Source organism: Arvicanthis niloticus, chromosome 2 (genome assembly GCF_011762505.2).
Source record: "Arvicanthis niloticus isolate mArvNil1 chromosome 2, mArvNil1.pat.X, whole genome shotgun sequence".
In the NCBI taxonomy this organism is placed as follows: Eukaryota; Metazoa; Chordata; class Mammalia; order Rodentia; family Muridae; genus Arvicanthis; species Arvicanthis niloticus.
This window is the reverse complement of record NC_047659.1, coordinates 132,995,794-133,123,965: the sequence shown is the minus strand read 5'-3', so window position 1 is coordinate 133,123,965 and position 128,172 is coordinate 132,995,794. Positions and strand designations below refer to the sequence as shown.

At 49.3% G+C, this 128,172-nt stretch overlaps 3 protein-coding genes and 1 non-coding gene across 6 annotated transcripts in view; 1 reads left to right on the top strand and 3 right to left on the bottom strand.

Moving 5' to 3' along the window:
• Positions 1-20,487: 20,487 nt before the first annotated feature.
• Rims4 (regulating synaptic membrane exocytosis 4) lies at positions 20,488-83,063 on the top strand. 2 transcript variants are annotated; one of them, XM_034496457.2, is made up of 6 exons: positions 20,488-20,809; positions 62,415-62,550; positions 75,957-76,069; positions 76,309-76,410; positions 76,893-77,032; positions 78,714-83,063. In XM_034496457.2, exons 1-6 carry the CDS (start codon positions 20,713-20,715, stop codon positions 78,930-78,932), a joined length of 807 nt encoding a protein of 268 aa, XP_034352348.1. In that variant the 5' UTR covers positions 20,488-20,712; the 3' UTR covers positions 78,933-83,063. The 2 variants fall into 2 exon arrangements, with proteins under 2 accessions (XP_034352348.1, XP_034352347.1); XM_034496456.2 differs by having other exon boundaries at positions 62,412-62,550.
• Positions 48,451-48,579, bottom strand: LOC117704785 (small nucleolar RNA SNORA17). The gene has a single exon (XR_004606315.1). It is a non-coding gene; the product is annotated as a small nucleolar RNA SNORA17 (small nucleolar RNA).
• A 1-nt stretch (position 83,064) lies between the features above and the next one.
• Positions 83,065-88,862, bottom strand: Kcnk15 (potassium two pore domain channel subfamily K member 15). The gene is made up of 2 exons (XM_034496586.2): positions 88,565-88,862; positions 83,065-84,640 (listed from the first exon to the last, which is right to left on the bottom strand). Exons 1-2 carry the CDS (start codon positions 88,845-88,847, stop codon positions 83,949-83,951), a joined length of 975 nt encoding a protein of 324 aa, XP_034352477.2. The 5' UTR covers positions 88,848-88,862; the 3' UTR covers positions 83,065-83,948.
• A 12,885-nt stretch (positions 88,863-101,747) lies between these two features.
• The window catches only part of Ccn5 (cellular communication network factor 5), a 35,214-nt gene continuing 8,789 nt past the window's right edge, over positions 101,748-128,172 (bottom strand). The window contains exons 1-5 of one of the 2 annotated variants that reach the window (XM_034496157.2): positions 113,681-113,989; positions 113,350-113,442; positions 109,259-109,475; positions 105,884-106,138; positions 101,748-102,782 (exon numbers count right to left, since the gene is read on the bottom strand). In XM_034496157.2, the coding sequence (XP_034352048.1) occupies positions 102,562-102,782; positions 105,884-106,138; positions 109,259-109,475; positions 113,350-113,409 (753 nt within the window). In that variant the 5' untranslated portion in view covers positions 113,410-113,442; positions 113,681-113,989 and the 3' untranslated portion in view covers positions 101,748-102,561. Of the gene's footprint in view, positions 102,783-105,883; positions 106,139-109,258; positions 109,476-113,349; positions 113,443-113,680; positions 113,990-128,172 lie in introns of those variants that run through there. The other variant, XM_076930196.1, reaches the window with a different exon arrangement.

The following is a 128,172-nucleotide window of genomic DNA, read 5'->3' as shown; positions in this document are numbered from 1 at the left end:
CAAGCCAGGCCTACCTGGCTGTTGCCAGGTAACTGTTGGGCAGAGCCTAGAAGGAATGCTATCATAAGCTACCTCTGGTGGCAGCAGAGGCTAGGGAATGCATTTTTCTGAATCTGACACACTTGATTCTAAAATTGGTATTGCTTAAGAAGATGTACAGGGGTTGGAGACATGGCTCAACAAACCCAGGTTTGGTTTCCAGCATCCACATAGTGGCTCATAACCATTATGTGGCTCATCCATAACTGCAGTTCCAGGGGATCTGATGCCCTCTGCTGGCCTCTGTAGGTACTGCATGCACATGGTGCACAGCCAGCCATTTAGGAACACTCAAATGCACATAAATTAAAAATTATGTTTGAAAAGGATGTAAAGAGCCGGGCAGTGGTGGCGTATGCCTTTAATCCCAGCACTTGGGAGGCAGAGGCAGGCGGATTTCTGAGTTTGAGGCCAGCCTGGTCTACAGAGTGAGTTCCAGGACAGCCAAGACTACACAGAGAAACCCTGTCTCGAAAAACCAAAAAAAAAAAAAAAAAAAAAAAAAAAAAAAAGAAAGAAAAAAAGAAAAAAGAAAAAAGGACGAAGAAAAGGATGTAAAGAACTGTTCATCCTCACAGTTGTGATTTCTCATTTTATACTGAATCATATTTAATATTTAATCTTACAAAAGCTGTATGTGTGTGTGTGTAAGAAAGAGAATGATGTGTGTATGCTTGTGTGTTTGTATGTGTGTCACCTCGTTTATGTGGAATCCAGTGTTTGATACTGGGTGTCTTCTGTGACTGTGTTCCACCTTGGTTTACCGAGGAAGGATTTCTTACTGAACCTGGAACTTACTGAATTGGTGAGTCTAGCTAATTTGCCAGCTATGCCTAGTCGCTGCCCAGGATTTCGGGTGCCCTGTCCTACCTACCCAGCTCTTCCATGCATTGTGGGGATCTGAGTTTTAGTCTTTGGGCCTGTGCAGCCAGCATATCAGCCAAGACACATCTCAGCCCCACCAAAGCTTTCAACATGCTTCCTAGTTCTTTTTGGAGGTAGGGTCTCCCTGTGTGTCTCAGGGCCTCAAGCTCACAATTCTGTCTCAGCTTCTTGAGTGCTGGGATTATAGATGTGTCACTCACGACACCTGGCTGTTCCTAAATCCTTTATTTTTATCTCCTCCATTGTCAGTGTTTCAGGGCTACGGTTAAATGCCAGGATCGAGGGATTACTCACCATAACTTCCCTGTCTCTCTCTGGTTTCTCCACTGCCCTGGAATCAGACTCAAACATCATACTAAGCCAAGCCTGCCTCCCTCGTTCAGGCAGAAACTGTCCCTTTAAATAAGAGAGAGAAGCAGAGATGGCTCACTGCCTCAAAAAGCCCTCTGACTGACAGCCAAGGGCTCCCAGGAGGCCTGATGTCACCACGAGTGAACACCAAGCCATCCAACCAGCAGCTGAGCAGTGAGTTGTCTTTGGCCAGGGTGGCTCCACGGAGCATCTGCACAGTGGGATTTACTTAAATGTTGGAAGGATCTATGTTAAGGGTGCTACTTTCTGTCCATCTCAGGATCCCCAGGACCTCGCCTACAGCCTTCCCTACCAAGCCAGCCAGAGCTGGCCTTCTCTCCTTTTTTTCTCCTCTAGGCTTTGACCCTGGCATTTAGTTCACACAATGCTGGAGACCTTGGGCAGACCTAGGCACTTCCAGGGTTCTGATATTAACTGGTTCTCATGTGCAAACCTCCCCAACACCACCCCAGTTTTTATGAACCAAACATGATCCTTCCAGAATTTTAAGAACAGTGCAGCCCACTGTAAAGCAAAAGTGAACTATCAACTGGTATATGGAAGGTAATGTAATGTATACTGGGCTTAGGAATCATCATGGCTGACACTGTTTTGCACTTTGCTTCCAGGATATCTCTATACATCTGTGACTTCTTGTAGGGAGATATAAATTATGTAAACCTACATAAAGCACACATAATCATAAAACTGGGTTAATTAATACTGTATAGACAGCCATGTGACAACAGCCCAGTTGGAGATGATTATATTGAAGCATTTTTGTCCACATCCTGCCTCCTCTGACCTTGACACCCATGGATTGGGGGCATTCCAATTTTTGAACTTCATAAAAGTGACATGTAGGCATTGAAAAAACGAGAGGGGGAGGGCCTGGAGAGAGGGCACTGGGAGGGTTCAGCAGTTAAGAGCACCGACTGCTCTTCCAGAGGTCTCGAGTTCAATTCCCAGCAGCCACATGGTGGCTCACAACCATCTGTAATGGGATCCAATGCCCTCTTCTGGTGTGTCTGAAGAGAATGATGACCTAGTTATATACATAAAATAAATAAGTTTTGAAAAGGAAAAGAAAAAATGGGAGTGGGAACTGGAGAGCTGTCTCAGCAGTTAGGTGCACTTGCTATTCTTCTGGGGGGACCTTAATTCAGTCCCTAGGAACCCGCTCAGGTAGCCCACAAGTATCTACAAGTTTAGCTGAAGGGAATCCATCGGCACCCACACTCATGTGCACACATCTGTATGCAGATGCACACACCCACACATAATTAGAAGTAATTCTTTAATAAGAGAAAATGAGGCTGGGTCTGGAAATGGGGAGATGGTTCAGTTGGTAAACTATTTGCCTTGTAAGCATGGGAATGCAGAACCCTTTCTGCAGTAACCTCCACAGTCCACCCCAAACAAGCAGAGATAGGTGGATCCCTGGGGCTTTGCTGCCCAGCCAGCAAACCTAGCCTCCCTGGGGAGTCCCAGGCCAAAGAGAGACCCTGTCTCAAAATGAGGAGGATGGTGTTCCTGTCTTCTGGTATCTGTGGGCACCCATACACACATGTGCAGCACACACACACACACACACACACACACACACACACACACACACAAATACAGAGAGAGAGATACACACAAAAACTTAGAATAGGATGCAGGTGGTTTACATCATTCTTTTACTTCATAAATTCAGGGATATTTCTACATGTCATTTATTCCTTATAGATATCTTATTTCAAAATGGTGGGAATTGAATTGAACCCAGGGTCTCACGAACTCCAGGCAAGCACTCTACCATGGAGTTACATTCATAGTCTCAAATCTTATTTTTCAAAACCCTGAGTTTTAATCATATGCTTGCACACCATTTATCTAACCACCCTTGGGTCTTGCTCATCATTCTTTTTTTTCATGGTTCCAAGGGCGGGGGGAGGTTTATTCAGGAGATAGGGCAAAGGTGGGGGGAAGAACTTGCTCATCATTCTTATTTCTGATTGGCTGCTATTTTATTTTTTAATTTTAATGTATATGAGTACACTGTTGCTCTTTTCAGACACACCAGAAGAGGGCATCAGATCCCATTCCAGATGGTTGTGAGCCATCATGTGGTTGCTGAGAATTGAACTCAGGACCTCTGGAAGAGTAGTCAGTGCTCTCAACCACTGAGCCATCTCTCCAGCCCCTGGCTGCTATTTTAAACAAGACTGTGTGCAGCATCTTTTTAGTTCAGTCTTCCAGAATGCAGGACAAGAAACTGATCTAGAGCACAGGGTTTCCCGTGTAGGGATTAAAGAGACCAGGGTTCAAGTCCCAGTCTGTTACTGGTCAGAGACCTGAATTTAGCAATTTTCACCACCGTGGCCTCAGTTTCCATGCACAGACGCAGACGCGACAGTCCATGCTGCACCCTTTGTTGCTCTAAGGGCCGAAGGAGTTAAGGGCAACGTGCTGACGTGTTGCCCGGTGTGGCGCGAGCTCGCTGTAAATGTTAATCCGCTATTATTCATCGTTGTGCTTGCTTCTAATTATTTCCTTAGGAAAAGTTCCTAGAAGTAGAATTGCTGGATCAAATGGAGCGCTTGTCTTCAGTGGTTTTTTTTTTTTTTTTTAATAGTCTGCCAAATTGCCCTCCAGAAAAGCCGTGCCAATTCGTAGAACTACCAGCTGCGCTTGGAAGTGCCCTTTACCACTTTCTCTACAGTGAATATCTAGGAAGAAAGAAATGAGGGAGGGAGGGAGAGAAGAGAGTAAGGTTAGGGGAGGGGAAGAAAGGGAAGGGGAGGGGAGGGGAGAGGACATGAAGAGGGGAGGGGGGAAATCCAATCTTTGGCAATCAGACTGAAGATATCCCCTTAGTGTTATTTTGCTTTCTGGTGCAGCAACACGTTTTCATTCCTCACACTGGGCATTTGCTCCTCTTCCCGTGGTCCATTGTTTAGGTCTCCTCCCACCCACCCTCCTTTTGGGATGTGGGCAAATGTTTCACCAACTGGACCGCTACCCAATTAGAGCAGCCTGTTCTATTGGGCGTGGCCTGTTGTCCTGTGATGAGGTTGACTTTGGTCAAGTGTCTACTGTGGTGTTCTAATGGTTTCCTGGGACCTCTAGCTTTGGAGTTTCTTGCCATTGTCGTCTAATCACCCCAACCCCCCGCCCCAGCTCTTGCTAGCCTAGGCTGGTACCCAGAGAGGCTGGTAAACTCGTGACTCATCTTGCTCTAATGTCTGTTCCGTCGTGTTTAGAAGACAATCTGGGTGTTACACGAGAAACAACCCAGACGGAAGGAGTCTTGGGGAGACACTTAGCATCCGTTATTAAAAGCCATTCAGCTCTGGCTCCAAGCTCGCCTAACTGGTGTAAGGGAGCCAGTCCTGTGGCTCTGTGCACTGGCCTTCTTTAGGTTGCAGTTCGATATCATCTCCTCCTACAGCGTTTAAAAGTTTTATCTTCTAATGTGTGCACTGATAACCTCAGGAAGCACTCAGTTCGATATGATCTCCTAGATCTCATTTTATTTCTCAAGTTATTTTCCGGTCCCCGAGACACTTGACACCTGCTATAGTTTGGTATTCTTGGCATTTGCCCTCTTACTAGTGCTTGACTGTGTCAAGTCCACATTTCTGAGATATTTGGAATCCTCACTAGACAAAGAGATCAGAACGTAAGTGTCTTGAAAACTAAACACCTTCACAAGAAGACACAACCACTTATGTATTTAGAGAAAAATACTCTTAGAAAAGAAGTGTAGACAGCCAGGTGGTTGTGGTGGTGGTGGTGGCGGCGGCGGAGGTGGTGGCAGTGCACACCTTTAATCCCAAGACTTGGGAGGCAGAGGCAGGTAGAGCTTTGAGTTCGAGGCCAGCTTGGTCTACAGAGTGAGTTCTAGGACAGCCAGGGCTACACAGAGAAACCCTGTCTGAAAAAATAAAACACAAAAGAAGCAGAGGAGGAGGAAGAAGAGGAAGAGAAAGAGGAGGAGGAAGAGGGGGAGGGGAGGGGAAGGAGGAGGGAGAGGAGGAGGGGAAGAAGGAGGGAAAGGAGGAAGGGGTGGAAAGAAAAAGATCTATCTAGGAAGGTATTAAGCACCATAGGAAAGATTAAATAAGATAGAAGAACTGAGGAGATGAACAACTCTCATGCCTGTGGATGTGAGAATTAGTGGGGCGGGGTGTGCTGCAGGTTGAAAGGGTCTCTAACACTAAGAGGAAGGGGATGTGTCAACTAATTATAAAGTTTTCATGGAAGAGAAGGTTCCATGAAATGGGGCATGTAGCTCAGTGATAGCATATAAGTTGAGCGTGGTGGTGTATGCTTACAATCCCGGTGTAGAGAGCGAGAGGCAGAAGGATCTTGAGTTTGATACTAGTTTGGACTGAAAAGGGAGGTCCTAGGTTTAACTCTCAGTACTGAAGCAGGGGCTATTCTTAAAAAAATATATGAGCAAAGGTAAAACCTCTCAGTCTGCCAGATATTAAGGAACACTGTAGTGCTGTTAAATGTTCTTGGAGCATCTAACATATAAAGTCATATCAATGGGACAGAAGAACTGCACCCAGCCACAGACCTAGGTGTTTGAGCACTTGGTCTGTGAAGAGGGCAGCAATAGAAATCAGGGGAAATGGGCTGCACCTGGCTGGCTTTGTGTGTCAACGTGACACAAGCTAGAGTCATCAGAGAGGGAGGAGCCTCAGTGGAGGAAATCCTCCATGAGACCCAGCTGTAAGGCATTTTCTCAATTAATGATCAGTGGGGGAGGGCCCAGCCCATGGTGGGTAATGACATCCCTGGGTTGGTGATCATGGGTTCTATAAGAAGTCAGGCTGAGCAAGCCAGGGGGAAGCAACCCAGTAAGCAGCACCTTGCCATAGCCTCTGCATCAGCTCCTGCCTCCAGGTTCCTGCCCTGTTTGGGTTCCTGTCCTGACTTGCTTCGATGATGAACGGCAATATGGAAGTGTAAGGCAAAGAAACCATTTCCTCTCCAACTTGGTTTTTGGTTATGTATGTGTATGTGCATATGTGTGCATGTATGTATATATGCATATGTGTGCATGTATGTGCATGTGCGTATGTGTGCATGTGTTCCATGGCATGGGTGTGGAATTCAGAGTAGGACTTTCAGGATTTGGTTCTTTTCTTTTACCACGTGACCCTGGGGACCGAATGAAGGCCATCAGGCTTGTCAGCAAGCTCTATTACCCACCAAACCAACTCACTGCCCTGGGAAAAGTTTTTTTGCAACATATTTTTTTGACAATAGCTATTAAAACCCATAGGATATAAGAAACTCACCCATAGAGCACCAAGAAGAAAATCTGAGAAAACCTAACTTATAAAAACAGGAAACATATTCCCTAGAAACTGAAAGGATGGGTAAATATATACAGAGAAGTGTAACTTATTGGTAATCAGAGAAAGAAAAATAAAAACAGGAATGACTTGTTACCTAATACCCATCAAATTGAAGAAAAAGAAAAACCAAAACAAGACCCAGACATCATGGCAGTGCCCGAGTTGTGGAGACATGAGAATCTAGCATCTTATAAATCTGGGTATCTGATGAGTTACCTTAAAAGTATTCAGTAAAATCCAATTAATTTTCACCCATTCCTTCTCACATGGTTGACACAACCTATTACTGTATGTGAAATAAGTAGTGTTTCACAATTAGTGTAAAGTTAAACTAAGCGACGTGACACATGTTACCAGGCTCTTCTTGCACTACTGTAATAAGGATGGTTATCTCATGAAAAGTTTGCCTGTGTGTGTGTGGAGACAGTCTTACCAGATGATGTAAATATATTTTGTATCGAAGGTCACAATGCAAATTTTGAATAAAGTACTTTGAAAAAGACTGCTATCCTTACTCCCCCCCCCCAACATCTCTATTTCTATATATAAACTCTAGCAAAGTTAAAGATACAGGTGTATACATAGTTCCAGGACTGCCAGGGTTGTGTAGACAGATGCTGTCTTAAACTAAGAAAAAAGGATACAGGTCTGAAGATGTTCAAAATGTATTGCTTCTGACCGCAAAGTGCTGACAACATATTATGCCAGTCTGAAAATAACTTTGAACAATGAAGAAAAAGTTAAATAGCAGTTAAAACAAACATGAGAATTATGTAAATTAATATAGATCTCAAAATGGTATTGATTGCAAAGACAGCAGAATAAAATATGGTGCAATAGCATTATGTGGAGTTTGAAAACTGCCCTTTTCAGGGCTGCAAGATGGATTACTTGGTAAACCCTGTGCCTGCATGAAAACAGCACCATGTGATGGTGTGTGCCCATAATCCTGACACTGGGGTGGCAGAGACAAGTCAATCCTAGGGTTTACTTGCTAACCATCTCTAACTGAAACAACCGGCCCTAGGCAGAGCTGGCAATGGGTGAGAGCACTTGCCACCCAAGCCTGATGATCCAAGTTTGATTCCTAGGAATTTGCATAGTAAAAGAAGAGAACTCATTCCCACCACTTGTCCTCTGGTCCCCACGTGTGCTGTGGCACACACCTACCCGAACACACACACACACAATTCATATGCAATAGACAAACAAATGTAAATTTTTCAAGAATTAAAAAATAAGCGATTGAACAAGCCACTCAGCATGGACCTCTGGCCTCCATGTTCACACACACACACACACACACACACACACACACACACACACACACACCATATTTGATGTTGTTTGTAGATACATCTATGTAAATGTTTTAGATCAGATTATCTAAGTCAGTGCACTTAATAGATCAAGAATGTGTGGGTGTCTCTTAGTGGCGGGGAATGAAAAGAGAAAATCATGGAGGTTACTGATGATAGACAAAAAAAATAAATAAATCACAAAAAAGACTGCTAGCTCTTGAGAGTGAGCGTGAGGAATAAGTCACCCACTCCCGGGGAGAGGGAAGGTTGCTTCACACTCGCAGGGGAAATGCGTCATTACTTATGAAAAGCTTTCAATACAGGCATCCTGTTGGTCCCGTGGCTGCTGTGCTAGTGTGTGCAGCACCTTTGTAGTAAGAGAGTTTTTAAAAATGTCCCCAGGAGAGCCAAAGACTGAAATAGCTTAAGTAGCCATCAGTAACTGGTTAGCCAAATAACATGAAGTTATTCCGTACTTTAAAACAGTGACAGGGAGGTGTATTTGCTGTGGAAAAGGTGGGTGGTGGGAAAAAGACATAACATGGTCATGAGCCCCCAGGAGGATGTTATCATTCAGTGTGTCCTTGGGTGATAGATGGACAAAAGGGAAGAAAAGGGTGGGTAAAGATACTGGAGAAAATGGGGCACCTCCTGCAGCGGTTTTTGGGTAACATGATGAAAATAACTTTCTGTTTCTTCAACTCAGCCATCCTCTTCACCAAGTCACAGGGGCCAAGAGGCGGCAGAGGATACCAGGAGTGTTGTTCAAGCCACTGTCTGTTCATGCTCCTGCTTCTCTGGGCCATTGCCTCCTCCCCTCTGTGTGTCCCAGATGAGGCTGCTTGAGTCTCAGTGGGATTTCTCTTCAGTCTTCAGTAGTGAATGTGTTAGCCAGAGCAGGTGCTGGGAAGGGGATAACAGGAATAATGGGGTGGGGAGAAAGGGCAGGAAAGGAATGGAGGAGAGAGAAACAACACTAAGGACGTTTGAAAAGCCACCAGGAAACATTATTCTATAAACTTACCTAAAAAAGTATGTAATACATATATGTGTGGGTGTACACACACACACACACACATACACACACACACACACAATGGGGTTATGCCACGTAGTATGATGGAGTTTTCCAACAGTCACTCACAAACAAAACCCAGGTGCCAAAGGATATGGGACCTTTCCTTCAGTTGTTGGCTAGAGGGAACCTAAGAGTCTCCTCTCCCAAAGCAATATGGCTGTTTCACTGCTCTTGGTTGCTTTCCAGAACTTGACGTGAGTTCTGGTGGATTGATGAAGACACCACACACATGGGAAACATGCTTGGAGGGATCGAGCTGGGACTGACCTGGAAGCCTCTTTCCTGATTCTCATGATTTTGGAAGGTGCTTTGCAAGCTGCCAAGGAAGGGGGACAGCGTGATCCTCCCTAGCACAGGAAGGGGGACAGCTGCAGTCCTCCCCAGCCCACCACTGTATAACTTGGAGAGGCAATTACAGACTTGAAAGGGGACAAAAGAAGACTTAGTGATCTGTCAGAGTGGGGATCCGGGGGTGGGTTCCAGTAACCATCTTACTCACTCCCTTCTTACATGTGGTGAGGTTAAGGCTCAGAGAGAATGGTTTCTTCAGGGTCAGCCACAGCCTCACCAGCTATCTCTCTTTTGGTTTGGGGGAGTCCTTAAAGAGCAGGTTCAGAAAGTTGGTTTATGGAAGAAGGGGTATAATAAGTTCTGGACCCTGGAAAGAAGGGCTGACCTCCTCCACGCAGCTGGGGCCTCTCCTGGCTCAGCCTCTCCTGGCCCAGCCTCTGCTGGCTCAGCAGCAGTCACAGCTTAGGAAATAATAAATGGAAGGCCTAGGCAGCCCCATCTACTTTCTCACCCCCAGAAGGGAAGTGAAACGTGTTTCCATCAGTAGCATGACCCCAGGGTGTCTGTTCTGCATATGCTCCTACTGCCACCATATCCTTGTGATGTTGCACTTTATGTCATTGAAGTCGCTGATGGCAAGTACCTTGTACCTTGTACTTGTACAAGTACCTACCATGTACCTTGGTACTTGTACCTTAGTTCTCCATTCACCTCTGACACTGACATCTTGCTGTGGGTTTGCATGTGTGGTTGTGAGCTGTCCAGCGTAGGGGCTGGAAAACAAACTCTGGCCCTCCTCTGGGAGAGCAGTACTTGCTTTTAACAGCTGAACCACCTCCAGCCCCACAAAAACATACGTGTGTGTGTGTGTGTGTGTGTGTGTGTGTGTGTGTGTGTGTGTAGTATCTTTGTGCACACGTGCAAGATTGTCTGTTTGTCTGTGGCAGGTAGACCAAGTTCCTGGATGGTTGCTGTGTTAAATAGTGAATTGCTCAAGTGAGGGGTGCGCAGATCTAAGTATTTTGCTACATAGTAACACGTTAGGCTTCAAAGTTTATTGTGTGATTGTTTTGAGTGCACTGCTCTTTGCTACATAGTCATTTCTTCTTTCTCACAATGATAGAAATGAGCAGAGGATCTCTTAATGGCTAGGAAGGAGCACCAGAGTCCACACAAGAGCCAGGGATCGATTAGCGCATGCGTCAGAGACGTTTCTGCTTGTAAAGAAAGCAGTGAATGCAGAGAGTCTTAGGGTACAGAAAATAATTGATGGTCGAGTACCTAACCCTAAATGGGACACCTCTTTCACTCTTTCCAATGCTCAGCGGGTACTGTGGAAGAGAGGACAGAAAGGATGTAAGGGTCCGAGGATGGGGGGAGTGCCGGGGAATACCGTCAAAATGCTCACATTGCCTTTGCACTGGAAAACTCACAGTAGCGGTGGCTAGTTACACAGGGCCTGTACAAGACTGAGCCCATCAGATAATTGTCTATCACAAGTGGAGGGGCTCATGAAGCCCCGCCCCTCCCAGAGGAACTATGGACAATTAATGGTTGCTGCAGAAAGGAAAATTTTTTTTTCCAGTAATATAGCCATTGGTAACTTGCCCGTGTCCCAGTAACACCCAACCCATGTTCAGGCAAGCAACTTTAATCAAACACAGAGGGTCACAAAACAATAGCAACAGAAGATGTGACAGTGGGAGGGGTTCACTGGGAAGAAGGTTAGTTCGGTAGGAGTAGGGGAGAGATAACAGAGGTCACAGGGGGTGACATGACCACAATACATATCATGCATATATGAAATTGTCAAAAAATAAACGTTCTTTAAAGCAATACCTCACCTTTTCTTTTAAATGAGCACAGACATGTCATCACCTGTAATGACAACTTTCTGCTGAGACCTTTCTTCATTTCCCAGAGAAGCAAGAACATTGGATTTTTTTTCTTCATGCCTAATAATTTCACGCATCTATTCAATAAAATATGATCCCCTACCTCAGAAACTCACAGCATTGAGGGTTGTCTTCCCAAGACCTGTACAAGGTCAAGGCAGCCAAATTCTGCACAGATGAAGTGAATAATTTCCAGGGTCTACCACTTACTAAAGAAGGATTGGGTGGGGTATTATACCTGACACTCTTGCATGTACACACACACACACTGTTTATCCTCAGTGTATCACTATGAACCTCCGGCTAGTTTCAGACTCTACTGCCTCATCCTCTTGAGTACCAGGCTAACAGATGTACATCACCACACCTGGATGCAAAGGCCTTTTAATGTTGTTTCATAGGAGCTGTTTCTATATTAAGAGAATTCATCTCTTTAAACCACCTCATATGGTGATTACCTCATTACTCTTCCGTATTATCCCCAACCTCACATTTCCCTGTTTCCTTTTGACTTTGCCCAGCTTGCAAAGTTTCTTTCCCCACTTTTTCCCATTATTTCCAAAAACATTTCTATTCATAATCCCAACTAGTCCTGCCACCACAGAATGGGATCTATGGACGTACCGTCCATATGAGGAAACTAAGCTCCAAATGGGATGTGTTTTAGCATGGGCTGAAGTCCCACAGGAGCATACCAAGGGACAATCCACCCCTCTGTGTGCCTAGGCCTGTTGCATGTAGCTTTATTACCGTGCCTAAGCTCCAGGAATGGGCCACCCAGCCCCCACCCAGCTTCCCTTGAATCCATGGATAAAAGACACAAACACAGTTGTTTGTTTTCAACTTGTCTTTGGACACATTTCTGGGCATTACTATCTCCTGTCTGTAAAGCATACCCTTATCAATATTCTTATCTCTGCACCTCCCACCTGCCCTAAACTTAGTTGCTCAGTTACATCCCCAACCGCCAGCCTGTAGGAACGGCCTGTGTGGCCTCTCCATTTTGAGAGCTCACATGACTGGTTAACTTTTCTCCATCAGGAGCATGGCAAAACTCTCCTCTCCTCCTTTGTGGCTGTCTCTTTTCCTTCAGGGACCTGGGAAGTCCCACCTATTCTTTCCACCCAGCATTTGGCCCATGGCTTCTTTACTGACAGATCAAGAACCAACTGGGGAACAGGACAGTATCAGAACCACCCCATACATAGGCCTTTTCCTGTACTTTGTGGGTCTGTGTGATATACATTTGAAGATATTTGCATGCATGTGAGTGTATGTTTGAGCAGATGTGCATGCTCATGCATGTGCATCAGTATGTGTGTTGCTTGAAGATAGCCTGGGCATAGTGACCAACGTTTTGAGGATAGCTGTCCCAAGTGCAGCTTTGCTTTGTGAACCAGCACCACCGAGTCTTCACTGAAGACTCTCTTTATCAAATAGGGAGTGATAAGTCCAGCACTGGAGACCAGGAGAATCTGTGTCCTGGCCTGTGACTTCTCATGGATACTTCTTCAGAGGAGAACAGAGACTGGAAGCTTTAGGAAAGAAGCAGCTCTCAGAGGCAGAAGCAGACTGAGTCCTCAGTAGAATGAGTCTGGCTTTGTTACCGTTCTGCTTGACCCTCCAAATGATCCTAAATGGTCCTTGCCAGTCTGAGGCTTTGGAGCATCCTCTGCTCTGCTGTGTGACTGCACAGCTCTCGGTGTGTTTGAAAATGCAGGTACACCTGGAATCGTCACAAGGAGGTAGTCATCCAAGGTCACCCAGAGGGCGGTGGCCTGACCACCTTCTAGCTCAGAGGTGGCATTTAGTGAATTGCTGAGGATTTGTGGAAATGTCATAACCACAGCATACAAATGGAAAAATGGTCAATACAGGGGCTGGGAGATGGTTTCCTTGGTACGCATGAGGATCTGAGGTCTGATCCCTAGCACCCATGTAAAAAGATGGATTGATCCAGCAGCTTGGCTGTAACCTCAGTACTAGGGTGGTGTGAGGAGAGACAGACAGATCTTTGAAGCTCATTTGTCAGCCATCCTAGTCAAATAGATGCGGTTCTAGTTCAGGGAGGGAGCTTGTCTCCAACAATAAGGTGGAGAGTGATCCGAGAAGATATTAGACATCAGCCTCTGGCCCCCACTTGTACACACACACACAGGAATGTACACAAACACCACACACTCCCAAACCGTAAATACAGTGAGCACTTACAGGGAGCATACAGTACAACCGAGTGTTCAATGTGTATTATCACCTTCCCCAGCCTTATCAAGTAGCGTTTATTACTCTTGTGTTATTTTATTTTATATGCATGACTGCTTTGCTTGCCTATAGGTCTACATACTACACATGTACTTGGTACCCTAGGAGTTCAAAAGAGGGCATCAGATCCCTTAGAGCTGAAGTTGAAGATGATTGTAAGCCACTCGGTGGGTGTTGGGAACTGAACTTGGTCCTCTGGAAGAGCTGTCAGTGCTCTTAACTGCTGAACCATCTTTCCAGCCCCATCAGCCCCATTTTATAGATAAGAAAATCGAGGCATCGAGTTTAGTAATTTACCTGAGAGATAACTACAGAGTAACTAGCCATCAGTGTAGTTGGATGGATGGGTGAAAGAATTAATTAACAGATAGGTAGTTAGAATTTGAACTTATAAACATCCTTAATATCCACACTCTAAGCATCTCTGTGTTATATTTTACACACTTTTGTTTTATTTTGGTTTTTGTTTTTCGAGACAGGGTTTCTCTGTATAGCCCTGGCTATTCTGGAACTCACTCTGTAGACCAGGCTGGCCTCGAACTCAGAAATCCTCTTGCCTCTGCCTCCCAAGTGCTGGGATCAAAGTCATGTGCCACCACTGCCCGGCTATTTTTACACATTTTGAAGGCAGATATTTACTCAAGAAAACGCAAGTGTTTCCTTGCCAGCGACCAGCATCCACAGTCAAGGTCACATACATCAGCGTTCACACAAAGTCTAAGTTATACTTACATCAACCAGGATGCAAAAATACAAAAAAAAAAAAAAAAAAAGATACAGAAATCTTACACTGTACATAAATATAGCCAACCCAGCCCAGTTACACCCACACAGACACTGATACACTTAGAGACAGGCAGACATTGAAAAGGACACGCCATCAGTAGGAGACACTCAAGGAGACACAGAGCCACACAAAGACCAGAATTCATGGAATCTGTGCCCTCAGATTCATATTCTCTCTCTCTCTCTGTCTCTCTCTCTGTCTCTCTCTGTCTCTGTCTCTGTCTCTGTCTCTGTCTCTGTCTCTGTCTCTGTCTCTCTCTCTCTCTCTCTCTCTCTCTCTCTCTCTCTCTCTCTCTCTCCCTCTCTGTCCTACACACACACACCACACACACACACTACATACAAATGCCAGGGTGTATATTGCATTTAAAACCCTACTGGACACACTTAGTGCAAGTGTATATACCTTGCAAGGACATACTCGGAGACAATGTTATTGCTGCACAGATGAGGACATAGGTTTACACATATAAGCAGAGATCACACACATGTGCATATGCATACACATACACACATACATGCACACATACATGCGTGTACACACACACACAATCACACGCACATGCACCCCTACCCAAGCAGGCAGAACACAGACATGGCCAAAGCCCATTTTCTTCTTGCTGACCTAGCTGCACACAGACCCACCTGGAGCTTAGCTGCATTCCAGCCCCTGCTTATTTTCTCTAGGCTCAAACCATGGTTTTGTGAACCATGTAGAATGCAAGGACTTCTTCCCTCAGCTGAGGGCAGAGGGGCATGAAGAATAGGGGCTCTGCCACCTGTCCTTTTCGTCTCTAGAATTCAGAAAATCAGCCTTATCTTTGTCCCTTGCCTAATTTAAAACACACTGTTCCTGTTTATACAACCTCTTGGCCTGGGATTTTGTTGCCTTCCATACAAGTCTTGACCACATCCTTCCATGTGGCCTCAAATCCACAGTTCCCTGTGCCCCTCCATGTCACCCGTTAGAGAGATATTCTCTCTCAGCTGTCTGCCTTTGTTGAGAAAGCAGAAAGCACTTAATGGCGTTTTGGTTCAAACCAAGACTTAGCTGCTAAGAGGGGAGGGCACTCCCTCAAATTCACTCCCAATTCCGAGCACCCTCAGAGCAGCCCTGGGATTATCTTAAAATAGGGGATGGCTGGGAGATGCTCAGGGGTTAAGAGCACTTGCTGCTCTACCAGAGGACCTGGGTTAGTTCCCAGCACCCACAAGGCAGCTCACAACCACCCATAACTCCAGTTACAGAGTAGTAAATGCCCTCTTCTAACCTCTGTGGGCACCAGGCATGCAGTCGACGCACAGACATATACATGCAAGCAGAACACCGTGCACATAGAAAACCCTAAGTGTGAAGCCACTAGTTTTGTTTTATTTATTGCTACAATATTAGGGGCCCTAGTAGATAGCATCCACAGCTTGAATACCACGTCCTCGGGGCAGACGGCCCTCAATCCTGGCAGAGTTATAGTCTGCCCACCCAACCCCATAATACTGTAAAATAGAGATATGCAATGCTATAAAACAGAGATATGCTACATACCTTTCATCACACTTGTAATTAAATTTGACACAATTGAACTATTACATAATGTCAGTAATCATTTGTGTACTACAAACCCCACAAAGGCAGAGACCAAGCTTGTTTTATCAGCCCCTGTATTATCCTGAGCTCTTGATACAGACTCAGGCAATAGGCACTCAGAAATTCCATTCAGTGAATACTTAGTAAATGTCATGCATGCTCTATATGTCTGATCTCTCTCTCTCTCTCTCTCTCTCTCTCTCTCTCTCTCTCTCTCTCTCTCTCTGTGTGTGTGTCTCTGTCTCTCTCTCTGTCTCTGTCTCTGTCTCTGTCTCTGTCTCTCTCTCTCTCTCTCTCTCTCTCTCTCTCTGTGAGTGTATGCATGTATGTGTGTGTTTGTGCGTGCGTGTGCATGTGCAGGCTCCTACATTTGTGTGCTAGTACATGCACATGGAAGCCAGAGGTTGACCTTGGTGTCTTCCTCAGTTACTCTTCTCCACCCTAGTTTTTGAGCCAGGCCCTGTCACTGAACCTGGACCTCTGCAATTTAGCTAGGCTGGCTGGCCAGCGAGCCCCCAGGCTTTCCTAGTCTTCACCATTCTATAGCACTGAGATTATTGACACATGTGTGGGGCTCTGATTCCAGCTCTGCAGACTTGTGCAGTAAGCACTTTTCCAACTGACCCACCTCCCAGACTCCTTGCCTTTGTTTCTTAATGGAGAATCCTGAAGGACTTTCCCAAGACCACCCATCCAAAATGAGGAGGGGCATCGAAGCTCCACAGGCGGTGTTTCTTCAGCCCCATGTCACCAGACTGTGGTGCTCTCCATTTCTCTGGTCCTAAACTGGAAGCTCTCCTCTGGTTTCCCATATTGCCTTTCCCTTGGGTCAACTCTCACTAAGCCCACAATCCCAAGCCTTCTTTCACTCTCAAATTTATTCTTCAAGCCTTTCTCACACGTGGGTCCAAGTGGCCGGCCATGACATTTCCAATGATGAAACTCCATATTTATAAGGGATCAAACATGTATAAGTATAAGCCCAAACCCTATTTTTAGACTATTAGCCACAAGCTAACCCTGAAAGGAGAAATCACACTGAAGTTTGACTAGGTTTTCTTTTCTGAAAGAAAGGAAGAAAGAAAGAAAGAAAGAAAGAAAGAAAGAAAGAAAGAAAGAAAGAGAGAGAGAGAGAGAAAGAAAGAAAGAGCTGGGTATAGTGGCACACTACTTTAATCTCAGCACTGGAGAGGCAGAGGCAGGTAGAACTCTATGAGTTCAAGGCCAGCTTGTCTACAGAGTGAGTCCCTGGACAGCCAGAGCTACATAGTGAGACCCTGTCTCAAAAATTCAAAACAACAACAACAACAACAACAACAACAACAAAAACAACAGAATCGTTTTGTGCACATGGGGGAGGGAAAGTGTGACCCTTGAACTTGTTAATAAGGTTTTTTTTTTTTTCTTTCTAACCTATGGGTCTCAGGGATCAAACTCAGATTATCAGGTTTGGTGACAGTTGCCTTTATGTCCTGAGCCACCTCACTGGCCCCCCAGACTGCCTTTCTTCCTCTAGAGTCAGCTTCATCCGTGCTCCCCACCAGGAGGCTCCCCCGAGGCTCCCCCCCGAGGTCAGTTGTCCAGGGGACCTGGTTTGTGATGGAACCAGCAAGAGGTCTCTGTCTTTCAGCTGCTCTGCCCACATGTGCCATATGGTGCTTTCTGGGCCCCAGTTTGCCTCTCCCCAAGATGAACCAGTAGATGGTGTTCCTTTTGCTGTGGAAGTGTGTTCACTGCTGAGCCATCCCTTCAGCCCTTGTTCGCACATTCTAAAGAGCGGCCCAGCCGTCCTACTAGTCAGTGGTGAGGTGGCATTTGACTGTCCAAAGGTCAGCTCAGGGTCTGCATGCTCCTGTAGAGGCCACTTTCAGTATTTCATCTTGGACCTTCTTCTTCATTCTCTGAGATTTCTTCCCGAGTTCCAGACCAAGTTCAGTGACCTCCCATGTGCAAGGGATGAATTTGCCTCAGTGTTCGGAGCAGTGGAAAAGACACAAACTTTGGAACTGGGCTGCCACAGGATCCAATCTCACCCCTTTGTGATCTTGGGGACATCAGGTCCCCTCTGCAAGCCTCAGTTCTTTATACAACGGGGAGAGGGGTGCTAAGGACACCTCCCTCATAAGCTGGTGTGAGCATTCTAACTAGTCTATAGTCAGTTAAAGCAGTACCAATTTTTTTTTTTTTTTTTTTTTTTTTTTTTTGGCCTGGTACCCTACTGGGCCCTGGGGCAGAGAAAGAGAGAGAGAGACAGAGAATATGAGCAAAAAAAAAAAAAAAAATCCATCCTCACACATGGGATGGCTCAGACAGTGATTAGAGCAACACAGAAAATAAAGGCTTAGGAGAATTTGTGATCTCAGGGAGGTGGCCTTGAGGAGAGCCTTTACTGCCGAGGAGATATCTGAGTGACTATCTGAGAGAACAAGTCCTGTGGCTTTCTGGAGAGTATTTCTGGCAGAGGGAAGAGAAATCCCTCTGGGTCTGAAGCCAAGTGAGCCACAGGGATGAGGGAGATGAGGACTGAGAGGTGGCCGAGCACACAGTTAGAACCTCGTGGCATCTGGACTCCCACTCTGAATGAGATGAAAACTATGAGGAATTGGGACAAAGAAATGGTCAGGTTCTGAGTATATGTTGGGCATAGAGGACAGCAGTCACTGATGGAGACACACACACACAGAGAGAGAGAAGAGAGAGAAGAGAGTGCTCTGAGATGTATGGTATCTGGTGACTAGAAAGAGTGAGGCTCCCACTTACCAAGATGGGGTGGCTATGGGCAGAACATTCTCACATTTCCGTCACTCTCAAGGTCAGAGTCTGCTTCCTGGAAAGGGGAAGAGGCTCAAGCAGCACCTGCTTTGTACTAGGTACTCATCGAGGAGACAGAATTGAGGGAATGGTCCAGGGACCTCTACCCTTGCATAATTCACTTTGACTGTGTGGAACTAGGGAAAGACATCACCGCCGTGATCAAGTTACAAGATGATATAAAGGATAAAGGAGGGCTACCCTTTGAGGGACAACCCATCGGGGAGTTAGAGAGCAAAGGATGAAGAGGTCATGTCAGTCTGTGGTAGCTTTGAAGATGGACAAATGTGCAAGGGCCCCAGGACCATTTGCAGATGTTGAGATGCCAGCACATGGACTTCAGTTCTACAACCACGAGGAACCGAATCCTGCCGGCAACTGAATGATCATGGAATCAATTCTTCTCCAAAACCAGACTAACAAGCCACACCTTGCTAATACTTTGTAACATTCTAAGCAGAGAACCCAACTCAGCTGCCCAGATTTACAATCTAGACAGATTCTGTACTAATAAGTCTGTTGCTTTTAAGCTAATTGGTTGGCCGTGAAGCAATAGAAATACCCACAACCATCTAAAACAGAGGGTTCCTGTTGTCATCACTCGGATGAGGAAATAGATTCGTGAGATGGAGAGGCTCCCCCTAGGCCACTTGGAAAGGAGGGACTGAGCAGTCCTTTCCTGAGGCCATGTCAGAGGGCTGCTCCACGGGAGAGAGCAACTGGAAAGGGAAGCCACTTCTGCTGGTAGAGTGGGTGTCTGGTCATTCAGGTTTGGAGGGCAGAGGGGGTTTGCAATTGAGCTTGCCTGGTTTATACCCAGGCTCTGATAATCTGTTCCTGTGGGTGTGAATCAGGGGACCATGGCCATCAGGATGTGTCTGAGAGTGTGTGCCAGTGTGAGCCTGCAGCAATGTCTCAGGATCTTGAGTCTGAGGGTGTCTGTGCATCAGAATGAATCCATCCCTGTGAGTGACTCAGTCTGTACTGCTGTGTCTATAGGTATGAGTGTTCTGAGGGTGACTGTCCCAGTTTTTGGGACAGATCACCACAGGAGGATGGGTGCTAAGTGTCTGAGGTGGTCTAGAACTGTGTTCTCTCTTTGTGAGAGACTTCCAGGATGTGTCTGCAAGCAAGTATGGGTGCATTGTGTCTGTCCCAACTTCTGTGGGGTTTGTGGGATCTGAGGGTCTCCAATATACAGGAGGGCATGTCCCACCCGCCGGTTGTTCCCTGTGACTCTCCAGGTCTCTGTGACCCTCTGAAGTTGCCAGTGGGTGTATCTGCCCCTATGTCTGTAAGAGTCACTGTGTGTCTACAGTGTCTGTTCAGGTATCTGTGAAGGTGTTTGTCCAGGTGTCTCTCAGTCTCCGAATGTGAGGGAGTCTGCGATCTCTCTTGCCCAGCGAATACATCCTCCTGGGTGTTTGTGTACTTGACAGGTTTCTTGATTTCTTGAACTGTGTCGGGGTATCTCTGGACCCCTCGGGGTATCTGGATGAGGCCTGCATGAATCGGGGTTACTGGACACCTGCCTCTGGGGTGAGTCTGAAGACTCACAGTCAGGGGTCCGAGCGGGCACGGGAGGTTCAGCCGCAGCAGACGGGGCGCAGACAGCCTTGCCGCGGGCTCGTGCACCTGCCCGGTTGGCGGCGGCGGCGCAGCCCTCACCCTCGCGGCTCCCACGCCCCGCCCGCGGCGCCCCCTCCCCCGGGTCTCGGCGATTGGCTGCGGCGCTCGGCTCCGGCCCGCCCCGCGCGGCTGCCAGGCTGGGGACGCCGCGGGCCAGAGCGCGCTGCGCCGCCGCCGCCGCCACCACCACCACCGCCACCGCCACCGCCGCCACCACCGCCGTCGCCGCCACCGCCACAGCCGCGAGCACCGCGCGTCTCCGGCTCCACGCGCCGCCAGTGTCCGGCTCTCTGCGCCCCTCCGCCAGCCCCGCCGCCCATCCGCGGAGCCCCGGGCCGCCGCCACCACGCCGCGCGCCGTACTCCGCGTCAAGAATGGGGCGGCCAAGCTGCCCAAGCCGCCCGCCGCCGCGGCGGCCGAGGCTCCTGGCGCGGGCGCGGGCATGGAGCGCTCGCAGAGCCGCCTCAGCCTGTCCGCCTCCTTCGAGGCGCTCGCCATCTACTTCCCGTGCATGAACTCCTTCGATGATGAGGACGCAGGTGAGCGCGCTGCGGTCCACCCACCCCGGGGGGTTGTCTCCTGGTCCAGAAGCCAGGGACCCTCGGGGACCCGGAGCGCCCTGGAGAGGTGGCCACTGTCTCCGCTGCACTCTTGGTCCCACTCGGATAGATACCCAGGGGCCCCTCCCACTCCCTCAAGACCCCCCCCCCGGGGGTCTAGGAGGAGCTCTGGTCTTGTCCCCCCTCCTGCGCCCCAGGGACCCCTTGAGCATCTGCACTCATCCTTCTTGCGCAAGTGGGCCCTTGGGTCGCCTGGACCCAAGTCTCCCTGTTTATGTGCACCTACAGGATTCCTCTGCGATCCCCTAGGGCCCTGACTTGTTTCTCAACTAGACTTGCCACCACCCAAGTCTGGTATATGCCCCCTAGTCAGATTTCGGGGTTTAGGCCGCTTCCCCCCCCCCCCCCCCCCGGCTTCCGACGTGCCCCTGGTCATTGGAGGTGGCGCATAGACCTGACCTCTCCGGGCCTTTGTCTTAGCTGCATCCAGAGGCTCCCTGCCCAAGACCCCCTTGTTCAAAGGCCAAAGCCTTGAGTGTCCCGATTTGTTCTCCATTCCCTTCCCCCACAGGCTGGGACTCCAGACTCTAATCAGATTGGGGCGGGCCCGCACAGAACTGGCTTGGTGTCTGCTGGCCTTTCCTCTTTCCTCCCCAGGGAGATGCAAGGCAGTATAAGTGCTAACTACACCAGCACATCCTTCAGTGTGTGCCCCTGACTTCAGGTGATCTTGTCCCTGGAGTGGCCTTTCTGGGTGGGCTGAACCCAGCTGCCAACCTGCAACTCAAACCTTCTGCTTCTAGGCCTGGAAAACATACATACATAACCCCCCACCCCCCAGCTTAGCTGGTAGCCACAGCCCAGAGGTGGAGAGGAAGCCAGCTCACGGATACTGGGACCAGGCAGAGGGTACGGAGGCAGTGAGTTTTGTTTGGGGTAGAGAAGGGAATCCAACAACAGGTGGGGGTACCTAGAAGGCTTGGGTGAGAGCTCCCACAAAGAGTGCCAAGATTGGGAGTTAGAATCAGGTTCTAGTCTTTATTCCCTCCCTATAAGCTGTGACCTTGGACAAGTCATGCTAATCTGAGCCTCAGTTTCTTCTTCAGAAAATGCAGATAACGCTGCCTCCGATGCAAGATTCTGTGTGGTAGGAGGGTGGAGTGAAATGGTGTTTGAACTTGTAATTTGAGAGTATTTGAAGTCAATGAAGGGCGGGCGGGGAAGAGGAGTGTGTGTGTGTGTGTGTAAGAAACTAGTGGGTTCAATACTGATTAAAATACAGATTATCTCTTAAGAGGAAAAAAATCATTTATGCATTACCCCAAAATGTTACAGTTTAGGGAATTCAAAAGTTCAGGTTTCAGTTCCCTCTCTGCTGGCATTTTCTCTCTGGGTTCTGTCATATGATGGAGTGGTGGGTAATGGGCTGTCACTTAAAGAAGATGGATGGGATGAGGAAAGTTCCCCAGAGCCAGGTGGTGAGGGAATGGTAACAGTTGAGGCCAACACCTGATAGAATTTTCTACTGATCTGGAAGTAGGCCTAAGTTAGGGGTCAAGATGGTTGTTACCCATCCAGCCTGTGGATTCACCGTCTCACAGAGGGGCTCAGCTTCCCCCTCTAGAGCTGAGGACTGTTGTATTGTTATTCTCGACCTAGTGAGGTGGAATTGGGGCGGGGTCCCTGATGCAGTGGCCTCTACTGCAGCTAACTCAGAGAGAGGAAATCATGTTGGCTGTAAAGATAGGGGTGGGGGGGGGTCGAGTCTTGGAGCATCTGTGGAGAGAGAGCAAGCTTGGTGGCAGGGCCCTCTCCCAAAGTTCCCCAGGCCACTTACTTGTGTCTCAAGAGACCAGCTGGTCAGGAAGGCAAGAAACACAGGTGTGTAGGAGCATCTGAGCCAGGCACCATTTGCTTTTTCTCCCAAGTCATGCTGAGTGTTGTGGGTCAGACACCTTGGCTCTTACTGCCAGATCTGCTAGGTTTCAGTTGAGTCTAAGACAACTTCATTGATACTATTAACAGGATTTCTAAACATCAGTCTGATTTCCGTTTCTGAGCAAGTTTCTTCAAATTCTTATGTTTCACTTGTAAGAGGCCTAGAGATCACCTTCTTCAGCCCTCCTAGGCCCCAAATCCATGGGGTGGCGGATGTGTATCTGTGGATCTGTGTATAAATGACTGAAGCCTTGGTGTGTGGTATGTACTTGTCTATGTGTGTGGATGTGTAAGCCAAGGTCATCTGGTGTCTACTGCACAAAGCTGAGAGCAAAATCAGGATTTGGACTCCTTTCAGAACACCAGTGGCTTCTCTTGCTGGAGGAGGATTTTTAAAAAGCCAGATCTCACTGTGCAGAAAATGGTTCCCAGATGAGGAGGCCTTGGGGAGCAGTCGGCAGCCCAGGGCTCTGTTTGGACATCTCAGGCTTCCTCTCTGCTCATCCCTGTGGCTCCCTGGAGCTTGGGAGGTACAGGGAGAAAGTCTACTTCCATACCCAGAAGAATGATGAGGGTGGAAGTTGGCAGTGAGGACCATTGTCTGGATGTTTAATTTTTCTTGATCTTCTCATTCATTCATTTTCTCCTAAAAGAAACCTTTCGGGCTCATTTCCTTTAAAACAGCACTGAGCTGAAGTAATTTCTAAAGGCAGCAAAATAGGTTCTGGGGTCTTGTACAGGGATTGGCCTAGCCAGAGGTAGTCAGCGCAGACTTGGCGCCTCTGGCCTCCTGCCCTCTCCTGCCGGTCCCCTTTTTTTACTTTGTCCTTGGCGGCTCCATTTCTGAAGTGTGTTCCTGACAGGCTTCAGGCTCACACGAGAGCCTCCCCTTTAGTTGCTGCTTCCAACTCATATCCACACATCTTTCTCCATCCATTGGTTTAGGCCAGAGCCATCTTCAAGGCTCTCAGTGCTGTCTCCAGCTAGCTTCCTGAGTCATAGGCTGAGGAGCAGACTCCCCGTTAGCTTTAAATGGGGCAGAGCGGATCTCTGCTTTGGACTTAGGAGTGTCAGGCAGTGGGGTAGGAAGAAGAGGCTGCCTTCTCTTCCTCTGTCTTTTTAGGGCCCTGGAGCCCAAGGAAAGGACCACTGCAGGTTGCTACAATGTTTGTCAGAAGGAATCTTCCGTCAGATGCTCTGGATACCGCTCAGCTGTTGCTAGTGCTTTGCCTTGTTCCCAAGGACGCTGGGGCTTCAGAGAGGCAGGCACTCAGGGACACTTGGGATATTTGTGGCTATGTCTTTGTTGCTCAGCCTTGCTGGCCATGGGTTTGCAGCTGGGGTGGGGAGGAGCTAGACATGTGACCCTGTTTTCCTCACCTATAGGAAGAGGAAACATAACAGTGTTCCCAGTTGACTCCATTGGGTCAATGCTTTAAGCATTATTACCATGCGCTGCGTGTCTTTGTAGGTATTTAAAAATGCATTATTTTAATCTCTCCTCATAACATTCACCATAAAATTAATACCCTGTATAACATCCTCATTTTCAGATAAGAAAACTGAGGTCTAGGCAGAGCAATCCCTTCAAGGTCGCTTAGCCCAGAAGTGAGGGAGTTGGGGTTTAAATCCGGACAGATTGAGTCAAGCACACTTGCCTTTAATTATGATGCTTGCTATGCAAAGTCTTAGCACAGTACATGGCTAGTTATACATGCTAGTTCATACATGCTCAATACACGCTAGTTCCGGTCTGTCTAATTAACAAGTGAGAGTTGTCTCTGAGCATGGCCATAAAGAAGACTCCTGTGCATTTGGGCAAAGAAAATCCTGATTCTCAAGATGTTAACTGTCATCATTTTAATAGGCTAATTTTATTGCGTGGTAGTTTATAGAGGTAGAGCTAGGCGCTCTTTCTTTGAAGTGCTTAAAAGGTGGGTATTTCAGGGGCTCTCGAGCCAGATGAAGGTTGGGAAGCTTTCCTGCTTCCTCTTCTTCCTAATCCAGTTTATTTGTAGCACATCAACAGGCCAGTTCCTTGGGGTGTAGATGGGGAGCAGGGGCGTATCCCCTTTCTAGTAGATACCAAAAGCATTTGTTACATCAGGGTCTGGACCTTAGGCGAGTGTTTCTGAGCCTGACCAAGTGATTTGGCGGCTAGTTCTACCCCTCCCGCCCCGGAGAAGGGCGGAGAAGCTGGAGCAACCGGCTCTGATTTGCCCATAGGATGGATGCTTCGATCCAGCTCAGGGAGGAAGTTACCATGGCAACACCAGCCAGCTACCAGTCCCATTCCTAGCAGTTTAGGCCACATCTCTGGGCTGGAAAGCCCTTCATGGCGCCTCCCTCTTCCGCTCAGACCAAATCTTCTTGAGGGGAGCATGGTGGGTGGGATCCACAACTGGTACCACAGCCCTCATCCCCAACCCCGGTTTTGAACAGAGGGGAAATGGAGGTGGTTGTTTGAGCTACTTTAAGGATGTGAAGCTACCCATTTCCTGCCAGACAGATCTTGGCAGGGGGAATCAGGGTTTCAGTTCCTGCCAGCACCCCCAGGCACCTGGAATGACCACACTGAAATCTCACCCTCCCTCCTAAATTTGCAGGATTTGGCCGAGTTTTCTTTCCCAGGCCAAGTGCTAACTTTTGTCCTTGAAATTTGACCTGAGCTTCATCTGGGGAACAAAATGTCCTGCTGTCCCACTCCTTCCCCTAGAAATAGTGGGAACAGAGTGAGTCCTTCAGAAATGGGGGGGGGGGGGGCCTGGGCTGCGTGCATGATGCAGGGAGGCCCTGGTATATCATATCTTCATTTTGGGGCTACGTTAAAGCAGGAGTCTAGGCTCTAGAGCCTCCTCTCCCTCCCTCACCTGGGGGGGGGGCTACTTCCTGTGCCCTTGTCCTCTCTGCCATATTACCCTCACCTCGCCCCTCCCATCTCCAACGTTAACCACCTAGAATTCTAATCTCCTCCTTTGCTTTTGAGAAAGGGTCTCACACAGTAGCCCTAGCTGGCTAGGCATTCACTGTGTAGCCCAGGGTTTCCTCAAACACGTGGTCCTCCTGCCTCAGTTTACTGAGCTTAGGTTACAGGTCTGCACCACCACACCCTGCTTCATAATCTTCTGTAAATTTGAGACTGGGAAGAATTCTAGATTTGGAAAACTGAAGCCTGGTAGTGTCTCAGGCCAAGTTGCCTCTCTAGTTCAAGTTGAACTGCAAGGTGAACATGTAGATTAAGGCACTTGCATCTAATCATGCTAAAGAAATCATCTCAGGAGAGCCAGGTGCAGGAACACACACACACACACACACACACACACACACACACACACACGTGTGCGCGCACAACTGCACACACATATCGTTGTGCAAGTCTTAGGTTGCTGCCAGGGTCTTCTCTGATCCCCAGAGCTCTTTCCCTTAGTATTCTCCTTGGGGACTTTGCCTTCTCCTCTGCCAGCTCCAAATTCTTGGTTTGCATGTCCCAAGCTTCCCTTGGCTCTGCTGGGTGGGGAAGGGGAAGGAAAGGGTCATCTACCTTGGTTCCTTTTGGGGAATGAGTTTCTTCCGGAGGCTGAGTTGGGGGCAGTTGGACTATGGAGGAGAGAGGAACAGAAAAGCAGCTACCCCCATCCCTCTTCCTCACCCCACCCCTGCCCCCAGCTGCTCTTCTCTGTCTCCAGCCTTTTATCCAACAACCACCATCTCATACTTTAAAAAACTACTGGAAAAGAGCCCTACTGGTTCCCAGGTCTGTACCATTTGTTGTCTTTTTGTATAAAGCTTGAATTTGACTCCATGCCTTGTGGCCTCGAGCAAATCCCTTCACCTTCCTAGGTTGGGGGAAGGATAATCATTTCAGTCAGAGCATCTCTCAGGGAAATTAAAAAATGAAATGACTGAAGGGCTTCCTCAGAGTTCTACAGCCACAGAGGTGCTGGCTGCTCCTACACATTTGCCCATTTTACAGATGCCGAATCCTACGCGTCTGGAGCCATCTGTGGGTAGTGATCCTAGCCCGACGACCATACATCCCCGGAGGCTACCTTTTAGTACTGGAGACGAATTCCTCCTATGTAGGAAGGGGCTGTGACAACAGCAAATGACAAAGGTCAGGGTGCAAGGGTCTGTGTGGCTTATATAAACACCCAGGGACTGGCAGCCTGCTCCAGGCCACCATTCCTGGATGGTCCCCATCAGTTGGCCAGCTGCGCTGTGGCTGTGCTGACCTCCTTGAAGGATCCAGTTGTCTGCCCTGGCCCTGAGGGCCCAGCCATCACCTGCCTCTGCAGAATGATGTAGGCCAGGACTGGATTATATTTAACGCTGTGCTATTTCTACTTGACAGCTCTGGAGCACCACTCCCCTCCTCCTTCCTCCCCCCTCCCCTTCTGATTCACTTGGAAACTGACGAGGCTGATGTCAGCGCCTTATTCTTAGCCCCCGTAATTGTAGCCGCATCTAGCAGTGCGCACTTCATTAACAGTTTCTGTGGTGGGGGAAGTGAGAGGGCGGGGTGGCTGGGCAGGGACACAGGTGGAGGTGGGGACAGGATAGCCATTGCCTGGACCATGGCTAGCTGCCTGCTTTGAGTGGACCAAACTGGGTGGGTTCCAGGTCTGGCTTTCTAAGACAAGCTGTCCTGGGAGGCCCATTGGAGTGTAGTGTATGGTCTATTTTCCTCAGGAGGCAAAAAGGGAAATTGAGGCTTAGAGGCTTGCCAAGGTCATATGGTCCAGAATTTTGGCTTTTGAGTCTAGATCTTCTTTCTGGCATTTATTCATTAAGTTATTCAGTGTCAAACTCCATTCTAGGCGCTGGAGATACACTGGGGAACAGGTCAGCCTTTGTCTCTGCTCTCATGGCGCTATGTCTTAGTCTGAGGCATATAGACAGTAAATATGTAATCGATTAAAAAAATATGTTTTCAGATTGTGTCAAGTGTCGAGAGAGGAGATGACATCAAGTAGCCAGGGAAAGCTGAGGCAGGGACAGTAGAGTTGAAGCCGAAATAACAGAGCCCAGCCATGGGAGGCAGAAGGCTCTTCCACGGGTTCCAGGGTAAAAGTCCTGAGGTCAGTGGGGCTTTGGGGAACAGAAGTAGGTTGGTTTGAGTGAGGAGTCAGATCATCACAGCCTAGTAGGGAGTGACCGGTCTGGTTGGGGAACTGGGGTCCAGAGTGGGGAAGGAAAGGCCCCCATGTGAGTAGAGGCACCGTGAAGACTAAGAACTCATCCTTAGAAATGGGTGGCTGTGGCTGAGTATGCAGCATGGAAGTTTTGGCGACGAAGCTGGAAGACACTGTGGAGTCGGGCCAGGCTCTTTCCTGCTCACCCTGCTTGCTCTCTTCCAGATCTGCAGAAGCTTGCTTCTGCCCTGCTTCTAACTTGCATTGACCTTGGGGGACTCTGGGGCAAGCCACTTTGCCTTTCTGCACTTAGTTTCCTCCTCTGTAAAATGGGCCATGACCATAGACCACACCTCAAATATTGCCTTGAGGGATGAGTTATGTAATGTACATCTCCAGAGCTGGGTATTCAGGGTTGTGGCCTCAGTGACTGGGGTCAAAGAGATTGTGTGTCTAATACCCAGTTTACAGTACATTGTAGTCAGTGGTGGCTACTATGGCTGTTCCATCTATTTGAGCAGTAAGTCCCAGCATTTCCTAGGTCTGTTCACAGGCAGACTATATATACACACCCTGATTCTGGGACTCACCAGCTCTCTCCCAATTCTCTCCCTCTTCCTCTCCCTTGCTATCTGTCTCTCTGTCTCTGCCCCTCCTCCTCCGTGTGGGTATCTTTCTGAAGTTTCATGTGTACATGTGCATGAGTGTGTAGAGGGCAGAGGTCAAGCCCAGGTGTCATTCCTCAGGCTCAGTCAACTTTATTTTTTGAGACAGGGTCTCTCAGTGACTTGGAACTCATCGAGTAGGCTAGGTTAGCCAGCCACTGGACTGCCTGTTTCCACTTTTCCAGCCCTGAGATTATAAACACGCCTACCATATGTGGCTTTTAAATGTAGGTTTGGGGAACAGGCTCAGGTTCTCATGCTTCTGTGGCAAGGACTTTAGCAACTGAGCCGTCTCCTCAGTTCAAATGGAAGTCCTTTAAATGCACCTCTTGTGTCTCAGGCTTCAGTGCTGGCTATTGTCTGTAGACCCTCTGGTTTCTTCATAGTCTCCGATTTAGAAGAACCTCAGCTGTGTGAGGCTTACAGTGAGCTCCTGGCATCCTCTGAGAAGCCATGCGAACAAGTGATGAATAGGCCAGTGTGTCATAGAAGATGCAACAAACTGAGGGCTGGACACAGGCAACCTTGGTGTCTCAGAGGCTCCAGGTCTAGTGCCTTTTACCGGATGGAACAGAGCACTGTCCTCTCCTGCATTGATGAAAAGTAGGCAGGGCCATGTGTGCAAGTACATGGTTCATTTGAGGACAGCCTCGACTAGGAAGAAGTAACTCAGAGGGACCACGGATGTAGAAAGCGTACTGATGGAAAGAGCTGCCAACGGGCGGGCTGAGTCAGTTTACTGAGATGCTTCTGAGACAGGCTGGCCAGTTTCTAGGGAAGGTTTAGCAGGAGGTGGAACTTCTAGAGTAATAAATTTCTTATCTGGCCCAAAGAAAACTCAAAATAAGAAGACAAGGCAAGGTGCCTAGAGCTAGTTTGCTGGCGGGGTGTGACCTAAGTGGATGGGGGTGCTTCTCTCTTGGAGGGGTGGCTTGGGCTAGCAGTGGCCTGGGTGTACCCTGCTGCTGTGAGTCCATGGTCGTGAACTGGTCTGGGCCTCAGCTTTGTGTGTTACAAAAATACTGCACAAAATAGAGCTCCTGAGAGGATATGAGGCTGTCTGTGCCTCACGTGGAGAACCCGGAGCTGCTGCCTTTCTTGTTATTGTAGACTCCCTGGAATGAGGTGACAGGCTTGCATGGCCACAGGCTACAGCGGGGGTGGGGTGTGGGGGGATGTATGCCTGGGCCTGGAGCCCTGGAGGCTTCCTTGGGGGTCAGAGAGGAAAAGTCTGCATAGCAGTGAAATGAGTCTTGGTGTCTCCTCTGGTCTTGTGTGTGCATGCGTGCATGCATGTGTATGTGCACATATATGCACATGTACTCTGGAAGCCAGAGGACAGCCTCAGGTCTTATTCTTTGGGAACCATCCATCTTTTTAAGCCAGAGCCTCTCTGTAGCCTGAAGCTTTACAGTTACTGTAGGCTGGCCGGACAGTGAGCCTCAGAGACCCACCGGTCTCTACCTCCTGGCACTGGGGAGGTACATGGGAGTCCAAGGGTGTACCATCACACCCACGATTTTATGGGTACTTTAGGGGGTTAGACTCAGGTCTTTATACAGCAGTTGGCTTACTGAGCGATCTCCCAAGGTGCCCCCAAGACTCAGTGTCCCTGTCTTCCAGACAAGAATCTGTTGGGTTTGGTTCAGATGCGGGCAGAACCTTCTAGAAAAAAAAAAAGGCCTCACTTCCCACTTAGTGACTACCCTAAGTCCCTTCATTCAGAGGTCCTCTTTAGCTGATCTTTGGTGGATGGGTCACTGAATAATTTTTAAAATAAGCGCTCAGAAAGCAGAGGAGGGGAATCTCTGAGTTCAAGGTCAGCTTGGTCTACAGAACAAAATCCAGGATAGCCAAGGTTACACAGTGAAACCCTGTCTCAAAGAAATTTGTTTTTAAAATAAGGGTTTTGGATATTAGTGTATGCATGTGCAGAGTCTAGAATTTATTGTATAAAGATCCCCTGAGAAGTGCCCTGGACACCCCATCATCAAATTCCTGCTCTCTGGTACCAGACTTCACAAGTGGGTCTGTTGTGTTATGATGAAAACATCTCTGTTGGAAAGAGTGGAATAGCCCCAAAGGACATCAGAGAAACTGTCCACCCACCTCCTGCTGCTGCTGCTGCATAGGCCCACTCCCATGGCTGCCATGACAGTCTTGTTTATTTCTTCCTCAGAGACAGGGTTTCTCAGGGTAGCTTTGGTTGGCCTGGAACTAGCTGTGTAGATCAGGCTGGCCTTGAACCCGAGTTCAAGAGCTACACCTGCCTCTGCCTGCTGGGATTAAAGGCATGTGCCACCGAGGCCTAGGTCACCATGGTAGTCTTTAAGGTTTCCAGTATTCCCTTACTCTCCTGTTATCAAAATGAATTAAGTGCCCAAGGCACTGTCTGTTTCTGAGCCTTCTGTGAGGGCTGCACAGGCACTGGATGGTCCTGGGTGACAAGAAGGACATAAGTAAGAGTCAGACTTCACAATCAAAAATCCTGCCTCTGCCTTGTGTTGGTTGAATGTCCATGGGCAAGTTCCATAACCACTCTGAGCCATCTGTAAGATGGGTTTATCAGAGTCCCTACCGCAAAGGTGTCGTGAGGATTACATGAATCAGGGTTTGTCAATTGCTTTATAGAAAGCCTGGTACACACCAAAAGTGAAGCATGCCAGCGCTTAATATTATAGTGTTTTTAAGCCCTGAGATTGACTGGCTATCTTGACGACCAGAGAGGCACCTTCATTTGTCCAAAGCCTCACAGCAGGCAGCCAAGAAAGCCAGAGCCAGTACCAGCGTTCCCACACCTGTGACTCAGAACCTTCTCTGACCCCAGATGTGCCATGTGCTATGATGGATGGATCCCCATGGCCCCTGAGGCTTCAAGGCTGTACCATACATCTCCAGCACTCAGTGTCCCTGGAAAATGCCACTTACAGTCACCCTGGGCCCGGGTGGGAGGATGTGTCACTAATTGGGACCTGCCATGAAAATTAATTAGTTCCTTAGCACATGTATTGAGAAACATCTTTCATGTGACTGGGCCCAAGACCATGTTGGACCAGAAGTCTCTGGGGGTCCATCCAGCCCAGGCTAGGCCACCCTCAAGCCCTCTGGCCCCAGGAAGCTGTATATCAGTGTTGGAAAGGTGGGACTTTCAAACTGGGTGACGAACTGGGAGTCTTTTGCAAGGGAGGATTTAGCACATAGATGATGCTCGGGGTCCTGGAGGTTTGAGGTAGAAGGCAGTGTGAAGGTCACGCAAACTCAGTATGGAGCTGCACAAACTCTTCTACTTCATGACTTAGCCTGAGCTTTAGGTTTGTCCAACAACAGGTAGTAGACACAACAGAGAGGGATATGGGTGGTCAAGGAACACAGGAGCCACAGTGGGTCTTCAGTGGCTTGTGCCGTGAGTGGTACCATCATAAACCAGCCTTCTGATCTTCCGTGTCAGTAGTCCTCTAGCTGGGGAGAAGGCCAGGGCCTTCCAGGGCCAGGCAGCTCCCACCAGCCAAAAGTGTGTGTGTCTTCAAAGATAGAACAGCTACTTGGTGGGAGGAGGGTCCTGCTTGGTAAAAAGGTCTATCCAGGGCACTGGCTGGCATCTGCTGTCAGGGAACCTCTGATTAGAGTAGGGAGAACAGGGGAGCCAGCTCTGTGCTACACCATGCCTTGGCAGTGGCATGCCCACTGTCCATAGTTCCGTGAGGTGGGCCTGATTATTTCAAGAGGCCTATGCATGAGGTGCATCTCTGGCTTGACCCCTGTCTTAGCCAGAATCATTTGCCTCATGAAAACCAGGCAAGACTCATTGTCTAAGCCTTCGTGGTCACTCCTGCATTCTGCACGGCATTTTTAATTCTTCTGGAACATATGAGTGTAGCTGGGGCTTCTTTCCCAGTGCCACCTTGAGGGGCATCTGCCTTGATTACCGCTTTGTGTCTTCCATGTAGAGTCCTCTATGATGACATTTCCCCCCCTTCCCTTCTCCTTCTCAGGAAGAGATCCCATAAGAGGGCATCATATCTCATTACAGATAGTTGTGAAACATCATTGGGTTGCTGGGATTTGAACTCATGACCTCCAGAAGAACAGTCAGGGCTCTTAACCACTGAGCCATATCACCAGCCCCTGATGAAAGGATTTCAATCCATTCCATATCTCAGAACCCCACGGAGCATTGGTGAGTTGGAGAGGTGGGCAGGAGCTGGTTTGTCATAGGGTGATCTGATTTGAGATCTCATTTCTGCCAGTTTGCTGGTTACAAGACCCTGGGGCATACCATTCTCCTCTTTACCCTTGGCATCCATGTTGGCTGAACAAGTGTGTGGCTGTCAAGCGGCAGAGACCCTGTGGGTTCAAGATGCCACATGAACCCAGAACTTGGCTCTAGTTGGCCAATGGTAGAGTAGCCAAGAAACTCTGATGGCCCCCTAGCTTGTGGAAGAAGCAATGTATGCATAGGGAATGGCCTCTGTTTAGGGGTCCTCTGCAGAAGGGGGACAACAGAATCACCCTGCTGTCCATGTTTGGGTTTCTTCAGGTGTAAACTCTGAGATCGGGATTCAAGTTTAAGCAGCAGAGATGCCTCTTGAAGCTGCTGGGTTTTTTCCTGAAAGTTAAATAGTGATTGTGTATTGTTCATATAGTTTACAAAAGTGGCCAGATGCTCTGGAGAGAGGTGAGGAAGGGAAGCAGGAAGGTAGCTAGGACACTGCACATGTTTAGGCTGGTGACCTCTGAGTGAGAGACACTGGAGGTAAGCTTTCCTGGAGACTTTGGGGAGACTAGCTCATGCATGACTGCTCTGAGAGCAGCCAGACAGCAGATATTTTGGTTTTTGCAGGTCCTGGATCTCTGTCACAACTTTTTGGCCTCACAGATTGTATGTAAATGAACAGAGACTGGATCCTAATAAAACTTTATTGACAAGTGAACTTTGTCTAATGGCTGCAGCTTGAGAACCCCTAGGATTATAGACACACTTGAATTTGTAGGATAGAAACACACTTGAATTATCTACCCAGAACAAAGGAGCTGGACTGTTTGTCAGCTTCCTTAGTAATGGCAAAGAGCTGGGGTGGACACCCAGAGTGGATATAGCCATCACTTCTGGCAGAATGGGGTTGCAGGGACGGGGATAATTTATAGGCAAAGACATGCAGGTGCTGGTAAGAGAGGTTGGGTCAGGATAGGGGTGTGAATTGGGGGATTGGCAACAGCTCACTGTAGCTAGGGGTGTGGCATGCTTGACCACTAGAAGAGAAGCCACTGGAGAGAAGGCTGAAAGATGGAGACAGGACAGGGCCAGATTACTTGACTGGACATTTCTGCCTTTGGCAAGCTTTGATGCCTCCTGGCTCAAAGTGGCTTCTCCATACCTGATGCTGTTCTATTGTTTGCCACACTCTGAATGGACATGTTAAGTAAGTGCTCTGCCAGTGAGCTCTACCCCAGCCCCTGATGGTCTCCTTCAAGCTTTCTGCTTCTGCACCTTGTGGGGCTATCCTCCTCTGGGCTGCCTCTCTGTCCTCTGGGAAGCACTGCTGGAATCCTTCACTTGTCCTGTGAGTTCCCATGATCCTTTGCTTTTTACTTTCTCCTGGGACTTGTGTGAACCTGTGTCCCACCCCGGGGGCATTGGTTTAGGACAGGCCGTTCTTAGCCTCTCTCCTTTCCCAGCTCCTCATTCATCCCTTTCTCCCTTGGTTGCTGTTGCCAGGCCCTTTTCTGGGGACCCAAGACAAGCTGCCTCTCACTGTCTTCATGGAGTTCTTAGTCGGGGGGACGGGGTGGGGAAGATTGTTATTGGATAACCCAAAGGAACAACAGATGGTTCCATCACCCCTGTGGTAAGCACCATATAAGGCAGCATGCCAGGAAAGGCCATGGCAAGGGAGCTGGCCCCAGGAAGGGCAGAGGGGAGAGCTAAGCTGATGGGAGAGATGAGTACAGTTGACCTTGTGCAGGAGGCAGAGGGTGAGAGTGGGCAGGAGGCCACTGTGCCAAGCTCCGAGAGACAGCCATAGAGATACAAGTGGAGGAGCCTTGGATTCTCATAGTCCATGAGGTTATCCTGCCCACCCCACTCCGTCTCTGTCCCTCTGTCTCTCACAGGTGCTCACACACACATAGAAATAATTAACTTGAGCTCTGTCCGTGATAGAATTATGGGTAGATTTTACTCATCAGTTTGTGTCTTTCAAATGGTTTCCAATACATGGGGCATCGTAAAACCTAGCGCTTCAGGACTCAAGAGTTAGTAGCCAGGCTCCCACTGGCAACTGACAATATTAACTATTTGCAAAAGAGCCATTCAGGGTCACACAGCAGGGCCTAAAGGCAGAACCCTTGTCCATTGCCTGGCTCTGGAGTTCCAGCTTAGCTTCTAGGCTTTGTTGCCATTAGGTTAAGGGTTAGGAGAGAGGGGCCCTCACCCAGTGCCTGAGACATGGTACTCAAGAAATACTGGTTCTTGCTGTTGTCAGCAGCTGTCAAGGGCTCTAAGGTAGGAAAGGACTTGGCCTTTTGAAAGCCCAAATTAAGGACTGGGTAGTTGATGGGGTAGCTTTGGATCGTACTTCACTGTTAAATCTTGTACCCTAACTGATGGGCAGTTGGAGCCCTGTTGACTTTAGCAGGTATGGGATCTGACACTCAGACTTGGGGTTTGCAAATCTTCAAAGACCTCTTTGGCTTCATGGGGAGGAATGGAGACAGAGGTCAGGGTTGGCCTCCTTTGCACATGGTGGTTCTTCTCACATATACCTCTCAATCCCAGCATGGGCCCTCAGCCAGGCCTGTGATGGGCCGATGTCCAGGCTGCTGAGTGGGGCAGAGCACCAGAGAAAAGTCAGGAGTGTGTCACCAGGCTGATCTGGGAAGTGCCGGCTGGGAGGCAGAAACAAATTACTCTCGCAGAGCCAAGGCCGGGCCAGTTCCTGCCTTGTTACATTATTAAATTTGTAATCTTCATTCTAATGCTTTCCAGCAGTGAATAAGAACCAAATTTAAAATGCCGGCTTTACGTTTCTGGAACGGGGTTCTTTGTCAAGAGCTCTTGAAACCCATAATTTCTCTCCAGAGGTGACTGTCTAAGTCTTTTTTTAAAAAATTAAAATAATAAAAAAAATTTAAAAAGAAAACTTTTCTTTGGTTAAAGGTTGAGGCTGGTGGGGTTGACCCCAGCTGTATGTCTCCAGCTCCCCAAGAGGGCTCAAAATCAAGCCAGTCCTGCAGATCTTCAGGTCTGCCTTCAAATTTGAACTCCTGAGTCTGGGCTTGAGGGGTGGGGGGGGAGAATGGTAGGCCCCTCAGGCCTACCTTGCCCCCCAGGATTTGTCAAATCTCTAGATTTGTAAAAGACTTTGGTAAAAATTGAGCCAGTGTCAAAGGGATCGGCCACTGTTCTGGTGATCTGCAGGTGGCTGCTGGCTTTGTCACTGCTGCCTTGGTCCCCGTTTTTTCACCTGCTATGAGGTTGCCAGACTTCCCAGTTGCTCCTATCTGCTCCTCCATGGACGCCCTACCTTCCCTCACACCTAGGTATGAGGAACCTGGAAGGGGATACGCCATTTGTCCCACTCATGCCAGGTCAAGTCTCAGGTCTGGGGAAATGGCCGTGAGCCAGTGGGCATATCCAGAGCCCTTCCCTGTGTTCGTCTAACTGAGGGGCTTGAATGAGTTAGCCAGGCAGTGGGCACCATGTGAGTGGGGTTAATTAACACCGTCTCCCAGCAAAAATGAGCATCTCCTGAGCTACAAATAACGTCATTAAACTTGTCAGTTGCAGGTGGCCTTGAACCTTTGTGCAGGTGCAGACGGCACACAGGTGTGCAGTGGGGGCTGCGCATGGAGACCAGGGGTGGAGCTATGGCTGACATCCCACACCCTCCTCTCTTGGTGATCAGCCTCGGGACTCTGGGGATTCTAAATTTGAACCTGCCCTGGCCTTCAAGGTCATTATGTCATTATGAAGACATATTTCTCAGAATAGAAGGAGGGGACATATTTTATTTAATAGCCCTGATTTATAACTTTTAAATATTTAGAGTAAGTATGAGAGCCTCGTTTGTATTTCTGCCAGAGCCCTACATATTGGGGCCTCTACATCATCTTTGGAACTAAGAGTGAGATAGTGTGGCCTGGCCCTTTCAATTTTGTCCACACCATGGGCCCAGGTGCAGGAACCTGGCTTAGATCAGAAAAAGTATGTCTTCCCACACCCCGAGATTATTCCGGGAGGATGAGTTGGAGAATGACGACACCCCCCCCACACACACACCTCCCCAGGGTCTAGTATCAACAGGATACATTCAGTGGGCAACAGCTGCCCCTCTGCTGCTGCCACCCTCACCTAGGCACCTTTGTTCAGGGCACAGCTGGCCAGAGAGTTCCCAGCACCCCTCAGACCAGAGCCAGGGAAGAGTCCCGATCAGGATTCAAAGGGAAGGTGCTGAGATTCTGGGACTCTGAGCTGTTCCCACTGTCCGAACAGGAGGTGTGTGCCCCTGTCGTCTATCAGATCTGCCAAGCACTTCACCTCTGTTATCCGATTGAGGTGTCAGTTGAGGAGGGGAATACAGTGTCACAGCTATTGCTCAGATGGAGAAACTGAGGCACAGAAAGGACAGGTTCCAATTTGGCCCAGGATCATTTGGTGGTAATTTCAAATCCAGATCTTCCTGGTTCTTGAGTCCCTTGGTTTAACCATTGTCCCATACCACCCTTCATTTAAAAAAAAAAAAAAAAAAAAAAAAAAGCCTTTGTTTTTTACATTTATTAGTTGATCTTGTATGTAGGAGCAGGGCATGGCACAGTGTGCACATGAATGTCAGAGGACAGCTTATAGGAGTTGTCTCTCTCGTTCTATCATTTGGGTTCCATGGATCCCACCCAGGTCGTCACACCAGGCCACCTTTCATTGATGGAGTCAGCAAATAGTCACAGGCACTATTTCCTGCATGCTGCATCCTGAGGGGATGTTGCTGTGGAGCCAGGACCTTTCTGTACCCAGGGCAAAGACAACAGGGCAGGTGCTAGATGACACTCTAGCGAGCTTAGGATGCTGAGAACTCCTGTAATTCATAAGATGCTGCTTATTTGCTCCAGGGTGCCAGGCCACAGGATGAGCTTTCTGGGAACAAAGCAGATATATTATTTATGTCTCCTGAGAGCAGTGGAAAGTAGATACAGGGAAAGAGGGGTGGGACAGGTGGGTTGGAAAAGGCCCTGGAGCTTTTCCCAGTAACATCCTTCTTGGAAAGCAGAATTATATTGTTAGCTTTGGACTTAACCTCTGCCTTCACCATCCTGAAATTCAGAGAGTAGATGGAGAGGGGAAGAGCCAGTCACACACACACTTCTGACAGGTTGGGTTGAATCTTGGCTCTGAGCACCCTGGGCTGTGATCCTGTCCTAGCATAGGGAACCTTTCATTCTCCAGAAAGCAGAGTTGCCATTTGTCATTTTAACTCTGTGTGTGTGTGTGTGTGTGTGTGTGTGTGTGTGTGTGTGTGTGTGTGTGTGAGAGAGAGAGAGAGAGAGAGAGAGAGAGAGAGAGAGAATGAGTATGTGTGAATGTGTGTGTAAGTACATGTGTGTGAGTGTGCATGTGTGAATGTGCAAGTGTGTGTGTGAGTACATGTGTGTATGTGAGTGTGTGTATAGTGCTGCTGCACCCTGTTTGTGAACATAGAAACCAGAGTTGCTGTCAGATGTCTTCTTCGGTTTTTCTCCAGACCTGTTTTTGAGACAGGTTCTCCTCATGACCTAACTCTCACTGACTTGACTAGACACCCTGGGTTTGCCTCCCCGGCGTTGAGGTTACCAGTGTGCACCACCACATCTGGCTTTTACTTCGGTGTTGGGGATTCAAACTCAGAATCTCATGCTTGCAGGGTAAGCACTTCATAGCTATCTCCCAGCTCCACATTTTAACCTTGACACTAGTTACAAACTCATGTACCATTCCTGCTGCCATTTCCTGCACACACACTGCGGAATGCCAGATGCTGTGCTGAGGTGGCGTGTGTGTTTCCTTGTGTGGTCCCAGGAAAGACCTCAGAAGGTGCTGTTGTTCTCAGTGTCCAAGCTGCACATCGAGTAGATAAACAGTCGTGCTTGCTTCCCCAGGGCTCACATGTTTAGGTTACATAGGGTGTAACCATAGTGGCAACTTGAGGAAAACACAGAAAAAGAAAATTCAAAACAAAACAAAACAAAACACAATTCAAAACACAGGGCTGGGTTTAAGCCCCAGAAAATGAGTTTTTTTGTTTTTGTTTTTTTAAAGCTAGGTGTGGTGTCACGTGCATGTTAGTGTCACGTGCATGTTATCCTAGTACTGAGGAAGCAGATTCCTCAGGCCTCCTGATGTACATATTCACATTCATGTCCTTGCAAGTGTGCGAAGATACACACACACATACACACACACTACAAAGTGATGGAAATCCTAATCTTTTCCTCCAAAAGTAGAAAAAAGTAGAATGCACTAGGGCTGTTTTCAGAAGGGGGAGGGAGAAACAGAGACAGAGAGAGGCAGAGATAGACAGAGATAGAGAGAGACAGAGAGATCACATGTGTGTACACAGGGAGACTTGTTTAAACTAATGCATGGTTGTGCTATGACACTAAGCCCCCGTCATTCAAAAATCTCCTCAAAAGGACCTTCACCGGCTAGTCTCACTCAGATTTCTAGGGTCAGGTCTAGAACTGAGTGCCCTTCTGCTGTTGGTCATAAGTTTGGCCAGGCTGTATGGGGACAGCACAGCGCCTGCTGCTCAGCCAGAAGGGCCGTGGTGCGCATCTACCTCTGGCTTTCCAGCCCTTCTTCTTGTAAAATCAATCAGTAAATAAAGTTTAAAACTGACAGACCTCCTCAGGATTTTATTCCATGCCTGTCCCTGCATTTCAATGCAAGAAGCAGAAGGCTTGTGAGCTATAAATAGCCCAGCCTCTACTTCAGATTGCAAAAAGCATTTGTAGGTTGTCTCCTCCCAACCTGGTGACCTGGATTACTTCCTCCCTGCAGTGGCTGTGCTCCCTACCACCCCCTGTCTGTCCTGCATAGAGCAGAGCAGGCCCTGTTTGTGAGTAGCTGGTGAGCACCTACACAGGACCACACCCTCTGGCTGGGCGCTCAGGCTTGTGAAGGTAGCCCTGTCTCAGTCTTCCAGGGCGGGAGGCAGGTAGGTGTAGACACAGTGGTCTACAGGAAAGGCTTTTCTGGAGTAAAAGCTCAGCGAGAGGCTGTTTGGCTTTGGGAAGTAAAGGAGGCTTCCTGGAGGAGCCTAGGGGAGGAAGCAGACTCGGGTGACCATGCTGGACACAGTCCTGTACACACCCAGCCTTCCCTGTTGCTAAACAAACTACACAGAGTAAGAGTGGGCCCTGTGTTCCGTGGGCTGAAGTGGCTCATAAATCTTCAGTAGTCTTGAGTAAGGGGGATGCCCCCCACCCCCTTTTACTGATGGTCCTTGAGTCCTTCATTCTCTGGATTCCCATCTCAGCCTAGACACCCAAGTATCTTCATGAAGCCTGCGAATTCACTACCTCACAGTCTTCCCTGGTGATGCAAGTGTTCGGACATTAGGGATTCAATATGCTGTCCAGTTTCCATCTGGGAACTGCAGCTCAGTCCCTGATTTCCCCGATGAATGGAGGTATAGTCTCTCTTGGGTGCCTCTAGTGATAGGGATGGAGTTCATAGCCTCTTTGGGCTCCTCCTGCTCAATCAACAGGCAGCTTCCTCTTGTATCCAAAGTCACCTTCACTGTCAGCCCTAATACAGTGATGGCATGGATAATCCAGCATGTATAGTGTATAGTGGAAACACTTTTGTTATCTACAAAATAACTATTTGGAGGAGCAAAAAAAAAAAAAAAAGGATTTTTAAGTGCAGTCAGACCTGAGTTCAAACGTCTCCCTTCATTATTATTATTAATTATTGTTATTATTCACTCTGTAGGCTGTGTCTTTAACCTCCTTGTGTCTCAGTTTCTACATGAGTAAGCTGAGCACATAATGGGTCTCACAGTCCGGCCACTGGAAGGATGAAGTGAGTGTGTATGAGCAAGGCCCCATATTGTCATTACTGTGATGGAGGACTTTGTGTGGTGAAGTCAACCCCCAGAGTGTGTGACTAGCCCTGCCCTGGGTAATGGGCACATTGCGAGGATGTTCTCCCCAGACAGCTGTTATTAGTAACATCTTTGTTAAACCTGCATCGTGGTTGCCATCACTGGTAGGGTGGTACAGTAAGAAGACACAGATCAGGTCGAGGTGCACAGCTGTGGCTCCAGAACTTGGGAGATGGAGGCAGGAGGATCAAGGGTTCAAGGCCAACCTGGGATACATAGGCTCCTGTGTTGTAAAACAAACAAATAAGGTAGGGGGAAATGAAGGTCAGAAAAGTTGGGGTAAGGGGTGAGTTATAAAGTTCATTCAACTGGCAAGGGGGAGCCCTTGGTCTTCCTCATCTTTCTCTCCTTTTCTGTATCTTTATCAGAGTCTCCCAACAGTCCCAATGGGGAGGGAGGAAGGAAGAGGGGTTGGAGATCACTTTGCACTGGGTACAGGGACCTCTTCAGCCTTAGCCCTGCATGGTTTCTTCTGTGATGAGCAGTTTAGGAACAGCGGTAGGAACCTTCTTCTCTTATGCACAATACCCCTGCAGACCTAATTATGATGTCTTTGAGTATCTTGCAGGCAAAAAGGTTCCCTGGGGAGCACATATACCTGGTTATTCAGTCAGCTTGGGCTCAGATCTGCTCTGTCAGCTGCAGGTGCAGCCAAGACCTTGTTCCCTGTCCAGGGCCCCGTCTCCACTCTTAGTCACTGCCAAAGCCAAAGTCTAATGTTTTCTCAGATTTCTGAGCCTCAAGGCTGGTGCTGGCTGGCTCTGAAATGTCGTCCCCCATTGTCAGTGTCCTCCTTATCCAAGAAAGTGAGAAGTCTGCTACTGAATTTCCTTCTAGGGAAACTGGGCTTTGGGCCTCCTCTCTCTCTGCTGGACAGAAAGCCCTCGCCCTGGCCAAGAAACCTTGGCTAACACCAAGGAAACTAAGAAAAGCGTCCTAGCCTAAAATGTACCTATGGTTACACTGTATCCATGATCACTGCTGGCGACAAGTCCTAACCAATGCCTCTCTCCTTCCCAATCCTTTATCCTCTGCCATGGCCTCAACTTCCCTGCTCCTGGCCCACTTCACTTGCCAACCTAGTGCCTATAAGTCCCGACACCCAGAAGCCCCAGTGTTCATAGAATGCTTATTTTCAGTTCCTAATCTTGAACCTCATGGAATTTCGCAGAAGTGGTATCATTGTGTGCAGTGTTTTCTTCACCTTGAGGGAAATCAAAATTATTCTCTGGAGGAAGACAACCCTCAGTAGATTTTCGAAGGAGTTCACAAGGATCAGGAACTCTGAAACTTGTGCTTCTGGTTTGTATGGAATGGGACTGGGTGTGTTAGAAGAAGACAGAGGGCTTGCTTGCGTCCAGGCTGCTGGTAAGGCTGTCACAACTCTGCTGAGCGCAGGCAGTGTAAACTTGTTGAGCCCCAGCCTCCCATCCGTGAAGTAGGCATAAGACCCAGGGCTGCTTCTGTCATCCACACACTGTCACTGTCAGAGTCGTCCTCTCTGTATCTCAGGCCTTCAGACGGAAGGGCCTATCTTCCAAACTGTCCCTTCTCTGACCTTTCCTGCATCTTTAAAATTTCCTTTTATTTTTAATTCTGCGTGTCTGTGTGGGGTGTGTGCACATGTGTGTAGGTGCCTGTAAAGACCAGGTGAGAGTGTCAGAGCCCCTGGAGTTCCAGGCAGTTGTGAGCTGTCTCATGTGGGTGCTGGGAACCAAACTGAACTCTTCTGCAAGAACAGGAAGTGCTCTTAACTGGTGAAGACATCCCTCCAACCCCCGCTTCCTACATCTCAATCTCATCTTTCCCCCTCGATCAGTGTGTCCTAGCCACTTGTGCCAGTGTGTGTGTGTGTGTGTGTGTGTGTGCGCGTGCACGTGCGCACGCGTGTGCAAGCACATACAGAGGTCAGAAGACAACCTTAGCTGTTATTCCTCAGAGGCCATCCGCCCTGATTTTGGTTTTTGTAAAACAGGGTCTCTCTTTGACCTGGGGCTGGCCAGTAATACCCAGGGGCCACCCCCTCCCCAGTTGGGGTTACAAGTGTAAGCCACCACACTTGGCTTTTTGTGGAGGTTTTAGGGATTGAACCCTGGTCCTTGTGCTTGCCGGGCAAGCACTTTATAGAATGAGCCATCTCCCTAGCTCCAACTTGTTCTTTGCACGAACCATGCAGAAAGCCGATATGGGTTTTATGTTCCTATCCCTGGAGAGAGATCCACATGTTCATTCCTTTACTCCCTCTAGGTATCTTTAGTTTTCATTTTTGTTTTTAATTTTTGGAGACAGAATTTTGCTATGTAGTTAAGGCTACCCTTCAATTCACCATGTTTGGCCTTGACATGTGACAATCCTGCCTCAGCCTCTGTGTGCTAGGATTTTAAGTGTGTGATGCCACACCCTGCTTCTGTCTTCAGTTCTTTACCAGCTTAGCATGCTAAGCCCATCAGACCGTCTATGAGAGAACCCCCACCTTCACCCCCTGCATACAAGTTCTCTTGATAATATTTGCCATGTCTAATGTTTGCTGACTTACGTTGCCCATGTGAGTTTCAGTGCAACAAAATAGTACTTGCCATATAAAACGTGTTTAGAAAATACCTCATAGTCTGGCAGTGGTGGTGCACATCTTTAATCCCAGCATGTGGGAAGCAGAGGGAGCCGGATTTCTGTGAGTTTGAGGCCAACCAGGGCTACATGGAGAAACTTTGTCTTGAACCCTCCACCCCCACTAAAACAACAACAAACAAATAAACAAACAAACCACCAACAACCAAAAACCTGGAGTGGATGAATACGTGAATGGCTCTTGTCTGGTCCGAGGTGGGATTCTTTGGTCTCTTATACTCCACAGACATCTGTAATATAGTATGTCAACAAACTGCTGTTTTCCCTAGAGGCTCCTGGTGCAGCTCTGAGTCTCAGGATCCCGGGGTTGGGTGTACTCGGGCACACCTGTACTACTGAGGCCCCTGGCAGACAGATGCTGAGGCAGGGCTCTGCTAGAGTAGTTCCCACATGTGTAGCTGGCCCTTCTGTAGCTGTCTCTTCTACCCATCCTAGAAGGGCCCAGGAACTCACCTGCCATGGCCAGTGCTTTCCCCCCTCCCTCCAGGACAAGAGCACACATGTGTGTGCATCTGGTGTCTAAAGAAACAAGGTGAGACTGGGACCAGCTGACAGAACTTAGATATACCCAGGATAGGTGACTGGCCCTACCTGGGGAATCATGGGATAGAGCCATTGAGAAGTCTCATGGGAGGTGAGAACCCCCCTGTCCCTTGGCAGATTGCCTGGTGCCTCACTTGGCTATCCATGCAGCAACTTGGGAACCGTGGGAGGAGGGTGGCACCCTGTCCCTTGGGAGCTGGGTGACCCTTCTGTATTTCAGCTTCTACCTGAACCTGTGTCCTTGCAGTTAAAAATAGCCAGGGATGGGAGTACAAGGACACCCTGTCCTTTGCCACCAGTGGGGATTCTGCTCCCTCTTCCTAAAGAGGTCTGTGTGACTACAGATCGGAGAAGGCAACACCTTGAAGAATCATCCGCCTGTTATCTTAGAGGACAAACCCAATCCTCTCCCTCTCCAGTCTAGTGTGACTCAAATGAGCTATGGATGTCACCACTGGAAGGCTCTCTGGGGGAGGCAGACATCTGGCTGGAAGTCCCAGAGGCCCTCTAGGCTTAGGACCTTGGCAGACATCACCAGTTAATCAAGTCCCTTTTTCCCAGGACCATGGCAGGCATCACCAATCAAACATGGCACTCTTTTTTTTTTTCCCCCTAAATCCAGACACAGTGTAAGAATTCTTAGCATGGAGTATTTTAGGCTACATCTACCAGAGAGGGAGAAGGAGAAGGAGAAGGAGAGAGAGGGAGAGGGAGAGGGAGAGGGAGAGGGAGAGGGAGAGGGAGAAGGAGAAGGAGAAGGAGAGAGAGGGAGAGGGAGAGGGAGAGGGAGAGGGAGAGGGAGAGGGAGAGAGAATATGAGAATATGAGAATATGAGAATATGAGAATATGAGAATATGTTGATCATCAACAATCTGCCAGAGGGGTTGGAAATTTATCTGATGTCACGTGGAAAGTCCACAGCTGGGACCAGACCCACCATGCCTGGGTCCTCACTAGGGCTTGCCCCTCTCTGTCCCTACTGCTTCCTTTTCCCCTTCAGAACCAAGGTTTCTAGGTGCTGAAGAGCAGCTTTTAACCTGAGACTTACAAGTCCTAAAGATCTCTGCGGTGCATTGTCTGTCTGGCAAATTCTTTTCTAAGGGGGGAGTGAATAGCATCCATCAGCTCTCAAGAGGCTCCTTCAAGAAAAAGAAAAGTGATGAAGTCAGAAAAGAGAGCAATCTTGCTACTCAGTATGTGGGCCACAAATCAACAGAGGCAGCCTCACCTAGGGCTTGTCAGAACTCAGACTTTCAGGTCCCACCACCCCCAATCTGCAAAGTCAGAATCTGCATTTAAAAAGACCTACTCCCCCGACCCCCACCCCGACCATTTGCACATTCATGCCGAGAGGAGAGGTACCAGGCTGAAATTCACTGGGCACAGCCGCTGTGTGAAGCACCAACTGATTGCCAAGCACCTGTACAGCTCTAAGGCAGGCATGGTCCCTGCCCTCATTTGAGAGCATGAAAAGAACCAGGTGCTACAGCCAACCTGGGCCTAGCAGTTCTTCAGGCCTGCTAAGGCCAGTTCAAGAGACATCATTGTTTAAACTTGGGGGGTGGGGGAAGGCCCCAGCCTGCATTAAGCTGGAAGTTTCTTGTTGGGAGGAATTAGCTGGCACATGGAGGTGCTATCCTGCAGTTCAAAGAGAGACTGGTCTTGGGATCTAAGGGGCTGAGTTGTATCAACAGCAAATATATAGCTCAGGGCTGCCATTTCTCATAGCTCCCAGCACTGAAGGCAACTTGCAGGGTGGAATTGCTTTTTAAGGGTGCTGCTGCTCGGTGCTTTCAGCTGGTTCCAACTGGTCAGCTCTAAGGTATGTCAGTTGAGAAGGGTGGAGATGGCACAGAAGACAAGCAGCTTGCCCTGGTGGCATTGGGAGGAAGGGATCCCATCATCCCAATCCTACCCTCCACCGCGTTCATGTTCCCATTGTTGAGAGCTAGGCTGTTCTGGGACACTCCACGAGGCCCTGATGTATATGGAGAAGGAACTTAATTTCCTGAGAAACCTGATTCCTAAAGTCAGGTACATGCTTGGCAAGGCCAGTAATGGCTTGCAGCCAGGGTCTTGGGGAGGCTGCAGCTTTGGATTCTGAGAACCTCAAGGGATGATGGTTCTCAGTCCCAAAGGCCACCACGTGTTCAGTTTGTGGAGCACTTGAGATAATCCTGTGTTCCCTTGCTTGATTAGCTTCCTGCTGACTTGGTTCTATTGTGGTAGGTTTTTGCTGACACTTGCATTTTTCCTTTTAGGAAAACCATATATAAGACGCCGCGCTTCTTAGTAAACTTGCTGGGCCTTAAGACAGCTTGTTCAAAAACCTTCTGGTCCTAAATTTTCCTGTCCTCTTTATCTTATGATCCTCTGGTTCTTCCTCTCAGGGATGTGACATTGAAAAACAACCTGCTGGTCCAGGCCACCCCTGTCATGGTGTTTTCGTTTCCAGGTTCCTGTTGGTGTTCAAGTGCATTTTGAGATGAAGGTTTGCCTGGCCTCCAGCAGGGTTCCCAAGCTAGCTCCTTGTTCAGCTAGAATGTTTCCTATCCCTGGCAGAGGCCTTCCCTACCCCTACACTACTGTCTCCTTGACTTTGTGGGTTCTGTGTAGAATGGGGTTAAAGTCAGGTCTGGGATATGAGACGATATTCATGAAGAGATATATGTTTTACACACACACACACACACACACACACACAAACACACACACACACACCCCTTACTGGAATATAATCCACAAATTCTGTGGGTTTTAGTATATCTGCAAATGTAACTATCATCCCAAGCCAGGTGTACATTTTTGTTACCCCCTAAAGATACTTTGTATCCATGACTACTTTACACCCTTCCTCACTGCTGCCTGGCAAACACTAGCCTCCCTTTTTTTTTTTTTTTTTTTTTTTTTTTAACTTTTTATTGGTTCTTTGTGAACTAAATATCATATACCCCAATCCCACTTATCTCCCTCATCCTTCACCCTTGTAACCTCTCCCCAACAAAGAAAAAGATTTCACCGTGGAAGCTGTAGTGTGTCACAGTATACCCCAAAATCCACACTTCTTTGCTTGCAACATTGCAATGACTTGGTCTGGTAGGAGGTCTCTGGCTTCTGCTACTCTGTGGATACTGGCACCTCATTGAGACTCTTCTAGGATATCCTGGTGTTCCTCTGTGTGAAGATCCTGTAGTTTTGGATCTGTAGGACCAGCCTCTTCACGCACTCCAGCAGTTCATTAATGGTGTAGATGTTCGAGTGGACCAACTCAAAGCCCTGGACCTGGACCTGAGAGGTATCTGAGCTGGTCAGCCCACCGGCTCTCCCACACTCACGCCCTTGAGCCTGCTCACCCACAACCCACACATTTAGGGCCAGCTTTCTGTGCTGCCCAGGCAAGGTGCAGGGCCTGCGCTCCCAAGTGACACAGCAGGTGAGGGTCAGGGCCATCTCTTCCACTCTGATGACCTCCGGGCCAGCTCTCCAGCCTGCTGTAGGTGGCAAGGCAGGAGTTGGAGGGGGTCATCACTCCCTCACCCATGTCACTTCACAGCAAAAAGAAAAAAAAAGTGGCAGGGCCAGCTCTCCCATGCTCATGTCCTCAGGCCAGCTCACCCCTGCCCCTGCCACTGCCAACAGGGTCAGGATGAGGGTTAGCTCTACTGTGCTTCCCAGTGAGGTGTGGAGCCTGTCCTCCTGAGTGCTGTAGCTGGTGAGAGGCAGGGATGGCTCTCCTGCTCTTATGACCTCAGGGCCAAGTCTCCTGTCTGCCACAGGTGGTGAGGGGCAAGGGAGGAGGAAGATATCTGTCTCTTGTCCACACACTGGAACGAGAGAAGAGTGATAGGGCCAACTCCCCCACCCTAGTATCCTTGGAGTCTGGCTCACCCACAATCACAAAATCAAATGTTTGGGATGGGAGTGGGTGTTGTTGGGAAGGAGTCTTCTCTCCTGAGTACTGTAGCTGGCCAGGGGATGGAGTTAGCTCCCCTGCTCTCAAGCCCCCAGGGCCAGCTCTTCCATGATGCCTAAAGTGAGGGGTGGGGACAGTTCTGCACAGTCATCAGACATCAGCATGTCCCTGATCAAGCAGCCCAGACCAGGGACATCTGCCTGGCCTTTGGTGGTAACAGACCCAGATGCCTCCAGTTCTGCCTCTCGTCACTGTGCCTACATCCTTCGATTTCTCCATAACTAACTTGCTCCTCTTAGTGTGCCTCAGGTCTCTGAGTGCCTGGGGTCATCTCAGAAGTGATCTCAGGAGTGCTGTGCCCCACTTGGGCATTGTGGCAGCAAGCAGGGGTTATCTCTGGCATGGTCTAGTCCCCCAGGCCTGTCCAGTGCCCAGTGAGTCATCATCTCAGGCTAGCTACCTGTCCAGACCCAGTGGCGACAGTCTGGTTGTCATCTTAGGCTAGCTCCTCACCTGTCTTGTCTGAGTGGCCCCAGGCAAGGGCCATCTGTCTCTCTCAGGGACCTCAGTTCCAGGCAGGGTTCTTCGAGGTGGCTTCACTCCTGGTCCTGGGAGCGGTTGGGGTCTGTGCAGCACCTGGACTGGTGGTCCTCTCAGGTTTACTTTGCAGGATGTTAGGTTCAGATGTTCATAGATCAGAATGCTGAACATAGACACAGCCTCTCTTCTCCCTGTCACTTACTGACGCACGTGTGACACAGCAGCCACACCTGCAAGGCTTCCAGGGACAAGTAGTCTTTTTATTTCAATGGATTTGCTTCAGTGTCTTATGTAAGTAAAGTCACTGAATTTGTGTGTGTGTGTGTGTGTGTGTGTGTGTGTGTGTGTGTGTGTGTGATTGGCTTCTTTCATTTAGCATAATGTCAAGGTTTATGTCGTAACATATAAAGCTCTTCATTCCTTTTTATAATGGAGTAATCATCTAATTGTGTGTATATGCCATGGCTTGCTTTCTGTCCATGACTTTCTGGATCTAGTGATGGATGCTGCTTTGCACACCACCCAGACTGATCTTGCCTCGCGCCTCTGCCACTTTCTTGGTGAGGAACCTTTGGCAAATTGCTCCAGTTCTCAGAGCTTGGAGTTTCTGGGAACTGGAAAGACTGTGTCTACCTCAGTGTCACTGGTAATTGTGGCTGTAATCTACTCTCTACCCTTACCTTGCTCTGACAGGAGCAGTGCATATGTTATGCCATGAATCCAGCCCCACAAGGGACAGGAGGGAATCTAGTTCGCAGTCAGTATGGCTCTCTTCTATGACGGGCTGCATGCTGCCTCGTCATAATGAATCATTTAGTGACTAGATGGATTTTTTTTTTCTCCAGTGTGTGTGCCCAAGCTTCCCCAAGCTTCTCCACCCTCTGGATCTCTGGCCTTTTTGCAGTATCACACTTCTTTCTTCTGCTTTTCTCTTATCCTTTTTTTTTTTTTTTTTTTTACCTTTGAAATACACAAAAAGCACAGTGGCCAAAAACGCTCTCCATGGCCGCCTCTCCTACTTCCTGTTGCCACTAGAGCCACCAGAGTGTCATTTCTCACACAGGACTTACTTGTTCCTTCACCCCAGGGCCAGAGTTATTCCTGAGACAAGACTCCCACTGACTCATAAAAAATGTTGAATATGAACAGGAAGTAAACCTTTGTATAAGTCACTGAAATTTGGAGCCCTTTGTTACTGCAGCATAGCCTAGTGAGAGCTGACTGATACATCAACTCTTTACAAAGGTATGTGGTGGATTCTATCATTATGGCTAGCATGCAAGGGAACCAAAGCTTATATAAGTGCAGTAACTTTCTCTAGTCGCTCAGAAAGTGACAGAGGCTAGGCTGGGATATATTCAGGGGCAGAGTACTTGCCTAGCATGGACAGAGCCCTGGATTCCGACCCCAGGACTACAGAGGGGTGATGGGGAAGAAGGCTGCTCCAGTCCTCAGCCCAGTTATGCGGCTCCAGAGCCTGTGCCGCTGAGACGGAAGTGAGTGGGTTGTTCGGTGAAGGATGAGTAACCGGGTGTAGATGGAGCACCTGCTAAGTGCACGGCATCAGGCTCTGTAGTACAGGTTTGGGACAAATCCTGGAAGTCTTGGATGCTGTGTGTATCATGAAGCTTCCCAGTGCCCAATGGGGATGTAGGCTGTACCTTTGCCCACTGTCCGATGCTTTCAGGGTGGTGTGTTCAGTGTGTCCTGAGGGCTAGTGGAAATGGCTTCCTGAGAAGAGGTTGGCGGGATATAGGCTGTCTCTCTGTGACTGTTGTGAGGCTCCTTTGCTATAAGGTCATTTCATGTCAGCCAGAACAGGGAGAATAGCTGCATCCCCTCCTCAGCTGAGTGTAGGACCCCTCCCCCCATTGTATTTACTCTGCATCCAGAATGTTCGAGCCGCCATTGACCTTTTGAGTGCACAGTTTTCCCCCACCTTCTGCCCACACGCTTTCCACTTGTCAACATAACCTTCAGCTGTACCAGATCACAGCACTTGCATGGTCAATGAAATACTATTTTATTTGCAATTAAGTATAATTCAGCGTTGAAACGGTTCTGCTTTCAAGCCAGACCCCGCCTCTGCCTCTGGGATAAGATTAATTATCTCTCTCCCCGGGTCTCATAATGCCGTGCACACATCTCTGCCCTTATTCTATGCTACATTGTAATTATGGCACCTTGCGTTATAATTGCCCCTTACTTGTCTGCCTCTTCAGGTAGATGGAGTTGCAGCAATGTCTGGGTTTCATTCATCTGAGTTGTGAGTCTCCAGCACAGGCTGTGGCACTGAATAGGTAATTAATGAAGAGATTGGTGAATGAAAATTACCTGCTTCATCTACCCTCCCCCTCCCCCACCTGATAGCCCCTTAAGGATTGTTCTTTGGACCCCCTCACCCCTACACTGAGAAAAACACAATGTAAGAAATAAGCCCTGTAGGTCCAAATAGAATTCCTTCATAGGGCAGAAGCCGGTAGGGTTACAAAGCCCTGACTGTGTGTTACAAACTGTAGCCTGGAGAGCCTCTCACACTCTCCCTTCCCTCTCCTGTGCATCCGAATTCTCACCACCAACCTTTCTTCCTTGTCTCCCCTCTCTGTGTCAATATGGTCTTTCCTTCGGACTCTCTGTAGTAGGCCTCCGAGAAGACTGGAGACATTCTCCTCTCTTCACCCCCAAAGGCAAAAATGATGGGGTCTGCAGAGAACCAAGATCCTGCTCTTACTTCAGCTTCCTGCCCACCTTGATACATTAGCCCCAGAACTCTGCCTCTCCTTGAGAAAATGGTCCAAACTCAGCATCTATGGCAGCATGTGGGGATGGGATAGCCATGAGCACGCCTCATGGTTGAACTTGGTGATGGGATGTCCTGTTTTGAAAGCATTACATTTTAAAAATAGTTTTGCTGTTAATGTTGTGTGTGTGTGTGTTGAACAGAATACAGGTGTTCATGCCAATGCCTTATGGAGGGCAAAGGATGATGTTAAGTGTCCTGCTCTCTGTCACTCAATTGAGCCAGGGGCCAGGCTGGTGGCCAGCAAGCTACAGTGACCTTCCTGTTTCTACTTTCCACATCCCTGTGGTTACAAATGCTTGCGACCATACCCATATTTTTTTTCCAAGAGTGCTTTGGTCCCCCTGGAGCTCTTCCTCACGGAGCCATTTCTCTAGCTCCTAGAACATGATCCTTCTGGGGCAGCTGATGGAGAGGACATGTTATTTTAAAACACACTAGATGGGGTGACTATGTCTTCTAGTGTTGAAATTCTCCCTCCTGTGGACCAGGCCCAGACCTTTATGCCCGACCATCAGCGCCATGACCGCTGTATGTGGCTAGCACCACGGACAGCTCCCATGGCAGGGCCAAGGCCGTGTGGTGCTCCGGCTTGCTTTCTATGCACAACAGCGTCTGAAGACTTTAAAAATCATTCATGACTTTGTACCACCAAGAAGGCCAAAGCCTCATAGAATTTTGCTTCTGCCCACCTTGGTCATCTAGCACCATAATCCTGGAGATGCTCAAATGTGTGTTGCAGTATCGATGAGATGACCACTCTTACCTGGTGTTGGAGAATAGATGACGTTGAATGAGGTCAGTGATAATATGCAGACTTTCCTTAATGCCAGATGGTCCCAGACTAGATCCTACTCCTTCTTCTCCCATCCTGAGTGTTGTCTGCTTTCTGTAAATTTAACAGATCTTCCTTTTGGAGGATGCAGGCGTGAGCCAAGTCAACATTCATTAGGGATCTTTCCTCCATCATTCCCCAGCAAAGACTCTCTCCTCTGAATGCCATTCTTCAGAAATGGCTTTCTGCTGAAGGGCAATCTATGTGTTCACCTACCCAGCCCAGAGCATGCTCTAGGGAGCCTCCTAAATCTGTATCCTGTGGCCTAGCATTTCCAAGTCTTAGGTTTGTGCCTTGCAGAACGGTGCACAAATGGTCATCAAAAGACATGTACAAGAATAGTCTTGGCAGAGCCATTTGTAATATCTCCATATGGAGATTACCCGAGTGCTCACCAATAATAGAATGCATGGGAATTATTTTGATACATTCACACATTGTACTACAATAAAGAGAGTGAATGAAAACCATTAGAATGACAAACCTCACAAACATAATTTTGAGCGAAGGAAGCCAGACAGTCCAGACAATATATTACGTGGTTCTAGGTATTAAAATTGTAAGACAGGCTGGGGAGATGGCACACCCAGTAAACTGCTTGCAGTACAAGTGTGAGCGTTGAAGGCCAATCCCAGCAGGCATGTAAAAAGCAGCAGTGCCCATCGGTAATGCCAGCGCTGGGTAGTCAGAGACATGCAGGTTTCTGAGCTCACTGGACAGTCACTCTAGCCCATCAGTGAGCTCTAGACTCAGGGAAAGATTGTGTCTCAAGAGATAAGGGGGAGAGTATTTAAGGAACACACACAGCATTAACCTCAGGTCTCTATACATCCACACAAATGTCACATACACACACACACACACACACACACACACACACACACACTCACATAGAGAGAGGAGGGGAGAATATAAGCTTTAACACAGTTGTCTTCTTAGGAGTCCAAGCATTGTACTGTTCTTGTGGTGGGTAGCTGGGTATGGGCCGGGATGCTTCTGGGCATCGGGAAAGTTCTGTTTCCACATCTGGAAGCTGGCACTTGTAAAATATTCATTAAGCTCAGAGCACCCAAAACACATATAGTACATAATTGTATACTTGTCTTCGTGTATATTATAATCCACAAACACTTGCTTTCAAAACATCTCCCTCCTAGGCTGGGTGTGGTTAGACACAGCTGTAATTCCCAGCACTAGGGAAGCTGAGGCAGGCAGATCTCTGTGAGTTCTAGGGTAGCCTGGCATCTGTTTCAAGTACCAGCCAGCCAAAACTACATAGTGAGACCTTGTTCTCCACCCCCACAGCCCCCCCCCCAAAAAAAACTCTGTCCAGAGAAGAAGAGAGGGTCTAAGACTTTCTGTGCATGATGATGTAGGAAGTTGAGGTGGGGTGTGCTGGCCACATTTGGAAATATTTCACCTAAGAGAATGCCAAGCTCACTGGGGGAAAGGGAAATGGATCAGCAGCATGGGGCTGGGGCTGTAAATGAGGACCAGGTCAGAAAAGCAGTGTGTTACAGCCTTTGATATATTCTGTAGGCTGTGGGGTGTCTCAAAAGTTTCTAATCAAAGAGATGGCGGTTCTATAGAAAGCGCATGCAGGCCATAGATGGGAGCTGGTGGGGAAGGACAGGTTTGTAGTGGACACAACAGTTGGCATAAAAGAGGAACATGGCAGTGAGATATTTTAAAGTTCTCTGTGTGTGTATGTGTGTATATATGTGTATGTGTGAGTGAGGGTGTGTGTGTGTGTATGTGAGGGTGTGTGTATGTAAGTGTATGTGTGTGTATATGTGTATGAGTGTGTGTATGTGTTTGTGTATATGTGTATGTTGTGTATGTGTCTGTATATGTGTGTGTGAGAGAGTATGTGTGTGAGTGTATGTGTGTATATATGTGTATGTGTGAGTGAGGGTGTGTGTGTGTGTATGTGAGGGTGTGTGTATGTAAGTGTATGTGTGTATGAGTGTGTGTATGTGTTTGTGTATATGTGTATGTTGTGTATGTGTCTGTATATGTGTGTGTGTGAGAGTATGTGTGTGAGTGTATGGTGTATATATGTGTATGTGTGAGTGAGGGTGTGTGTGTGTGTGTATATGTGAGGGTGTGTGTATGTAAGTGTATGTGTATGTGTGTATGAGTGTGTGTATGTGTTTGTGTATATGTGTATGTTGTGTATGTGTCTGTATATATGTGTGTGAGAGTATGTGTGAGTGTGTATGTGTGTGTATGTGTGTATATGTGTATCTGAGTGTGTGTGTATGTATGTGTGTGTGTGTGAGAGAGGGGGGGTTGAGAGAGAGATGATGGGGTCAAACTCAGAATTTCATACTTATCTTTAAAATATTCTACCACCTGACCACACCTCCAGCCCCTCCCCCTTTTGCCGTAGACTCTCACTGCATTACCCAGGTTGGCCTTGAGCTCTCATTTTCCTACCTCAGCCCCCAGAGTGCTTGGATCACAGATATAATCGACCATGCACTGCTGAAAGGGAAACAGAAAAACAGATGGGGCATCTTACTCAAAATCATATAGCCAATAATGGTATGGCTGGAACCAGCCAGGGTGAAGGACTCAGGCAAGCAGCCTGTAAAGTCTTCCCAATGCAGACACTGCCATGTCCTGGAGATGCTGCAGCTACCTCGGTGAGCACCTGTGGACTGCAGAGCAGGGAGCTTGACCATCAGAGATCACAGACATGGCCACTGATGCATGCCTCTCCTGGAGCCTCAGTTGTCTTCTGAACTGAGAAGGTGTTGGTCTGGAAAGTCCTCATGTTCTCTCCAAATGGAGCCTAACCTGGCTTCAAGGGAAGGCAGATTCTGATAGCTCTAGGTCAAAGGTGAGGGCAGCAAGGGTCTTCTTGGAAGTTTTGTGATTACTCAGCCTGTTCCTGGAGACACAGCCAGAGGTACTGTTAGTACTCTGAACCCCGTGGATGGTTTCAGCCTTCAATTTTCAGGTGGATTTGAAAGCTCGGCCAAGTAAGGCAGGGGAAGCTAAACCCACTGGGAATAACAAGGCCGGGAAGAAGTCGGCTACGGAAGAAGTATTGCCATCAGAAAAGGGAGCAATGTGCTAGGGCTTGCTGTCTCTCTCATCCTGGCTCTAATTAACCGAGTCACCCAGAGCTCTTTTGTACCTTGGGATTCACAGGCTGCTATGTGGGCCTACAGTGGACCCTCACAGAGATGGAATTAGACACTCATTGTGGGATAGTGGTGCTTAGGGATGGAGGGTCTGGGGACCTGGGACAAGTCATATAACCGCTCTGTGTAGGAAACAAAGCTGGTGGCATTCACCTGCAGTGAAATGCCCAGGTGAGGAACAGCTTGCCACCCACCGTGCTCCTCCTCTGTTCTCCTCCTGAGGCCTCCAGTGGCTGAGGATGCGGGGTCTGTTCCAGCTCTGCTCCTGGTTTCACGCTCGATCTAGCTTGTCTGATGTATGTCTGGATACATTACTGAACGACTCCAAGCCTGCTTCTTTGTTGTAAAATTAGGCTATAACACTTGCCTCTCAGAGGCATCATGGATGGAATTACATGTCTAATGGTGCACAGAACAGGGTAACAGCTAAAAATAATTGTGACTGCTCTCATAATTTGTCATTATTATTTTCCTGCTCTTCGTAAGTGCTCTTAGAAGATGAGTTAAGACGTTCGTGTTCGGGTGTGAGCAGCTTGAGTAATGTCCCCTCGCTATCTTTGCTGGAGACATGTGGTTTTCTAGGGGACGTGTCTTTACCCAATCAAGTGAAACACAAGTTTAGTTGGGTGGGCAGCTGGGTGGTGTCCTCGGTGCTAAGTGGAAGCAAATGAGAAGTGATCTCACACTGTCTACGTGGGACTGGCATGCCCCTGCTCCCACGCGCACAGAGTCCACGCTCCAGTACAGGTGGATATCAGGAGTCAGCTTGAGCTGGTTAGGAAAAGTTCTTGGGAGAGAGGGCTTTGGACTCTGTGGTAGAGATCAGGGAATCTATTTTAGTGGTTCATTAACAACCTATCTTGGGGGTTGGAGAGATGGCACTGGCTGCTCTTCCAGAGGACCTGCCTTTGGTTTCCAGTACACAGTAACTCCAGCTCCAGGGGAGTCTGATGCCTTTGGCCTCTGCTGATACCTGCACTCATGTGCATGTACCCACATACACATACACACACACACACACACACACACACACAGACACACCCCTACATGTCATTAAAACTAACAAAAACTATGTCTTAACTGAAGAACAGACCTGTATGAGGGTACCAGCATGGTGGTTCAGTCAGGAAAGGTGCTTGCTGCCAAGACCCAGACTTACATGGTGGAAGTAGAGAACTGCCTCCTCTGATTTCCACTTGTACCATAGTATACACACACACACACACACACACACACACACACAGAGAGAGAGAGAGAGAGACACACTCACACAGAGGTGGGGGAGGGAGACAGAGAGGGAGGGAGAGAGAGGGAAAGGGGGAGAGGGATCATTGAGAGAGAAATCAGAAAGACCTGGATTTGGCATCAGCTCTGCCCTGAGCAACTGTGAATGAATATCTGTGTGTCCTTAGGAATGTTACTTTGGGATACAAGGACTTGCGTTGTAGCCCAGGCTAGCCACAAATTTGCATTTCTCCTGCCTGCACATCCCAAGTCCTGGCATTGCCATCGTGCACTGCCACACCCAGTATCTAGTCACTTTTCTGTCCCCACTCTCTTCCTGCGTAAAGTAGAGTGGCGACTCTACCAAGGTCATTGTGAGAATTAAGTGGGTCGATGGCACTGTCATGACGATAATAATACACTGGTGACAGCCACCTTTGCTGTGTGCTGGGCTGCGTCACTAGAATGTCCAGAGGATGAAATGCTATTACATTATTGCATAACCTATTACGTTTATTTTAATCTTTTATTAGATTTGTTCTTTGACAGTTTCACACACACACACACACACACACACACACACACACACACACAGTACATTGCAGGTTGCTGCTATTTCCCTCCCCGTCCCTGTTAACCCCACTCCTCTCCGTCAGTCCCTTTCTGATACCCATATCTTACATGTGTGCATGTTTGTGTAACCTACTGAGTTTAACCTGAGCTATCTGTGTGGCCATGAGTGTAGAACTGTCCATGGGAACATGGCGGGCTCATCCCTGTGTACGCAACTGAAAAAAAAAAAATGTGTGCTCCCTTCTCAGATCCCATCAGTAGCCAATAGTTCTGTGAGGAGGATCAGAGCACCGTTGGCACCTTTCCAGTCTACTATTGGCTGTTGACAATGCCAGTCTTGTATAGACCCAGGGGGCCCTGCTGCTGCGAGGTCCTGATGGCGCTAGCTGAGCCACATGGTAACCTGTTACATTTAATGCTCACAGCACTTCTAAGAATCGTGTGCTGTTACTCCCAGTCTGTGACAATCTGGGTTACGGAGTGCCTAGTGTAGGTGTTGTTTAAGGATAGACTCTAGGGGATACTTAGAGGTTTGGTGATGGATGTGAGGGAAGGGGAAGAAGCAAGGAGAGGGAGGGAAGATGGGAGAGTTCTGAGGATGGACACACAGTGTGAGCTGCCCAGCCTGTGAGCCAGGCTGGGGGAAGAGGTGGGGGCTGTGTGGGGATTGATTTGAGACAGAATCCCTGGCATCTCTGGTACAGTGATTAAATTGAATTTGTCAGGACAGGAAGAGCCATTCTAAGGCTTGAAGTAAGGTCATGGCACGGGTAGAGCTGTGATCTATTTGCAAATTTATTTGTATTTTAGTTCCATTTATATTGTGGACTTAATGCATTTAACTATTTAAAAAGAAATCCAAATGACAAATAAGCACACGAGGGAGAAATAAAATCTCCCTCCCCAGTGTGCTAGATAGAGTCTAAATCGGTGACGCCGGTTGGCAGAGTCAGCTAAAGCATCTACCCTGTGACCCGGCAGCTCCAGCCTCAGGTACATTTCCAGAAGACACAGGTGCAGACTCCCCCCAAGAGCCTTCCGCTAAACTAACCACAGCAACACCATCCCATCATAACCTCAAACTTGAGAAAAAGCCAGCAAAAGCCCACCACCCAGAGAGTGCATAAGAAAGCCGCGTGGAGGGACCACCCAGACAGTGCATAAACGAGTCGTCTGGAGCCACGTGTGTGCTGTGCCTGGATCTCAAAGGTGGAAGCCAGCAGATGAAAGCAGCCTCTTCTCACCAGAAAAGACTCAAGCCTTACATAACAGTGAGAACCAGGCGAAAGTAAAGTAACGGCTGCCATTGCTGCCATTAGAGACCCGTGTGGTGGCTGCCCCTGTAATTGACAGGTGATCAGGCGGCTGGGCTCCTCAGGGTCCTAGTGACACTTACTGCTTGTTTGTTTGTGATTATATGCTGATTATACAATCTTCCCTAGTTTGTAAAAAAAATTCCACCGAGTTCTTCACTTACAGCCTGTGCACTTATTCTTAGATTAAAAGGATATAAAAAATGGTCTTGGACACACTCCTTCTAACAACCCCACCCCACAGTTACTCACCATTGGCTTTTTAGTTTGTATCTTCCTAGATTTTTCTGTTCATATGAATAAATATGAAGATGAACTGTTCTCTCTTCTCCCCCCCCCCAACACAGAGGCACACAGACATGCGCACATGCACACACACACACACACACACACACACACACGTGTGCGTGTGCATACACACAGCTATCTATAGCTTTACAGAAATGGCACCATGTTTTGCATATTGCCAGCAACCTGCTTTTTTAACTTACCAGTCTGTGTCACTGCAGACATAGAGTCTTTGCAGCAGTTATACGGTCTTCTATTGTGGCGATGTGTTATTTAATTAACTGGTCCTTCATCGAAGAGCAGTTAACTCCAGCATCTCGATGATGTGAACAGCACAGTGGGGAGCCCCTTGGTGCCCTTCTGTGATTGCCTGGGTAGGACGGGTGGGTAAGTGAGTGCTTCAGTCTGAAGTTTGGTTCACTGTTAACGGCTAGTAGGTCGGTGGGTTGGAAGCGGCTCAGAAGCCATTTAGAGTTCAAGCTTGAGGGAGCTCGGCTGTGAAGATGGACAAGAAGGGAGATGTATGACCCAAGGATCAAAGACTTTGCAAGCCCTGGGATACAGTGAAGGAGAGAAAAAAAGGCTCTGTGCTTCCGGGAGGCTCTGAGTCTGGGTGGGACATGGTTTGAAGGCTTATTGTGAGAAAAAAAGGCCATAGTTTGGGCTCTATTTAGTGTGGAAAGTCCAGGGAGCCTGCTTCTCTTCCAGATAGTGATGGAATTCAGTTGCAATAAACACTGGCTTACAGGCTGTGGCTAGAGTGTAGGCTCATTTGCATAGGGTGAATCTGAGGTTGTGGGGGAGTGATGAACCACCAATAGGAGGAGAGAGACAGAGAGAGTGAGATAGACAGAGAAGGAGAGGGAGGGAAGGAGAAATACAGAGAGAGAAAGAGAGAGAGAGAGAGAGAGAGAGAGAGAGAGAGAGAGAGAGAGAATATTTTCCCCCAAGAATTCATGGATGGTAAGGGCCTAGAAGCCAGTGGGGCTGTGAACAGCAAAGGCTGTGGCCAAAGGCAGGTGGAGATCCAGTAGAATTCACTATCAAAGATGAGAGAGAGAGAGAGAGAGAGAGAGAGAGAGAGAGAGAGAGAGAGAGAGAGAGAGAAACTCTGGCTCAAAGGGTAAAGGGATGGTCCTAAGCAAGTCTGCAAGTCTGCATCTCTGTTGACCACCATGGCTGTGCTCACTACATCTTGCACCTGCAAGGACTGTTGCCCAGTGAAAAATACAGTGTAGTGAAGAAATGGGACATCCACACTCAGTTTATTATACAGCGGGGTGGCCAGCTTGAGGGTAGTCAGTTCCACTTTGGATACCCAGAGTCTACAGAACACAAGCTCTGAGCCCCACAATGGAAATTGTGCATGATGGTGACAGTCCTTTGCCCAGTGTCTACCACCTCCGGAAAGCCTCCTCCATGGTTAGTCTACCATGTAGTGACACTTCTGTTTTCATTATCTCTGGAGGAGATGCGTCCCTGATCCCATAGTGATCGTATTCACGTTCCTCCAACTCCCCGGCTGTATAACCCACTTGTCTTGATGCGGTCTTTCTTGGGATTAGACTGGAAGATGTCTCTTCTGTATTTTGACCTTCCTCCTAGAAGAGGAGGAACACTGTCATCCTAGAGAGTAATAGCCTGAGACAGCATAAGCAAGGGGTGACAGAAGGAAGGGTTGGGTAGCTAAGGTTGGGCATTCCTGGTATGTTTGGATACACAGTCTTCAGGTGGCAGAGTGCAGCATGGTCATGCAAACATCAACCAGACAGCTGGGGAGGGTAAACTGGAACGTGTCCTGTGGTCATCCTCTCTCTGCAGTAGCTGTAGCCACTTCTGAGTAGCACCTACTGTGTGCCACGCCTGGTGGCATTAAGCCTTCACATCTCCTCCACAAGCGAGCAGTCTGGTCTTCGTGGCCATCGCCTGGACCATCCTAAAGAGCCAGGCTCCCTGTGTGCTAAATCCAGCTGGCACGAGGCCCAGGAGCCTGAGTGTGAGGTTCCTTGAAGGCTGTCACCGACATGAAATACACACTGGCCTCCTCAGTCCCGGAGACTGAGCTGTTTGTCATGCTGGACTCTGTCAGTCTGTGACAGTGACATGAGGATAGTGCAGGGTGTTCAGGAATGGGAGGTCAGGTGCCTGGGAAGGTGTCTGAAGCATGTCTGCAGGTCATTGGGTCTGCATCCTCAGGGAGGGATTGTTTGTTCCTGTGTGCAACTGCACATGTCTACATGTGTTTGTGTGTAAGGGCATTTCCCTCACCTGGATGTGTGAGTGTGTTTCTGGATCTGTCCCTATCTCTGTACCTAATATGAGTGGGGAACACAGAAGTGGGAATGGGGGTGTTGGTTAGAAAACCATGAATGCCAGACAGACAGGAAATGACTTTCTGTCACATGTTCATAGACACCAGGTGACACGCAGAGAGAGATGCATATTACTGCCTCTCCTCAGTGTGCTTTCCGGTGAGTGGGTGTGGACTTTTTAAGGATGCACATCAGGTGTACCCAGTTACTCTCAGACACTCAGGTAACAGACACACACCGCCTAGTTGTCCTCAGACCCACAGACAGCAGCTAGCCACGGGTGGAAACACAAACATAGACATTTAGAGCCCTTGGTTCTTGTGTGTATATTTATGTGTGTTTCTCCGAGTACACGGGCTCCTAGGAGACAGGAACATGTGAGTACACACTTTGGCAAACACACACAACTCCGATACGTCTCCACATGTATATATGAAACTCCCAGGGTTCAGAGACCATGATGCCATCATAGAACTGGGAAGAGGCCCACAGAGGAGGCTGGAGGTGGTGTGGTCTACCTGATGTATTCCTGCTTCTCCTCCCTGGCTCTGTGAGCCAGTCCCTGACTTGTGTGCCATTGTCTTCCACACAGAAGCAGGGAGAGTAAAAGGAACCCCAACTTCATGGAGTACTTGGGATGCTGTGGTTTATCCAACAGTCACCCGTTGAATACTCCCAGTGAACCCATCACAGTTCCTGGCTCAGAGGCTCTCATTGATGAACACACCTTTGTGGAAGCTGGCCAGTAAAAAGCCAACCCCAGTACCACATTGAGTGGTCAGCACCAGGAAGAAACAGAACAGGCTGGCTGTGGAGGGGCTGATGGGAGTTCATAGGAGGCCTTCAGTGAGAGAGCATTATATCACAAGATGGAGGCAGAGGAGTGAGTGGCTGGTCAGGAAAGGCATGATGGGAAGGAATTCCAAGCACAAAGACCATTTGGTCTGATAATAACCCTGCAGCATTCCCATTTTACAGATAAACAAGTGGAGGTCCGGGGAGGCTGAACACTTCCTACACTCTCTAGCTAATGGGAGAGGCATTCAGGATTTGAGTCAGCCAGGCCATGTTCTTCAAAGCCAGTGATCTTAGTTGTTATCAGTAAGGGTGAATTTTTTTATCTTGGAAATAGTTGCTAATGCCTGCTGACATTTTGACAGGCACAGGGTTGCTACTAGCATCTAGTAGCAACATGACAGGATGCCACCCACAGTTACCCTGGCATGGAGAAGCCCTGGCCTGAACCTGCAGAGCACCTGAAAGAATCTGGCCCATAGAAGGTGCTTAAGATGTTATCAGTAAAGGACAAGGGGTGTTTGGAGAAAACCCCAGGAGAGAAAATATGTAAATGAGCCAACCAGTTAACAGTGTTGTGTGCTGGCTGGGTGGCTATGAAGGGCACCGTGTACCCCAGGGAGAGTGGGCACAGGTGAGCCAGAGGGATCAAGGACATTGGTGGGCCCGGCTAGGGCTGATGCTTGGCTGCCCTCAGCTGCTAAACCACTAACCAGACAACTTCTTTCTCTGTCCATTCCCCTCCCCAACCCCATGTCTGCCCCCACCTCTTTTGGCCCCCTTGTTCAACAGCAGATAGCCGGAGGCTGAAGGGTGCCATCCAGAGAAGCACAGAGACAGGACTGGCCGTGGAGATGCCCAGCCGGACGCTACGCCAAGCCAGCCATGAGTCCATTGAGGACAGCATGAATAGCTATGGCTCTGAGGGCAAGTAAGTATGGCCTTTGCACCTCCCTGTAGCTTTCCTGCCCCCAGTCAGTGGGAGGCGGGGGGTTGAGCAAGCCCCCCAAGAACCCCAGTTCCTCGGGCTGGTAGGGTTTTTGCCTAAGCCTCTAGGGTCTTAGGAAGAAACCAGTGAGATGTGGAGTCTAGGTCTTATGCTTCAGCCCTACCATTTTAGAGCTGTGTGACTGTGAACAGGGGACATCCTTGAATTTCTTTCCCTATCTGTAAAAGGAATGGATAACATCAACCACCTTGGGCTTGTGATGGTTAATGTTGGCTATCAATTTTAAAGGATACAGAGTCACCTAGGAGACAGGCCTCCAGGCATGTCTGTAAGGAATCACTTAGTCTCTGGGCTGCCCGTCAGGGTCATATTAGTTGTGTTAACTGAATTGGGAATACCCATACTCAAAGTGGGCAGTGCCATTCCTTGGGTGTAGGTCTCGAACTGCATTAAAAAGGAGACAGCTAAGGCTGTGCTTGCTAGCACATGCCTTTAAACCCTTTGCTTGAGAGGTAGAGGCAGGAAGATTTCTATGAGTTTGAGGCCAGTCTGGTTTACACAGAGTTCCAGGACAGCCAGGGCTGTATCGTGAAACCCTGACTGAAAAGAGAGAGCAAGAAATCTCCTGATCACTAGCAGCCACGGCCCTGTGCTTCCTGATCGAGGGCATGACCTGACGTCCCGCTGTGGGGGTCTGTACCCTTGAACCATGAGCTGAAATCAACCCTTCCCCCTTAAGTGGCTTGTGTCACAGCAACACAAGAAAAACAAGCCTAAGATATAGACATTATGAGGATTAAGGATACAATCCGTGTAATCCTGAGTTAACGTGTATAAAGAACAGAGGACCGTGCTTGGCACCTACTGTATACCAGTTTTGGTAGATTTCTCAGTGAAAGGTGTCCCCGAGGTTCAGCAGAACACCCTTATTGTTTTCTTTTCTTTAGTTTTTTTTTTTTTTTAAAGTCCCAGTTGGGCTTTAAAAATACAAACTAGGGCTTGATAAAGGTTCACATATATCAAGTCTTGAGATGGTCATAGTACCTGGATGCTCGCCAGGGTTTGCCTTCAGGACTGCACACCAGGATCTGGGGATGTGTTACAGAATGCAGGTGGCAGGGGTCTTCATTCCCCTTAGGGGAAGTCTTGGGGTTTGCCTCCTCTGATGAACACAGACAGACAGACAGACAGACAGACAGACACACACACACACACACACACACACACACACAGAGAGAGAGAGAGAGAGAGAGAGAGAGAGAGAGAGAGAGAGAGAGAGAGACTTACTCTTTTCAGATTCCCCTTATGCCTATCCTTAGCTCATCCTGGCTAAGAATCTTAGATTCAAAATAACACTATACTGTACAGAGAAGCCGGGCACTCAGGGGTTTGGGAGCTTGCCTTGGTGGCAGAGCCACTACTATCTGGAACTCAGGAGTTCTGACTCTGAGCTGGAGCTCACTCTACACGACCATGTTGCTTCACCTTTCCAATTGTCCTCAGAGGTAAGGAAGGGCCCTGAGGTGTCACAGTCCCTGTCATTACACATGAGGAGTCTGAGGCTTGGGAAAGTTCACGTCTGTGCTGTCTGTCTGTATAGGCGTCTGCTGTAAAGGAGCTGGAATTTAAAATAAACCATCCTGCTCTCAGCATGCTAACTGTATTCAAGTGCTGGTGGCAGCGCGTGGTTCGTGGCAGCTGTGTTGAACAAGGCAGGAAACAACAGCATTTTGTCTCCACAGAGGGTTCTGCTGGATCGCACTGGCTTAGTGGCTTACCCCTCACCACTGTGGACTGGGTGCAGTCTCCAGCCAGTGTGGGGTGGAATGGGGCTCAGTTTCTGCCCTTCATCTCTGACCTGACTCTCAACTGGGCTCCTGCTGGCTAAAAGCTTTGTCCCCTCACCCCACCCTCACCCCCTCCCATACTGGGCATCTCAACCCTTTATGAATGGGCCTGGACTTGGCAGAGCTGTTTTTCCACCCACCTCAAGGGACATTTTCCTGTGGGAGGGAAGATGGGTGGACAGCAGAAGAGAGAAGGGAAACAGGAGGAAAGGGAGGAGGGGGGAAATGGCCTGCATTTTGTTTAACCACACGGCTGGGCTTGGAGAAAGTTATTTAGGTACCCAGGAGTAATGTGCTTCCTTCTCTTAGGTGCCAGTCCTACTCAGGAGGCCTGAGGCCCAGTCTTGTCTCTGCTACTGGCCTGTTGGGTGTCTGTCCTTGGACGCATCTGTGATCTCTAGCCCAGAAGACATTATGTCAGGCTCAGGAGATTAAAAGAACCAGGTGGGGGGGGGGGGGGAGGAAGCAGTGTGGTACCCTAGGTGGTAGCAGGCGCATCAAAGCTTCGGTCCTGCATCACAGAGGAAAAAAGGAGTTCTCAGTCCATCACAGAACCCCCACAGGAGAAGCATAGTAAGAGGATATGATGAGGAAGGAAAGAGCCACTGCCTGCTCGTGAGTTTCAAAAAGGGTTTGGGTGTTGTTTGCTTGAATATGCATACAGGGACCAGAGAGACCAACTGCATTATAGACAGGGTCAAACAGACTCAGCAGTCAGGCAGCCCTGGCATGTGGTTTATGCTTCTAAGTGGCCATGCAACTTTGGGAGAGTTACCTCCTCTCTAAGCCCAGTTTCTCCATTGTAGAAAGGGGGTAGAGACAGAGGGGGCTGTGCAGGGAGCAGTAGAGACGGTGAGCGGGTGTGTGGGAAGCACCTAGTGACCAGCACATGGCTAGCACGGGCGGTGGTCACTGTTAGCGCTGTTCACTGTTAATCCAGCCACTGTGAGCTGTGGGATTTGCTGTTTTGGGTCAATTGCCTCCTAGCAGATAGGGTGAGCCGTCCCAGATACAAACCAGTCTAGAGAGAGCACGAGTGAGCGCCCAGCAGGTATTAGCTGTTAGTGGTTATTAAAAGTTTGGGGAGGCTGAGCCAATCTGAAGAAGGATCAAAGGTCTGGAAGATACTGGTTTCAGCAGTGGGGCCAGAAAATAATCAGTACACGACTACTTTAATATGCCATCTGCCAAGTCAGAAAGAGAGGTGGAAGGACTCTGTGTCCTTGATGGCGTCGGCAGCCTACTTGGCCACCCCAGAATTAACAACCTCAAGAGATGTAGATGGGGTTCGATCTTGTCAGAGGCCAGCCAGGTGCTGCCAGCTCACCCCGCCCCTGGATGAAGAGAGGACAGGGGACAATTTAGCCGTGGCCATCCTCTTCTGTTCCTTAGGTATTTGGAGAGCTGGCTAGACCCAGCTGCCAGGCTCTGAAACAGGAAGGGGTGTGAGTGTCCTCCCCTCCTCCCACCCCTTGGGCTCTTGCCAGCCCAGCAGATGCTCTCAGGGAGCCAGCCTCACTTGAGGAGCCCCACAAGGCTGCTGTCCTTGGCACTGCTAGGGTGGGCCACTGAGCACCAGCTCCCAGGCATAGAAAGGCAAAGGGGCCTCCCACATGGGTTTCCATGTCAACACATGTGATTAGGCATCTGTAGTATGCCAGACAGCTGGGCTGGCCACCATGGAAATTATGTCTCCTGAGAGTTTCCACCATAGGGCACTGGCCAGTCAACCAGAAACAGATACAAAAGGCTGGTATGAAGATGGTAGCCAAGCTGTGATCCCAGCCGGGTCTTGAGATACAGAAATAGAACAGCTTAGGCCTCTGTTGGTGAGTATGCTGTGGGCTGCAGGTGACAAAAGGTGTCCCAGTGGACAGTGGCTTCATCCCTTGCTATTCAAAGTATGAACTGCAGTCCAGCAGCAGCACACCCTGGGTGCCTATTAGAAATCCATAACCTCTGGCCCTGTCCACACCTATTGAGTCAGAATCCACGACACCAAGATCCCCAGCTAGTCTGTGTGCACACTGTCAAGACGCCCTGGCTTAATGGTCATAGCAGCCATGTGAACGCTGTCAAGAGCTTTGTGCAGACACTGTGCCAAGGGCTTTGACCTGTGTTGACTCATTTAATCCCCCACAACAGCGGGACGGTGGGATGAATACTAATAGCCACACTTACAGATGAGAAAATGCCAGGGGGTAGCTTGCCCAAGGTCACAGGGCCAGGCAGCAGCCGAGCGGGGATTCATGTCCAGGCATCTGCCCAATTATACTCACCCCCCTTCTCTCATTAAATTGTCGCATCCATGAATATTCTCGGAAGCAGGTGATTCTGGTGGATTGGAAGGCCGTATCCATGAATATTCTCCGAGGCAGGTGATTCTGGTGGATTGGGAGGCCGGCAAGGCCACCACAGACCCTCCATCTTCCTCCTCTACAGCCTGTGTGTTATTTTCTGGAGCGTGGAAAGTACTTCCTGTTCTGGGGTCTCTTTCTGCCAAGTCCTAAATTGGCGATTTGTTTGTTAAGGATGGAGGGGCTAAAGTCAGAGCAGGGTCGTCTCACTCAGACAAAGGGCACAGGCTAGAGGTCAAGCCTGAAAAAGGGCCCTGAGGATAGTACACACACACACACACACACACACACACACACACCCCTTTACCATATACACACATCTATACACACATACCTAGATGCATATACCTATAACATACATACATACACACACCAGGACCCACACCTGCACCTACATACACACACCCCAGCACCCACACCTGTACCTATACACACACACACCCCAGCACCCACACCTGCACCTGTATAGTCACAGACACACACACATACACCTATACCACATACACACGCATATATACCTATAACATACATACATATACACACACTAGGACCCATGCCTGCACCTACACACACACACACACACACACACACACACACACACACACACACACACCTCCAGTCCTAAGACACTTCCAGCCTGACTGTCTACCTCGGTTTGGGTTTTCTCAGAACCAGTCGTCTCAGACCTCACATCGGAATTCAATTGGAAGGGGTTTACTTGAGACAGGATTCTGGAAAACAGTGTGAGAGACTGGGCAAGGGGGGATTTCAGTGTGCGTGCTGTGTGGTGCCAGCTCCCCCATGGGCAGCTCAGTCCTGAAGGGGAGCCTGGTAGCCAGCATGGCACAGGCTCCTGGGTGCCACCTCTCACTGTGGCTACACCTGGTCCAGGGGCTAGAGAAATTCTTTAGGGTTCAGGAAACATGGGCAGAGACACATAAGGATAGCCTTGGGAGTGGCAGATAGCTCAGCAGAACGTACCCCACTAAGTACACAGGACCCCCAACCTTTCAGCTACCCCACCAGAGACCGTCTAGACTGCACCCTTTCTTGTATTCCTTCCCTAACACACAGTGATGTGCCCAGTTTAATTGTCTCTTGAACCAACCATTTCTCCCATCCGCACCCACAGGAGGCTTAGTGGAGGTGCCCATTGCTCTTTCCTGGACTCCTGCAAGTCTCATTTTTGGTCCAGACTCTATAGTCTGTCATCCTGCACTTCTTCTGCTGATCTCTCCCAGCCTTTCTCAGTCCACCTTCCTGGGCCTTCTAGGCTTATGTCTTGCCTCGTGTCTCAGCATCCATGGTTCCTCTACCTGCACTTCTGTCCATCTCCCTCTGCACCCCCTGACTCCTCCCAGATCTCAGTGAAGAGCTAGCATGTTGTTCCAGCTCATATGCCAATGCCAGTTAATTGGTAGTGACTCCCATAAGTGCGGTGTCAAGGAGGATTATGGAGCCAAATTCAAACCTGGTCAGAGTGCTGCAGTTGATTAATAATGTCTGCTCTGGGCATGGGCAGGAAAAATGGAGTGGCTCACAAGTCTACTATTTCCCTGGCTAGATCGGCAGCTTGCACACCCCTGGCCTCTGTAGCCGTAGCACTCTCTACTGTCTACTACAATTGTTGCCCATGTATCTGTCTGCCCTACTAGACACTGAGTTCAGCACCCGGCCGGTCCACAGTTGGTGTTCTCAGATTTTGATGACTAGGTATGTAGGACAGAAGCAGCTACACATTGCACTCCTTTCTGTCCTCTCTGTCCCTTTCATCTCATGAAAGCCAGGGATGTAGCATCCTCTCAACCTAGTAACTCCCAGAGCTGGCTTCCAGTCTGTTGTTGTCCTGAGGTGTCTGGGTCACTCTGCCCATAGCCAGGCAAAGTAGGTTGTGAGCTCATTCAGGGTCATTGCAACCCAGACGCAGGGTTGCATGATCACAAAAGGCCCAGGAGATCAGCAGATAGCAAGAATGCCCTCTCTGCCCTCCCACCTGTCCTGTTTGACAGAGTCATCGTGACTAGTGGACAGTGTGGCCGTGGGCTAAGAGGAAGGAGTTTAGCTTTTCCCTGTTCTATAAGCTCAGCTTTGTCGGGCATTTGACTGTGCCAGGCTCTACCCTCAGGAATTTATCTCATTGAATACTCAAGAGTTATTTCTTCCTGTTTTGCTAGAAAGAAAACCAAGAGCCAGAAAGGTGAACCATGAATCTCCATACCTAGTGACCTGTGGAGGCAGGATGTGAACCCAGGCCTGCCTGACCCCAGAGTTCAAACTATAGACCCCCATGCTCTGCTCTGGAGACGTGGGGACATTAGCCTTTCCTGCCTGGGTCCTCCACATTCACGGGTATAGACAACCATGGAAAAAAATATTTGGATGAAAAATGGTGCCTGTGCTGAAGATGTACTACTGGCTTGTACGCCTTCTTGACATTTCCTTCCAAACTAGATAGTAAGACTGGGCATTTGCATAGAATTTACATACTGTTAGACATTATTAGCAGTCTAGACATGATTTAAAGTCTACAGGAGAATGCTCATAGCTTATATGAAAATACATCATCTTATTTAAGAGAAAGTTGAGCACACATGAGGTCTGATATCCAGGAGAAATCTGGGAATTAATCCCTGGGCATGACGGAGGTCAGCTGTGTCTTCTAATGGTTAAGAAGTTGGATTGGGGCAGGGCGGTGGTGGCGCACGCCTTTAATCTTAGCACTTGGGAGGCAGAGGTAGGCAGATTTCTGAGTTCGAGGCCAGCCTGGTCTACAGAGTGAGTTCCAGGACAGCCAGGGCTACACAGAGAAACCCTGTCTCGAAAAACAAAAAAAAAAAAAAAAAAAAAAAAAAAAAAAACAAAAAAAAAAAAAAAAAAAGTGTTGGATTGACTGAATTAACATTCATCAGTTAATATTATCAGGCTCATGACAAGCTATTGATCAATGAAAAGAAAATCCTTGGCTCCGGGTGGGAGCCCCATTCTCAGGGAGGGTCAGGCTTGGAAAAGTCTTGACTGCTTGAGAGTTGGAGTCTAGATCATGTGACATAGTGTCTCCTAGCCCACGGTCAGTCCTGCTCCCATGCTGGTTTTGAAAAACTGGAATTTGTTCCAACACAATTGAGGTATTGGGGGACAGTGTGAGAGCTTCAAAAGCTGTTTTCACCAAGGAATTCACACATTCCTGATAACGAGGGCCGCTTCAGTTATCCTGGTGTTAGGATCATCTCTCTGGTACAATTCTCCCACCTGATTTCAGCCAGCCCTCTCTACTGCCCAACAAATCGGAGAAGATAGTCCTTTCCAGGTAGTGAGCTATCTTCAGCTCTGCCAAGGTAAAGGATTGTATTTCTTGTAATACTTTAGCCCTTCTCGACCACTTACTAGGTCCCTTCTCTCCCCCCATACTCCTTTCTATGTGACCCTGCCCCGTTTTCTTCATAACCTGTGATCCTTACTGCAGCGTGTTATTTTGCTCTTCAGTCATTTACCTTATAGCAGAATTGCTGTGCTGTAGGTGAGGCGAGTCTATGGGGAAGTGACTGGGTGGATGGCCAAGCATGGAGTCGGCAGGGGACAGTGAGTGAATAGCAGGAGAATGAACTTCCAGAACCCTTTAGAACCACAGCCTGTAATTGCCACGAGGCTGTACGGCCTTTTAATCTTTGATGCCATTAAGCCGGGTGATCCAACTGGAAAAGAGAACAGAGCCAAACCTGTAAATTACCCAATTACTTCTTTAACCACCAAGAACACAGGGTCCAAGCTGAGCCCGAAGGTTAATAATAAAAGACAAATGGATTTACGCTCCACAAACAAAACTAATAAATAGAATCTGAGTCGCAGGAAATCTCATTTCACCATTAAAACAGAATAAAAGGCTAGTGGAACAATGGGTAAAACCCTGTTTCAAGGCTCTGCCTCTGCCTGTGTGGCTCCTGCCACCTTCTCCCACTCCCATGGCCTGTGCTTGGACCCAGGCACCCAGATGCTGCTGTGCCAGAAGTGGAGGAAGCTGTGCCGGACTGGGCAGTAGGGGCCGGCAGCCATGGCATCCTTGCTTTGCTATGATTGGTTTGGGTGCATCTCTGTGTGGACCTGTGCTATCCTATCCATTCCTCTCCAGCAATTCAGCAAGACAGGTACTCTTTATTCTCACTTGGTATGTGAAGAAACTGTAGCCCAGAGAGGCAAAAAACCCCAGGGGCTGGAAAGACAGCTCAGTGTCTGAAGTCACTGGCAGCCAAGACTGATAACCTGAGTTCAGTTCCCAGGGACTATGCCGCATGTCTCAGTGGCTGTCCTTTACTCCAATGGCTTGGGAGTTTTGGCAGGGAACATTTACTGAGCTCCTGTTGTATACAAGGACTGTTCTATGCAAATATGTGTAGCACCTTCCAGTCAGCAAGCTCTCTCATGTCCCTTTGCTAACAGATTCTGTGCAGAGCCTGGAAACATTTACAGCCGACCCGGCACAGGCATGCTATGCACAAGGCAGAGTGATTTTGTTAAGATCACCAACCGAAGGGTAGAGATTTGCTGGGAGTCACGCCACAAGCAGGTGGGTGAGTGAGGCATAGATCTGATTGATCACTCAGCTTCTCCACACCTCCAGGGAAAATCCCAAGGTGGAGCACGGCCTCTGGCCTCTGGCAGAGTTGACCCTCTAGCTAATGGAGGCCAGGCACACTGTGCTTCTTGCCTGCCTCGTGGATGCTGTTTCTGCTAGCTCAGGGTGGCAGCTTGGTGCCTTGGCAGCCAGTGAGGCACCCTGGGATGGGAAATCAGGCAGCCGCCCAGATATTAGAAACAATTACCGCTAATTACCAGGCCTGCCAATTCCCCATTGTCTCCCTGCACTCCACCAGGAATCAAGGAGCAGGCAATGGGGATGTTAGAGGAAACTTTCAATTTTGGCTTGCAAAAGGCCCCATGCTGTTTGGGGGCTGGCCACCTCCCTTGCCTCGGAACCCACAAGGCCACACTACCTTTCTGTCTCTGCTTTAGAGCCCACATCCTCCTTCCAGAATAAATCTTGGATCCTTCAGAGTGCTGGGAAGGTAGGGTGGAGAGACCCAGGGTCACAGATCAAAGCTCACATCTCGTCTGTGGGTCTAGTGTCAGTCTCAGGGTGAGTAACTAAGGCACTAGTTTTGTAAGAAATGGTAAACACACACTTTAGTCTCCAAACATTTAAATGAGTGTTTTGTTTTGTTTGTACTTCCTTTATATATATAAAAAAAAATGCTTCTGTTGAATGAAGATAATAACTCCAGGAACTTACCTGCCTGGCTCCAGTACCAGGCTGCCTCTTTTTCTGAAGCTGACCCAAAGGCTCAGCCAGAATAGGATACTACCCCAGAAGTCAACACTGGGAGCAAGAAGAAATCTGATAGGAAGGTGGGGTTAATAAATGGCAGGGGTCATGCCTGTGGGTCCTTCTCCCACAGGCAACCAAAGCTTGAGGATGCTGTGGAAGATCAAGACACCCCAGCTGCAGGCCACTCCCAGTTGTCATCAGTTGGATGTTGTCTTTGGGGTGAGATGGAAGGGGTTAGCCCTTAGTGGTTTCCTTCCTACCCTGCATATAAGCATAAAGCATTGCCATAGCCAGAAGACATACACCTCAGATTGTGTGGCTCACGTGAGAGAGGGCAGCTGAGAGTGCAGAGGTGCATTCTGGGAGGACAGAGTTAGCCAGGCACTACCTGCATGGCTTGGGTACTGTTCTCTCCAGCTCATCTATCAAATGGGCTCATGAATAATATGGACCAAGGACTTTAAGGCTGAAATGAACTTATACCTGTAGCAAATCCCTCTTAGACCTTTGGTGGCCCATAGTAAAGGTTGTTCATTTGCTATTACAGACCTCTGAGTCAAACGCCCGTTTTTCTGGTTTGTTGATGGTTAGTCTCATGTGGTTCGGGAATTTCCAGAAGGTTGTATCTATGTCCTAGACATTGAGAGAGTACATGTAGAGAGAATTCACAGAAACCGCCAAAATGCATCTGCTCTTGGTATCCATGAGTTGCATCTGTGGACTGAGCCAGCTTTGACTCAAAAAGATTTGGAAGAACCTTACAGAAAGTTTCAAAAAGCAAAACTTGAACTTGCCACATGCCTACCACTGCAATGAGAAGACATACATGGAACGGTGCACAAATGTGCATTGCTGTAACACCTGCCTTTTCTCGGGGCTCCCCATCCCCGTGTTCCCAGTGCGTGAGCATCATTTGGCTTGTTCATGTTGTCTTCGTACCGCACGTGTCCAAAGTTGCTGTGTCATTATTCCTAAACCACGGAGCATAATGGCTACTTACATTGCCACGTTGCAATGGCACGCATCTTATGCAATCTATCCATGATTTAAAGTCCATGAGGGGGCATGCGCAGATCTATGCGAACATGATCAATCCATCCATCTTATAGGAAGGCCTTGAGCCTCTGTGCATTGTGTTATCTCTAGGGCTTCTAGAACTGGAATAAATCCATCATGGGTGCCAAGGAACAACTGGGCTAATAAGGTAGAGAAAACACAGACACTGAACCCACTTTTTAGTTTACAGCATCCCACGCCTTCTAATGTTCTCTTTCCATAGAACTTGCTACTTTCTTTCATAGTTTATAATTGGTATTATTTTTAGATATGTTTGGGGTTTTTTTGCTTATGTGTATTCATGTTTTGTCTGGACAAATGTATGTGTATAGTGTGTGTGTGTGTGTGTGTGTGTGTGTGTGTGTGTGTGTGCACGCGTGCGCATGCCTGGTGCCCATAGAGGTCAGAACAGGACATCAGACATCAGATCCTCAGAAACTCGAGTTACAGACCGTTGTGAGCCACCACGTGGTGCTAGGAGTCAAACCTGGGTCCTTGCAAGAACTGGTACTTTTAACTACTGAGCTCTCTCTCCAGGCCATTGGTTTCTTGCTGTATCCATGTGAGGGCAAAAATCACCGTCTGTCTTGTTCCTTGATATGGTCTATGTTCGTATCAAGTGTCAGGGATGTGCTACAGACCATTTGGTGACTGGATAATTGTGCCAGCTGGCTGAAAGGTCTGCATCCTTGCAGGGTTATCAATGCAGTAATGCCAGTCAGGCTGACTGTTAACACTGTGCTGCGAAGACCATCAAGGGGAGTGGTCCATAGGCGTCATCTAATCATTCCTGTGTCTTCCAGCTTCTGACCATGGTTGCCTGCGTCTTAGTCCTAGTTTCTCTGGTCTCAGACACCCTCCTTCACTGGATCATCATCTCCATGGATCTTTTCCTCAAGTGTACATGCCACTTTAGTATCTAGGGTGTGGAGGGACATTTGGGGCCTCAGAGACTGTCCCAGGGTTACTTGAGAAGACACCCAGGCAGCTACCAAGCATTGTGCCTTTTCCTTGGCTCCACCTTCTAAGGAGGGCGGTGTAAGCCCTGCTATTTTCAGATGCATCCCAGTTCACTCCGTCCCTACCAGACTCCCTCTGCTCTCCAGGCTGGGGTTTGTATGGTTTCTTATTTGTTTTTGGTCAGGACTATCCTGTTTTTTTGTTACTATCTTTCTAAGTCTGTTTCTTAGATTTGCAACTTAAAAGACATGAGGCTGAGTCTCAGTCGGTGTATCCTACAGGGCTACCCCTATGCTAAAGCAACCCTGCTACTGGGGGGGGGGGGGGTGGAGGACCTAAGGGACAGTAGGAAACCTGTGGTCATGGACCAGGTGGCCTGTGCCTGCTGCGGCCCTGCCTATTGCTTACACAGGAAGATAAGCTGTTTTCTGAGCTGCTTGCCTTTCAAGATGGAGGGAAGCCCTGAGTAGCCCCAAACCAGGAGGTGGTAGAATCTGCAGGCTCTTTGTGAGGGCATCCACCACCAGTCTAGCCCTGTGGGGCTCTCCTTTTAACTACCAGAGTTGCTGAGTGACCTGGCTCAGCTCAGACATCTGACCCTGGATCTATCATCTCTGCCCAACAACTGAGGTTACCCTTCTTGCTGGTCAAATGTGTTTCTTATCTGAATAAGGGTAGAAAAGATTGGCTTGTGTTTATTTATTTGGTTGGTTGGTTTTCGGTTTGCTTTGATGTTTTTGTTGTTGTTTTAAAGAAACAGTCAACTTCCTGTGGTCGTGGTGAGGAGGAGCTGAGAACATGGGTTGCAGGTAGCCATAGAGCTCTATCAGACAGTGTCAGGCACTTCATCTCAGTACTGCAGGAGACCCTGGAGAGGGGAGGAGAGTGTCAACATGTCCAGGTTAGAGGTGGAAAAGGGAAGGTTAGAGGTAAAGCAGAGAGAAACTTTAACCAAAGTTAAAGTTTGGTTTAACCAAAGTAATACTAGTAACTGTTGACTTACCTGTTCAGAAAGAGATAATTGCATCATGCGAAGCTTGATCCAGAAGCCTACATAACACCTCAGTCTGATAATGGCTTCATTGCTGGACTTTCCACACCAAACACTCCAGTTCCATGTCCCAAGCCAAATCTGATGGGAAGAGGGAGCTTCGTGCTCCTCACAGTTCATGAAAGCTGCTACAATTTTCATGTCAGATTCTCATTAACTAAACCCAGCCACACACCTGTCCTGGAGCCCTGGCCAAGGAAACTGGGTACCCTGAGAGGTGGCTCTCCTTACTATAATCACACGCTTTAGCGAAGTGGACTCTCTAAGGGAAACCGAAGGTTTTATTATCCAGATAGCTGCAGCACCTGTTGGCGTCCAAGGCTGCCATACAGGGCATAGGTCATCTCAGCCTTGTTTTGAGTGGGCCTCACATTAAATTGCTGGTTCTGGTCCAGCAGCTGGGTGGAGGTGTCACGTGAGGTGTGATTCTAACCAGTAGATGTATCTGATACTGCTGATCCCTGCACACTTGGAATATCGAGGCCTTAAGCCTTTTGCACCAGCACCTGCCAAAACCATCTCTCAAGTTCCCTCCAGTCACCCTGGATAGTTAAGGTAGCATGTGTGGTATATAGATCAGTGGTGGGTGGGTATGAAGACCACCATGGAGTCTAGGCATGATGGCACATGCTTTTAATCCCAGCACTTGGGAGGCAGAGGCAGACAGATCTCTGAGTTCAAGGCCAGCCTAGTCAACATAGTGAGTTCCAGGTCATCTAGGGCTACACAGAGAAACCCTGTCTTGAAAAACCAAACCAAACAAACAAACAAAAACATCACCACTTTTCTTCTTGCAGCCTTAACTATGGAGGAGTTTGTCTAGCTTCAGATGCCCAGTTCAGTGACTTCCTGGGGAGCATGGGGCCAGCACAATTTGTGGGCCGCCAGACCCTGGCTACCACACCCATGGGTAAGTATTTGAAGCCCTGTGTCCCTCCCTCCTTACCCTTGCCTGTGGGCGCCATGCTCTAAGCAACTGGCTTGGAGCCTGAGTCCCGTGGTCCAGCCCTCCACAGTGCCTGCCTCTCAAGTGTCCAAGCTGTAGTTATAGGACATAGTGTGCTCTTGTTTTGGGCTGGGGGTGGATGCACAGAGACAGCAAGGCCCTGCTGGAGCTTCGGAGCCACTTTCTAGCATTCTCTCTTGCAGGGGATGTGGAGATTGGCCTGCAGGAGCGGAATGGCCAGCTGGAGGTGGATATCATCCAGGCACGGGGACTGACTGCCAAGCCAGGCTCGAAGACACTGCCAGGTGTGGGCACTTCTGAGAGAGAAATCTGGTGTGGCCCACTGGACTGAAATGCTTGGAGAGAGAGAGAGAGAGAGAGAGAGAGAGAGAGAGAGAGAGAGAGAGAGAGAGAGAAGAGAGAGATCTTTCTTGTTTATCATTATACCCTGGTACCTAGTAGAGTACTTGCCACACAGTGGGGCCCAGAGAGCTTTTGTGGAGAGGTTGGGGAATAAATGTGTAGCATGCTGCGATGGGCAAGCCTTGGACTGAAGGAAGAAATGATGAGCAAAGGAAAGGGGAGGCATTAAAACTAAAAAGGCTCACCCAGCCAGACACGGCAGCGCAAACTACCCACCCTATGCCCATTTGCCCTGTGGCCCCTCCCCATACTCCTGGGGGTTCTCCGGTCCCCAGAAGTAGGTGATTGACCTCTCTCTATTACAACTAATACCCACAATTTGAAGGAGCAGCCTAGAACCCTGCCTTCTGCCCTCTGTTCCTAGCTGCCTATATCAAGGCCTATCTGCTGGAGAATGGGGTCTGCATTGCCAAGAAGAAGACCAAAGTGGCCCGCAAGTCACTGGACCCATTGTACAATCAGGTGCTTCTGTTTCCTGAGAGTCCCCAGGGCAAAGTGCTGCAGGTAAGGGAGTCCCGTGTGTGTGCATGTGTGTAGGGAGGCATGTTCCTCAGCGGACAGGGTCTCTCAAGGGCCTTATCCAGGGGAATTGCGGCATTGGTGTTGACTCCCACCTGCAACTTCTTGTGTCACCATGGGTTTGCTCCCTCATGAGTCTTGGCTGTCCTGGGAGGAGGGTTGAACTAACTCCCCAAATTTGTCCTCTGACCTCCTTAAGGATGCCATGTCATGCACACTCCATGCATGCATGCACACTCCATGCTTGTATGCATACATTTGTGCATACGCACACACAAACTAGCTAACTCACTCCATAGGCTAGCGAGATGTCTCAGTTAAGAGTGACTACAGATCTTCCAGGGGACGGAAGTTCAGTTCCCAGAACACACATCGGGTGGTCATAGCCACCTGTCATTCCAGCTGCATGGATCCAGTGCCCTCTTCTAGCCCCCATAGGTAGCAGTGTACACACACACACACACACACACACACACACACACGCTGCACACATACTAAACAGGAAAAACATTAAAAACATTAAAAACAAAAACCAGTCAGTGACACCCTGTCTGACTGAGGACTATCCTTAAGCCTCTAGGCTTTGTTGACCAGGGCTGAGCCAGCCCAACCTCAGAGAGCAAGATAGAACTGAAAGATGAGGTAGAAGCCAGCCAATAAGGAGCCTGAAGCCCCAGACTCAGATCCACAGGACAGCTCTGAGAGGACATTGACCAGGAGACTGGAAAGGGCTACAGAGAAAGATTGGTCGGAACAAGAACGGCAGCTAACAGTACACTGTAATCTCCACTTTACAAAAATGCTTTGATGGGCAGTGGTAGCGCACACCACTTGGTAGGCAGAGGCAGGCAGATTTCTGAGTTCGAGGCCAGCCTGGTCTACAGAGTGAGTTCCAGGACAGCCAGGGCTATACAGAGAGACCCTGTCTCAGAAAACAAAAATAAATAAATAAATAAACAAACAAACAAAAATGTTCATATGGGGTACCAAGGTTCCCTGCAGGGGTAGCAGAGAGAGGGGTGATGTTGCAGATGTGGGGACATCCTTCAAAGCCTTCATTTAAAGATGGGTCCATGAGGAGGAAGGAGTGGAGAGAGCAAGAGAGTGAAAGCTGAGGTATGGGATGGCAATAACGGGGACACTAGAGCCAGGAAAACATGGTTGGATTTGAGTGGTTTTTATTCTATTTTATTGATTATATTATATGAGCTAGGGGTACACATGCCACAGCGTGCATGTGGAGGTCAAATGACATCTTGTGGGAGTCTGCTCTCCTCTCCCACTTTTATGGGTTCCAGCGGTGAAGTTAGGTCGTCGAGCTTGGACCCTGGCATCTCTACCTGCCACTGAGCCATCTTGCTGGGCTCTCCTGCATGGTTTTTAAGGAGGCAGACTCTACACAAGTTAGCTGCACTGGCCCGAGGAACCTCAGGTTCTGGCTCAGGGCCTACAAACGACTAGGATAGGCGTTTGTTTATTTTTATCGTTACCTTTATGTGTATGGGTGTTTTGCCTGAATATATGTGTACTGCTTGTGGACCTGGAGCCTGTGCGGTGCTGGGAATCAAAGCCAGGGTCTTGTGCCAGGGACGAGGCAGGCCCTTCACCAGCTAAGCAGCCCTGCCCAGCACAGTTGCAAGATGTAACCATGGTTTTTGTCCTGCAGGTAATCGTGTGGGGAAACTACGGGCGGATGGAGCGGAAGCAGTTCATGGGCGTGGCTCGAGTGCTGTTGGAGGAACTGGACTTGACCACCCTGGCCGTGGGCTGGTACAAGCTCTTCCCCACCTCCTCCATGGTGGACCCAGCCACAGGTCCGCTGCTTCGGCAGGCATCCCAGCTGTCCCTCGAGAGCACCGTGGGGCCCTGTGGCGAGCGATCTTAATGCCAGGGATGGGGAGGGGCTCCCCAAGATGGCCTGGAGACCACCCAGCCCTGACCTGGGACCCCAGGCCCAGGGGCACATTGGACATTGGAGGATGGGGTTCTTCCCCACCGTGGGGAAGCAGAATGGGGAGACCTGCCCCCCTTGGGCCCCTCCTCACTCCTTCACCTCCTACCCCTGAGACCTTCCCTTTCCCAGTGGGTTGGCTACACTTTTGACTTGGCCGGTTTTGACCTGGTGGATGCGGCTACAGTCGGAGAAAGACTGAGGTGGCGGAGCAAACCACTCTTCTGCCCTACCCTACCCCACTCCACCTATCCCCTTTTTGCCTCCTTGGAAGCTCGCTGCCCAGAGCCAAGTCCAGAACCAAGCCGGCCATCTCCATGGTGCCAATTACCAGCAAGTGTCTTTCCTGCGGCACCGGGTTCCGGCAGCTACTCCTGCCCCAGAGCTGATGGGGCAGTTTGCAAGGATCCGGAGCCAGCTCCCGAGGGAGGGGGGCAGAGCTCCCCGCTTGAAGGGGAGTGTGGGTCTCCCTCTGCCTGCCCGTGGAAGGAGCTTTGCCGCAGCCTGTCTGAGTCCATCCATCCACCCCCTCCTGCCTGTCCCTCTGCTGGAAGCTCTAGAAATTGGGGGCCAGCAGAGACCAAAGGAAAGGAGGAGGTACCTGAGGCTTGGCAAGATCCCCAGGGGTCCCTGCTCCACGGGACTGCAAAGCTGGTCTGGAGCTCTTGGTGGGCTGGAGAGGACATTGTCATCATCTGTAATACAGTGGAGGACTGTGGGGGACCTGAGTTTCCAGAACCTTGCACACAAGGAACAACTCTCCTGTGTGGGGGCAGTAGGAGCGGAGCATTGAAGAAAGCTGCAATTAGGTCCAAGAGGCACCAAGGTCAGGGTTTTCCAAATAGGAGACCCCTCCTTGTTGGGTGAGATCAAAGGTCATCTTGTTATCCCTCTGCCTCCGGGCTAGGGTCTTGGAGAGGCATTAGAGCCACACACATTTTAGTTTAAATAAACCATCCTGTACAAAGGGCAGAAGCCACTGCCCGGCCTCATCACCTTGGCTCAAGGAGAGATGGCGTTCCAGAAGGGATGCAGAGCTATGAGTGTAAGGATTAGAGGCGCCAATGAGGCCTGGGTAGCTGCCTTCCTGTGGCCCTCCCTGGGGTCTGCAGGAGCCCTTTTGCATGCGAGGGAGGACACAGTCTGGCCCCCTATAGAAGCACATGTCTATCACCCCTCCTGGGAGGCACCCAGCAGCCCGCCAGTCCTCCCCGTGTAGCCCCTGTGTAGGGTGTAGTCCAGGTTAGCTGGGTAGTTAGTGTTCACGCCTGAGGCCTGTTAGCTCAGATGTAGTCTTTTTTTCAAGCCCCAGGCTGTGAGTAGAGGGGAGACCCCAGTACATTCCAGAAGATTTCAGACTCTCTCTCTAGCCTGGGCTGCATGGGCTGCCTGGCATCCCAGAAGCCAGCCCTTCTACCTTCTCCCTGCCTTCTTCTCTTGTCCCTTCTGGGGTTGTAGCCCTCACTGTCCATCACGTTCAGCACTCTGGCGTAATACCCTCGGCATTGATTTTCTTTATGATGCACTCCTGAGGGATGCTGGGCCTTGCAGAGGGGCCTGGACTCAATTAGACGGTGTCATTTTCCACCAAGGATGCCAGGACTCTGTTGAATTCCACCTTGCTCCTGGTTCATCTACCAAGGAATTCCTTCAACTTGGAAATCCTCCCATTCCCATCCTGGCTAAGCCCGGAGTGCCCCTTTAGGGTTCTGTCCAGTTCTGGCACCTCCACATGCATCTGTCAACACTTCACAGGGAAGAGGCTGTGGACAGGCCCCTCTTCTCCAATTGGTCTTCAGAGTGTCCTTGGGACTGTGGATGGGCAGGCCTCCTGGACGAAGTAGCAGGGTTCTCGACTGGCTCCTCTTTGAGGCCCACAGTTAGCCATCACCCCATTTTTTTCCAACAGTGTGATGTCCTTGCTGTTAGGTTATTACTCGCTGTTTGGAATATTTTGAGCCAGAAGGGCACCTTCCCTCTTCAGCTGTCACTGTTGTGGTTGTTCAGGGTGGGACAGAGCCTGGCTGTCACATCCAGGGAGGAGAGGCTCAGCTCTAATTTGAGAGAGAGAGAGAGAGAGAGAGAGAGAGAGAGAGAGAGAGAGCATACCATGAAGGAGCACTGGCTCCAAAGCAATAACAACACCCTGAGGTGGTCAGTGAGACCCCTCAGTGACTTCTTGTTTGTTCTGTGAAATCTCGCTCACCTCCTGGAGGGGTAGAGTGGGGGCTGGAGCCCCATTTCTTTGTACCATTGTAAGCATGTGCCCCACTTCCAAGGGGCTGTGACCACTGGCTGTGGGAACCATTTCTGTCCTCACCAAAGGGCTGGACAGGGCTTGGGGATGGGGAATGATTTTCATCCTTAGCTTCGGGGACCAACAAGCCCAGCCTGTTCCCACTGCTGTCTGACCCGCTGCCAACTCAAACTCTACCATCTGGAGAGGAGCAGAGAGGGTGGAGTTGGGGGCCTTTCTGGTGCTGTGTCTCTAAGGGTGTTTCTTCTTTTTTTCCTCTGGACAAAGGTCATGAATAGGACTGCCATGTAAAGGGCCATCTCCATTTTCCTTACCCAGAATGCCTCTGCATTCTGAAGCAAAGGGCCTGTGGATCTTTAGTTCATTTGCATTAAAAAAAAAAAAAAAAAAAAAAAAAGGATACCAAGGCCCTGCCTGAGGAGAGCCATCATGGGGTCCTTGGTATGTCCAGTGGCATTTCCATCTAGGTCTCCCCTTCATCTCTCATGCTGAGCTAGAGCCAGGGAAGGATAAATGGGGACAGCCATTTCTCATCCTTTCTGCTGCTTTTCTTTGGAGCCTCCTAGTGGCTCCCAGTTATGGCAGGACAAGCTGTAGTCTGTCTGAGAGGCTAGGAAACTGAGGCCAAAGCAGGAAGTGCTTTGGCTAAGCCCTCTCAGCAATCTGCACAGGGGGACAAAGCTGGGAGACCACTCAGGGGCAGGTCTGCCACCATCGTCATTATTTCTGGCCTCTAGGCACAGGTGGCACTGCCCTGCTTGACTCTACTGGACTAGTCCTTTTCTGGGCTTGAGTTGGGAGTTGTGGGGAGGGGTGCTGGGTTGGCTGGATCTCCTGGGCAATCTCCCTGGGGATCATGAGTTGAAGAGTTTTACTCTGGGTCATTACATCTCCAGGTCCAGCTGGGAGTGGGTTGACAAAACCAAGCTCTCTTCTGGTTTTGTAAAGTCGGGGCTCAGGGCCTCTCTAACCTTCGTAAGTGACAGCACTACTTCCTATAAGCACCTCCCACAGCGTGCCCCCACCCCGTGATTTTACTCAGAACCCCATAAGAGCCCCAAATAGCAAGTGAAGGGATCCTTGTAATTCTCAGCCTCATTTTCAGGAGGGAATGGAGGAGGTCCTGAGAGAGAGAGAGAGGTGCTCGCTCAAGTTGAGGCTTCGACGGCACCAGTGGTCCACAGCGCAGGCGCACAAGCACATAGCAGAGGGGTTAAGCGGTTCACATGCAATTCACCACCGGGTTCCTTCAGGCAGGAGCTTCTTGAACACTTTGGAGTTGAGAAACAGCACAGAGGCTCCCACACTCTCCCAAGGCAGAGCTGTTGCACCAGGCAAGGTCACCTGCATTTATTTATTGAGCAACAGCGATACACCAGGCCCAGAACCTTAGACCCCTTTCCTGTCCCCTGCAATGGCTCTCTTGGCCCTCCAAGAGGACCTGTCTCGGCAGAACAGGACTTTGGTGGATGGATAGTTTCTATAGATTTACCTAGCAAGCCCCAAGGGTTTTTCATTTCAGCAAGAGAGCCAGTGTGGACTGGTGGGAGGCTAGAAGTAGACATAGGTGTTACCTCTGAGTCCTTTGTGCCATCCTGCTACGTGGCAGGAAGGTGGGACCCCAGGGTCCTTGGGCTGGGAGCCTCCCTTCATCTACCCACCTTTCTCTGTGTCCTCTTGGGGAGCAGGAACAGCCTGGTCCTCCAGGGAGGGAGGGTTTGGGGGGCATCTGAGTTGGAGCGGGTCACGTGGCATTGTGTTCATGACCACATAGCTCATGTTGGAAATTAAAGTTTTTGGCTTTTCTACCCTGGTTTTGCTCTTGCTTTGCATCGAGACAGTTCTACCTGGAAAGTTAAAGGACGCTGGTCTTTCAAGGAGTGAGCGCTCTAGGATGCCAAGGTGACTCTAACGGGCTCACTAACACCCTCTACGTCTGCATCAGGAAGCTCTGCCAACAGTGCCCATGTGAAGCAGGGTCTTCAGAAGAACCCCATTTTACAGACGGGGAAGCTGAGGCCCAGGAAAGGGATGAGAATCCCAGTGATACACTGCTGGTGATTGGTGGGATCCAGAATGGAATCCATCCCACAGCACTGAGCTGCCCGTAGGTAGTGATATGGGGGAGGCCATCCCTTCCTCCAAAAGGGGCTGTCCAGGGACAAGGCATCTATTTGACAGTGGGGACAACCATTTACACATGGGCCAATTCCACTCCTCACGAAGAGCAGAGAAAACGCAGTCGTCTATGTAGTGCAAAAATTGCCCTCTGTGAGCCATAAATTCCCTTCAGCCTGTTTGTTTTCATGCTTCTAGCACGAGCACCCAGTCTTTCTAGTAGAATTCTGGTGTTCAGAGTCATACCTCTCCCCCTGCAAGATATCTTGTGTCCCCTTCGGAGCAGAAACTAGCCACTTGTCCTCTGAAGGACCAGCTATGGATGCTTGACCTGGGTATCACCCCTCCTAGGGGCTGATGGCCAGGTTTTCCTACAAGTTTAGACTAAACAGTTTATACTTCCAGGTGGTGTAGGCTTAGCTTGTGCTGTTAGTGCAGCTTTCATGTGTATCTAGAAGGGATGATCCACAGATGTTTAAGAGAGCCTCAACCCCCTCCAAGCCGGAAAGAAGGGTGGGTTAGCTAACAGGCGGAACTGGACATTGGCCAGGCCTGGCCCAGGTAGGGAAGGACTGTCAGATGGACTTCCTCCGGGCTCGGGGTCTATCTGGGCTACTGTGGCAATGATGCACGGCTTCTGGGCTCAGAGGGGGTGAGAAGGCCGGGTTGTCACAGGCCCATGTCTCCAGCTGATGGAAGGGGTACGCGATGCAGGTGGAGGCGTCGGCGCGGATGCGGCTCGAGCGCGCCCTCCTGCGGAACACGCTGGCACGACGGTGGGCTGCGCGCTCTGGGGCGTCAGCGCTGGCGAGGAAGCGCAGGACCACCAGGTTGAGGAAGGCACCGATGACCGTGAGCCCCAGCAGGATGTAGAGGAAGCTGAAGGCCACGTAGGGTGGCTTCCTCTGCAGCGCCTCGTCTCTCTGCAACGCCACGAAGTCGCCGAAGCCAATGGTGGTGAGGGTGATGAAGCAGTAGTAGTAGGCGTGGAAGAAGGTCCAGCCCTCGAAGTGAGCGAAGGCAGCGGCGCCTAGGGCCAGGGTGGCAGCGCACAGTAGCAGCCCGGCCACCACCATGTTCTCAGCTGACACGTGCGGCCGCCGCAGGCCCAGGCAACGTTTGATTGCCAGCAGCAGACACCGCACCAGTGCGTTCAGACGCTCGCCCAGGCTCTGGAAGGTGACCAGCGTCAGGGGGATGCCCAAGAGGGCATAGAACATGCAGAACACCTTGCCGGAGTCCGTTCCCGGTGCTGCATGGCCATATCCTGTGTAGGAAGAGAGATGAGGTTCTGAGAGCCAAGCCTGCCCTAAGGCACTCAAAACTTCGGACCTGCCTGTCCCCAGGAGCTCCAAGCCCCACCTATGTCATTCCCATACTCTGAACTCATGCGTGGCTATTCACAACCCAGGTGTCCCTCCTCCTAAGGGTGGATAATCTACCCGTGGTCCTTTGGAACCACAGAATTCAGTTGGGCCAACTTCTGTTCCCAGAGGTAGCAAAGGATGGATCTTAACTGTATTTTGCCCGGTGGAGGAAGCCCAGCCCCAAAGCATGGGCTCATTGACAGGATGCTCTGGAAACAAGACTTGGAGAGACAGACTAGCTCAGTGGCTGCTTGGCCTAGAGATTGAAGGGAGTGGAGAATTTGGGTCCTGTGTGCATGTGCCTGACAGGTGCTCTGACAACCTACAGAGAACAGAAAACGTCAATCTTAGCAAGTTATGTGCTGGTAGGAGGGGCAGGAGACACATCTTCAGTGGCTTCTTAGTACCCACAGGGTAAAGACCCAATTCTCACAAGGAGCCCCTAGCTCCTTCTCTCCCCCCACTTCCAAGTCTCACCCTTCTGCTCACCTAGGCACTCCCCAGCCTCATCTCTTAACTTACCTCCCCATTCCCCAGCCTCACTCTTTCACTTACCTCCCCATCTCCAGCCTCACTCCTTTCTCCTCTCCTCTGCCCAGCCTCACCCCTCTCTCCCCTCCTCTCCTCAGCCTCACCCCTCTCTCCTCTCCACTCCCCAGCCTCACTCCTCCTCTCTCCTTTCCACTCCCCAGCCTCACCCCTCTTTTCATCGTTCCACTCCCCAGCCTCAGCCATCCTTCTAATCCCCAGTCTCCAGATTCACCCTTTTATGCCTACGTTCTTTATGTACACCCCGTTGGGTCTCTACTAGAAAGTCACTTCTATACAGGCCTTCTTTCATATTTCCTCCTCCCTGGACACTGGCTTTTCTCCCCTTCCCAGCCTCCTGCTCCCTTCAAATCCCTCTTCATCTTTTGCCACCTTGTCTGCCAGTTGGCTCTGAGTATCTCTGATGCTAGCAGTGTTCACTGATTCCCTTATGGATCTAGGCATGTGTGGGCTTCCTTGAGTCATGTGTCACTGTGCCATTGTGGAAATGTGTGGATGTGTCTCCTTCTGGAGAGAGCAACAATAGCTTACACAAGCCCATAACCAGGGAGAAGTGAGGGGATCCATCCCCCATAGAGAATATCCCTCCTCCAGAAAACCTAACCCTGCTCAAAGGTAAAACATTAGTCCGCCAGTACACAGGGACTGCCATCGTGGTCACGGCAAAAGTTAGAAACAAGCACTCAGCCATCAATAGAGAAGGCCTGGTTAGATTCATATCAGCACCATCCAGACGGCAGGACACCAGACCACAGGGGCCTTGTCACCATGCACACATCTAACAACACCTAAGGAAGCTCTTGGTCACCTTCACTAGGGGATGGGGGTGGCTGTGTGTTTATGTTGTAATGTATATTGTTGGCATCCAGAGACAGGCTGGGGATGCTATAACATCTTATAGGGCTCAGGACAGGGCCCATTACAGAATTAACTGGGTCAAGATGTCAGTACTTCTAGGATTGAGAAGCCCTGATTTTCAGCCTTTTTTAAAAAATGGTATGGCTCTTTAGGGTTGACATAAAAAAAAAAAACATTAAGATTTACTAAATCAAGGTCTGGGATACAGCTCAATTCAGAGTACTTGAATCACATGTCTGATGTCCCAGGTTCAATTCCCAGTGCCACATAGAAGACAAGCATGGTGGCACACACCTGTAAGTCCCCAGCACTTGGGAGGGCGAGGCAGGAAAACCGTAAGTTCTCTGTCATTCTCAGCTCCATAGTGATTATAAAGCCAGTCTGGGCTACAGGAGGCCCTATCTAAAAAAGAAAAACAAAACAAAACAAAAAACCAACCAAACAAAAAGACCTACTAAGTGGAAAGAGCAGAAATAGTTGCTGTCCATATGTCGTGTGTGATGCTTAAAGGAACATATACACAGAGCATGTAGCTGGAAGTATGCCAGAGACAGGGAAGATGTGTGTGAGCCAGGGAGATGAACAGACGGGTCAAAAGACAGGATAGAGACTCAGAAAGACGGAGATGACGTTTCCTCTTTTGTGTGCAATCTAGACTTTTTTTTTTTTTTTTTTTTAAGAGACAGGAAGGTAGAAGAGGGGGAAAGAGCATGAGAAAAGGTCCAGGAGAGGAAGACAAGAGAAGGACAAGAGAAGTGGTAGGTGCATGTGGTCACGGTGCCTGATGTGTGTGTAGCAAAATGTCTCACTGAAACCCATTGCTGTGGACAACTAATATACACTAGACCAAAAGACTTCCAGGAAAGTGGGGGAGGGCGAGTAGGAGCCAGTCTCCTCTTTATTCTGTACCCCTCGGAACCTATGAAACATGCAGTGTGAACATATACAATGTTTAAAGTCTCAATGTAACATAAACACAGCCTTATGGTCTGCCTCCCTGTGGTACCAGGGGAGGGATACACTCTGCCCATCACTTATTTGAACTTCTGGGGGACAGGAGCCATGGTAGCCACTGCCATGGTAGCCACTGCTGTACATCCTGAGTGAGTCACCCAAGTGGCCAGAAAAGCAAAACATTTCCAGTTTCTGTTCAGTTATGTTTTGGTTGGTTTTAGTCTTTTTTTTTTCTTCTTCTTCTTCCCCTAGCTTGGGTTTCAGATCAGTGAGGGAAGGAGCCAACCCTGGCTGGTTGGCTGTCCAAACACACAGGAAAGGACAGAAGTTTCAAACAAGGCACAGCCTCTGTAGGTATGGCAAAAGAGAGGGTCTTGAAGTTGGGACTCGTAGACTAGAGAGGGCAGAAGAGTCGAATGGGAGCTGGCTCTGTACTTGGCAAATAATAAATTATTACTCACAAGCTGTGCCTGCATAGCCTATGGCCCCGTGTTGGGCTCTCACTCGCCCGGCAAGGTAGAACATGTGTCTTTTGCCTTTGACAAACACATGTGGCAAGAGGAAACAGTGGCTTGCCTGAGAAGGCACGTAACAGGAGACGCTCAGAACTCAGCCTTTGGGGGCTGCATGGATGCTTAAACCCACGGACTCTGTGCAAGTGCGTTCTCCAAGGTGTGGACTTCTGGTCTGTTCCTCAGAGGGAGGCCACAGGCACCCCTAGCAACTGCAGCTGGAGCCTCACACCAAGTGGCTAGCTAACAGGTTGGAAGCCCTAGGGAGCCTGCTTCTCTCTTCTGCAGGTTCCCCAGGCCAGATGTGGTTATGGTAACAGCTGGAGTCCAAATAGTATACATAGGGGCTCCTCTGGATGCCCCAACGTGAGGTCAAAGCTTTGGTAATTAGTCATTCCCTTAAGTTATTGGACCCCTACTAGGCTCTAGGACACTAGCCACACCGCAGTCAAAAGACAACGGAGAGTGCTGATATCACGGGGTTACCAGGACAATTGTTATCTGAAATACAAGCAATTTTATTTTCATAATGTTTTCTGTGGGTCAGGCCCTATGCTAAAACTATCTGCACACATTATCTCCTTAATAATAATCTCCATCAAAGCTGATTCCTCCCTCCTCCTTGCAAGACATATTAGCAATCCTAGTTTTCAAAAAACACTGTGGCTCAGAGAAGTCAAGAAACTTATCTAAGGTCACATAGCTGACACAATGGGACAAGGAAGCCTCACTTCTGTTCCCCCGGGGGTTTTCTACCTTGTCTCAGTGCAATCCTTTACTGATGCCTACAGCCCTGAGTTAGCTAACTGACTGCCCCCATGCCGCTCAGCGAGGCAAATAAGCCTCAGCGTGCTGACATGTCCTTTCTAAAGTCACAGGGGCGGAGGTGGGATCGCACAGGAGGAGAGATCAGGACTGAGCGGGGCAGAGGGGAGGCTCCGGAGGGCTCACCGATGGTGGTGATGACCGTGATGGCGAAGTAGAAGGAGCCCGCGAAGCGCCACTGGCGGCCGGCGCGGTGCGGCTCGGCCTGCAGCGCCAGGCGCTCCAGCTCGCGGTAATCGTCAGCGGAGAAGCGATACTTTCTGCGGAACTCGCCCCGCTTCCGAGCCAGCAGCCGCTGCCGGCTGCGCTCTGCCTCGGACTCCAGCGCATCGAAGACCGCGGCGCCCACCAGCAGGTAGGACAGGATGCACAGGATGAGCGCCGCCGTGCGCGCGCTCTGCTTCCTCATCGCGGCTCGCCGGCTCCCAGTGCGGGTTTCCGTGCGCCCCGACGGCTCCCGCTCCATCCCCGCCGCGCCCCGCGTACAGCAGGGGGCGGGCTCTGAGCTCTCCCGACGCTCCTCGCCCTAACCAGGGCCCGCAGGGACATCTGGAGCAGAGGCCCAGCCCAGGTGTGCACAGCACCCGCCTCCATCCCTAACTTGCCCTAACTCGCCCTAGGTCTTGGGGGCTCAGCACCCTTTCTTCCTCCCGTCCATCAATATTTACCAAGCGTCCTCTGGTGCCCACCAATCTCGGTGAGAGTAGAACAGGTATGCCGGCAAGCGGGGAGGGATGACAAATGGACAAAAAGATGAAGTAAGACAGGTATGATGAAGGAGGAAAGTAGGACTGCTTGGGGAGAGCGTGCCAAGCCATCCAGGAGTGACCAGGGAGAAGAAGTCCAGGCCCACACACGTAGGTTCCTCGCTAAAGCACAAGGGAGGTGACCTGGTGACAGAGAACAGCAGAAAAGCTGGCGAGACAGAAACCAAGAGAATTAGGATGTTAGCTGGAGAGAGAGAGAGACAGAGAGAGAGAGAGAGAGAGAGAGAGAGAGAGAGAGAGAGAGAGAGAGAGAGAGAGGACTTCTACAAATTAATTTTTTATTATTTAACTTTCATTTTATATTTGCCTGCCTGTATGTCTGTGTACCACTTGCACAGTGCCCATGGAGGCCGGAAGAGGGCGTAGGATCTCCTGGAACTGGTGTTACAGACACTTATGAACCATCATGTGGGTGCTGGGAATCAAACCCCAGGTCCTCTGGAAGAGCAACCAGTGCTTTTAACCACTGAGCCACTTTTTCAGATCCCAGGCTGACTTTTCAGGACAATCGAAAACCATGGAAAAGCTGTAAGCAAAAAATACACACAGTTCAACTATAATCTGGTGGTTGTTGTTGTTGTTGTTTTTCTTTCTTTTCTTTTCAAAAGGCATCCGAGCCAGGCATGGCAGTCCATACTTGTAATCTCAGTGCTTGGGAGGTGGAGGCAGGGAGATCAGAAGTTCAAATCCAGACTAGGCTAAATAACACCGGGTCTCACCAGCACACCTCAGAAAAAGCAATGGGCTGCCATGTGGAAGAGAAAAGGTGGCAGAGTGAAGACCAGCCAGGGGAACGGCATCAGCCAGGGGAACGGCATACGCTGAAGGGGCTAGCCTTTGGTAACAAATGAAGAGAAGCAGATGGCCCTGGGATACAGTAGAGAGCTGGGTACACCACAAGCCTTGTTGCTTAAGCTCCCTGGCATCAAAGCACTTCACCAATCCATGCTTTAGCCAGTGGATTCTTGTGGAAATGACACATGCTACTCCCAGGACTGATCTCCAAAGTCCTGCCCTCCAAGTCCACCCCTTTCCCTCAAGGCAGACTGAACAGATAGATGTAGCGCCACAAAAGAGCACAGCAAAGCCGTCTGCTATCAAGACCGCCTGTTCTGAACATCTGATCCACTATATCAGTGTCTGAGACTCAGAGGCTGATACACCCTGATTCACTGGTCAAGAGTTACTGGTGGATTTGGTTGTGGAGATACAGGGAAGGCCTCTGGATGATCCCAGGGTATGACCTGAGCTGCTAGGTGTTGGGAAAGCCTTCCATTGAGCCCACTTCTGAAGGAGCAAGGAGCCCACTACTGTCTCCATGCTCCAAATGTAGGACTTTTTCAGAGTCCTAGATGTGGGTCCGTATAAAGACATCTGGCGCAGTGCCAGTTACCCTCACCTGAAGCTGTTGGGGACAGCTGGCCTTCCCAAGTGTCTGCTGCAGCGAGGCATGCATTACTGTCATCACGACTACTCAGGCCTATCTCCTGATAGCCTCTCACCCTTGCTTGCTCCGCCCACCCTCAACTTTCAGTCCCTGCTGTAAACTCTCCTCTGGGACTCCTTACAGCCTTCTCCCCCTCTCACCCGGCCATCTGTTACCTCCCTGTCAGGGGCTGGGTACCAGCAGAGGTGCCATCCAGGTACTGATGGGCTTAATCCTCCAAACTCAGCTGGCTCACACCCTGGCCACTCTGCCACTCCCAGCACAGTTGGACTTATTTCCTGACACCACCCCAGGGGCTCTCCGCTGAGCTCCTCCCATAGAGCGCCGACCATGACCATCTTCCGGTCCTCCCACTAGAGTACAACCCTCGAGTTCCACATATACCCCATCCGCAAGGGTCACTCTTTGGTGTCCAGCACTCAGACCTGTGTGTGCACGGCACACACCTAGCGGCAGTTTAAGGTCAAATGAGGACTTGTGTGTCCAAGTTAGGAGCAGCCATGTCCATCGCTTCCTGAGCACGGGTTGGTTCAATTTCACAGTCACCTGAATGTTGTGTTTGTTTGTTTGTTTGTTTGTTTTCCTTTCTGTCTCATACGGAACTGCAGTGGCATAAGAATGGCCCCTAGGGATGCCTATGCCTCATCCTTGGGACCTGTGCATACATTAGGCTGCCTGACAAAGGGCAGCTGCAGATGTTGATTGAGCCTGCTTCAGCATTGAAACGGTCTCAAGTCTCCGGTGGGTCCAGCATCACCGCGAGGGGTCCTATGCTTGAGAGATGAAGGCAGGAGAGAGAGACACAGATTTGGCAGCATGAGCAAGTCACCCTGATCACTGGAGGAAGGACCCCAAGATGAGGCAAAGCAGGTCACATCCAGAAGCTGAAAGTGGGACGAAGGCAGGTCTCTTCCTTAGTCTCCAGGAAGGAATGGGAACACACAGACACCTTTATTCTAGCCCAGGGTCCAGAAAACCAAAAGGTTCTTCTTTGGGGGGGGTGGGAGTGGGGTGGATGTAGATATGCACGTGTACATGTGGGGGATATGCATATACATGTCTGTGCATGCATGCACAGGCCACATGTCAATTTTGAATGTTATTTCTCAAGAGTCATCCACATTACTATTTTCTTGGAACAAAATCTCTTATTAGGATTCAGGCAGGGCTCTCCAGTTCAGGCAAGTGGCCAGCCAGCCAGCCCCAGAGACCCTCTTGACCTCAGCTGCCGTTACAAGCCTATGCCACCACACCTGACTAAAAACTGGGTACCGGGGAGTAATCTTACATTCTCCTGCTTGTGTAGCAAGCACTTTATAGGCTGAGCTCTCTCTTCTCAGCCCCAAAAGGTAATTTGGAGAGGAATGGGAGGGAGGGGGAAATCTCCATGTTTTTACTAATTGACAGCTGCCATGGGTGAATGGAGAAGCCTGCCCTGAGGATTTGCCTAGGAGCATTTAGCCACTGTTGGGATCACAGGGAGTGGCCTGTGGCCTGTGGCCTGTGGCCTGTGAGACCTCAGTTCTGGGGCAGTATTGGGGCTCAGTGCCTATAGAGAAAGATTTGCACGCCTTCACCCCCCTGAGAGTCAGGATGGCAGCCAAGTGCCCCAGAAGCGGGGTGCTGACGAGGGAGAGCTAACACAGTTGCCACGGCTTTATTTTTAGTAAGGGCATCAGCAAGTTTGTTTTTTTTTCTGATTCTTCTCTGCATTAGAGAGGCAGAAACCTGGGCAGGCGTCTAAGGGTGGGGGCAGGGCACCAGGCCCTTCCACTAATCAAGGGCTGGAGAAGAGCCTGTGGAGACAAGCAGGTTTGGTCCTGGCAGAGGTGGGGGTTGGGGGGAGCTCATGTGGATAATCCTGAGCACAGCTGAGGTCCATGAAGACCTGAGTTTGAATTCTGGCTCCCTCACGTTCTACTCGGGGGTCCATGGATAGAACATTTCCACTTCTCTGTGCCTCAGCTTCCCCACGTGGGAACCAAGTCACCCATGCTCCTCACAGAGGGTGCTACAGAAGCTATGACACGCCCCTTCCTGCCTGCCCCTGAGCTGCTAGTCTTGCTTCCTCCCTTTTCAAAATTGTCTACAGATGCCAGAAATTCTGTTTTCAGAAATAGAGGCGAGGCCAGAGGCTCTGGAGTCCCCTGTGTATCGGGCATTACATTATTGTCACCTCTACAGGTCAAGAAAGAGGTGTTGACCTACCAAGCCCCTGTGGTCAAGGCTAAGACAGTATGTAAACATGGGGCTGCCTGAGTCCCCAAGGGTTTGTTAGGCAAGTCGCCGTTGGCCATATCACCCTTCCACCGGCCCTGGGGTCCTTGCTTTCCTTATCTGCCAGACGGCTGCAGGAGCCATGGTAGATGGAGCTGTCCCACCATTGTGAGGATCCTAAGACTCAGAGCTGAGACGTGCCATCCACTGAGGTGGGTATAAATGGGGCCATGGAGGCACTGTCTGGCCCTGCCAGGCAGGTGACGCTTCCCTGTGCTTGGCATTTTTGGTTCAGCAGGTCTATTTTAAGCAAGAGGAGGTTAGAGTTTGTATACGTGTGTTTCTCAGCTTGGAAAGTCATCTGCTGAGCAGACACCAAAAACAGAACTCCCTAAGGCACTCCCTACAGCTCCACCCCCCTGTCCTGTCTACCCTCACTCCCCCCACCTTGAGGACTGAGGAGACCTTGTGATTTTCCTCTGTTCCCTGGCGCTAGCAAGGTACCCAGGGCCCTCCAGTGAGGCCTGGGTTCTCCTTGAAAGCTCGAAGCCTTTGCCACTCCCATGTTGGGGAGAGAAAGCTGGGGCCCAGAATAAAAGGGGAATCATCTAAGGCCACACAAGAACAGGTGGTGAGCAAGGGCCCAGGATGGAGTAGTTATCTGAGTGAGCTGGGCCTAGGTCCCATCTTAGACGGGTGTCTACACCTCTCTGAGCCTCAGTTTGCCAGTCTCTGCCCCAGCAGGTGAGTAGGAATATCTGCCTGACAGGATTCCTATATGGATCAAATACATGTGCCCAGAGCCTCACCCTCCCCCAACCAGTGTCTCCCCTGTGCCTTCTGTCTTGCTCATTCCGAAAGGCTTTGGAGATCATAAGCAATTGATTTTACAGTTAGGATGCACTTCAGTGACTTTCCAGCAGGCTCAGGCGTTTTACTTGATGTGATCCCTCTGTGTTCCTCTAACAGAATTGACTGTTTTCACCCCAGGGGACATCGTTGGAAGCTCCTTAAGGAGCAGCTGTGACTTGTCTGCAGCCTGACTGTCACTCCAGGATCTGGGCTGCACGACATGATCGCTAACCAAAGAATGATGATGACAGGATTGAGCAGGGGATGTCCCAAATGTTCTGGCCATTGGAAGACAAATATTAATTTCTGGAGAACCAGAGAGAGCACCATAGTCATATATCCACACTAGTGGGTACCACTGTCCCAGGAGGACAAGGAAGTTATTTGGGGGACAAATGGCAGCCATGTGAAGCATGCCTGGAGTCCTGACATCTGTTTGTGACCATTTACTTAAGTCACTGAGACTTGTTCTTCACTGTACGAGGATCGACACTGTTAGGTTGATGGAGATATTAAAGCTTTCGACACTCACTGATAAATTCTTATGTTGCTCACAGTTAATAATAAAAACCCGCTATAGGTCAGACACAACGCCTTCAATGCCAGCAGAGGCAGGCAGCTCTCTGGAAGTCCGAGGCCAGCCCGGTCTACAGAGCAAGTTCAGCAGAGCTACACAGTAGACCATGTCTCAAAACAAACAAACAAACAAAAACAATGTCAAAGGAACACTGAGAGTTATCAAGTAATTCTTTCTATGTCTGAGTGCATTTTAGAATTTACAGAGTAAAGCAGTTTTTAAAATTTGTTTCTCTCTGTGATGGTTTGACTGAGAATGACATCATAGCCTCAGACACTGTAGCATGAGATCCCCAGTTGGTGGCACTGTTTGGGGAGGTTTCCAAAGGTGTGGCCTTGTTAGAGTTGGTGTGTCACCAGGGAGGAGGGAGGACTCTCAGGTTTCCAAGACAGAGCTACTCCCGGTTCACTCCATTTTCTGTTTGTGGTTTAAGATGTGAGTTCTCTCTAGAACCACAAACTCAAACCTCCTATGTGATGCCTTGGCTGTGGTTTTACCACCTCAGCAGCCAAGTACGGTCTCAACCCCCACCCCACCCCCACTTTGTTTCCTACTGTATCTTTGTTCTTAGTTGGAGGATCATTCTAAGTAATGAAAACTTCCTTGGTGGTTTTGGTTTGTCCTTCTTTCTTTCCTTCCTTCTTTCCTCCCTCCCTCCCTCCTTCCCTCCCTCCCTCCCTTTCTTCCTTCCTTCCTTCCTTCCTTCCTTCCTTCCTTCCTTCCTTCCTTTTTTCTAAGAAGACCCCTCTATGTGGTACAGGCTGGTCTTGAACCCCACACTCCTCTCACCTCAGCCTTCTGAGTGCTGAGAATACAGGCATGTGCCATCATCACACACATGAAGCATGAAGCAGGCATGCCTTTAGTTAATCTTCATAGTGGGGCTGTGGGCTAGGCACTTTGATCCCACCCTAGACAAGAGGAAACTCAGGCCTAGTACTTGTTGAAGTCACCAGACCAAGAGGCATGCAGGGGAGGGCCACCAGCTGTGTATGCTCTCCTCTTGGCAGCCACACTTCCCTGCAGGGAGGAGTTTACAGGTGACCCTGGTTGTGCCATCTGACAGTCAGAGTCCAGCTGCTGAGAAGCCCCACCCTCTCTTCTGCTGTGAACCTACTCTGCTGAAATCAAGAGCTGCCTAAATCACAGGGCATCACAGGGCCAGGGCTGATGCGGAAGACATCATGGTCTAGAGAGGGCAAGAAGATGTGGAAAAGCTGGACAGGAACGCCATGTGCTGGGGGCTGGGAAGATGGCTCAGCCGGGAGTTTGCTTACCCTGAAGACATAAGGATCTGAGATCAAGCACCAGCACCAGGCATGATGGTGTGTGCCTGTAATTGCACTGGGGAGTAAAGACAGAGGGATCCCTGGAGCTTGCCGGCCACTCAGCGTGGATGAGTTCAGGCCAGTGGGAGACTCAATACTCCATCTCAAAGAAAGGTGAGTGGTGCTTGGTTAACAACATCCAAAGTTATCCTCTGGACTGTATGAGTGCATATGTGCACATGTGCTTGCACATACCTGTGCATCCACAGTGTTAAAAGTTGCACAGCGTGGAGCAGTACCCCGTGCTTTATCCACTGGTCATATGTGGCCACTTATATTCAAATGTGTTATAGTTGAGCTGTGCTTAGAAATACAGTTCTAAATCCTGGGGCCGGAGAGATGGCCCTGCAGTTACAAGTGTTCACTGGTCCCTGCTCCCGTGCAGGGCTCCGATTCAGTTCTCAGCACCCACACAGCAGCTCACAACCAGAACTCCAGTTTCAGACAATCCAAGACCCTCTTCTAACATCCTTGGGCACTAGGCATGCACATTCAGGGAAAATACCCATACACAGAATAAAAATAAATCTTTAAAACTTTGTTTAAAAATTCAGGTCAACCTTGGTGGTACGTGCCTTTAATTCCAGCCCTTGGGAGCCAGAGGCAGGGGTATCTGATCTATAAAGAGAGCTCCAGGCCAGACGAGATTATACAGTAAGACCCTGTGTCAAAAGAAAAAGTAATAAATAACTTATTTTGTAATGAGAAAGGAGAGAGTAGAGACTGGGTTAACCAAATTAAAGATTTATGAAAAACCAATATGGGAATCTATTGCTTCATAAGCCATTTTCAAATTGGTTTTGAATGCTGGTTTTAATCTTCAGTTATCCAGGGCCTTAGTTTACTCACCTGTGAAATGGGGATACTGATCCTGTAAAAGCTGACATATCCACCAGAGCTGGGACTAGAGGTGAATCAGTTACTCAAGCAGCAGGGAATGGTTTTTTTTCCTGATGTGCCGGAGATTGAATCCTGAGTCTCGCTCTCACACTACACAAGCCCTCTACCAATGAGTCTTATTCCCAGCCCTCTTTTGTTTTGAGTCAGGATCGTGCTAAGTTGCCAAGGCTGGCCTTTGAATTCACTGTGCGACACAAGCTGCCTTCCCAAGTAGCCAGGACTACAGGTGTGCACCACCACATCCGGCTCGTAAGATTTTTAAAAATGAAGTGTTAGGAACTGAACCCTGGAGCCACAGCACATCAGAGAAGCTAGAGCCGACACAGAGGTTGACACCCCGCCTCCAAGGAGTTTTTAAAAATGGAATGCACCTGGAAGACTTTATTCAATTAAAAACAAATCCTGTTTTCCAATCTACTCCTTGAGTTTAGTCCTATCCTTGCCCCCATACGTGAAGGACACCCAGGGACTGGCAGGCACCTGATGCAAGAGCAGGCGTGCAGACTCCCTCTGTGTCCTTGTGTTTTTTCCTTTTTTAACATTATTTTTATTAGTTTAATTGTGTGCATGCATGCACATTGTGCACATGTATGTGTGCACATGTGTGCATGCACATGTGTTTGCATGCACATGTGTGTGTGCATGTGAGCATGTATGTGTGTGCACCTGTCTACACATGTGTTTGCATGCACATGTGTGTACATGTGTGTGTGTACATGTGAGCATGTGTGTGTGCATGTGATCATGTGTGTGTACATGTGTGTACCTGTCTACACATGTGCATATATGTGTGTGCTCATGTGTGCATGTGTGTACATTCGTACAAGTGTGTGCATGTGTGTGTATGTGCATGTATGTGTATGTGCACATGTGTGTACATGTGTGTATGTGTGTGTGCATGCACACATGTGTGCACATATGAGCAGGCACCTGCAGAGACATCAAACCCCTGGAGCTGGAGTTACAGGCAGTCGTGAGCCACTTGATGTGATGCTGGATATCAAACCTAGGACGTCTGTAAGAGCGGCACGTGCTCTTAACCACTGAGCTGTCACTCCAGCTGCCTCCTGGATATTTCTTTCCAGAACTTTCAGAGTTGTGTCCTCCATGTCTAATTTAAAGTAGTTTTTAAACCACAAGTATTTATTGAATTCTCATTAGAAAACAAATCTGTTTCTTTTGTGCTCATACTTCACTAGCTTATGGGATCACTAATCCAATTGCCTTTTCACAAAGGCCAGTGTGGCTGGTGCAGGCCAGTTTGGAAACAAACCCAATAGACTCTTGGCAAGCATGCAATCTGATGGCAGAAAGCCAGAGGAGACAAGGGTGCCAGAGAGTGGCCTGCTGGCCACTCAGCAGGCATGTGGCGGGAGTGTCCCATTCAAACAGCCTGCAGAGCTCTGATTAGCTGAGTAAGCTGGTTAGACAGATTGCTAACAAGAGTCTTGTTGTCACCCTAATTCTAACAAAGACTCCACAGTGTAGTGTTGACATGGAGACACCTGCCCAGCAAGACATGACACTGCCAGTCTCTCTTACAGCCACAAGTATTTGTGTGGTGAGTGTCACCAATGGGGTGCAAGTTAGAGTGTGGGTTCCAGGCATGGCCTTTAGAGAGTAGGGGAATTTTTCCATTTCTGTCTGCAGTGTAGACACAGAGGACTCTGTGCCCTGGGGAATGGTGGGTCACCATGTAAATGGCCAGGAGCATCACACGGAGGAAAGTCACCATCCTGTCAGAATGCTTGCCTGCTTTAGTAAGGCAGCTAGCATTATCCTGACACACTTACCATGTAAGTTCTTATGACAGTCAAATCAGATGATACATACACAGCAGACCCCTAAGTGGGACTTTCTACCGTTACAGAGTTTCAGACAAAGTCTAACATAGCTAAGGCCGAACAGCAGGTACTAAGAACCCCAATATTCCAGAAAGCTCCGAGACTTGCCTACAGGCCCTTCTTAGAAACATTCTCCTGGCTTCCTCCTCCTATTCCAGCCCCCCCCCCCCCCAGCCTATGTAGTGACGTCAAGAGCAAGTTTCTAGAGCCAGAGAACAGGTTAAGATCCTGGGCCTACAGCACACTAACCACAAGAACATAATAAAATTGTGTCAGCTCCCTGGTTGGCATTACATGATAATACCTGTCACCTCATCCACCAGAAACACAGAGACTGTGAGGCCAGCCTGAGTCATGGCTGCAAGCTTTATGCTACCCCCCCAACCCCAATCTTTGCATCCTTTCTCTCCCTGACTTCTGAACCGTGCCAAACACTGCCTACATAGGTTGGTTCTTTATCTAGTTGGAAGCCAGAGGAGTTTACCCTCGAAGTAAATGAGACTGAGAGTCACAAGGAACAGCAAAAGCCATCTAGGTCAGAGCAGGCAGCCTGGAGAATGGTCTAGGTGGAGAATCTGGCCAAGAGGAGACTCCGCAGCCATTTGGGGTGTCTCTACACAGAAGATCTGGAAGACACAGCAGGCCTGAGAGTCGTGGGGATCTGGTCCAGCGGGGTAGAGGGTTATCTCAGGGTCCCTGAGGAGCTTAAGCAGAGTGACTTAGTCATAGTTGTGCTTGACAAAGGTCTTCCTGGCTATGCAGTGTGGCCAATGGAAGAAGGCACTCATGATGGAGTCATGTAGGGGACAGACAAGGTAAAATGGCCCAGGGACTACTGATTAACTAATACACTCAGCACAGATAGAAAAAATAACAACAACAACCTCAAACAAACAAACAAAAACTGGCTATCTCTATCACCACATGCTGAAGTAGCTGCTCCCGCGGGTCTTCAAACAGGTTGCACTTTGTCTGGGCAACAGGGGGCAGCAGTGAGCTCTAGTCTCAGGACTTCAATTGGCTGGCAGCCTCTCCACTGTTCATGCTTATAAATGTCACTAGGGGGCAGCACCATGTTGCAGGTTCCTCTACCAAAGCCAATTTGAAACCGCAGCTTTTAGTGAAGTGGTGACTCAGGGTGGGCCGGAGGCCGCCGACTCAGGAAATGCAAGCTCCTGCTTTGACCAGATCCTGATGGAAGGGCAGGCTGTTCTTGAACAGTAGACAAATGACCACGTGTAATTTAGGAAAGGAAGGAAAAAATAAGATTGAAAGGAGAGAGGAGAGACAGGACAGATAAAACAAAGGAGGAGAGAAAAGTCCAGAAATGATAAGAGGAAGATGAGAGAGATGGAGGAGAAGTGCACAGCTCCTGGGTTCCGCTGGTTCTGCGAGTCCCAGCCTTGATAATATCCATAATTTTACCTCTGGCCTCAGTTTCCACTGTGGAGAAGGAATTCCTTCAAGCACGTCACATTTCGTAGTCATGGACAGATGCACCGGGACACGGGAAATGCTCACTAGACCATCCCGGTGCCTACTCCTGGGACAGTCTAGAGGGCCAGATTCTCTAGAGTTGTTGCCAGTTAGGACATGGGCCGTGTTGGGCATCTAGGCAGCTAAGAGATCTCTCTTCGCCTTTCACCAAAGGAGCCCAGTCTTCATTAGCCCCTCGACATGCATGAAGATGGGGTGCCCCTCGTCTACAGAGACCAACTCTGCGCTGGGAGCTTCAGCCATAGCTGACAGAGCAGTCTGCAGAGAGCACTGGGTCTAAGACACCAAGCTCCCCTTCTGCTCCAACCCAGCACTAAGGAAGTGAGTGCAGACACTTTGAGCCAGACAGACCCAGTTAGCTCAGTTCTGAAAGCCCAGGAGAGGAAGGTTAGAAGGTCGTCACCTATGAGCCAACACCATCTCTTCACACAGAATCACGGAAGCTCACCTTTCACCCTGATTGGTGACTCAGGGGGAGTGGCAGCCTTGCATCCTAAGGTCCCTTCTGCCTTCAGGGACAGCTTTGGGTCTGTCAACCTTGTGCCTGCCACCAGGAGGTGGCTCTCACTTCCAGATGTGGTGCTGATGTTGGTTCTCTAGCTGGTCTCTCAGATGGACTCAGTACCTACACTAAATGGTTCTTTTCCTGTTGAGTGGGCCAAGTTGGTCAGTAAAGAGTGTGAGGCATCAAATGTGTGAACTCACACCTGTGGAGATGGCAATCAGGCAGGACAGGAGTCACCTCTCTGATCAAGCGAATCCAGGTGCAGGAAGTGCAGAAGGACTGTTCTGAGGTGATGGGAACATTATATACTTGGATGGAGGTGTTGGTCACATGAGTGCACGAGTCACACGAGTCAAGACTCAAGTCAGAGTTTGTGCCTTGTGCATCTGTGTGAATTACATACACCTTTAAAAGTTTCATAGGGAAAAAAATCACTGTTTAAACATAGAAACTATTGTTGTTTGTTTAGATTTTGATTTTTGAGACAGGATCTCACTGTGTAGCTCTGGCTGGCCTGGAACCCAATATGTAGACCAGGCTGTCCTCAGACCCACAGAGATTCATCCACCTGCCTCTGTCTTGGAGTTCTGGGATTAAAAGCATGTGTCAATATGCCAGCCAGAGACACTTCTGATGGCTTGTTTAGACCTTCATGATATTTCTAGTTTAAAAAGTATTTACTGTGTGTGTGTGTGTGTGTGTGTGTGTATACACGTGTGTGGGCGTGCTCGAATGTGCACATACTTCCATGAGTGTGAGTGTGAGTGTGTGTGTGTATGTGTGTGTGTGTACACGTGTGTGGGCATGCGCGAATATGCACATACTTCCATGAGTGTGTGAGTGTGTGTGTGTGTGTGTACACGTGTGTGGGCATGCGCGAATATGCACATACTTCCATGAGTGTGTGAGTGTGTGAGTGTGTGTGTACACGTGTGTGGGCATGCGCGAATATGCACATACTTCCATGAGTGTGTGAGTGTGTGAGTGTGTGAGTGTGTGTGTACACGTGTGTGGGCATGCGCGAATATGTACATACTTCCATGAGTGTGTGAGTATGTGAGTGTGTGTGTGTGTGTGTGTGTGTGTGTGTGTGTGTGTGAGAGAGAGAGAGACCTCAGGCACTGTTCCTTAGTAGCTGTCCACTGTATTTTTTGAGACAGAGTGTCTCACTGGCCTGAAATTTACCAAATAGGCTAGGCTGTCTGGCTATGGAGCCCTGGGAACTCTCCTGCCTCAGATTCTCCAGTACAGGTATTGTGAGGAAGCTCCACCACACCTGACCTTTGTATGTGGGGTCACAGCTTCTCATGATTCCCTGCCAAATGCTTTACCAACCGAGCTGTCTCCCAAGCCACAAAGTGGAGAGGATATAACATTTATATTTAGGTAGGCTTTACTTTGTTTTATTTCTGCACAAAAACACAAGATACCAAACCAAATTCCACACTTGATTTGAGTGTTTAATCCAGGCTGGGCCAGTCCTCCAGAGGAGGTACTCTGCTGTCCCTTGTCTTTCTCGTGCTGAGGAGAAAGGCTCTGGCCTGCCGGACCTGTGGAGCCTCCTGCTTTGTGAGCATTTAAGAGACATGCATTCTTACAAATACAAAGGTCAAGTTCCTGGACTTTGTGGACACTTAAGACAGTGTGACTTCATCTCTTCATGTTCATAGAGAATTCTGCCCCTGAATTCTTCCCGGGCAGGCAGGGTGTTCTCGGATTAGGGAAGGCACACTTACGAGTTCACTCATAATCTTCGGGGATAAGCGCACAGAAGTCTAAGAAGGAATAGGAAGTTTCAAGCACTCTGCTGCCTGGTACTTATTATTGCCATTGTCCCCAGCATGGTGGCCAGGCTTGCCCAGCACAGCCTAGCTTTAAAGGTCCTTTTGGTTGTACTTTTCATACAGGGAAGTTTTGAGAGAAAGCCGTTCCATGTGCACGTTTGATAAGGAACGAGACAGGAGAACCCAGAAGCCTGGGTCGGATTTCCAGGCTGAATCAGAGAAATGGAGCTGGTCACCTGCTCCCCCTTCCTCAGACAGAGCAGAGATTGCTCAGTGGCTCTGGACAGTGATCCAACCAGGACAGTTAACTGCAACCAAGAGCATGGAGAAGGGCATCTACCATCAGTACAGGGCCTGGTCCTAAGGACATTTGCTGAAAACCTGGATCTGCATCCCCAGTTGGTTCTAGAAGGCACTGCTCCATGAACTGCGGCCCCTGGCTGCCAGGCAGGGTCTGGGCAGACACAGGCGGTGCTGGATCTCCAGTTGGCAGAATCGGTTCTGGTTGGACACTCGGGTGGCTATGCCCAGCCCACAGGTGGTTGAGCAGGGGCCCCAGGCTGTGCTCCAATTTGGACAGGGGACATCAGCAGATGCGGGAGTGATGAGGGCAGAAAGTTGGTGTCCTGGGGGTTAGAAAGAAGAGAAGTTGGGTCTCAGCAGCTAAGTCAGCTCACCCGCTGGCCATCTCGGGGAACCCGGCAAGGCAGTTCAGTCTTAGTTACTTCCTAAGCTTCCTGACATTTGGGACTGGATAAAGCAATAGCTGAGGGTGTCTGGGCATAGTGCACCCTGCTGACATTGGTCACAGAAACAACTACCAAAGGCCATTGTCGTGGTAAATCTTCAACCCCAATAAGGCCATGCAAGGAAAATGGAACTCGGTTGAATTTATAACCTGCATGTCTATATTGGACAGATTTGCCTCCACACCACTTTCTTCCCCAGATATGAAATCCCTGCTACTTGAGTTTCTCCAGGCCATGGCTTCTGCTCCATCTTCCTCTCAACAACACTTCCACCATCCTCTCTGTTCCCAATCTCCTCCGACTCCGACTCCTCCCCTCCTCTTCCTGTCTTTGCCTGGAAACCCGCCTCCTTAGTTTAGTCCAGCGATTGGCTATTTGTCATTTTTCTTACCAATCAGATAATTAAAGGAAATTTCTCTACCTGCCATCTTTCTTTTTTCTCTACCTTCCGACTCACTGATACCTGGTGTTTTACCATTTGTGTGGCGTGGTACTGTAGCCTGAAGGGCTCAAGATGGCAGCTTCACCATGGCCCATCTCTTCCTCTCCGATTCTCCTTTTCCTTTATGATTGATGTCCTTCCTTCTAGCCCTGAGAGCATTTGGCAATGTCTAGAGACGTTTTCCATTGTTACAGTCAATGAATGTATGTATACAGGGGCTTGGGGGAGGGGTGTTGCTACTGACATCTAGAGAACAGAGGCAAGGTTGTCTTCCCACACCCCAATCATACCCAACAGCACCTGACCACCCCAAATGTCACTGCTGCTGAGAAACCCTGCTCGACACAGGTGTCATGTGTTTGTATACTAGGGCAGGAGGTGCGAGGGCACTTGGATACCTGTATAAATGGTGCAGTGTTTGCACAGATGCCATGCTCAACCTCCTGGGAACTCAGGTCACCTCCCAGTCACTGTCGCTAGCTAAAATGGAAATGTTACTGGATAATTCTGAAACCATCTTTGCAAAGGAATAGCCTGCATATGCATGTTCAGTGCCAGCCTGATTACAAAACCATTTTGTTGAGGTTTGGCCTTTGTACTGTAATGCTAAATTCTATGCCTGAAGGTCTAGGCCCACAGAGACTTCTCACTTGAGTGACTTCTCCTGTTTACAAGCTTTTGTTGTGCAAACCTGGCTCCTTGATTTAAACCTATTTGTTAAATAAAATTGGCTACAGCCAATTACTGGAGGGATTAGAGTGACCTGGGGGGGAAGGGGGGCAGGATGAGAGAGAGGAGGAGGAAGCCACCATGAGGGAAGAGAAACCAAGCACATGGCCAGGAGAAACAGCAAGTATCTGGGGTCCCCCACTGGAGAGATAGCCAGGCCTGCGGTTAGAAGAGTAGATGAGGAGTGACCCCAGTATTTGTTAAGCCAAATAAAATAACCACGTTTATTTGTAAGCTTGCCAGAATAAGCTTGTACTGTTTGTACTACACTATATTTGATGCACAGCTGGTTGAGTTACAGATACAGAGGAATAACTGCAAGCGTGGCCCTGTCCATGTGCACACAGGGGAGGTCAGATGAGTGGCAGGGTTTTTATATTGCTTTTTGATATGCAAGCCGAGGGCTGGCAGCATGACTCAATGGTAGAGCGTTTGCTTAGCGTGTTCAAGGGTCTAGGTTCAATTCCAGGTACTATTAGGAGGGGGAATACGTAGGTTGGATGACTGTCTCCTATGTGCCTAACTTGATGCATCATAATCCCTGGCAGGTATAAAGTTGGCCTTAGCACTTACACAGTGCTAGCATTGGACCTTCTTACAATGTTTACTTGAACGAATTCATTTTGTCTTCTCCACAATTCTAAAGGGTAGATGTTCTTATTAGTTCCATCTTACAGTTGGAGAAACTGAGGCCAAGAACTTCAACAACTGTCTCAGAGTCACACAGCAAGCACGGCCAAGAGCTGAGTTTAGAAACACAGTGTCCATTTATCTAAGCCACCCATCTCCTGCCTTCCCATGTGGGAGGGGGGATATCCACAGAACCAGCCCTCACTTCCTGGTCACCTTCCCCAGTCAAATTCATGTGGTAAGAATAGTGTTTTTAAAGAAACAGGACAAAAAAAACCCAGGATTGAAATGCTTATAGAAGGATGTAGCTGTCTTGTATGTACTTCTTCCCTGCCATGGGTGTGACCCAAACTCCAGTCATGCCTGGTCCACTTTTTACATAATCTTTGTTTGTTTGTTTCTTTGTTTTGTTCTCCAGACAGGGTTTCTCTGTGTAGCCCTGGCTGTCCTGGAACTCACTCTGTAGACCAGGCTGGCCTCGAACTCAGAAATCTGCCTGCCTCTGCCTCCTGAGTGCTGGGATTAAAGGCGTGTGCCACCACTGCACAGCTTACATAATCTTTTACCTACGAATTTTACCTACATCCAAACAATCATGTATTCATAATATTATAAATTGTTTACATGTATTTAAGTATCATAAATATATATTCCATATATATTATATCATATTATGTTGTTCTATATTTATTATCTATACTCTCATATCACTTGTACTATTAATACCACTGCTGTGAGATGGAAAAATTTCACCCGAACATGGTAATGCTCCTTCCTCCCCCAACCTCACCCCGACTCTGCCACCTGAACTTGAACTCTTACATCTTAAGATTTATTTATTTTAATTTTATGTGTATATGTTTTGCCTTATGTATGTACATACAACATGTGCATGCTGGCACCCACAGTGGTCAGAAGAGGGCATCAGATTCCCCTGGAACTGAAGTTATGGATGGTTATGAGCTGCCATGTTGGTGCTAAGGACTGAACCCGGATCCTCAGCAAGAACAGCAAGTGCTCTTAACTACTGAGCCATAACTCAAGTCCCTTGAACTTTATTTTTCATGATTTCTTAGTTAAAATTATTTTGGTTTGTCAGCTTGTCAGTTTTGTTTCTAGGAGCTGCTGCAGCTGAGGGAGGCCAAGGTGGCCCGAGGCCTACCGGACACTCACTCACCTTGGGCTACGGAAGGCTGGATCGCCGGTGTCACTCCCTGGTCACACACCCACTCTGGGCAGCACCTTCCCGGCACCTGTATTCTCCTGGGGTGTGGGCAGTCCCTGCTGGGCAGCCGCACATCTTCAGGGCACAGCGGCAGGCAGGTGAAGCCGCCCTCATCACAACGGCACAGGACCCTGCAGTTGGGTTTAAAGGTCTCCCCATCCAGGTACCTTCGGCCGTTCACCTCACAGCTACCATCATCCTCTTCCACTGCACGGGGAGAAGAAAGGGGACCAGCACAGGGTCCTGAGGTCAGAGCACAAGACAGGCACCCTGCTCCTCACCACACCCCGCCCCACTGACCGGCCTCCCTCTTCAGCAAGACAGAGAGGCATCCGGGAGCCTGGCTTGAGCTCCATCTCTGTATTTTCTTAGCTGTGGGCCAGGTAATTTCACTTCTTGCCTCAGTTTCTCCATGTGAAAAACAGGATACGTTGGAACTTATTTCACAGCGTGTTACGGAAGAAATGAAATTATGTGTGTGACGAATCTAATTTCCAGCATTGTATAAACTCTGTGATAACATGCTTGGTGGCACTCCTGTAAGCCTAGCACTTGGGAAGTGGTGGCAAGAGATTCAGAGGTTCAAGGCCAGCCTGGGCTAGAGACACTTTGAAGTTAGTGATGTTTAATCTTTAGCTGTGAAGCACACCCTGGGACTGGGCTTCATGTGGCAGCCTCTTTGTCCCCTTTCCTGTGTGACATCATCCCTGTCTGGTCAGGTTGAATTTTCTGGGTTTAGAGCTTTACGTTGGCTGCTTAAGTTCTCTGAGTGGGCTTGTCACCATCAATGATAACAGTAGCCTGTGCCCTCAGGTTACATGGATCAACACACAGAGCGTCTAGCACAGGGCCAGGCACGTAGAGCTGCCCAAGAAACACACAGTGATATCTTCAAGATGTGGGTCTTCATGCCACTACGTGTCTGGGGGGCTGGAGCCCAAAGTACTCCTCCCGGCAGCCCCTCATTCTCCAGAGAGGACTGTTCCCTTTCCCCACTGCCTCCAGATCACAACTCCTTGGACACAAAGACCTTCTGACCTGGACCATGTTGTCAATGGTTCCCTAGAAACCACACAGGCAGATGCACCTTGGTCCCCACCTGGCCTTGCCACTTCTGGGTTCACCCCACCACATCCATCACACACACACACACACACACGCAAACACACATCCACACACACATGAACATGCGTGTGCGCACACACACCCATCACACACACACACACCCATCATGCACACATACATGCACTCATTACATACACATCACACCCATCACACACACACACACATCACACACACTCATCGTATACACACACACACACCACAGACCATCACACACACACAAACACACACTCATACACACCCTGACTTCCTCCTCAGCTTTGGCCCCCGGTTGCCAGGATACCCTGACAAACAGAGGCATGTCTAGGAAAGTCAATAAGAGGATGACAATTTTAGCAAGAGTTCCTGGCACCTCATAGACCATCAACTGAGAGCTGGCTGGGCGTGGGGTAGGTGGGGCTGGGCAGCCAGTCTTTCAACAGGGTAATTTCTACTATGAGGGATCCTTTAACATTGCAAACCCCATGAACTGTCTCCGAATCCTACCCAGCTGTACCCATGTCCAGCAGCCAAGCTCTTGCTTCCCCCAAATCCCCTCTGCTGACAACCTCTCCTTCCCACCCGTGATACCAACCTTCACCTGAGGTCCTCAGCCTCCCCTGAGCACAAGCCATGGGCTTGCTACCTGGGAGTCCCTAGGTCCTTTCTTCCCTCCGGAAGTCAGTTGAAAGACAGGAATCACGAGAGCTAGTTTTTTTTCCTTCCACCACTTGTAAGCTCTGTGACCCACTTAAGTGATGTAACCCTCTCTGAGCTGAGCCCCCTCACCTGCAAAATAGGGCCTATATTAGGATGTACCTCCGTGCTGAGGATAAAGCAAAATGGGCTCCTACAGTGTTTTCCCACAGGATTTAGGAAAGGGCTCCAGTGACTGCCAGCCCCATTAGAACCTCCGCTGGCATCCATGTAAAGCCACAAATATCTGCTGAGCACCTACTGTGGCCTAGGCCATGTGTTGGGCAGTTGTGATTCAGGATATGTGGGCACATAGGCAAACACCCTCCCCACTGGAGCACTCCAGTGGAAATGAACACAGCCAACCAGCCGAGGCTGTGTTGCCTGGCGATCTGGCCTAGTGAAATATTGGGCTAAGGTACAAGAGGGGATTTGCAATTTCTTAAATACAGCAACAGGGCCTCACAGATGAAGTGGCAAGTGAGTCAGAATGTGAAGGAAGTGGGGGGACTTCCCATGTGTGTATCTAGGAAAGGATGAGTGTGGAGGAACGGCCAGTGCAAAGGTCCTGTGGTCCAGACCATGGTTTGGGTGTTCAAGGCTAGTGAGGCTGGAGTGGAGAGCAGGAACAAGAAAGGGAAGGATGAGGTCATGTTTTTGTCAAAATGTGAAGCACACTTAGATGACGTAGATGAATTGTAAAACAACAACAACTGAGCCATCCCTAAAGTTTCAACTGGAGTAATTTTGCTTTGGGGGGCCCTTGGCAAGGTCACCACTGGCAGCTGATCCTGGCACCTCATAGGTCAGGCCACAGCTTAGCAACCATGGTCCTTGTGATTGGTCACCAAGCCCTGCCCCAAAGTGTCAGAGGACACCCAGGCCTGAGAGCGTGGTGAGGAATGTCACACGTTCAATGCCACCAGAAAACAGCATGGTGTGTGTGTGTGTGTGTGTGTGTGAGAGAGAGAGAGAGAGAGAGAGAGAGAGAGAGAGAGAGAGAGAGAGAGAGTATCTTAAGGCTCCCAGCCCAGGGATGGGGGGAGTGGACTGTTACTTAAATCTATTTGGAGCTGGAGCAAGCTGTAGAGCATAAAGCATGCCAGCTAACATCTTTGAGCCTCGGTTTCCCTTTTTGTAGAACTTGTGCAACAGGACAAGTGCCCACACTACTTGTGGCACATACCACACCCCACATGCAGCCTGTACCCTTGCTCCCCACGAGGCTGTACATTTGCCTAGGGGCAGCTGTTGGCCCAGCTCTGGAAGCTGGCTCTAATATGAATGGGTGGGGACGGATTCTCCATCAGGACCGTCCCAGCAGAGGACGAGAGGGAAGAAACTGGGAGTGGGCCCTTGGGTCACCAGTTGAGCTGAGTAAACCTAGAGTCTAAAGTTAGGTAGAAAAGATACAGATAGTGGGCTCCACTTTGACTCTGGATCTCAAGGCCTTGACAACCCGGCCCCCACCCCTGCCCCTGCCCCCGCCCCGGCCCCCACCACACACACTGGTCTAGCAAACCTGCTTACAGAGGCACATGGCCCCACGGCCACCGGGGCCTGCCCCAGGCTGACAAACCAGGCCCTGGCTGGGGTCGCAGACATTCAGGTGGTCACAGGACTCCCCCAGCCTCCGCGCACACACTGGACAGCAGCCACAGCCATCCAGCACCAGGGGTACCCCCAGTGGGCACTGGGGTGGTGTCCAAGGACAGGTACAGGGTGTCGGGCACAGCTGGGCGCACACCTGAGGAGACAGAAACCTCACTCAGTTTTGACTATCATGGAAAGTGTGGAGACTCTCACAACTGGTCACTTCTCTGTCAAATCAGACAATGTGGGATATTTAGTTTGGCCTTGGGGTCAGGCAGAACTGGTCTTCAGCCTGAGCCATCCCACAGTGCTCCTAAGGTGGCATGGCACTAACCTTGGGCAAGGACCCAGGTCAGAGTGTCAGTCCCAGGCTCTGCCTTATTGGCTGAGTGGCCTCAGAGCTCTTTGAACTCTCCAAGCCTGAGTTCCCTCGGTTGTAAAATGGTGACAGGAAATGATGTCACTAACTCCTGAGCCTAGGTAGGAGGCCATCAATATGGCTGGCTTTTTGCTTGTTTGTTTATTTTTGGTGTGCACATGTATTTGTAGTGTGCAGGTGTTTGTGTGTAAATATGAAGACATCAATATCACATGGGGGAATTTATCACTCTCTACCTTCTTTTTGCTGTTGTTGTTTTGTTTTTTGAGACAGGATTTCTCTGTGTAGCCCTGGCTGTCCTGGAACTCACTCTGTAGACCAGGCTGGCCTCGAACTCAGAAATCCGCCTGCCTCTGCCTCCCAAGTGTTGGGATTAAAGGTGTGCGCCACCACTGACAGGCTACCTTCTATTTTTGAGACGGAGTATCTCAGCAAGCTGACACTCACCAATTCGTTAGGCTGCCTTGCCAAGTGAACCTGAGGATCTGTCCATTGCTGCCCGCTTAGCTCTGGGGATACAGATGTGTCCTACCGTGTGCGGCTGCTACACATGGGTGCTGGGGCTCGATCTCAGGTCCTCAGACTTGCACTGAGAGCACTTTACCCACCAAGCAATCTCCTCAGCTTCCCGGATGTGGCTAACTCTGGTGGCCATCTTTGCTAAGCTAGCTCACAGGACAGCAAGTGCAAAAGCCAGAGGAGGAGTGAAGGGTGTGTTCTTACCCCTCAGGCTGAAGAAGTCAAACAGAACATGCAATTTCCTAGTCTTGGCATAGCCCCATGTGTTTTCCTAGCCTTAAGTGCAAATCAGATTAGCCAGGAGAAGGCAATACAGATTCCCAGGCCTCCTCTGGGACTGATGAAACTAGAAGTCACAGAGGCAGGACCTGTGATCTATTTAATAAGCTGTCTAGAAGCTTCTAAGAAACATCTAGGTCCAGAAGCTTCTAAAAATCATCTAGGTCCACAGCCCATCTGGCCCAGCCCACCCCAACTCTCCACCCCTATACCACATCACTCCACTCCCCCATCACCGTGTACATGGCAAAACTGACTCCGAAGGGGAAAAGTGATTGCCCATAGTCAGATCTGAGAGCCGTGGCAAGCCCACCTCGTGGATGTGGACTTATGGCCCCAGAGGAGGACACTTCTGAAGGAGGCAAAAGCTGAGCCCAGGGCTCGGTACCCATTCATTGCAGGGCTTCACCCCAGTGCCACAACTGCGCCTCCCACCCAGGACAGAAATACACAGATGAAGTACCAGAAGCCGTGAGCTTCTGAGAGGGTGGGGACCAAGCTGGAATTACCACTCAAGATGTTCCAGACTGCCTACCCCACCAGTGGACGATCCATCTTTAACAGGAGTAGAAGGCCTTATATGGAGGATTTGTGATTTAGGAAAAGAAAACTAAAGACCCCATATGTCCTGATGCACCAATTGATCCGTTTACCCCGGGGAGGCGGGGGGCATCCTGCCCACCCCTGGACCCACAGTCCCAAAAACCTGCTTTAAAGGGCCCACAGTTCTCACTTTGGCCAGCAGGGGCCGCCCCAAAGTTGCTGCTTGTCCCCAACCAGAGTGTGAGCGGTTCCCACCTAAGGCAGGGCACTCTGCAGAATTTCAGGTTCCAGAGGGTTCCTGGACCAGCAGCCTCTGGGAGCTTGCTATGAACATGCACCGCCACCTCTCCAAGCCTTCTGTGTAATCTCAACATGGAATATAATACATTTTTGGGTAACTCGCTTGCAGTTGTCTTGAGAAAAAGGAGGAGGACTTTCAGAGCAGGGGTCTGACTCCCTTGGCTGAGCACAAACAAGCCTCCCACTGAGCCCTAGGTCTGCTGCAGGCTCTCGGTAGCTTCTGGCGTCTCCAGGTCCTGACTCCAGGAAAAGCCACTAATGAATGATACCCTTAGCTGAGTGCTGGGTAGACAAGCTGTCCGTTTAGCCCTTTTCCCGTGAGCTATGAGCGGCTTGTCTGATTTAAAGATGATGTAATAACACGTGGGAGACTGAGGCAGATTTTGAAGTTAGCCTGAACTACATAGTGAGTTTCAGGTCAGCCTGGGCTACAGAGGGACACTTTGTTTCAAAATAAACTCCAAAAACAATGAGGACAATACAGGTCAAAATCAAGTGGTAAATATCTGAAAAGCTGGGACAGGGTCAGAATACAGTTTGAGGGGAAGCCAGAGCCCAAACTTAACTCTTGAGCCTGTTGTCCTCCAGGGGCTCCCTTAGCATCTGAACCTCTGCCTCAGCCTCTGTCCTCAGTTCAAGGACAGTAACTAGGCAGGGCAGGTGTTCTTGCTTAGCATACGGAAGCAGCAGGCCCCCTGGCCTCCCTCCTCTCTTCCACTTTTGCTAACCATCCCGTCCCCATATTCAAGCTGTCTCCTTTGCCTTGGTCTCCCCAGACTAAGTAACTAGGACTCTGGTCGCTGTCAGCCCCGATCAACATTGGCTTGGCTATTTCCAGGTTCTCTGTTCCTGCCGAAGTCCAGAGCCAGGAGCCCACCGCCTGCCTGGAAGACCCAGAATTCCCTCCCCTGGGAAGAATGTGGCTTCATATCCTCTCCATGACTGTATCCCTAGGTTTCTGTGCCAGACGCCAATCAACTTCTCCGAAGCAGGAAAGAATGGCTTCACAGATGGTGCTCCACTGGCGAATACAGGGCAGGGCAGCTCTTCCTCAGCCTTTCAGAACCTTCCCCTCCTGGGAGGCCCAAGAAACTACCTAAGCCACCCACTCCAGCATCTTCTTCTGCCCATCCCCTTCCAAGACTGGAAGGCAGTTGGTTCAGGGAGACCTCCAGGGGCCAGGGTGGGAGACTTTATACCCACACTCCATTGGCTCCAGACCCTAACTCCATGTTACTGGGAAGTCAACATTTAGTGTGAGGGACTGCTCAGGTTAGGGTGGCGAGACACAGACTGGGGTTTCCTCCAGACACACCTATGTCTGTCCCAGGCTCCACCACACAGTTCTTCTATTGTTCTTTTTCTTTGCTGTGTGCTTGGGGCACGTTGCTTACCCTCTCTGAGTCTCCTTTGAATAAAACAGGACAATTTCTTATAAGACTGTTGTAAATGTGAGGCAAACAGAACTACTCACAAGCCAGTGAAAAGATGCCCTATGTGAACCAAGGGGCAAGGACATTTACCACAGAGATGTCGCCTGCTCTCTCTGATCACTGACTGCCTGAGGGCCAGCATGCTGTACCCTCATGGACTGTACTTTGCAATCGGACCTCAGCATCCATCTCTGTCCTGTCAGAGCCACACAGCACTCACATCTGATTTAGTTTCTGTGAGGAGAGTGGTGGGGTCCCACTGTCCTCTTTTAGACACCCATCTAGATCCAGGACCTGTGCTGTCCTCTGTGGAGCAGTTCTCCTCAGTGGTCTCTCCAGAAGCCTCATGAACATTGTACCCATTCAACCAAGGCTGAGGCTCAGAAAGAGAAGGACACTTGCCTGAGATCACACAGCAGAACTTGCAAATGTCTGGGCTCAGAGAGGGAAGCAAGCCTGGGCATAACAGACCAGACTATATCCAGTATAGGGTCTGTTCAAGAGTCCTAAGTTGTGACCACATATCTGTCCCACCACCCAGAATTCTGCTATCTTTCAAGACCAGGATGCCTTACCATTGAGAGAAGGCAGAGGAAGGAAATGGCCAGGAGATGGATCAGTGGGCTGCCCCTCATGTCACTGTGTCCCTTGTGGAGCCAGCTTCAAACCTGGGAGGCAAGATCTGAGTCTTTTTTATGTTCTAGAGGGAATGAGGTTCCTTCTAGGTGCACACAGAGAGAGAGAGAAAAAAAGGCAGACAGACAGACACACACACACACATACACACTCAACACACACTCAACACATACTCACACACACACTCAACACACACTCAACACACACTCACACATAAACATTTATAGTCCTTACGTTTCTCCCCATAGTCCCAGGAATAAGCCCAGTTACCTGAAGGTGAGGCCGTGGAGGCCACCAAGAAGGTGTCTGACAGTGTGTGAAGCCCAAGCCACTGCAAGTGCCAAGAGGTAAGGACAAGCTGACAGGAGCCTCTCAGCTCCTCAGTTCCCAGCAAGAAAGACCTCCATCCCAGGCCACTGCCACAGCAGCTGCAGCCTTGTTAAGGACCCTGTCCCACCCCAGGGTCCCCTGGAGATCAGAAGCGTCTGTCAAGTGCTTTGCAGATCTGACCCACAGCGTCCTGAGCCCTGAAGCTGAAGTTCTGGGCAGCCCAGACCCAGCCTGCGGTTTCTGGAAGGGAGACTGGCAGCCACCCAGAGGTGGGTGTGACCGGCAGCAGAACTTCCCTGCTGGTCTATCTGTTCTTGGCTGCCAATAGCCTCCCTATCCTCCTGGGCTCTGAAGGTGGCCTAGGATGGCCACGCCTAAGCAGACTGAGCCCTACTGTGTGCTGGCACTTGCTGAACTCTGCTGATCTGATTGAGCTCAGTTGTCTTTGTTGAATTCTACCAGCTCTGAGGGGCTCTGCTGGACTGGAGACACAGCACAGACCTGGGCACCAGAGCCCGGGGGGATGGGGCCAGCAATGGAAATAGTCAGGAGCGCCCCCCCCCTCCGTTCAAACTAAGGGTGGGATACAACTTCTGAGGGAGATGCCATTTCTGAAAGCTAACAAGGGTCTGCAGTAGAATGTTCCGGGGGGAACAGCATGTTCAAATGTCCAGAGGAGGGACTTTAGCATAGCAGCTTGGCATACTCAGTTCAGAAGGTGCTTGGCAGGCGTGTGGCTTCCTGGGCACTGGACTGGGCAGAAATATGCAGAGAATAAAACACAGGATTCACATGACCAACTGTATCCGTTGGCTACAAGGGATGTCCCTAAGGTCCTATTAACAGATGTTGGATAGAAGGGCATGGGATTTAAAGATGAGGGTGTAGAGATAATCTTCTGTGTTTTATGTAGAAGCATCATCTGTCAATAAGAAGCTGATTGGCCAATGAACGGAGGCAGGAAATAGAAGGCGGGACATCTGGCTGGGGTGCTGGTGAAGGAGTGAGAATTCTGGGATAGAGTCAGGCGGGAAGAGATTTGGCCCAAACGTTGATGGACGCCTGAAACTGTGACATTCGCAGAACAGAATGAATAGGTTAATTGATTTGTAAACTAGTGGGACCAAACAAAAGCTTTAGGCCTAGGCAGTTATTCAGAAATAATTCCTTCTCAGGGTCATTATTTCGGGGACTTGGGCGCGGGTAGAAAAGCCTGCGGTTCTACCGGGGTTACAGCTCAGTTGGAGTGTGGGCCTGGCATGCTCAAATCCCTCAGCTCCCCAGCATTGAGCAATAAACTTCTTGTGGTGATTCATGCCTGCAATCCCAGCACTGGGGACATGGAGCTGGAATATCAGAAGTTCAAGGCTGCCCTTGGATACAGAGAGTTTGAGTTTAGAATGGCTATGAGAGGTCCTACTAGAAGAAGAAGGAGGAGGAGGAGGAGGAGGAGGAGGAGGAGGAGGAGGAGGAGGAGGAGGAGGAGGAGGAGGAGGGGAGGAAGAAGAAGAGAAAGAAGAGGAAGAGGAGGAAGAGGGAGGTTGAGGAGGAGGAGATGAAGAAGAGGAAGAGGAAGAGAAGGAGGAGGAGGAAGAAGAAGGAGGAAGAGGAGGAGGAGGAGGAGAAGAAGAAGAAGAAGACGACGGGCTGAGGTGGTTTGGAGAAGGCTGTGGCTCCCGGTACCTCCACCAGTTACAGTGCAACATACCTGTGAGCCAAGAACACAGGGGGCTAGCCTGGGCTACAAAGCAAGACCCTATCTCAAAAGAAAACAAGCATGGGGTCTATATGCTCCCTCCAGGTCACACACAGGCAATGCTTACCACTGTGGTAGAATATCTAGAAAACAAGTCTATACAACCTGCCTCAGTTGGGACCCGAGGGAGAAATGACGTGGCCACCTTGGGCACTTGCTGTTTGTAGCTCCCTGTTTGATCCTTCCTATGCTTACTGAGACTAGGCTATGCCACACGTAGGCACCACACCAGCGAGATTGGAAAGGCAGATCACAGTCATTTGGTTAGGTAGTGGAGGCAGAGGAGTGGCACACAGGACCCCAATCAGGCAGGTGTGGAATGAGAAGCAGCTGGGCTTTGTGGCTGGCATATCGAGGTAGGCATAGACACCTGCTGGTATGCAGTCAACTCTGAGCCAGGCTGGACACCCTGTCTTGGTTGCTCACCCACTCTGTGGCCTCACAGAAACTCTGTACCCTCTCTGAGTCTTAGACAGACCAGCACAATCTCCACGCCGATAACTATTTCCTGCCACCATCTCCAAGACTTGAGTTTGTGTAAGACAGTGATGCGCTCAGCTTGGCAGCTAGGCAAGACCATGCAGCTAGCTTCCTGTTGTGAGTTATTCAAAAGCATTGGACACAAATTAGGAGACCGGTCTCTAAAGGGAAGGCCTTTCTTTTTGTCTCTCGGACACTCCTTTCTTCCTCTGCTTCTGGTCAAAGGTGGGATGGTGGTATTCTGCAGCTGCCTTGTACCATGGGGGTACCTTGAAGATAGATCTCATGTACAGGGGGGAGGCAAAAATAAAAGTCTTTTAAAAAGGAGATTGGAGCCAGGCAAGCGCACGCAAGCATGTCACCCCTGCGCTTTTAAGGCCGAGGCAGTTTGATAATGAGTTTAAGTTTAGCTTGGGTTACATAGAGAGACCCTGACTCGATGATGCCTAGAGCTACATATGTGTCCTGGATGCTCCTTATAGATTTAATTTACATAATTAAAGGGGCATATATATATATATATATATATGTGTGTGTGTGTGTGTGTGTGTGTGTGTAACCACTGTTTTTAATATGTATATAGTCCCATAGACCCTCCTCCTAGTTGAGCTGACATGAGTTTGAGTATTCCTGGTTAGTTACTGCTGATGTAAAAGTACTATTTTGTTGTTGTTGGTGGTGGTGGTGGTGGTGGTGGTGGTGGTGGTGGTGGTGACTTCACACCTGGAAGTCATGCTGAATTCCATTAACTATTCTGTCTGCTGATTTGTCTAGCCTTGTCTCTCCCCTGCAAGAATGGCATCTTTACTTGCCTTGCTGTCTGGCACCAAGCCTCAGACCACTGCAGCAATGTCCACTCTTCTCGCCTTTTCTTGCCCCTTCAGAACATAGATGCAGCCTTTGGTTGTGAAACGATTCAGGAAATTAAGGTACTTCTTTTTCCCTGAAGACTAAGGACCTCATCCAAGAGCCGTGTCTGCTCCAGGCGTCATGAACACTGGGCTATTTTTTCCCCCTTGATGCTCTGAGGCAGATATGCTGGTGAGTTCTCTGTAGTTGATGTTTTCTCTGGGATAAACTTCCTGATAGTGAGGGAATGTGATTATTTTAACCTTGCTGGATTCAGCCAGTATTTTATTTAGTGTCTCCGTCTGTTCGTAAATGAAATGGGCCTTTTATGGGTTGCCTTATCTAGCTTTTGTAACGGCCAACATTTATCAAATAGCTCACTTGGCAGGTTCCCCGCTCCTTCCCCGTCTCCCGTGTAACCTGTACAACATAAGAATTGTCTTCTGCAGTTCAGCACAGTTCTGCCATCAGAGTCCCCGAGGCTGCTGATTAGAGGCTGGGAAGGTCTTGACTGCCATCAGATCTGGGAATATGATGCCTCAACTTCAGTTCCCACTCGTCCTTGGACCAATCTTTTGGCACCTCAGTGTTTGTGTGTCTGTGTGCACAAGGACAGACTTGCACATCAGGGGGTACAGGTGAGGAGGCTGCAGGTCAGGGCTGAGTTCCCTCCTCTGCGGCTCTCCACCTTTTGTTTTGAGTCAGGGTCTCTCTCTGAACATGGAGTCGATTCCCCCCTAGGCTGGGACCCTCCTGTCTCTGCCTTTGAGTTCTGGCATTACAGGTGTGTACTGAAAGATTCAGCATTTTTATATGAGATTTGGGGATTCGAATTCAGGTCCTTAAGCTTGCCTCCAGTTCCCACGGGGTCATTGTTCTCTCTTTAGGCTGCTTAAACCTCCCTAAAAATTGCTCGTCTCCCCAGGTTTTAGGTTTCCAGATGCACAAGTACATCACTGGTTCACGCTGGCCTTACATTACTTGGCCTCTAGGTCCAGGCTATCGCCACCATTTTGCTGTATATTTTATTTAGCCTGGTAGGGGGGGCTGCTAGGGATGGAACTCAGGGATGAGGGCAAGTGCTCTGCCCCTGAGACGCACATTCCACCCGTCTCTACATTTGTACCTCTAGTCAGCCTGCTTGGGTATGTGTGTCTGCTATTAATTTGGTCTTGTTTTGATGAATTCTTTTGATCTCTGGCTTGTTGATTTGTTCACAGAATCTCCTGTCGCACACAGCACATTCCATTTGGCCCTTTGATGCCGACTTTTTCTGCATCTTTAGCAACGTCCTGTGTGTTGGCACTTCCAAGTTAAGGCACTAATGTGTTTTGTAAAAGAAAAGAGAGGAAGGGATATGTTTTATAGAGGTGAGGTATGGTGTGAGGGAAGGGGGTGCCTCTGCAGGCCCATGCTGAGGCATCTTTCCCCCTGAGGGACCAGCCACACGATGGTTTAGTATAGAATAGAGTTTATTCAGGGTGTGGTGAGGGGAGTTGAGAGAATAGAGACAGAGGAAGACAGAGTAGAGGAGGAGAGGCTGGCCATGAGGATGTGGAGAGAGTGGAGGGAAGGGAATGGGGAGATGGGGGAGCAGGAGCAAGAGGCGAGAGCAAGAGCAAGAGGGCAAGAGAGAGAGAGGAGGGGGCAAGCAGCCCCTTTTATAGTGAGTCAGGCATACCTGGCTATTGCCAGGTAACTGTGGGGCCGAGCCTAGAAGGAATGCCAACAATGTGGATCACAGAAAGGGGCATGGGCTCCCACCCCTCTATTGGAGGTTGCATCTCCAAAGTGGATGCCTCCTACAACTCTGCCTCTGTCATGATAGGAGGGACAGGTTGGGTCCCTCTGTGGCTTTCCTTCCACTTGTTCTGCAGGCCAGGCAGGAACTCAAATATCTGTTCCTGGCCCTGCGGTCCCAGGGGCCGTGTGACAGGTTCCCCAGGGACAGCTGTGGATCTGGATGGTTTACCAGTTGGCAGAAGTTGAGCTGGCCAGGAGCTAGTGGGAAATGACATGCTCACAGGAGGGCTGGAATGTGGTGATCACAGGGCATACATATGACATGGCACACGCGCCGTGTGAGCTGGGGTCTCAGAGCGAGGAGACAGCAAGAAGATGGTACCAAGCGTGTAGCTGCTGGTGAGCTGAGGGTTACAGTGGCACATGACAGGGCTTTGGAAATTTGTAGGAGGAGTTATTCAAGGCATGCTGGGGGAAAGCCTAGCATGTAAGTGTCTGCATAAGTCCCTGTGTAGCCAGTTCTTGCTACTTTGTGTGTTCTTCTTTTCCCACCCTTTATCCTCCTCCCAGTTTCACCCCTATCGCTAGAGAGGAGAGAGAGAGAGAGAGAGAGAGAGAGAGAGAGAGAGAGAGAGAGAGAGAGAGAGCCCTGAATCTAATTTCTTTCCTTTTGTCTCTTCTTTGAGCATGACTACTAACAAACCATAACCAACCTCCCTGAACAACCAGCAACCTCTAACCCCATCTCAGGCATTTCTATGCCCTCCAAAAAGGTCCCAGAATTCCAGACATCACGCAGTCATAGAAACTATCTGTAGCTGGCAAAATCACGTTTCTGCTAGAGCACGAGGCAAATCAGAGTCAGCTGGTGCAGACGGTCTGAAGCATATATTCCCATGCCTGGGATTAAAATAAAAGCACATTCTTATAGTAATATATTTCTGTGTTTTTAAAGAAACCAAAATCCCAGAATTCTCAATGTACATCAAGTGACCTGAAGAAGCCAGGCTCCAATCACAGCTTTGTCACAATGCACCTTGGGCAAATCTTTTGACTTTGTTGGCCTCAGTTTCCTTACCCATAAAATGGGTGAGAAGTAATTCCTTGTTTTCCAGAACTCCTAGCCCCAGAAGTCTACATTTTATATATCTGGAAATCACTTATTTCCAGAGGGACAGCTCTGACCCAGAGAGGGGCTTGGAGTAAGGACCTCAGCAGAGACCCACAGTATAACTCAGAATTCAGGATACTTTGCTAAGTTGGGACCAGTTGATCAGGGACTAAAACAGGGGGCTGGGTTATTCCCTATCCCACCTGAGATCCTTTGTCAGAAGACTCCAGCTTCAAGGACACACTTCTCCAATAGGGTCCCTACAGGTGCCACTATCTGTGTAATACACCACTAATCTGTCCATTTTCCACTCATGTCCATCTGTCTGACCCATCTGCCTGTCTATTTGTATATTCATCCATCCATTAATCCATCTTCCACGTATTCATTCTACAAACCCTGGCTGTACCGGCCATGACTTGGTATTAAAGAAGGAAAAACATGGTCCTGTCCACAGTGAGCCCATGGGGTCAGAGGACAGAGACCAGCAGAGACGATTTCCACATAGTAGGAAATCCTGAGGAGAAAGAGAGGGAGGCCTGAGCCAGCCTCAGAGAACACTGAATTTGGAAGCAAGTGTAGGTGTCATCTGGGTGATCTGAGCAGGGGCAGGAGGAAGTAGAGGCCTGGAGGTGGTGGGATTGAATCTGGATGGAGCCATGATGGGGGTTGGGAGGGAGGGAGCTGAGGGGAGCTGCAGCTCAGCAGGCAAGTGTCAACTGAGGGCATGTTAGTAGCTGGGGTGGGAATGATGCCAAGGTCTCGGGCACACTGCAATGTCAGGTAACTCTATGAGGCCCTGTCCCCAGTGATGACATGACAGGCTGTCTTTTTAGCCTCCCAGGATTCTTCTGGCTCCTGAGTCATATGTGGTCAGTAAACCGAGGACCATGTGACAGAGTGGCCTGGCCTAAAACTAATTGTTCCCATCCCTGCTGTGCTAAGGGAGCATCGGCTGGGGAGAGGGCAGGGCGTGGATAGTAACTGCCCCTGAGGGTTCTAGTCATGGGGTGACTGAGTCACTGTCTGGTCATCAGCTTGGGCTTTGGGGTCCCTGGTTGGGGGATGGGAGATCCATTTTCTCTGCTCATGGCTGCCTCCAGGGTAGCTCTCCAGACAGCAGACTCTCCACTCAGAACACAGCCCCCTGAAACTCCCAATGTTTAAAATGGCTTGAGATGTACCATGGAAAGGGGGTCCTAAATGGAGCCATTTCTAAGATGCCCATGAAGGAGTATGTCTTGTTTTTTTTCTGAGACAGTCCCACATAGCCCAGGCTGGCCTCAAGCTTGCTATGTAGCTGAGGATGACTTTGAACTTCTGATCCTCCTGTCTCCACCTTTCAGGTGCTAAGATTACAGGATTGATCTATCTCACCAAGTTTTTGCAGTGTTGGGAATTGAACCCATGGCTTTGTGTTTGCTAGACAAGCTTTTTACCAACTAAGCTGCACCCCAGCCTGGAAAAATCCTACTCACAAGAGTCCCACACCCTCATGTTCCTCAGGAAGGCAGACAGAGGTCCAGAGGTGGAAGCCATAGAGCTAGTGTTTGTTCCTGTTCATCTCTCCTGTATAGAGAGACAACCAGGGTAACTGGGTCCAGCTCTTCCGGTTCTTAGAGTCTGGGAGGTTAGGTATTTCCTGAATGCCATATGCAAATAACAACTGACTCCTCCTCTGTGGAGAGACTGAGAAAGCCCTGGATCAGGAGCCCCTAACTAGAAGGCTCAAACAGCACGCTCAGAGCTCAGAAGTGATGTGTGTGTGTCTGTCTGCTCGTTCCAGAACCAGAAGAAAAACACGGGCCTGGCGGTGGTGGCGCACGCCTTTAATACCAGCACTTGGGAGGCAGAGGCAGGCGGATTTCTGAGTTTGAGGCCAGCCTGGTCTACAGAGTGAGTTCCAGGACAGCCAGAACTACACAGAGAAACCCTGTCTCGAAAAAAAACAAAAAAAAAAAAAAAAAAGAAAAGAAAAGAAAAAAGAAAAAAGAAAGAAAAACACGGGTGTGGGCTGATCTAGACGGGCCCCCCTAAAAGAGCAATGAGCAGGTCTGAAGGGGTTCAGCTTGTCCCTGTTTCTCCAGAGACTGAAAAGGCAAACAGTACCCTAGCCAACTGCTATTGTGACTGGGGATGAGTAATGGCCCCAAAGTATTCAGTGCTTCATCAGAACACCGAAGCTCCCAGATCAGATCTATGTCTGATTTACACTCATAACTTCAGCTTCTCTATAATTTCAGGCCTATTTCTACAGCAAAGACTTTAGGGTACTTCATACAAGACATGGATGGTTCTGGGCAACCTTAAGTATTAAATCATTTAATTATGTCCATATGCCCATAAAAGGTACTGTTACCACCATCCCCGATCCAGAAGTGGAGAAACTGAGGCACTGAAAAGTTGTGTTAACCTTACAGAGTTGGACACTCAGTGGAGACAATCAGAATCTGAACCCTTGGCCTCCAGAGTCACGTCTTGTTTGCGTCTCCTGAGGGAATAACGTTTTCCCAGGAGGATGTAGTAAGGGCCTGGTCCCTCTATTCAACCATGGCAGCAGGATGCCCATGGATGATCTGGAGGGTTGCTGTCACCCTGCCCACTCATTTGACCCTCATCATCCTCTCCCAGGCCAGCTATGGTGGTAAAGCTCAGCTTTAGCCTTGGTGATTCCTGCCAAGCTGGCACTTGGGGTCCTGAGGATATCCAGGGGATCCCAGCCCAGCAACTGAGCAACCTCAGGGCCAGCATTTCCGTAAACATCCCGGTGAGCCAACCCCCTGAGGTTTGGCAGGCCTTGTGTGGTTTCCTCTGACATGGCCACTTCCACCCACTCTGCCCGGCTGGGCTTCCAGTAATGGTATGTTTTCTCTGGAGTTGGTGGTGCTAATGGTACAGAGCCTTTGGGGACTTCCTTCCACTCTGTTCCCTCCAAGGGGCCTTCTTTCCCTGGAAAAGGCTGAGGGTGTGCTGCCCAGTGGCTCAGACACTTTGTGCTACCCAAGGCACTCCAGGAGGTATAGGACAGACCTGGGGGTACCCTGGGCATCACCCCAATCACAAACCTAGTGGGATCAATCACACACAACTGTATCCATGAGCCTGGGGAGATGGCTGAGTCATAGGTCTCTGGATACTCCAACCCTAAAGGCTCATTGCTTGTGAGGACTTGGGGCTGGGGGCGTGGCTCAGTAATGGGGGTGTGGCTCAGTAATGGGACACTTGCCTGGCAATATAAGGACATGGGACCCATCCTCAACTGAGACTGTAAAAAAGCCAGCAAGCACCATCTAGATCTAACTGCCTGATGTGAATAAGACAGACCTGGCTTTGGCCTGTCATTTACTCCGTCACCCTGATTGCTTCACGTCACTCCTCTGAGCACAGGTTTCCAAGTGGATTTGTTGTGAGGATTACAGATCTGGGACAGGGCTTTCATTGATGGAGTAAACTAAGTCTCGGGAAGGGCCAGCCCATGTCCCACAGCTGCTGATGACGGAGCCGAGAATGAGCTTACAACCACGTCCAACGCTTTCCCTCTCAACCGCTGAGCCACACACCAGCTTTCCTCAAATGTGAACACGGTGTCAAATTGCACAGCCAGCCTCAATCCTGAGAGTTCTCAGGAGTTCCCAGCCCCAGTGAGGAAGACTGAGAAGACTCTTGGGGCAAGGGCACATAAAGATGGTGGAGTACTCCCTTGTAGGAGGGCAAAGGGGGAAGTCAATTATCTGCTCTGTGCTGGCCCCTCTTCGAAGTGACACACCCTGGTGTGCAGGGCTGGGATCTGTGGAGAATCCTGAGTAGAGTCCGAATGTGGCAAGATACAGGACCGCTCAGGTGACCTGGATGGAAAGTGAATTACAAATGGGGAACATGGAGAAAAGCTATGTGTGTGCAAATAGAGGCTTCAGATTGCTGGTGATGGCCCACTTCTCTAAATCAAAATTAGCCACTTTGTGCCCCACTTGATCCAAATCAATGTGTACTGTGTGAGGCTTGAGCCTGCTGGGGGCCTGGAAGTGAACATCCCTCCCACCGAGTCCCAGCTCCTACAATGGTTGGGTACCAGCAGTGGGAGGAGGCCAGGATCAGGAGCCTGCAGACCCTCAGAGCCCCCTTCATCCCGCAGAGACGCTACTAATAACTCAGGAACCATGTTCCCATGCTAAAATGAAACCCTGGCCTGGTGCCTGGAGGTCTGGTCAGCCCGAGTCCTACATCCTTTGCATGTGTATGTTGACGAGAGAGGGGCTGTTGTGAGGATCCACGCAGACAGAAAGTGAACAGGCTTATCACTGCAGCACAACGCTCAGGATTCTGTACCGAGAGTCTGCTCTGTAAACAGGAGTCAAGGCTGAACTTATTGTCATGACTATCAAAGCATGAAGACCAACACTGTCTGTGGTCTGGAAAGGACATGGAGGTAGCTTCCTCTGGCCCAGAGATGCTCAGGTAGCTTCCTCTGGCCCAGAGATGCTCAGGCAGTACTCAGGCACCATCTGCCCCTTCTTGCTGTCCTCAGATTCCTGGCATCTGACTCAGCTGAGGAAAGTCAATTCCCTTGGATGGGCATTGGGGAGCCTGCCTGGAGCCACCTGTATGGACTCTGGTGGATGGAGCTTGTGAGAAGAAGCGTGGAGTTGATACTATCTTACTATCTGGTCTTAACTCCAGCCTTTCCTCGAAGTGTGTCTTTGGACGAGTGACTTAACAGTTACATGCCTCAGTTTCTTCAAAATAGTTTAGCCTATACTTTAGGAACTTCATAAAATTAGAAGAGACCAGCACAGTGCCTGGCACATACCAAGCTCTCAGCAACTATTCTGTATGTGAGGGTTTTTTCGGGGGGGAGGGAGGATCATATGTGGTGATCAGAGGTCAATTTCTGGTGTCATTCTTCAGTTAGGGTCTACTTTGTTTTCTGAGACAGGTTCTCTCTCTCTCTCTCTCTCTCTCTCTCTCTCTCTCTTTCTCTAGTGGAATTATATCACTTTCTCCTTTTTTCTTTTTCCTTTTTTTTTTAGATTTATTTATGTTTATAAGTACATGGTTGCTGTCTTCACTCACACCAGAAGAGGTCATCAGATCCCATTACAGATGGTTGAGCCACCATGTGGTTACTGGGACTTGAACTCAGGACCTCTGGAAGAGGAGTCAGTGCTCTTAACCACTGAGCTATCTCTCAAGCCCCAAGACAGGTTCTCTCACTGGCCTGGAACTAGCCAAGTAGACTAGACTGGCTGGCCAGCAAAGGCCAGAGATCTGCCTGTCTCTGCCTCTCCGTCACTGGGATTACAACTACCCAACAGCACACCTGGCTTTTGGTGGGGGATCAGGTCAGGTCCTCTTGCTCTCCTGGCAAGGCCTTTACTCAGGCAGCTACCCATTGTCACTGGTCACATGACATCAGCACAAAGGAGGCCTTGGATGGCAGAGGAGAGAACAACAATTATACATGCTAAGGGAGGGAGGGCAGGTACCAAGAGTGTGACTGCGTGGGCAGAAGAGGAGGGGGAGGGATGCTGAGGGGATCATAGAGGAACCACGGTTAGGAAATGGATCTGTCTACTGCAGGAAAGCAGCCAGTAGGAAATAAAGGAGTTGGGGTGGAGGCTCTAAGACAGAGCAGTTTTCTCCCACGTAGTATCCCTGGGCCCCATCTGCAGCAACATGAAAATGAAGGTTATTGTAGGTGCCCAGTTACCTTACCCTGCCAGACCTTTTTTATTTTATTTTTTATTTTTTTGGATGATGTAGAAACAGTAGTTGGTTGAGGCTGCTGCCTGTCCAGCCACATCGCTGGGAAGACAGAGCTGGAACTTAGGTCCCTTTGGTGTTAAAGCCCATTTTGCCCTGAACTTCTACCTCCCAGCTGAGGACGGATAACTCCAGACCTCCTCCCCAGCAACTGGATGTCCACGGGAGCTGCTTAGAACCAGGGCAGTTGGGACAGCCAGTTTCTAGTCTCTGGGGTAGGGGCTGGAAATGCCTGTCCACATTCCTGGGTGTTAAGTCTGGGGACACAGGCTCCTGCCATCAACCGTCACATTCCCCAGAAAGAATCTCTATTCATAACAAACCCCAAAGGTCACCCGTCTGGGAAAGAGCCATCTGCCTCCACCCCAGCACAGGGCAGAAGGGCCCAGGCTTCATGGGAGCACTCGGCTTTCCAGAGGTGTGACCTGCTTTCCTGGCAGCCCGAGTCCCCATCCTCCCTCAGGTCCTCCCAGCATCGGACCAGGCACTCCCTGTGCAGGGAATGCCCCCAGAGAGCCCCAGGCCACTCAGCCTCCTCACCTTCTCCGAGCTGGGTTCCTTTCCCATGGCTCAGTTTTCTCTCCTGACAGGCACCTACCACATAAGGTTGTCATGGTGAGCCCTGAGATATTTTCATTCAGTGACTACTTATTGAAAGCCCCGCAGGCTTTTGCCACCATGGAGTAAAGCAGAGTTGACTATCTGCCTTCAAGTTGGTTTTTTTTTTTTTTTTTTTTTTTAGGAAATTTTGGGATGATTCTGTTTCCCTTTAGAAAATGTTGGCACCAAAGACATAGAACAAGCTGAGGAAAATGTCAGCAGCTGCCGGATTGAAATGATGGATAAATAGCAAATGTTTTCTGCATGTCTGAATTTTTTTTTTTTTTTTTAGAAAGAAAAGAGGAGAGAGAGAAAAGGAGAAAGAACAGAGAAAAACGGGGTGGTAGTAATCACAGTAATAACCTCTTCCAGGCAGGATGGCTGCTACCCACAAAAGGATACTCTATCTAAGTACCTGCCATGATGTTAGGCACATAGTAGGGCTCATCTAGAACTGGGTTCAAACCTTGGCTCTGCCTCTTCTATTTCAAATGTCCGTGGGCCATCTGTGCTTGAACTTCAGACCGACCTCCACTGAGGTGGCGCTAATGGGAGACCTGTTGACTGACAATGTGGTGATAAATTCTTTACCTCGATAGACACCAACAGATAGGAAATTTACTACCGTCCTGTGTTCATCGTGGAGAGACAGGGGAAAATGAAATGTGGGAATTGGGTATAGTGTTCTGGCCAAGTGCAGGGAAGGCCAGGCATGGGGTGGCGGAAGAATTTACAGGCTGCACAAAAGAGAAAGTGTTGTTTTGAAATGCAGGGCAAGAGAACAGCAGGTGTGTTCTCAGAGAGCCTGCAGCAGGCTGGGATGCTCTTTTCCCTCAGCTAAAGGGGAGGTAGCTTAGCGTTATCTTTGCAGGACTCCTGGGTAAGCTGATATTGGAGTGAAGGAGGACAGTGGTGGCTATTACCTGGTTAAGTAGTGTACATTGTGAGGTTTTTTGTTGAGTTGGATCATTAAGATAAGATGCTGTGGGTCATTGGGATTAGGCTTTGGCTGTCTAGGCTCCGGCTCTCTGTGTAAGACCCAACTCCAAGCGCTTGCAGCCTGATTTTTAAGGCGTGGGGATTTTTATTTTATTTTTGACCCTTTGCCTCTATATCCCCACCCCCCAGATCAGCAAAATCAAATCATTGTTGACAAGTGGCCCAGGTTACCCCATCACAGGCACCAGGTGTTTGACATTGGTGCTGCAGGGGTTGGTGCTCTCCCTGCCAGATTTCAGCTATGGTCCAGCCTTTCCTTGCTCTGCCATTTCCTTTCCTTTGGAATGAAAAGGCTTTGCCCTGTGCCATTTTATGTTGGAAGTGCAGGCCTTTTATTATTATTTAACTGTACAGGGGCTCAAAGTTAAGAGGTTGCCTATCTCAGAAAAGACTTTGAACTTACACTTTTGGACAGAATTAGAACTTTGAAAGATTGTAGGGGGTTTCAACATCAGACAATTACAGACTTTGCATCATGAGCCTGTGGGAAAAACAGCCCCAAGGGATGGACCATGGCAGCTTTAAGAATGATATGTTAGGGCTAGAGCAACAGCTCAGTGGTTAAGAGTACTGACTGCTCTTCCAGAGGTCCTGAGTTCAATTCCCAGCAACCACATGGTGGCTCACAACCATCTGTAATGGAGATCCGATGCCCTCTTCTGGTGTGTCTGAAGAGAGTAATGGTGGTGTAATCATATGCAGAAAATAAATTAATTAATTAATTTTAAAAAAGAATGATATGTTAGGCTGGAGTGTTATGATGGTTAATATTGATTCTCAACTTTGCAGGCTCTAGAATCACTAAAGAAAGATGTTTCTGGGCTTATATGTTAGGGGTTATTGAGATTCGCTCAATTAAAGTGAGAAGGCCCATCCTAAATGTGACTGGCACCATCTCATGGGCCGAGATACCAGACCACATCTAAAAAGCAAAAGCCAGCGGAGCACCCTACTCCGTCTCCTGCTTCCTGACTATGGGTGCGCTGTGGCCAACCTAAGATCCTGACCATGGATTTTTTTTTTTTTTTTTTTTTTTTTTGCCATGATGGACTGTACTTTCAAACTGTGAGCCAAAATAAACTGTTCCTTCCCTAAGGTGGGTTTTTTTTGGGGGGGGGGCAGGTATTTTAACAT

Excerpts from the sequence above, each read along its gene's own strand:
- Rims4 (XM_034496456.2), top strand. The coding sequence starts at position 20,713 with ATGGAGCGCTCGCAGAGCCGCCTCAGCCTGTCCGCCTCCTTCGAGGCG. Across the intron at positions 62,551-75,956 it reads AGCTATGGCTCTGAGGGCAA|CCTTAACTATGGAGGAGTTT; the intron begins GTAAGTATGGCC and ends TTCTTCTTGCAG. Across the intron at positions 76,070-76,308 it reads CCTGGCTACCACACCCATGG|GGGATGTGGAGATTGGCCTG; the intron begins GTAAGTATTTGA and ends TCTCTCTTGCAG.
- Kcnk15 (XM_034496586.2), bottom strand. The coding sequence starts at position 88,847 with ATGAGGAAGCAGAGCGCGCGCACGGCGGCGCTCATCCTGTGCATCCTG. Across the intron at positions 84,641-88,564 it reads CACGGTCATCACCACCATCG|GATATGGCCATGCAGCACCG; the intron begins GTGAGCCCTCCG and ends CTTCCTACACAG.